The sequence below is a fragment of the Cnephaeus nilssonii genome, assembly GCF_951640355.1.
Source record: "Cnephaeus nilssonii genome assembly, chromosome: 18".
Lineage (NCBI taxonomy): Eukaryota > Metazoa > Chordata > Mammalia > Chiroptera > Vespertilionidae > Cnephaeus > Cnephaeus nilssonii.
Window position 1 is genome coordinate 38,484,677 of NC_137089.1, and position 144,179 is coordinate 38,628,855.

At 44.6% G+C, this 144,179-nt stretch overlaps 1 protein-coding gene and 1 pseudogene across 3 annotated transcripts; one reads left to right on the top strand and one right to left on the bottom strand.

The window, feature by feature from the left end:
- Positions 1-2,734: 2,734 nt before the first annotated feature.
- SLCO5A1 (solute carrier organic anion transporter family member 5A1) lies at positions 2,735-102,461 on the bottom strand (the record flags this gene model as incomplete). 2 transcript variants are annotated; one of them, XM_079796699.1, is made up of 9 exons in its annotated part: positions 2,735-3,274; positions 5,653-5,717; positions 8,483-8,724; positions 10,520-10,679; positions 15,615-15,813; positions 42,424-42,588; positions 58,198-58,415; positions 63,499-63,631; positions 101,549-102,461. In XM_079796699.1, 9 exons carry the CDS (start codon positions 102,459-102,461, stop codon positions 2,817-2,819), a joined length of 2,553 nt encoding a protein of 850 aa, XP_079652825.1. In that variant the 3' UTR covers positions 2,735-2,816. The 2 variants fall into 2 exon arrangements, with proteins under 2 accessions (XP_079652825.1, XP_079652826.1); XM_079796700.1 differs by lacking the exon at positions 42,424-42,588.
- Positions 76,448-77,020, top strand: LOC307114074 (large ribosomal subunit protein uL22-like; annotated as a pseudogene). The gene has a single exon. The product of its transcript is annotated as a large ribosomal subunit protein uL22-like (transcript).
- Positions 102,462-144,179: the final 41,718 nt, after the last annotated feature.

Here is a 144,179-nt window from a genome sequence, read left to right on the forward strand (position 1 = left end):
AAGCTTAAGCTCATGGAGGGTGGCAATTAAACTTATAATAGGACTATAAAGTAACAACCAATTTATTAACAAGCGTGTAAGAACCTCATATATACAATTAAATGGTGTCTATAAAATAATCACTTTAGTTGACTACATAATATTTCAGTGATGCTACCAGAGCCCAAACCATTTTGGGGACAACTTTTACTTGGCACCTATTCCAAGACTTCAATCCCCCATGATTTTTACTACTTATGCGACACTCACCAACAACAGATTCATGATACACCTGCTACTTATAAGCATCAGATACTTAAGGCAGCACAATATTAACATTGATGTACAACTCGTGCTCATTTCTTTGAATTCTGGCCTAATCAAACCCAAAGGACTTCACAGAGTGGCAAAGGGCAATGGGTCAAATGGTGCCCGAGAGAAAGAACTTGCACCCAGTCATTGATTGCTGAACTGGACGACAGTTCAAGGTCGGGAACGGAGGAGCAGCTCTCTAGTTATACTTGATGACTCCATCATTCCCTCTCCTGGAGTTCTGAGAGCGGCTCCTTTTCAAAATGCCCCACCAAGAAGAGAGAAACTGTAACAGTGGTGAAACATATCCTCTTAGCTACAAAAAAGTGTAATCCCAGCAATATTTTCTCAATGCAGTTTCTGAATAAACAGAGAGACATTAAGGAAACACTACCTCTCTTTCCCCAACCTATCTTTAACTCCAACACAAAGGGAGACTTCCTCTTCCAAAGGCTCAAAGATTTTCCATAGCGGGTAAGGCGGAACTCTGAGGCCCCAGAGCAGACACTGGGTTAATCAGCAATATTTTCCAAAGACCTTCAATATGCACCGTGTTGACTCAAGTTTGACGGACACCAGTGTATCTACAGGCAACAATGGTTCTAAGACTCAGTCAAACAAGACCGCTCGCTCAAGGGGAAGTCCTTGTCACCCAGGGCACTGGTCCCGCCCCTTGGGAGACATCCTTCAGTCCGATAGTGAGAACCCTCTCCACAAACTGCATGCAACCAAGAGAACCATTTGACTGCTGCCATTAGGGCAGAGAGGAAAACATCCCTGAGCCCAGACATATTCACACCACCCCATGGGGCAGCCAACAATGGAGGGCAAGAAGTCTGAATCATGGGACAGCTCTGTCAATCACATTCCTGCTGAGGAAGAGTGTAAACCAGCCAAGGAAACCACTTCCCAGATTAGCCCTACATTAGCACAGGCTCCTTGGCAGAAACAGTGATACCGGTATTTGGGCCTCACAGTCCCGCCTCAATCTGAGTTGTCAGGATTCTTTTTCCGAGCAGCCAGCTCCCATGAGTTCACTTACCATCAGTCCACAGTGCTGTCAGGAGGCATCTGCCTGAAGGACCATGGAGGAAGCATTCTGGGTGGCACCTAAGTCCAAGTGGTGTGCTGGGAGGCACTGGAAAGGATCATGGATAATGAACCCAAAGGAACAGACAAGTCCCCTCTGAGATCACTTCCGGAAGGTCACAGCAGGGAGGAGTCAAAGGTTGGTGTAAAATGATTCTAACCCTGATAAAGCTGGGTTCAATAGGATAGACCAGTTTATTTTGTATTTTTCAATCATGACTTAGGATCATATTCTAGGTCCGGCTCCCAGATCTCCCTCCTCCTGTATTCAAGGTGATTTCCATACAGGCAAGTATAGCTTTCCTGGTTTAATGACTCTATCTCAGTAGCAACCATAGCAATTTTCTGCACATAGAAAGAGAAGAATACAGGTTTGCTACTGTTTCCAGGCAGATAACTAAAATGATTGGGTGGGACTCAATCATAGTCTCTGAAATTCCTTTTCCAACTATTTTGAGTGTCAAGTTTACAATTTCTAACTATCCTTTTGTGGATCCTTAAGAGGTAAAAGAATTTCTGCAGCAATTTTTTTTTTTTTTGGATGAGAAAGTCATGAGTTTCTTTCCTTATTATGCATCTCAAATTACAGTTTCTAGCCATATTGGTTAGCACACTAGTTTTAAAGCCCCTGATGAAGGAATACTGGAGTTTATATTCAGATGATTTTGCAGCCTTCTTAACTACCTTATGATGGGGGCACACAGACTACAAGAGAATGTGTTTCATGAAACGAAGTAGCTTTTCCTTTTATCACCCAATGCATATGTTTCCTTTGAAGCATTTGAAAAAATCCTACCTGATTTATAAGTCTGCTATGGTTTAAAATGCTATTAACAGTACTTTAAAGTTGAGCTTCCTCTAAAGTTGAGCTTCCTCTTTTTAAAAACATATCTGCTTTAGTCTCTGAAAGCAAAAGTAGCATGCTGCACTTACATTTTCCCGATCAAATTGCATAGTTGAGGCAAATTCATTTGTGCTTTGTAGCAGAACTCACAGTAGGTGTTCAGATCTAAAAAAAAAACTGTTGATTTGTGAATGCAAGGACATGGTCAAGCTCACCTTTTGTGTGGAGCGGATGCTAATGAGATGCACCGCCTTTAACACTTCCGTGGTTTGGTTAACCATGTGCCTTGGCTTTATACCCTATGGGTGCGCGAGCGAGCGTGAAGTTAACATAGCGGAAATGGTACCAAGTCTATCGAAGCTCCTCCTCGGAGCGAAGGCGGGGAAGGGGTCTCAGTCTGGTTGAGGTATCCAGCCCTCAATCAACAGCGGCTGTGTATTACTGAGTTTTGTTCGCTGGAGGATTGTGTCTTTAGAGCTTAAAAAGGGAAGGAAAGAAAAGAAGGCACGGGTGTTTCTCAAGTCGCCAATATTCAACTCAACCAACAACAAAAAAACTAAAGTCTTCCATTTTCAAGCTGTCAGGAGGGAGGCTACACGGCCACGGGGCTCTCCTCCAGCCCCGGGTCCGGGGAGGAACGTATTGCTTCTGGGAAGGGCCCCGGGTAGGTCTGTGCTGTGCACTGGACGCCTTTTCGCAGACGAGTCTCTGGGTGGAATTCTCCCTGCGTGCTGAAGGCCGGGCAGGACCGAGTCCGGGCATACTTGTCCGCACCGTCGGGGTGGCCCACCAGCTCGCTCACGGTGCCCAGGGGGAACTCTCGCCACCTCTGCCTCTGCAGCGCGTCCTCCTTGTATTTGATGGAGTACCAGGCCAGAAAAATAAAAATAAAGCCAACAAACTTGAGGCCCGCTGCCAAGCCAAAATAGACGAAACGAAACGATGTCACATTGTACTCCCAGCAAGAGCCTTGCACTCCGCACTCCTGCTGCCAGAGCATGCAGGTGGTGTCAATAACCGCTCCAAAATAAATCGGAGTGGGGATGTATGCTAGAGGGGCGGAGGGGGAGAAAAGAGAAGAAGCATGTTCAGCACATCTGACAAAACAGACCTGTAAGTTAGCAAAGTGCTCTGTGTGCCCGGAATCCAAGAGAGGGGAGCCGTTTGCTCACGTTACTTGATTTTGTTAAATGTATGTCACGCCTTGTAATATATTTACTATAAAAATGGTTACTAAACTGTTAATACTTTATATCATCCAGTTTGCAATGCAGTCAGAATGTGTTATTGATTTTTAGGGTCATAAAAACATCTATTGCTAAAAATGCAATTTGGGAATCCTTTCAGACTTAAAAATCCGATTTTGTCATTAACTGCTCAAGAGGCTATACTGGAAGCCTTTATGATCCACTAAAATCCAGTACGGTGAGTTCTTGGGTTCTAGTATTGGATGAGGTAAACACTGTCTCCCATAAGTGAGAAATCATATTAAATGGCAACTCTATAAAGGCACTTGGGGCATAGAAAGAACGAAGGCATAAAATTCATCTCTGAAGCTCAGGAAACATCTGTGTTGAGTAGCAGTAACTTCATTTTGGGGCCATTCTTTAATCCCGTAAGAAAGAAAGTCTACGCCTTCATCACACGTCCCTCCCCTTGTGGGAATGTGTCCCCATCCCCGACTTGTTCACCTTCCGAAGCCCACCCCTCCTTTAAGTCCCTGACCCACTCAGATGCCACTACATCCCACTGTATATGCCTCCATTTTTCAGCTACCACACGCTAAACTGTTTGCACATCTGTTACCCATAAGCTCCCTGATGGTGGGGGCCGTGCCTTTTATTCTTTGCATCCCGTGGATCCTCAATAAGCACTGACAGAAGGAAGCAATGGGAGGGTAGGAGCAAGCAGGGGAGGAAAGAGAGGAGGGAGGAAGGGAGAGAGGACAGGTGGGCTAATAGCCCAGGGGGCTGTGGGTGATACATTTTTAAATACATTGGGTTCATTTAAAAAGGGGTATAGTTGCTATAATTAAAATGTAACATTTTAAAATACTTAATATTTTCATTATGTTCTATAATCAATAGAACATAAGCTAAGGTTGAATTAAATAATAAATGCCTGACATGTTCTCCCTCCTGCTGTTACACGGTCCATCTGTTAACCCCTACCTTGACCTCCACATCCAGGTCCAATCACCCCAACTTCAGGGCATCAGAGACAGGCCAGCAAAAAAGGAGGATCTATTTTCTTTTCCTACTCAACTACCCCTTTGCTAAACAAATTTCCTTCTTTGAAAATAACTTTTTAGTTTTCAAAGAGAAGCATAAGGCATACTTCTTAACTATATCAAAGTATGGCAGAATTTCCTTTAACCAGCATGCTTTGAAAAAAATGGTACCTTCAACGTCTTATTGATACCAAAAAACAAGCCTCTCATTGAATACAACCAGAAAGAGGCCTTGAAGGTTCACTGGAAAGTGCTCACTCTTGGGCCGTCAACCACAACATGGGACAAATAGAAAATTCCAGAAAGGATTAAAATTTCAAAGGGTCAGATGATATCATTTTAAAACGTTTCACCTTTCAAAACTGAAATAACAAATTTGAATCAGAAAAAAATGTTTTGTGTTTCTGTGGACAATGATACTGATTACTGGGGGAAATAACAGCTGTAGAAAATCAGACTCCCACTTAAGGAAGAAAATATGCCTGGTGATGAGGAAGCCAATTAAAAATACATTGAAATTGATCAGGGGAGTGGACTACTTCACGCGCTATTTCCCGTGCATTGTCCCAAGACATCACAGGGTGATGCAGTGTTTGGAAAAACCAGAACAATATTCTTCATGCCCAAGTGAGCTCGGCGACGTCCCACATCAACACAGCACTAAGGCGCCCCTCTTGGTAATCAGGCCAGGGCAGTCCCTGTATGTCCATTTGGGCATCTTTTCTTTTTTCTTTCTTTTCCTCAGAAAACTTAATAGGTACACTCTTTGCCCAATCCAATAAAATTACTGGGATGAAGAAATGGGAATTTTCACAAACAAAAAGAGCACCACTCTCCATCACTCTCGTGCTAAAAAGCCACAAACGGACAAGAATACCAGGATCCTAAGCCCATTGTGACCGCTTGGTTCAATATTTCTTACAGTACAAAATTCTCTGGGGAATTTAGGTCAAGTTTATGTTCACCGTGAAAAAGGAGCTGACCTCAAGTTGCTTTGGTCTTGTTTCATCAAATGACAGAACTGGTCAGCGTTTAGTTCAAATCAGAAATTCAGGAACGTGTGCCCTTACCACTAACCTGTAAATTCCTCGCTACTACAACGGCCACAGATGACTTGGCCTGCCATTTTAAAGGCCAGGGAGAATTTGCCACCTTCAAAGAGGAACTAAGAGGCACACTTGGAAAGTAAGGAACATACCGAGCGTTCGCAATAAAACAAATTGCATTCCCAGAGCAAAAGGTCTCTCCTCATCTTCTACGGACCTACGGGGAAGGGGAAGAAAGAAACATTTCAAAATCGTGGCCATGAGAAAATGACTGTCAAACCAAACCTGCTTAGTGCAGGGCCAGGGGCCAGAGAGACGCTGCGCCAAAGTGTTTAATGTTCTAGAATTATTAACCACTAGAGGCCCAGTGCACGATATTCGTGCAGGGGGGGGGGGGTGTCCCTCAGCCTAGCCTGCACCCTCTCCAATCTGGGACCCCTTGAGAGATGTCCGACTGCCCGTGTAGGATCGGGCCTACACGGGCAGTCGGACATCCCTCTCACAATCCAGGACTGCTGGCTCCCAACTGCTCGCCTGCCTGCCTTCCTGATTGCCCCTAACTGCTTCTGCCTGCCAGCCTGATCACCCCCTAACCACTCTCCTGCCAGCATGATTGATGCCTAACTGCTCCCCTGCCAGCCTGTTTGCCCCTAACTGCCCTCCCCTGCAGGCCTGGTCACCCCTAACTGCCCTCCCCTGCAGGCCTGGTCCCCATAACTGCCCTCCCCTGCAGGCCTGGGTCCCCCCTAACTGCCCTCCCTTGCTGGCCATCTTGTGGCAGCCATCTTGTGTCCACATGGGGGAAGCCATCTTTGACCACATGGGGGCAGCCATCTTGTGTGTTGGAGTGATGGCCAATTTGCATATTACTTTTTTATTAGATAGGATAGCCAAGCAAGACTGCTGATGGCTGAACCAGTGAATAAAGGTGTTCCCCAATGAAGATACCCAAGAAAGTTCAAAGGACTCTAATCATTTCTTTATTAGTGCTGCTGGATGGGCCACAGGGTCAGGACTGAAAGTACAGAGGTGGTTCTAACTGAGCTTCCCAAATCAGTCCTATAAATACAGAAAGCATTTTATGCTAATTACTACACTTATTCTCTCTTTGCCTGCACTTTCCTGCATGGTGTGTACACTGAAAATTACTCCCGTAATTTCTCAGGGAAAAGTATAGAGAGAAAAGTTTTACAATATACAGTCAAAAACAGCCCGGCCAGTGTGACTCAGTGGTTGAGTGTTGACCCATGAACCAAGAGGTCACCTGTTCGATTTCCCAGACAGGGCGCATGCCCAGTTTTGGGGCTCAATCCCCAGTAGGGGAGTGCAGGAGGCAGCCAATCAATGATTCTCTCTCATCATTGATGTTTCTATCTCTCTCTCCCTCTCCCTTCCTCTCTGAAATCAATAAAAAATATACCTAAATATATATGTGTGTATATATTTAACACACACACAGGGAACAAGTCAAAAATTAGAGAATTAATGAATCCTTTCCAACCACCTCGTTTTTTTCTTCTTTTCCTATAACTTATGCTCCAAATAATTCCCACAGGGCAGGAAGATTTGAGTCTAGTGAACTTTGTAATTATCCAAGATTAAAGGGCTTCTTTTCTGAAGTTTTGGGTTAGATGCCAACTGGTGACTTGCCACGAACACTATAAATCGGGCAGTCATTGTCTGGCTGGCTGAACACCTCTTGCAGAATTAAAGGTCAAAGAATAACATTATTTCACATCTGTAGAATTAAAGGTCAAAGAATAAGATTACGAATGGTTTGTATTATTTATGACGAAGGACCTTCGCCTTTCTATCCCATATATGTGGGTCCTAGGTAGGGAGTGTGACATCCCCAAGACCCGGAGCACTCATCTTCCCCCAACTTCTTCACTTTCTCAGAGCACTTGCCCAACGCCGCACATGTAGTTGCCACTCCATACATATGTGCTGATGGAGGCCCTGAGTGAATACACCTGCAGGCCTTCTGTGTGCTGTCATCCACCCGCCAAGGAAGGAATTGGCCGGGCAGCATCTAACTCAGCATCTCATGCAGAATACGCAGGCAAGCAGCCCAGGGCCCTGCCAAGAATGCCGTCTCTGCAGCAGCGTCCCAGCAGGTGCCCAGCATCGTGGGGTGGGGAACGGAGGAGCCAGGGAGGAGATGAAAGAAGAAGAAGGACTCTGCTCCCTTTCCTGACTCCTTCATGCACTGCAGCCCCTGAAGCTGCTGTGGGTGTGCCCTGGTTTCTGCCGGCTGCCCCCTCCTTCCTGTGCCCACCACGGCCTCTCCTGCAAATACCAACCGCGGGCTGGAATGTGCTAGTGCCAACGTTCTGAACGGGACTTCCATGAAGGTAACTTCCATGTTCTCAGAGAAGCAAAGAAGCTTCTACACGATGGCAAAGAAAGCAACAGCGTGAACTGAAAAATTACGTTTTCCAGTCTGCCCTTTCCTTGCTCAACTCCAGAATTTTATACGACAGTAACAGGAATGGGAGTCAGCAGTTGGAGCTGCAGGCCCAGCAGAGGCGGCCAGAGGCCCTGGAGGTGGTGACTGTCTGCAGGGCTGGGGACAATTTGTCTGCTGCAGGCAGGTGAGCAGCTTCGCCGAAATGACTCCCTGCCTCCTCCGGGGCCAGGCTGCTTGCAGTGAACACGGTGACGGCTTCCAGCTCCCCAAGTAGAACCTTTACTGCAGAATCTTCAGGAACCCAAGGCACCCCGAGAAGTTACCCTGAACTACAGAAATAAAGCCCATCCGCCTAAAGAAGGTTCTAGAGAATGCAATGCCACAACCTTCCTCTCCCTTTCTGACATGGCAAAACTCACTTCTCCTAAGTTTGCCGGGCAAACGGCGGAGTGCTTTTCCTGCACGATCTCATTTTGTTCCCCTCTGTGCGCCTGACCCCGGTCCTGGATCACGTACTCTAGTAACTCACTGGGAGCATGTAACCCAGCCGAGAAGTCAAATGCTGTTCTCACCTGAGCGTCACTATGATGGCTGATGGCTGGGCACACGCGGTGATGAAGGTGACTATGAAAAGAAAAACTAAGAATGGGAAGAGGGTGTTACAGGCCCGTTTGCACTTCCCCGACACGGCGTAGCCATTCTCGTTGAGATAGGTTTTGACGATGACCACGCGGAGCTGGCTGCGCTGTCCCACGGTGGGCGGCGTGATCACTTGCCGGCTTTGGACACAGGCGCATTCCGTGTAATTCCTTATCTAAGGGACAGATAGTCAAGTTCAGTTAGTTGTGTGCCAACCAAAAGCAAAATTCAGCATAGGGATGTTAAGACAAAGTTTAGTTCAAATGCTCTCCAATAACTCCAGTGAGAGAGGAAGCGAGAGAGAGAAACATGGATGTGAGAGCAATACGTTGATTGGCTGCTTCCCATATGCACCCGGGCCAGGGATCCAACCAGCAACCTAGGGATGTGCCCTCACCAGGAATCCAACCTGCAACCTTTTGGTGCACGGGACCAAACTGAGCCACCCAGCCAGGGCAACTCCAGTGTTTTTAAAAATGCAAAATGTTTGCTTGGAAATGTCTTCCTCATCGCTAACAATAGGGGTGCAAAGTGTGCATCCAACATTATGAAAATCCACTGGTCAAAATTGTTTAAACCTCAACTTTTCTAAGAAGCTTTCTACACTCAACTCTAGGGCATTCATATTTCGTGCGCCCATTTTTTTGTCCTAATTAAAAGCAGCTTCCATTGGTCTTTAACTCCTGGGCTCTTCAATACGAGACACCCTCAAAAACGGGAACCGAGCCTTGCTTGTTTTATTTGCTTGTTTGCTTTTAACTTTATTGTGGACACTGTGCTCGCCAGAGAACAGATGAGAGGCCCAGCACTCAACCTAGCATAACCCCGAACTCAGAGCAGGACCTGAAGTAGGTATCTGTTATGTAAAAACAGGTCATGCATAAGGACTTCCGTTCCAATAATTGTGCACATTGGTAGCACTGGCTGTTTCGTTCAAGTCAAGGGACTTAAAAGGTGTTTCGATGAAACAGCCAATTAAGCTTCTTGCCTATTATGTTGCTTTTACTGAATGGAGCTTAGCCGACTTCACTGCCTCTCAGTCACTTAGAGAGGCCGTCAGAACAGATATGAAGATGGGACGCTCTGAGGCCGTCTGAGCTCAGGACTGCTGGCGCTTTGGAAGAATGAGGGTGTGCACCAGGAGACTGGCTCACTCCCAGGGAAGGACTTGGCCACCAGAACAGACCTCCTTGTCTCTTTCAACTCGGGGACACACGGGAGCTCACCAATCATATAATGGGAAGCCAGCAACAGGAGTTCTCCATTTATTGCTCTAGTTTAAAACTCAGAAGTCAAATATGACATTCCAGAAACGTGCAGTCAATGGGATAAGCCCTTATCACCAGCCTCCTACAACCCGTTTTTATGCAAAGGATGAAACCAGGCTCGATAAGGAGCTGAGTAGAATATGAAAACCTTTCCCCACAGTATCACAGCCTATTTATAATTCACAGGGAAGGGAATTCTCAAAATAGCCTATTCTTGAACTGACAGAAATATCTTTACTCTGGGGGGGGGGGGGGGGAGTCAGAACCAATAATCTATGAAAAATGCCACTGCTCATCTTCACTGACTCTCAGCAGGGGAGGTACATTCCTATTCTCTTCTGTCAGTCCCAGTGTGGTCATCTTGACCTTCAAATCCATCACAAGAGCCCTGTCAGAGGAACGCATGAGAGACCCAGCATTCAATCTCATCAAGTTGCACTGAGTTGGCACCAAATGCAAAGTAGAAGAGAGCTGATGTGGAAGCAAAGGGCTATCCCCAGATGTGCCAATCATCCCGGGGGAAAAATAATGCATTTGCATAATTTTCTTTCCTCTGGGTTTGTGTCAGGGGTATTTTGTAGGTTACTTGAAGTTTCTTGAAAAGGGGAGACTGAAGTCATATGTTTGCCTCTGACTTCTAACACATCCTTTTCACAGGATGTCGGATTAACCACAGTACAGGAAGTTGTGAAATAGACTCACCCCAGTGCTAAGATTGCCACTATTAACACAGCCAGCCAGGCAGGGGTTAAAGTACGTAATTCCATCTGATCCACAGACTGGCTCGTACTCATGTATCTTACAACCACAGTTAACATTGCAGCTTCCAGTCAGGTTCCTGTGAGGCATGGTGAGAGAGGGTCTAAGAGAGAAAAGAAGCAGATTGTGAACAACATTTACTAAAATAAAACTGACAGGAAAGTGCTTGAGATTCAGTCATTTGTCCATTTTAGAGGAAACAGTCCCATTAAATCAAAGCTACAGTACTGTTGATAATTATTTTTATAACTTTAAAACAAAACATAAAGGAAAACGTTTCCATTTTCTGGTACCACAGATTCAATACTTTTGTATCAAATTATCCATCCTGCCTCAATTCTACCCTCCACCTTGGTGCTATGCACCTGTTCGCAACATCTGGGCTCAGCAGTTCTAACTGTAGATGCTTCATTCTATGCCAACAAATCTGGGCCTCAATTCCTTTAACTGTAAAATGGAGGAATCACTTTTGGGGGCCAAATCAATAACATCATTACGAGGGCATAAACATGGAATCCATCCATCACAGTTGTCAACACAGGTTCCTTTGGCCACAAACTTTCATTGTTCTAGAATAAATTATCAAAGAAAGCCACGGGACTCTAGGAAATCCAAAGGAAGTGATTATTCAAAGGTGAGGAATCACGTCACTAGTTTGATTCAAATGATCTGAGAAGAAGGATGAAACAGTCCCTTCCTCAGGAATGCCCAGATGTAGACTCAGTCAAATATAGGTTTTGTTTTCTCAGATCATGATGTTCGCGTCAAATAAGTAATACAATACATAAAGCTCTAATAAAATCAATTCAGGCAACAAATGCAAAAGGGAGAATAAGGCAAGTAAGGGTACAGGGCCGCGGAGAGAAGTGTGAGGAAATGGCTGTGGGAGAGCAGAAGCCGCAGGTCCCATGGGAGACCCAGAAGAATGAAAGGGCCTGTAGTGCTCACACCCAGTGGCCTCTCTCCTTTGCTTTTGTGGCCACCATTTATAGGTGTCACCGATGACATAGTCTCTCCAAAGCCACATGCAGATCCTTCATTCATCTGTCCCTCCACTCATCAGCCATCCACTCAACCAACATTTTGGAATGTCTGCTCTGTGCTCTAGTTATTATCGTTGATGACGATGTTGAGTAAGCACTCAGCCAGTAGCACAGCCCAACCCAACCGCATGTATGAATCTCTCAGCATGAAGGTTTGTTTGTCCCAAGGCTTTTCTCCTGTGGCCTCTTTCATACTTTGGTAACCGAGCCTTGAAATTTTAATGGAACACATTCGTAGCAATGTTTAAGCCTTATCAAGAAAGCCTTTGACACAATTCACCATAGCTAAGATTTGGAAACAGCCTAAGTGCCCATCAGCAGATGAGTGGATTAAAGAACGGTGGTACATCTACACAATGGAATACTACGCTGTGGTAAAATAAAAAAAGGAGTTCTTACCATTTGCAACAGCATGGATGGAACTGGCGAGCATTATGCTAAGCAAAATAAGCCAGTCAGAGAAAGATAAATATCACATGATCTCACTCATTTGTGGAATATAATGAACAACATAAACTGATGAACAAAAACAGATCCAGAGACAGAGAAGCATTGATCAGACTGACAAACCTCAGAGGGAAGGCAGGGGAGGGTGGGAATAAAGGGGAGAGATAAACCAAAGGACTTGTATGCATGCATATAAGCATAACCAATGGACACGGACACCAGGGGGGTGAGGGCATGAGTGGGGGGTGGAGGGGGCAATGGGGGATAAGGACACACATGTAATACCTTAATCAATAAAGAAAAAAAAAGAAAGCCTTCAAAAAGGCAAAAGGCAAATAAACCCTGTTCTTCATTAATGCCACTTCACTGAAGAAATTTTACCACACAACTTCAATAATTATTATGTTCACAAACTCTTAGGATCAGACAATTTTAAAATTTATATTTAAAATGTGATTTTTAGAGCAGTAGTTCTCCACAGGGAAAAATTTGCGCCCCCCCCCCCCACGCCACCCACCCAGGGGGGACATTTTTGTTTGTCACAACTGAGGGGATGCTATTGGCATCTAGTGGGTAGAGGCCGGGATGCTACTAAATATTCCACAATATATAGAGCAGCCCCTCCCCCACAATGAAGAATCAACTGGCTCAAAGCTCAATAGTGCTAAGGCTGGGAAACCCTGTTCTAGACCTACCACCACATGCTACAGGTGATAAAACAGAGGTCCAGAGAGGCCAAGTGATACCCTAGTAAGCCAAGTAGTCCTATGTCAACTGGTATCACGTGAAAAGTATTCTGTGTGCATTACTATTGTCTTCACTGGTTCCTCAATGACTTAATCACAAGCATGGCCAAATAAAACAGCTTTTATATGCCAGCACACTTAGTCACTAAAAATGACAGGCTTCAAAGCCAGACAGTGTGGTTATTATTATTGCTATTTAGAGGTTACAAGGAATTTCTTCTTAGCAGCGTGCACTGTATTCATTTAGGACAGCCACAGACTCTTACACCTCTCCTTTATGGGCAGGTCCACTCAGGAGAAAAGAATCTAAAGATACGATCAACAGATGCTCAAAACACACTGGCGACAGGAAGGCACGGTCCTGTGTCACCCTTGCGTGCGCTTGCTTTTCTCAGGGGATCATGGTGTCTGATACCAATAAATGATACAATATAAAAAGCCTTAAGAAAATAAAAAAGGAAGACACATTTAAATAGCAATAAAAAGAAGTGGGCATTCCTGAAAAAGTCATGAGAGGAAAAGGCCATACTAGCACTGTGCGGATTTTAAAAAATCACTTTTAATAATCACAATTCCTTGTTTGATCATCACTCACTCTCCAGAAAACGGACTGCATTATAATTACGGCGCAAGTGGTTAACCCTGAGTGACATGAAGCAGCCTCTCCTTAGCCTGAAGTGAACCGATCGCGGGGTCATAAGGCACCAGGGCTGCGGCATGCTGCACTTACCCCTGTGCCAAGGGACCTTCCCAATAAGTGAACGCACTTCTGACAAGTCAGCCTTCCAAACGAAAGGCTCCTTCATGTTCACTCAGAGTCAATGTGAGTATTAATTCCAAGCGAGGAACCAGGCCTCACTAATAAATGCCTTATAACTAACCGCATGGTTCAAGCTGCCAGCTTGAGAGTCACATGTGCTGTCTTACTATAAAATTCCTGGCATTAAAGAGCTAGAGAGAGGGCACAGGTCTCTGAAATTAGCCAGTACAACCTTTTTAAAGAATGGGAAACTATGACAGGTGTAATGACATGCCCCATAATCGCTGTGGTTCAAGAAAGACAGCCATGGGAAGATGACCAAACAGGAAGCAAGACCAAACTTGCTACCCAACCTTATTAAATCAATCACTCAAGGACCAATGTTTATTTAAAGTCATATACAATAATGAAACGGGTTGTGGTTTAATGTAAGTAAAAACCTTTGCCATAAGGCCATTACAGCTGGGTATGTACAGCTCTCAAATCACACTCTCACAAACCCACACTGTGTCACTTAATACCACGCCAAGACCTAAAGAACACTGCTAATCAAGTTTTTCTCGGTTGATCACAATTAAAGGAGAAGGGTACCAGAACTCATGGATTTAGATAATTCAGATGTTTGTTTACATCAAGTCCTTACTAGTTTCAGCATCATTATGGGTAAGATCCCTGAGCAGAGATCGAAGCTAGACAGTCATCCTTCAAAGAATAGAAGTGGCTTTGCATCATCTAGAAGAGATGGAAATAGAGACAAAACTAGCTTTCCTAGTGCACACTCAGTGCTAGACACTGTGCTGGGACACAGCAGAACCTTTCCTTCATATAATCCTCAAAATCAAAGCTGCAAACATTTGTTGAAAATATTTAAATGCTGCAAACTAGAAACTGAGGGTGGGAGGAAGAGAAATCGACTTTTTTATTTTCTACCCTCTGAGGTACAGTATTTTAATTTTCAACCATATGTGTTTTGCTTTAATCATGCTTATAACCAGGTATGATTCGTATTATCACCAATTTTATACATGAGGAAACCAACACTCAACAATATTAGGTAAATTCTTACAAGGTCACGCAGTTAAAAAATGATGGCACCAGTACTTGCCTTTGAAAAGAATACAATTTTTGACAAAGAAGTTTGAAGGGAGAGGAGAGAGAAATTCAAGGAGTTTATTCTTAGGATTTCTGTTTACTCAAAAATGCAGAATCCTAGGTTGTCCCATCCGAAAAAGAAGATTAGGGTAAGATAAAAACAATTGAAGGAAAAACCTTTAATGGAAAACCATCGTGGGGCATAGGAAAGGAAGCTGACTAGAGCCAAGGAAATGGATGGCTCAGCAAAGGTGAGGGCCTGCTAAGATCGGGACTCATACATTTGTAATGGAGCCAATCAGCACAATTATATCATTTTTGCAGTCGTGCTGGGAGTCCGGATTCGGTTGATTCAGGATTGGCAGGAGAGATGCGGTGTTAAGCAAGGGCTTTAAAAAGACTTGAGGCGACTTGCAGCGTAAAAGCAAGTAAGACATTGAGTCAGTCTGCTTTCCATTCCTTCTGCGGATGCAATAAAAGTAAGACGAAAAGGAATCAACTAGCAAAGAGAAATGGAAAGAGTGACAGCAAACTTCACGGAAAGAGCGCATGGACAGGTGGGAAGTAAGCAGATGCCTCCTTGGAGAGGAGCCAGCCCGCCCCATGGAACCTCCACAAGGTTCCAAGCTCAAAGTCAGCCGATGGGACGGGGGGGGGGGGGGGGGGGGGGGGGGGGGGGGACATGGGGCAAAGGGAGCGTGTAGTTGAAAACAATGGGACTCGTTGGAGATTCCATTTTCCTCTATTCACCCACCTCCATCCCTAACTGAGAACCCCGAAATTCACCAGAAAGCCCTTCTCTAAAGAAATTGAAAGAAATTTTTAAACTAAGCTTCTATTCTCGGTGTGAACAACTCAGAATAAAATTTTTTCAGTCTTGTATCAGAGGGAGGCAGGAACATAACCATCACAATCATGATGACATGAAACGGCTCTTCCAAGATACTCACCCTGTTGTGTAAGGGATGTTTATGCCTCCTAGGTTAATACTTTCACATCCCACGATGAACAGGGTTGAAAAGCACAGTAAGGACACTCCACTGCAGATCATTGCTAGTTTTGCAGATTCTCTTGCACCAAGTTTCAACTTCTTTATAATGTAGCCTCCCAGGACAATGCCAACCCCAGCGCTAGGCACAATAATAACACCTGGAGAGAAGGGAAGGCCAAGATTAACTTGAAGTAATTAATGCTATTGTTTTCCTTTTGTCTCTTTATGTTTTTATCACCATTTACCGCCCCCCCCCTCAGACCCTTCTCCAACTCCACCCCCCCACCCTTACAATCTACTTGTTTTCTAAATACTGTTTCTATTTACTTATTAGTACTAAGGTAAAGAATAAAAATACTATAATCAAAATTGGCAGTTATAATAACAGTCAACAGGGATACAGCATAGAGAATATAGTCAATAATATCATAATAACTATATCAGGTGGGTAGGTACTAGATTTTCGGGGTGATCACTTCATAAGTTATATAAAGGTCTAATCACTATGTTGTACACCTGAAAAGAATATAATAATTGTATATCAACTGTCATTATTTTAAAAGAAAAGTTACTTTAAAAATACTGTAATTAATAAATCTTCAAAGTGTATGATTTTATAGTATAATTTATTTCCAACACATGCAAACCAACAAAAGATTCATTTTCAGAATATTAAAAATCTTTTATAAAGCAATAATTTAAAAACATGCAATCCATTAGAAAAGTAAGAAAATTTGCTTCACTAAAGAAGAAATCCGGGTTCCTGATAAACACATGCAGGGGCTCAGCCTCATTAGTAAGAGGGAAATACAAGTTTAAGTCACCTGAGATACTGCTCCCCGCCAATCACACCAGTAACAATTTCAAAGTCTGACTCCCACAAGCTGGCAAAGACACGGAGCAATGGGCACTCTCTGGTGGGATGCAAACAGTGACACTGACTGAAAAACAGCCTGGCCTTTATCTGGTCGAGTTGAGGATATGCACACCCTCTGACAAGCAATTCCATTCCTAGATCTATACCCTGAACAAACTGACACACACACGGGGACCGAAAGAAGTGTACAAGAGATCTGAAGAAATGTAATAGCCAAAAACTGGAAATAAACCAAATGTCCATTAACAGATACACAACATGTAGTAAATGCATTCAATGGAATGCCACCCCACAGCAGTAAAAGTCGGAAACCTAACTGCACATAACCATGTGGGTGAATGGTACAAACACAATGTTGAATGAAAGCAGCAAAAACACAACAGAATGTATGTGTGATTGCAAATTTGTATAAAGTGCAGGAACAGGTACAATGAAATGATACTGTTTAGAAATGCATATACTGGTAGTACAACTATGAAGAAAACCCAGGAAGTAATTATCATAAAAGCCAAGATAGTGGGGGGATGGGCGGGACCTGGAGAGGACACAGGGGGCTCCTGTGACACTGAAAATCCTCCATTCCCTGACCTGGGTTAACAGGTACACTTGATCACGTCATAATTATTCATTATCTCTAAACTTTGTTTAATGCAATTCTCAATGCATTCTATTTCGCAGTAAAAATATGTTTAAGTGGTCACAGAGCCTGCACCAAGAACCTTACAACCTAAAAGAGGACCAAACAAAAAAATTCAGGACACACTAAAGGAATTCTATAAAGGGGCAGGGAGAACACAGGAAAGGAAGCGTCTGAGTTTCCCCTGGGAGAAATCAGGGAGGGCTCCACAGAAGTGGCAGTATTTGAGCCGACATGTGACTGATGAGATAGAATCTTTGAAATTTGAAAGATGAGACAGAATCCGTCCAATACACCAGCGCAGAGAGACCATCCTACGCAAATGAACATGTGCAGAGGCATGAGATAGAATTGAGGATTGAGCACAGTCCACGCAGCTGGGAGTGTAGCATCAATGCAAGCTGAGAGGAAGTGGTGGGACACAGGGAGGACAGGGAAGGCAGAGCGAGACTATGAGAGGTCATGAACTCCCGGGAGGTCAGGCTGCATCTCTGGGCAATGAGACCCCCCGAAGAATTCTGCGCTGGGGTCTGGCCGGAGGGAGGTGTGTGTTACAAAGATAATGTCTGGCCCTGAGATGGCAGACGGCTTAGATGGAGTCAGAACTAGAGACAGAGGAGTGGCCAGGAAGGTGCCTGGAGAGCCACGGGCAGGCTCGACACAGACGGCACGGTAAACTAGTAAAGGAGGACAGGGCCAGAGAAAGCACTGCACAGCCTGTGCGACAAGCGGCTAGAATGCCTCCCACCGTGGCCCGTGGGTCTCAGCACAGAGAGACCTGGGCTGGGGCATTTATGATGCGTGGGGGAATTCATGGCACAGGCAGGATGTCCCCACAAGACTAAACAAAAACGGAAGGGCCAAAGCCAGAGTCCCGGAGAGCACCAGTATTAACGGGGACCATAAACAGATGAGCCCACAGAGGACACTGAAAATGCGCAGCCATGGTGGGGGAGAGGAAATCTAGGAAAGATAAATGTCCTAAGTGGGGAAGCTTTGGCTTTGGATTCAGAAAGACTGGAATTCAAATCCTCACTCCACCTTCCGTAGCCATGTGCTCACACATAAGCATACGCTTCCTCACCGGACTTCCTCACTTGATCCTGGAGATCTGCTTTTCACATGAAAATGAAGACTGCTGGCTCTCTGTGTAGCCACAGTGCACTGTATCTCGTACACAATGCACACTGCAGTCATCACCCTTACAGCCGGGCCACAGAAACCACGGAAAGAGAGTTTCAAGGAGAAAATGGAGAGGGCCAAAGGCCTGGGAGAAGTCCGGGAGGACGGAGACGGAACTGAGACAACTACGCCACTGGAGATCTTGACAAGAACAACGTTCGGGGCATCGTGCAGGCAGAAGCCAGACGGCAAGGGGTTGAGTAGTCAGCCATGAGGATCTGGAGGCTGGCATCGGCACTGCCTCCCAGAACTCTGGGCTACGGGTCCACAGGTAGAGTGGGGCCTGTCAGAGTCTTGTCTGACGCTAAGACCTGGAGAGGGCTAAAGCACATCTAACAGAGAGTACTGACAAAAACAGAGCACAGAGGAGTGGGAAGGAGCATGCAGAGCAAAAAGGTGACTTCATAACAATGCAAGATCACACCCCCCCTTTTTTTTTTAAATAAAGAACTTGAATGTTTTGTTATTAAACTTTCTTGTTTTCCTGCAAGGCCCCTACTTCACTGTATAAAAACAGCACCAGCAAACTCAGTATATTGCTAAACTAAGATAGTATTGTTCATCATCTAGCGACTAACTGTAACAACTAACAACACTTTTCTCCGCGGACAGTTAGTTCCAGGGGAAAGATCATGAAGTATTTTGACCCAAATCCAGAGACTGGTGTGAGCAAGTTACAATATTATATAAGGCTTAAGATATGTAATATCTTAATATGTTAAGATAACATGTTATCCTTGAAATACATAATTTTTATAACTACATTGTGCCATGGATGACTTCAGGAATTGTGAATTTTAGAACTGTAGTAGTCTTGCCTAGAAATCATAGGGTATTGTGGGGACGATGCATATTGTGTTTATTTGCAATCATTAAAAAGCTAAGGGGTATTTTCTTCCAACGGCATATAGTTTCTTTTCCCACCGGTATTAGTAAAAGTTGCTATTTTAAATCTTCTATCCAGCACTAATTTAAGACAACTATGCCCGATCAAGTTGTTTCATACTACTCTATTCAGGGGCTTCCATTTTCACTCCTCGGTAGAGTTTATGTATTTCTCATATGCTTCTTCTCTCATTGGCTCATCTGCTCTGAAGGGTTACTCCGTGTCATCTTGATCAGCCAACCATCCTCATCACACCATCTGTTGACAAGTCCTGGATTTTCTGCAAGAGCTGAGTTCATTTCAGTCACTTCTCCTGACAGAGGAGAATATACGGAGTTCACCAGCGGCTTTCACACTTTCCAAAGCACCCAACTCGTCTGGTTTGTTCAGTTTAGTCCCAATTTCAGGCAGACTACAGTAAGCAACACCTCCCGAAGCTTCCTGTGCAAAATTGCTGACTCCCACAGTTCCAATACCATTTTCTGTTGCTGTCCATTCATATTTCTCTGTGAACTGAGGACTTCGGGGCCGGCGCGCAGCATCCGTGGGGCGCTGGCCTCAGGCTCCAGGGCGGAGCAGGCTGCAGACCCCGTGGGCTACACGCTCCCCAATGCTGGGAGCGCCCTGTTCGTAGGAGTGTGGGGTCCGCCGCAACCCCTCCACCATCCCCCAAGATCCTTGAGAAGTGAGGAGAATGTGGGATTCCAAGTACAGGCGACCAGATTAGCCCTGGATGGAGCGAGATCCCTGCCTCTGCGCTGGGAGTAAGGTGGGGGAGGGGCAAGGGGGAGGAAAGGGGGGGAGAAGTCTCTGGGTGGGCAGTAGTTTTGCTGTTTCATTATTTTCCCATTATTTTGGAGACATGGTGCAATATATGTTGCGGCCAACCATTTGAAAAACAGAAAAGGATGAAGAAACAAAAATCCACTGCTCACGTATTTCCTTCCAGATTTTTTTTCCTATGCCTTTTTCCTTCAAGAATTGATAGCATGCTGTCGATTTGGTTTCTTATGGCTTTGGTTTTTCTGTGTGTGTGTGTGTGTGTGTGTGTGTGTGTGTTTTCTGTACAATTAAAAATAAACGTAACTCCTAGAGGGACGGGAGCCTGAGATAACCGTCGCAGGAGTGAAGACAGCATGAAGTAGGAAAGCGCTGTAGGCTGGGCACGTGGGGAGCATTGCCATCCCGATGACACCCGACTCCCGAAGCCTGTGGCAGCGCCAGCGCGCGTGCCCGTGGGCAGGCTTGCTTCTGCGCGTCCAACCACCCACCAAAAGCAGACACGGGGGTGTTATCGAACACCTGAGCTCTGCATGGCAACCAGTGTCCATCTTGTAATCCTCACCGCAGTCCCGATGTTATAGGATCAATCACGGCTTTGCACAGATGAGGACACTGAAAGCTCGGAGAGGTGACTTGACCAATAGTGCACACAAGGGAGGGGGCCTCTGAACAAAAACTGGGGTCTCTGATTCCCAGCTCTGTCCACTGCACCGCAGCAGCCTCCTTGACGCAGCGGGTCCGGGAAACCTCCGGGGAAACTGACCGGAGTTCTGCCTGGGCTTAGAGGAGCTGGTTACTAAAGTCTCCTCCTCATCAAGGAAAGGTGCACGTGCTGTCAACATGATTAAGCGGGCAAAAGCTTTACATTTAGAATGAAAATGGTGCACTGATACATCCCAATGTCAATGGACCAGTTTATGAGTGACGGGCACTGTGCCAGACCCCCAGGACAACAACAAAGCACACCTCCACGCCCAGAGCTGAGTCAGAGCCTACAAGCAGTATCATTAATTCGACGATGCATCCTAATTGGTACTCAGCTCTTAAAAATAGGACATTTGTCATCAGTAAATATGAGGTTACATCAAACAGACTAAACACCCATTAAAGTCTTCTCCTGATGCCTCCTGTCATCTAAGTCTCACCACACCGTCAAAACAGAAGGGCTCTGACGGCTCACTCACCCTAATCCCTTCCTGGCTCAGATCTCCTGCCTGAGTAAGAACTTCCTGTTGGAGTTCATGGCCTACAGGATGAATGGGGAAGATCTGGGCTGGGGAGCAAGGGGGTGGGGTAAGATAGTAGAGCCTTCTCAGGGCCCTGCCTCGGGGAAGCAGCTCTGGTAGTGTGGGGCTGGCTGATGGAGATCGTGGAGGGGCTGGGAGTCACTTCCCCCACCTACCACCCCCCTGTCTATCTAGACCCACCCCAAGTCCCCCACCCCCTCGTGAAGAGAGGGAAATAATGATGTGCGATGGGCTCTCCAGGCAGAAGCTGTCTCACTCAAATTCACCCCACTAACCGGCGCTCTCCTTCCCTTCCCTCTGCTCCCAGGCCCCAGCCAGCCAGCCCACCCTCTACTGCCTTCACTCCTCTGAGCTTCTGCGTCTGATCCACCTCCCTTCCAGGTTCTGCAATCCTTGACTTTCTGCTCCTCATGCCCTCTATGGCCTACACATGGGAGAGGCAACTACAGGAGGATACCCAGGGACACCTCTGCTAGAGCATGAGGGAGAGAGGATGGAAACCAGGCTTAGAAAAATGGGAACGCCTGGACTAAGCCTGGGACCCACCAAAATACAGGTGGTCGAGGAAAGAAGCTAACGCAACTCCACAATTTGTCTAAGAGACAAATCCAGCTCAGAGCATGGGTGGTGTAGACAGATTCCCTGAGTTTGAAACTCAGCTCTGCCACCTCCACGCTGCATGTTTCTGAACATCCTCGGCCTTGAATTTTCTCATCTGTAAAATATACTCAAGTAAGAATAGTGTCTTCCTCATGGGGTTATTAGGATTAAACAAGGCAAGACATATGAAGCACTCAAAACAGTGTCTGACCCATAGGACACACTCAGTAAATGTCAGCAATCATCATAACAAGCATGAACATCAGTAGTCTCTGCCTAATATTGAGTTTAACATTTGCACAAAGAACTACACTGAGTGGCCAGATTATTATGATCTCTGAATGCATAATAATCTGGCCACTCAGTATATATATATATATATATATATATATATATATATATATATATATATATGTGTGTGTGTGTGTGTGTGTGTGTGTGTGTGTGTGTGTGTGTGTATGTATATATATATTAGAGGCCCGGTGCATGAATTCGTATATGGGTGAGGTCCGGCCAGCCTGGCCAGGGGGAGGGGACATGGGCTGTTGGCCGGCCTGCCTGCTGGTCAAACTCCTGGTCGAGGGGACAATTTGCATATTAGCCTTTTTTATATAGGATATACACTGAGTGGCCAGATTATTATGCATACAGAGATCATAATAATCTGGCCACTCAGTGTATAGCATAATTATAATTAGGCAAATTTCTATACACTATTTAATCTACAGAATTGAATGAAGCTATAACTAATGGTCTAACATAGACCTCTATGTTCTTTAATATGCAAACTTCTGTTTGATATTTAGCTACTGTGAGTCTTAAACACATAAACCTCTGTTAGCTATTTAGCTACTGTGTGTACATATCTGAATCTAAAGAACTCGTTGCTGCATTAATTCCTAAAAAGTCTGCTTTCCAGTTGGAAATATTTTCTCTTCTTATTTATCAAAGCAAATTGACCTGTCAATTGTCCTACTTCCGTTCTTTCTCTTATGTCATGCATTATTATAACACTCAGTGAACTTTTTACCCCAGAGTCACACTATTGCTTGCCCTTGCAAAGAGTGGCTGCATGGAGCCCAGAGGTCTTTACGAAAAATGATATTCAGTGAATTGCCGAATATTAAAGCTAATGGAGGACTTTTTCCTCTTCACTCCAATTTTTGTCAATAGATAGACATTATGTACTTCAATGAACACATAAAATATACCCAAGCTTACTGCATGATTTGGAGCAAAGAAAAATCTTCGACTGAAAGAGAGGTGGGGAAATTTGGGTGATTCGCTCATTATTAAGAATGTTTTATGGAGAAAAGTGAGGAAAACAAGGGGAAAAACAACCCCCCCCCCAAAAAAAATGAAAGACTGTTTTAAGTCCAGGGAATTTCAACTGTGCTGGCAGCTGTTGCTATTATTAACAAAACAACAGTGTGCTTGTGGGTCCCAGAGCCAACCTTGTCATGGGGTCTGCATCGTGTTTACTTCTCTGTCTTTCCTGCTAGACCGTAATGTTCCATACACAGTAGGGACGTTATCTTTATTCTTCATACCTTTTGAGCACTTGCCAGGACATGGTAATAGGGCTGAATGATTAATTTTGTTATTTATAATTTACTGCATAAAATCTTCAAACGACTTATTCATTTTGGTTTCACATATTCCTTGAACTGGGCTATATCTCATTTTACAAAGAGGAAATCAAAGATCTAATTTGGGGTGAAAACTTGCTAAAATCCGTTTAAAACTGGCAGGCACTAAATAGCCAGATTGGTGCCTGGAAAATCTCACTGTTGTCAAAGTTCTGAATTGAACATTATTAGCAAAAGCTTAATAGCCAACCTACTAAAGGTGGCAAAATGTGTGATGTCTGGAGACCCCCAACGCCTCCACTCTGTCGTGAAATCACCATGGTGCAGAGTGTCCTGTGGTGAATTAAGTTCACATGGACAGATTCTCAGAATCTTAGCTGTCCTCGTGATCTTTTCTCTAAATTCACTGACCCTCGCTCTGTATTCCAATCCAAAGTTTTCCTTCGTGAAGCTGAAAATAGATGACTTGCCAACATCAGACTATGAATCACTAAGAAATATCATTGTAAGCCGCTATGACTTTCAAGTTCTGCTGCCTCTTTTAGGGAAGGTGGCGAGGCACTGGAAGGGGAGAGAATATTTACTCATATTCTCTCCCTCCCTTCCTCCCTCTTTCCCTCTATCTCTCTTTCTCTACACACACCCCACACACACACACACACACACACAGATGTTGAGTATATGCCAGATGGTGTGATAACTACTCTGCATATAGTATCTGATTTAATTATCAAACTTGTAAGGACTTTGAGTTGCTCTGAAATCAGAATGTGTCCTACAATTAACAGTGTCTCAGGGAGAAACCAAGATGGCGGCATAGGTAAACACCTGAACTTGCTGCCTCGCACAACCACTTCAAAACTACAACTAAAAGACAAAACGGACATCATCCAGAACCACAGGCTGGCTGAGTGGAAATTCTACAACTAGAAGGAAAGAGAAAAGCACACTGAGACTCAGAGGAGGTGCAGAAGTGAAGTACAGAGGTACGGAGGCGTGCGTGCAGAAAGGGCTGGCAACTGAGGACGCAGTTGTCTTTCTCAATCGGGAGGGAGACACAAGCTCCCGACTGCTCTGAACTCCAGTTCCGGGCGAGACTCTGGGGACCCAGACTCATACAGGGAGAAACAGGACTGTCTGGCTTCAGGTTGAACTCAAGGGCAGCTTTCTCTCAGAGCTGCTGGCAGTGATTACCGCAGGACACAGAGACCTGGGGGCCTCTTAGGGGAACCATAGCTGTTTGCTCCTCCCTGTTGATCCCCTGAGACCCTGCCCCACCCAAGTTGTGCGCAGAGGCTTTTGCATATGAATGGCCTGGACCTTTGCAATCTAAAATTACCTAACAAACTGCAGCTGAGTCAGAGAGCCCCAGAACATCCAAAAGAAGGCCCAAGGCCCCACAGCAACTTGCTTCACAGCTGGGCCTCATCTGGACACCTCCAAACCCCAAACAAAGAGAAGAAATCTGCAGATCTCTCCGTAGCTCCTGCTGGGTGGCCTCAGGCAGAAGTGAAATTAGCACCTCCTTGGAGATCCAAGAGCCAGTGTACCCAGTGGTCAGAGTGGGACCATCCAGATTACAACTCCTCAGATCCATAAGGGACACACTCAATGGGCAGACTCAGTGAGCACCAAAGCCCCACTGAAGCAAGTCTTGCCTCATAAGGGTGCATAAGGGTGTCTCCAGCACAGAAGTTCTCCCATCGTAGGCACAGCTGAGCCTCACAGCCAATTGGCCTGTAGGTCAATTCCTCCCAGTGATACCAACAACAATCAAGGCTTAACTACAACAAGACTGTGCACACAGCCCACAAAGGGGTGCACCAAGAGTGTCCACCTCAGGTAATTGGGGAGGCTGAGCCACTGGGCCCTATAGGACATCTAGCACACAAAGCCACTCTATCAACACAGGGAAGCAGCCAAAATGCAGAGACAAAGAAACAGGTCACAAATGACAGAAATGGAGGAAAGCAAACTACTGGATATAGAGTTCAAAACCACGGTTATAAGGTTTTCGAAGAATCTTCTAGAAACCGCTGATAAATTTAGTGAGCCCCTCGAGGATATGAAAAAGGACCAACTAGAAATTAAGCATACACTGACTGAAATAAAGAATAATATACAGAGATCCAACAGCAGACTAGAGGATCTCAAGAATCAAGTCCAAGATTTGAAATTCGAAGAAGCAAAAAACACCCAACCGGAAAAGCAAAAAGAAAAAACAATCCAAAAATATGACGATAGTGAAAGGAGCCTCTGGGACTACTTTAAGCGTACCAACATCAGAATTATGGGGGTGCCAGAAGAAGAGAGAGAGCAAGATATTGAAAACCTATTTGAAGAAATAATGACCGAAAACTTCCCCCACCTGGTGAAAGAAATAGACTTACAAGTCCAGGAAGCGCACAGAACCCCAAACAAAAGGAATCCAAAGAGGAGCACACCAAGACACATCATAATTAAAATGCCAAGAGCAAAAGACAAAGAGAGAATATTAAAAGCAGCAAGAGAAAAACAGTTAGTTACCTACAAGGGAGCACCCATACAACTGTCAGCTGATTTCTCAACAGAAACTATGCAGGCCAGACGGGAGTGGCAAGAAATATTCAAAGTGATGAATAGCAAGAACCTACAACCAAGATTACTCTACCCAGCAAAGCTATCATTCAGAATTGAAGGGCAGATAAAGAGCTTCACAGATAAGAAAAAGCTAAAGGAGTTCATCACCGCCAACCCAGAATTATATGAAATGCTGAAAGGTATTCTTTAAGAAGAGGAAGAAGAAGAAAAAGGTAAAGATAAAAATTATGAACAACAAATACATATCTATCAACAAGTGAATCTAAAAATCAAGTGAATAAAAAATCTGATGAACAGAATAAACTGGTGAATATAATAGAATCGGGGGCATAGAAAGCGAGTGGACTGACAGTTCTCGGGGGGAAAGGGGTTGGAGGGTGTGGGAAGAGAATGTACAAAAATCATACACCTATGGATGAGGACAGTGAGGGGGGGCGGGTAAGGGCAGAGGGTGGAGTGGGAACTGGGTGGAGGGGAGCTATGGGGGGGAAAAAGAGGAACAACTGTAATAGCCTGAACAATAAAGATTTATTTTTAAAAAAATTTAAAACAACAACAACAGAGTCTCAGCTCTGTGTCATAATCTAATTAAAAGCATTTTTTCTCTCATCATAATTCAAAATCATGGTGCATCTCACAATGGATGTTGTCTTCAAGTGGGAAGAGCATAGCATTCTCTCCACATCCCAGATGAGGAAACTGAACGAGTGGCAGAGCAGGGCAACGAACTCGTGTTTGTTTCACTTTTCTGAAGACTATGCTTCTAATCTGATGATACAAAATCACCATTTTCCTATCGCCAGGGTAAATTATTTTACCCTGTTAAGCTCCCACTTTCCCTTGAAAACATTTTCTTGTGGGAAATGAATATCAATTACTGCCAGAGGGAAATAGAAGAAGAGACTATTTTAAAAATTCAAACCTTGAAGCTAGAAAAATGTAATGGTCTGGTAATAGGCAGCATAGTAAGTATACACTTTCACTAACAATACATAGACCCACAAAGTATTCCAAAAGTACAACATATCTTTTTCTCTCTCCTATATCTCAGAAGTGCCTTCGCAAACAATGAATGAGGTGTAGCATTAGAAGTCATTTATGGTAACTTTTTAATCATTCACTGGCGGTTTTAAGACAGAGAACAGACTATTTCTTGAAGTCCATATTATTGCACAGCACAACACGAAGTCAAATTGCAAAGGAGGAATGGCAACGTCTAGAACATTGACCGGATTAGGAGAGGCAGCATATTCCATCATCACAGCTCCCAGGACCCCAAGAGAAGCCTATGGGCCCCGAGGGAGAATTTGCAGGGAGTTCCTTGAGGAATTCTCAGGAAGCAGAGGAGCTGGCGGGGCAGCTAGCCTCACACCGGGCTGCTCCTGCAGACAGCCCGTCACAAGCTGTGCCCCTCTCTAGTTTCAGAGTAGGCACAGTGCCAGAAGACCCCCAGCCACACCTCCCCTGTGAAGTCCCCCTGACAGCCACGGGGTGGCTCAGTGGGACTACCTGCACTAACGAGAGAGAAAGCTGCGAAACTGCTAGCCAGGCCTTGCAGAGATCAGCAATCAGGGCTTTCAAAGGAATTACACACTTCTCAAACCTTAGCCACCCTCACTTCGGCCTGGAGATCGCAATCTGAAACTCACATTTAATTCCTCCTTGGGCAAATGGGTCTCCTTCACCCAGAATAGCACTTTCTTCAACTCTGCCAACACAGGGAGGCACTGTGCGGTGGGAGAGAAACCTGAGAACCCCAGCCTCGAAGAGTCAAGGTCTCGGCATCACCGAAGGAAAGGTAATAAAAAGGTGCATTCAACAGAGCAGACAACCACACTTTTCATTTCAGGCTCCTGCAGAGCTCTGGCTGAAATACTACCGAGAGGCAACTGCCGAGCTGTGTCATGCAAAGAATTCAAAAATCAAATCAATATTCCCTCTTTTGCGGCTTAGAAACCTACAAGAGTTTTCTGCATCCGGGCGATAGGACCACAGAGGGCACAACAACGCGCAAGGATGAAATGCAAAAGTCAGAGCATTTGCTTCCGTTTGCACGGGCTCTGGGAAACAAGGTGAAGCCGCAAAAGCTTTAAACAAGTTGCTGCTAACGGAGAGGGGAAGGGACCCTTGCAGAGGAAATTTTATAGGAGAATGATGGGAGCTTATTAACATTTTCAGTGAACAAAATAAGCTGCAAACTAAGACCTGGCTATTGAGTTACAGGTCTTGGTTTCCTACAGAAGTGGCCAGTGCCAAGTGCAAAACCCTCTTTGGAGGCCCGTCGGGCGAGATCCGTTTTCTGTCAGCAGCTTTCAACTTCTCCCCTTTCCACTGTTGTCCAAATCCAGCAGCTCACAGAGCTTTCCCATCATCCCGTCCACTAATAGCTGAGCCGAAAAAGCCTCACAGATATCCTCCCCCCTGAGAGAAGCAAACAGATGTTTACAACTATGTATTGGGTGGGGGGGAGGAATTTTGGTACAAACGTCTACACACCTAACCTGTACTGGTTAGAATGGCGTTGCCCCACAAGGGCCGGGTGGAAATTTTGCTCATTAAAAACCTGGTTAATCCTTCCAAATTTATAGCAAGGACCAGAGCAGCCACTTAATAAAATAGTCAACACACTAATAGAATGTGTTTCTTCTTCTTTTTCTTTATATTGACAGCTTCGTTGAGCTGTAAGTCACATATCACACAATTCACCTACTTAAATAAGTGTGCAATTCAATTTTTTAGTATATGCACAGATATGCAGCCATCACCATAATCACTTTTAGAACATTTTCATCGCCCCTGGAAAAAACCCTGTATTCACAGGTATCACACCCATTTCCTCTCAACCCCCTCCCTCAGTCCTAGACAACCACTAATGTATTTCTAGTCTCTACAGACTTGTCTGTTCTAGACATTTCATATAAATGGAGTCATGTAATACCTCTGTGTGGCTTGTCACTTAACACAATGCTTTCAAGGTTCGTCCATGTTGTAGTAAATGCATTGAAGCTTCCTTTCTATTTATGCCCAAGCAATAACTCATTATACTGATTACCACCTTTTATTTATCCATTCATCAGTTTATGGACATTTGGGTTGTTTCTATTTGGGGCTATTATGAGTAACACTGCTATGAACATGCATGTACAAGTTTTTACGGAGACACATGTTTTCATTTCTCTTAGCTATGTGCCGAGATAGAGATGGAATGTCTGGATCATATGGCAACTCTATGCTTAAGGAAGTGCCAAACTGTTTTTCCAAAGCAGCTGCACCATTTGACATTCCTACCCACAGAGTGTGAGGGTTCCAACTTCTCCATGTCTTTTACAGCACTTATTATCACAGATAGTGTCTGATTATAGTCATCCATGAGGGTGGGAAGTGGTGTCTCAGTGTGGTTTCGATTTGCATTTCCTTGATAACTAATGAGGTTGAGCATCTTTTCAAGTGACCACTGTATATCTTCTTCAGAGAAATGTCTATTCAAATCCTCTGCCCATTTCTTAATTGGAGTATTTGTCTGTTTATTATTGGGTTGTAAGAATTCTTTATATATTATAGATGTAAGTTTCTTATTAGAAACATCTTTTGCAAACATTTTCTCCCATTCTGTGGTGGTTGTTTTTTTACTTCTTTGATGGTGTCCTAAAGTTTTTAATTTTGATGAAATCCAATTTTTTTTGTATTGGTTGTATTGTTTAATCCAAGGTCACAAGGATTTATGCCTACATTTATTTCTAAGAGTATTATAATTTTAGCTATTACATTAAGGGCTTTGATCCATTTTGAGATCATTTTTATAGTTGCGCTAAAGTTCACTTTGTGTTATTTACAAGTGTGTTGTTAAGTATAACTTCCAAAAAAGTTATAAAAATATATATAATTTTTAAAACATATATTTAACTTAGCAGAAAACAGTTATTGAGAAATTACTATGTTTTGGGCCCTGTATTAGACTCTGGAGCTACATGGTGAAGAGAGATGATAAAAATTCGTACCCACATTGAATTTACAATCTACTGGGGAGAAATAGACAACAAATAAACCAATGACTAGGAAAATTGTACTGACTGTTAGAAGGTGAAAAACACGCCAGAGAAAATTCTTCAATCCAGCAAGGAAAAATCAGTAGTACTGGGAGAGGTGTGGCATTGTTAAGTGAGGAATGCCGGGTTAGGTCTCAATGACAAGTGGCCATTTGAGCAAAAAGTTGGAGAGGAGGTAGTGAAGCATGCACAGGAAATAAAAGACACCCCAATTACACACTGTTTTCATCTTCTCATTAAAGAAGGGGCCAAGGGCCATTTGGATATTTATAACATCATTCGCAAGCCATACAAAATTATCAACTTAAAAATTAGCCTGTTATATTTGATCAAACATGTAATTAACTCACCCCTAATGCCTTGCCAGGGCCAGACCAAATGATTTCAAGGGCCTTATAAAGCCCTCAGACCAGACGCTTCCCACCCTTGCTTACTGAGAGCCAAGAGTATTAAAGGTTAGAACATTTTATAAGTAGAAGAAAATTAAAACTTAATTAACCTTCCTTGCTCTCTGAAGGAGATAGCTTACGCCAGAAAAACTAAGAACTTAGGGAAAGACGGTGACAGTTGGGATGCACATCTTCACCAGTATGCCACATACTGCACTTGTTACCTGAACATGTTGTCTTATTTCAAAAGACATGCATACACACAGAAAAAGCTAAGAACTATGATTTCACTCAGATGAGAAATATAAAACTGAAACTTATGAACACAAACAGCAGTGTGGTGGTTGCCAGAGAGAGGAGAGTAGAGGGAGAAAGTTGTCCTAAATGTGAGGTGACCAGAGAAGATTTGACCTTGGTGGTGGGCACATACTGCTATATACAGATTTTGTAACTTAGTAATCCCCACATGAAACCTACATGTTCATGTTGACTAATGTCACCCCAATAAAATTTTAATTTAAAAAAAAGACATACATAATTCCACCAGATAATAAAATCCACAAAACAAGTGTTATGAATGAAAATGTACTCTAGTAATCTAATGGTTTGCATAGCCTTGGAGGACACCAAGCTTGCTATCGATGAGAACTTAGGCTTCAGATATCTGTTAGTTACACAACCTTGTAGAAGGTACCCATTGGGTAGAAAATATTTGAAGAGAAACATGTGCCATGGTTCCTGTGTGCCTTCCTAATCTATATATATAAAAACTTAAGCGACCGCCAACTGTTCGACCAGCCAATCAGTATCTATGATGCACACTAATCGCCAGGGGGCAGATGCTCAATGCAGGAGCTGCCGAGCTGCAGTGACTTGACAGCTGCGGTTCTCGGGTGACACACCTGGAACCAGAGAGAAGGGAGCCCGATTCTGGGGTGTGTCACCTGAGAACCACCCTCTCGCAATCTGGGACCCTTCAGGGGATGTCAGAGAGCTGGTTTCGGCCTGATCCCCGCAGGCCAGGCCGAGGGACCCCACCAGTGCACGAATCCATGCACTGGGCCTCTAGTGTAATGACAACAAGCTCCACCAATTGCTCTGTCTCTAAATCTCCCAGCAAAACACTAATAGGCTCCTTCCCTTACTGTTCAGATCTTATCTATTCCTGGTTTTGAAATGAAACTTCTTTTTAGAAGACAGTAATATATCTTGAAAAGCTAAAAGAATAAGAAAAAGCAATGACTAATTTAAATTTATTAAAGGAAAATAAAACACAGTGTAGCCGAAGTCAATGTGATGTATGTCTTGACTAATAGCCACAGGCTCCTCTCATAGCACAATGGTCACCAGTTCAAGGTCCACCCCTGATATTACACTAGGGGGACTTCCGCAGGATCAAAAGTATCCCTACACCTTTTCACATCTTTGCTGCCACCAAAAGGAAGACACATGCCGAATGCTGAGGGAGTAGCTGATGCCTTAGACAACCGGGCTGGAACCAAAAGCAACCATTTGGGATTGGGAAGTAAACAGAATAAAAAGACTATCTTACAGGCGCAGTTCAGGTTTCAGCCTGTTCAAGCAAGAAAGAACTTTGTGGTTTAGTATTTAGCAACACGTGTGCTAGTGTTTATGAACATTTTCAAAATTATTCCCACATCCTAAGAAATGGTTTGGATTTTGTATTTGTTTGTTTGTTATCCTAAAATCAGAATCTGGAAGGGTACTGTGGCAGAGATTGTTACTTATCCCCTGATGACCACCCTTCTTTCTTCCAGAGCAGGAGTGGACAAGATTTCTTTTTTTTCTTTTTTTTAATAAATGGCCAGATTGTAAATATTTTCCACTTTGTGGGCCAGACAGTGCCTGTTGCAACTGCTGTTGTAGTGCTAATGTAGTCATGGAGTTGTGTAAACAAATGGGCATGACTGTTTCAATAATATTTGATTTATAATAAGCAGCAGCAGGCTAAATTTGGCCCAACGCCCCTATTCTAGAGTAAGAACCTGGTTTATGGCCACGTGAAATGCAGACTACATTTCCCAGAATCCCATGCAACTCTATGTGGCCGTGTGGTAAGTTCTGGCCAATGTGATGTAAGCAAAAGTAGAACACCCATCCATGCCTTTCTTCCTTCTATCATCCTGCTGCTTGGAATGCAAAAGGTCCATGGAACCTGCTGGACCTCTCCATTGGACCATGAGGACAAGAGTCCATGATGGAACAGAAACAGCCCTGTGCTGCCTAATTACAGACTTTTTGTGAAGAACAAATAATCATCTATTTTGCTTAGACCTCGGTTACTTTGAGTCTCTAATATTCTCAAAAATATGCACAATGTAACTCTAAATTAACACAGAGATCATTGCTTCAACTCCCTCATTTTACAGATGACCAAGAAAAAATATATACAGCCCGGCCAGTGTGTTTCAGTGGTTGAACACCGACATATGAACCAGAAGGTCACAGTTCAATTCTCAGGCAGGGCACATGCCCGGGTTGTGGGCTTGATCCCTGGTGTGGGGCATGCAGGAGGCAGCCAATCAATGATTCTCTCTCATCATTGATGTTTCTATCTCTCCCTCCCTCTCCCTTCCTCTCTGAACTCAATAAAATATTTTTTAAAAGAGAGAGGAAAAAAATGCACACACAGAAAACACCTGAGGCTCTGAAAAGATGCTAGACTTGACTTAACTTGGATCAATGGCTTGCTAGCCACTGGCTAACAATGGCTGGTCTGAAGCAAGGCCTAGACTCTTAAGTGTTCTGAATCTACATCCAATGCTTTTTCTACATCCACATGAGGCTAACACCCCCATAAGCACTTGCTTAAATTACAAAGGGTAGTTATTTTCTCTGTGTGACTTTTTTTCCAACCATTTAAGCCACTTGTTTTCCCAGGGGAATGAATGCTCAGTTTTATTCTAAAAGTAAAAGGAAAAACATTTTTTTATTAATAGAGACTCGCTTTATAGTTAATTCTTCCAAATTCTATTTCTTTCAGAATGGGAAGTGTTTTAGACTAATTTTCTACCTAAAGCAGCAGGAAACTCCTCAGAATTCCTTTCAAATAATCTTACCTATTATTATCTTGAATCATGCATGAGATACACACCCAGAAATAAATACTGTGATTAAAGGTTAAATGTGAGAGCGAGCTGACTTCAACTTTAACCAAAATTAGCAGCGACAACCTAAACTCACATGAGGGAAATAAACCTTTCTAGTTTTTGCAAAGCGTATTCATACCAGTTATTTGATTGAGCAATAAAACAGCTCTGTGAAAGGGTATTATATCTGCTTATACAGATAAGGAGAGGGATTTGGGGGAAAGGAAATGACTATATAATCATCATGACAAATGTGTAGAGTACTTTAAGTCTTAAAGCACTTCCATTTAGTCTTATCCCATGAGACGGGTTCCTATTTATCCCCGTTTTCCATAAAATTACGCATTAAGAAAAATAAGACACATGGCCGATATCACCAAGCTACCAGAGCAGAGCCAGGACGCAAATCTGATTTCCAAGCCAGAGTTCTTTCAGGTCTGAGGCGAGAAATCCGCTACCTGAATTCCAAACCCATTGTTCCTTCTAAAGCTGAAACCTAGTCTCTAACTCCTGCTTAATTTTTTCAGTTAGTTACACTGTCTCGTAAAACAAACGCAAATCTTCAATAACAAAGGAGTGAAATGTGTTAACATGTGGTATGTTCGTAAAGGTGTATATATGTGCAAAAAAATGTGTGTATGTATGTAGTGTGTGTATGTATTTCTGATAGCCAATATTTTATTTACTTATTACATCCCTCAAAACAAAACAAAAAAAGATTTGAGATGTGAACAGGTCCAATCTGCTTAGAAGATAAGCAAATGAAATTTGGGAAGTTGGTGTTTTTAAAGTCACATGAAGAGCATTATGAAGCAAAAGAAAAGGTGACTGAGAAGAACTGCATCATCTCTTTCTTTGATTCCCTCCCCCTGCCCCCCCGCCCCCCCCCCCCCCCCCCCCCCCCCGCCGCAAAAGGATGGGTGCTCAATTGTTTAGGGCAGTGATTTTCAACCAGTGTGCCGCAAGAGGCACACCAGTGTGCCACAAGAATGTTTAAAACATGCAATACCTGACGATGTATTCAGGAGCACTGACCTATTTTCCCTTAGACTGTCAAATTAAAAAATGACAACAGCCAACACATTAGCCGTCTGCTGTGAATAAATACAAATTATGCCTTTTTTTGGTCTGGTCAGCAAAAAACATATTTTTTGGTGTGCTGCAGAATTTTAGTAATTAGTTTATGTGTGCTGTGAGATGAAAAAGGTGGAAAATTGCTGGTTTCGGGCAATTTCAGTATGCTTCATAGGAACAGCAGCATATAGCAAGGCACTAAAAAAAATCACAATATATGAATTAAACAGAACTCCATACAATAATAATCCTGCTGAAACTAACAGAATTGCAGAGTCTTTCTTTTAAAAAATTAGTTTCCATATTTTCTATTAATTACTGGCTGATCTTAAAAGTCCTCCACAAGGGACTCAGACCTCTCCGTAATATGAAGCCAGTCCACACTATTTGTTCTATCTTATTTCCTCCGTTAAAATTCTTTCATTCATCTTCCTATGCACCATAATGCACTTCAAAGTAGTTTGCTAAATGGTAGGCACTCAGTAACCACTTGGTGAATTCAGGGAATAAACACAGTATCCCTAGACAGGCGAGAGCGCACAGCATAGAGCAAAATTCTCCGCAGGGCAGACAGTTTTTTTGTGTTGCTTTTGTTGTTGTTGTGAATCCTCACCCAAGAATATTTTTCCATTTATTTGTAAAGGGAGTAGAAGGGAGGGGAAGAGACAGAGAGAGAGAGAGAAACATCAATGAGAGAGAGAGACACATCGATTGGTTGCCTCCCGCATGCACTCCAACTGGGGATCAAGCCTGCAACCCAGGCACATGCCTGTGACCGGAATCAAACCCTGGATCCTTCAGTCCGAGGGCTGATGCTCTATCCACAGAACCAAACCAGCTAGGGTCAGACAGTTTATAGTAACACAAAATTTCCACTGGCACCGTGTCCCAAGATTCTCAGAAACCTGATCTGAAGACAAATAAGACATCTGTTGTTGTCAGCACTGAAAATGCACCTGATGCTTTCACAATACTTGAAGCAACCTATAAAGTGTTTTCTTAAATATTTTTTTAATTCTCCCTAAAAATCTTTCATTAATGTGCAGAATGCTTTGCTCAGCAAAGCTAATGTCAATGACTCTGTTCAAATAAACTTAAGTTTTAAGTACAAATTGACAGTTTGCTGATTAACATATATAAAATCTGTACATCTTGTAACTACAACTACCAACCCATTGATTGTGTAAATAACTAACTCTGAGAGCAAGGCTGAAACAGGAACAAAGAGAAACTTGTAATGTCATGAATACAGATGTTCTGTTGGAAAATCTTATCAAAAGATATAGACGTAGCACAGGGTCCTACTCTGCTTCATTATTGAATGATTCCACCAAGCTCAATTGCATTTCCAAAAGGTTTTGATACTTATATGGAAGATATTTTGAACAAATTTAAGGAAGATGTTACAAACAATGTTGAACTACTCTATATAAAACAATTATATAGAAATTGTTCCTTGCATTGGTTAGAGAAGTATGCACCTATAATGTTTCTAAATATTTACTTAATCAGAAAACCAACGTAAGTTATATTTATCTTAATTGCAAAGAGAGATATAAGCCTGGATGGCCTGGCTCAGGGGTTGAGCATCGATCTGTGAACCAGGAGGTCAAGGTTCAATTCCCAGTGAGGGCACATGCCCGGGTTGCAGACTCAATTCTCAGTGTGGGGTGTACAGGAGGCAGCCGATCAATGATTCTCTCGCATCATTGATGTTTCTATCTCTTTCTCCCTCTCCCCTCCTCTCTGAAATCAATAAATATATATACATATATATATTTAAAATAGAGATATAGAAAAAATTTCCAATACAATGACTTGAAAAAATTAACTACTAGCTTGAAAGTCAATCGGTCTAACAGTAACAAATCCAAATGTTCTACCTTCTGGCCAAAATGGGAATTTGAGCCTGGCAGCAAAGCAAATCTTCTGTGGCCCATCGTGAGATGGTTCAGGTTGCAAAAGGACATTACTTCAACATCTAATAATGTCTAAGCATATGTTTCATTATTCAGTTGAAAAGAGTAAGGTACTTCCTGCCAGTGTGGTCATAACCATATCCTGGCCATACTTAAGGGCCAAGGTATTCATTAGCTCTGGATGTGATATTGATGGGCTAAGAGAAAACATCTGAGGAAATGACAGATGGTGGCATGAGCTGGGAGTCACAACAGTGTGTCTCTAGTCCAAGTATGCCACTACCCATGAGGCCATGGATCCTTCAAGTAGTGTCTGTCCTTTATTTACCTATCTATAAATCTGGGATCATATTATACTCCCTCCCCCATTTTCCTCCTTCCTCATCTCTTTCAATAATAATCCTGATCCTCTGGTCCTACTACAGAGGATGAAATGTTCCATGAATAGGGAGGAAAGCCAGGGTCATTCTCGTTAATAATTAATATGTATGTTGCTCTTTACACTTAATAACTACTTTGTAACTTTTAAAAACTTCACACCATTTTAAAGCTGGTAAAATTGAGGCCAGAGAAATTAGTTAACTCACTCAGGTCACATGTCAGAGGCAGATCTTGAACCCAGACCTTCTGACTCTAATATATATAATGGTTCTCATATAAAATGTTGGCTCACTGCAAAACAGGTAGGGATCACCTTACTTAAGTAGGGTATGGACCTGCTAAAATGGGACCATGCTCAGTACAAAGTTTCTGAGTTCTCAAATGAAGTATTTAATCATCGAGCTACCTTGCTCCTTAATAGTCCCTCCAAAAAAAGAGCAAAAAGTGGAGCAATTCAACCTCATTCCGTCACATGCACCAAAGGAGAAAAAAAAAATCTCTCTCTATATATATATATAAATTAAAATGCCAGGAAGAGGTATTACATACATATAAAGTAAAATGGTGAGACAATGACTAACTTCAATGCCTAGAAACAGAAGTTGTTCGCAAAATCCAAAGGATTTTCAGGGTTGGCAAGGTGGGGGGGATGATGGGATGCTTGTTAGTTGATCTTTGGTGAAAGGTCTTCTAATTCAATCCCTCATTCCAAAGATGAGACTGGGGGCCAGAAGGAGCAATGCTTACATTCCTTCAGCCATCAGCTCCATGGGTGTTCCTTGGATGATGACTTATCCCAGGCGTGATGCCCTCCGTAGCAGAAAAGCTCCTACGCTGCTCCTGACACTTCATTCTTTCCCCAGGGTTCCCGTCCTTTCGAAAAGCTCTCTAATCTTTCTCAGCTCCATTTTTATACATAAATGAATCCTGCTCTGTAAACACCATATAGTATTTTTGATGACTAAGGCTCTCCAGAGCCTCTGGGCCATTCTGAACAGCAATGATCATCCAGGGGCGATGAATGCAGATGCAGAAATCCGGAGAAAACTGGGCTGAATGTCCTCTGAGCCTGGAAATCCCTTAGATTCCTAAGACTTAGAAGGATGTTTGACTTACGTTTCTGTGCATTTGTGCCTGTGCACATGTATGCACATGGAAAACTAATCCCAGACACAAGGACTGTGCTATTCACCATCAAAGACGAGTGAAACAAAAACAGTCCCTTTAACTAAGAGATCTGGTCACCTGACATTTCACTGCACCATGCTTCAAATATATGAAACTATAACACTTAAAATGCACCCCCCCCACCACCAACAGTTGTAAAAAATAGACATATTTGAGGTTGAAAAATAAATGAAGAATAAGTAAATCAGAGATATAAAGATTTAACCCTCATGCAACACTGTCTCAGCTGAAATCACATGTATAACGTGTTACTCTTAAAGCAACGACACCTTTATCATTTACATTAAGTCTCCAGGCCTCCTTCAGTGCAGAGGAGATAATCCCTCAGCCTTCCTTCACATAATTGTCTCCTGCCTTCTCTTCCATTTTCCCACTTCCTGTTAGCCACACTCTTTCTCTCTTCTTACTCTTCAAATCCATTTCCCCCAGATATTCTTTCCTATGAAAGAGTCCTAGCTTCACTCTTCCGCCTTCGATTCCTTTTCCTGGGTGTCTCATAAAGTGGGCATTGCCATCGTCACTAGTCCCTACTTCCCAAACACTGTGCTACCACAACACACGCATCCCATCACTTAATCCTCATGACCTGTAACTCTCATAGAAGTTCATGAACTTGTTCAGGAACACCAGCAGCCTACTGGGGGCCACAGAGGATAGCCTACTGTGTTCTCATTATGGCACCGTGCCAGGCTCATAGCAGAAGCTTTAAAAATATTTGTGCATGATGGATGGATGGATGGATGGATGGATGGATGGATGGACAGATGAAAAGGAATAACAAGAATTTCAACAAGATGTGTCTCCCTCCAAAACAGATCCTCTTAACTATTGTACAATATGTCTTACTTTAGTGAAATAAAAATTCTAAAATGTAAGCAGCTTCTGAGGACCAGCTCAATCTATACATTATGGACCGTATTACGGAGTTTGGGGTGTACAGTTTGTAAAAACTGCTCTAAACACCTCAGTTTCATCAACCCTGCACTGGATAGAGAAGGACCTCCACTGAAGCATTGCGGTGAGGGCTGCATGCGCCAGGCTCGGTGCGCAAGGCCAACGAGAGTCACCTGCTTTTACCCTCATGGAACAGGCTCATACTGAAGGAAAGTCTCTAATTTGATTTGAATTCCCAAAAGCTATATAGATTTTTTTTCAAAGTGTTTCCAGAAAGAGTCTCTCTTTTGATCTTTATAACAATCTGATGGTAAATGCTCGGCCTTGGGGCTGGGGAGCTGAGTATTATATGACAAATATATCCACGAGCTCTCAGCCTCCCTCCGCTGTCTGGAATCAGCTTCTTTACCAGGAGATAGGCAACCTGAAAGCTGGACCATTAAACTAAATTGTTAAAAAGAAATAAGTAGCCGAAACGGGTTTGGCTCAGTGAATAGAGCATCGGCCTGCGGACTGAGGGGTCCCAGGTTCGATTCCAGTCAAGGGCATGTACCTTGGTTGCGGGCACATCCCCTGTGGGGGGTGTGCAGGAGGCAGCTGATCGATGTTTCTCTCTCATCGATGTTTCTAGCTCTCTATCCCTCTCCCTTCCTCTCTGTAAAAAATCAATAAAATATATTTTTAAAAAAAGAAAAGAAAAGAAATAAGTATATTAGACAAATGGGCTATCCTATCTAATAATAGACAAATATGCAAATTGACCATACCTCCGACACACCCACAAGCCACACCCACCATCCAATCAGAGCAAGTATGCAAATTAACCCAAACCAAGATGGCTACAGCCACAGAGAGCAAGGTTTCCTAGGTAACAGAGGAAGCCAAGCTTTCCGCCTGCCCTTGACAGGCCTAAGCCTCCACTCAAGCTACAAAGTTTCAATTTTAGAAGGTAAACAAATTCAAACAAATGGCGGCTGAATGGAGCTTGAGAGAGCAGGCCAGGGTTGCAGCCAGCAACAGGGGAAGCAAAGCTTTCCGCACACCCTGGCCAGGCCCACCCGCTTAAGGCAACAAAGTTTCAATTATAACCCCAACACAAATGGCTGCTGGCCTCGGAGGGAGCCCCAGGCTTGGCTCCGCTCCAGGCTACAAAGTTTCAATTGTAGAAGAAAAATAAATTCCAGATACCAGGCCCTCCGCTTGGGTTGCCAGGGGGCGTGGCCGGCCTGCAAACCACCACAGGCCCCTCGCTCAGGCCGCCCCACACCCCAAGGGAACCCCCACCTGATCCGGGACGCCCTTCAGGGCAAACCAGCTGGCCCCCACCCCTGTACCAGGCCTCTATCCTATCTAATAAAAGAGTAATATGCAGATTGATCATCACTGCAACACACAATATAGCTGCCCCCATGTGGTCAAAGATCCTGCCCCCATGTGGACACAAGATGGCCACCACAAGATGGCCACCACAAGATGGCCAGCAGGAGAGGGCAGTTGGGAGGCACCCGGCCTGCAAGGGAGGGCAGTTGGGAGGCACCCTGCCTGCAAGGGAGGGCAGTTGAGAGGGACCAAGCCTGCAAGGGAGGGCAGTTGGAGGTGATCAACCCTGCAGGAGAGGGCAGTTAGGGATGACCAGGCCGGCAGAGGAGGGAAGTTGGGGGCAAACAGGCTGGCAGCAGAGTGGTTAGGGGGTGATCAGGCTGGCAGGCAGAAGCGGTTAGGGGCAATCAGGAAGGCAGGCAGGCAAGCTGTTGGGAGCCAGCAGTCCTGGATTGTGAGAGGGATGTCCGACTGCCCATTTAGGGATCCAACTGCCCACCGGGATTGGGCCTAAACGGGCAGTCGGACATCCCTCAAGGGGTCCCATATTGGAGAGGGTACAGGCTGGACTGAGGGACAACCCCCCTCCGTGCACGAATTTCATGCACCGGGCCTCTAGTTTAGTATAAAATGACTTCTACAGATCAAGATATATGTCATTATAGCAAAAGAAACAACACAGCCCAATGGCCACCCATAGGCAAGCGAAGAGACCATGATACACAATAGCGTGCTGTGTGGCTGTAAAGAAACCAGCAAGGGCTCTGATGCTACGCCAGTGCGGAACAGAGGGGACAGTGTGCCAGCTTTGGGGTGAGACAGGCGAAGTATTAATATGATATAAAATATCAATGTATAGGATGTAAATATATGACATACATAATACACATATTTACTTACATATTCAGAAAGGAATAAGAGGAATACACTAATAAAACGTGACCTGTAGAAGGAGCGAGAACTGGAGGAAAGCGGGATGGAAGCAAGGCCTCCCTGAATGTCCTTTGCTTGATGGTTTCCACTCTCAAATCATATAACTGTCGTACATAATTTAAAAAAAACAAATGTGGCTTAAAAACATAAAAATAAAGTAATCCCTAAAAATGAAAATAAATAAAAAGTAAATAAACTCCACATCAGATCAGGTTGTGGGCATAACCCAAACAGAGAAGAATTATTTCAAATAAGTTTAGGTCATGGTATTTTGCATATCCACAACAGATAGCCTCTGGACCAAAAGAACCACAAACAAGTCCAAAACTGCATTTCACATTTCATCATTAGTAACACACACACACACACACACACACACACACACACACACACACATACACACACATATATACACACTTGTAGTTATATTAAAGTCATTAGGAAGAATGATTCTCAGCATTAGAGCAAAGAGTAACCTATAATCCTAAATGTGAAGCAGAAATATCAATGTAACCTCAAGACTTGTTTACTCTTTTTATTAACAAAGGTCCTAGAAACAATGACTACCTCGTAGCAGTGAGCACCCCAGTGTCCAACTTGGGGATCTCCAAATGTCATTTTCTCTCAAAAAAAATCATTTTCCCTAGACATGAAATAATTTCTAAAACAAAATTCATAGATTTTCTTTCTAAATTCAAGCATCTCCAGTAATTCAATTAAAATCTGTTAACATTTATGAAAGGAGAACCTATATTTCAAATGATCAGCGTTCAAAAACCTAACACTTTAGGAGTCAGGCCAACCCATAAAAAGATTTATGCAGATGTACATGTGAATGCCATTGCCTATTTCATTCTTTTTAACTCAGAACAATAAAAACATAAATCAATGCAAAGTTCTCCCTTTCCAAAACACAGTTGGTCAAGTCACACAGCAATACAATCTGAATCATTATTATAAAAAAAACAAAAAACATTCAAAGCCTTCCTCCTCCCGAAATCTGGGGGAAGGTACTGTTAATGAACTTAACACTTTGATGTTAGAGTGAATGTTAGTTCTCTTCACTCATTGCATTTCCGTTTAGTGGTCAAGGATTATCGTGTTTTGAAGGCGCTCTCACGGCGGTGCCTTACCAGTGTAGATGCTGGCATTGGAAGCCGGAATACCAAACTGTGACTCGATGAACTTGGGAATGAAGGTAATGAAAGCAGTTACAATGGCACTCTCAGCTGTGTATGACAAACTCACAAAAAGGAATGTCATGTTGCTTAAGATCCTGACAGCTGCTCTTGGTAGGTCTACAAAATGACAAAAATGACAAATGAATGTTATAAACAAGGGATGGAAAAGAAAATAAAACTGAATTGTTTTTGAAATGAACTGGAAGTAGCCATTCAGCAATACTTGAGAATATTAAATAAAGAATAAAATTTGAAAAACCTGATGACCGATTAGAAATTATCTCCTTTATTAAACAGATTTTGGGTTTTTGTTTTTTAATTTTCAAAAAGGATAAAGAAATTTAACAAAGTTTTTTTAAAACATGCCCATATGCAAATATCCTTATAAGAAGTATCCAACCTATGATTCCTATTTGAAAAATGGTTTAAAGTAAATTATTTGCATTTTTTAATTTATTAAAACAATGCCATTCTTTGTTACGACTCCAAAGTCTACAAATGTGTAAAGTACTTGCAACATAACCCTAAATTACAGTTTTCACTTCATCCAACTAAAACTCCCCTGAGAAAATGACATCTGGGTGCCATCTCCCTGGCACCCGATGGCACCCAGAGCAGAGGAACTAGCATGTGACTGGACAGCTGATCTTCCAGCCTCAGGAAATAATAAAGCTACAAGGGCACATGGGGTAAGGCCACCAGGTCAGACAATCCAGGGACTTTGGACCAAAGAGAAATCTCCAAAGGAGCAGGACAGCCCAGAGCTGGGGGCTCTCCACCTGCCAGCTGCCTCACAAGGAAGAGAGAAGTCCATTCCTCGACTGTAGGCATTTATTTCACAGGCCTTGCCCAATATACGCCTCAAGATGTACGTGCAAGTATTTTCATGTCGGCATTCACTGCTTATAACAGCAAAACTTTAGGAAAAAAAACCTTAATGTCCATTAATGGGAAGTGTTTAAATTATGGCACCAGCCATATAATAAAATACTATGCAGTAATTACACCTGAAATAAGCTGCACGTACTGGCATAAAAGGAACTCCAATATTTTTATTAATGAATAAAGCCAGCTGCTGCAGAAATATACATGTGTATATAAATATATGTCATATATTCATATATGTACATATGATATATTTCTATATGTTTATATTACATTTAATTACATTTGCATATATATTTGTATTTTATATAATATATCATACATCATATATCATAGATCATATATTTATATATAATATTTATGTAAAAATAAAAAACCAAAAATATATTTACATGTAATCAAATGTATACATCTCAATATATATAACACCAAGAAATTCTGTGAATGGAAAATTCGTAAAGAAGAATAACAGGAAATTTTTATATGTATAGTTTTGTATTTTTGGCATGTTTATCATGTGAATTAACTCACATTCATGTAATGTTTACATACCTTCAAGGAAAAGGTCAGCTGCATTATTTTACAGTCAGTCATCTCAGTGATCAGAACAGTTATTTCACGCTATGACATACAATCAGTTCATAAAAATTAAGCAGCAACTGTTGTTAAAGCTATAATTTATAGGCTATTCACAGGAATTTAAAACTTCAGAAAGCAAGACTATTCACTATTATCATTTTTAACTGTAAATTAATTTTTATGTTCTATAGCTTAATTTAGTTAAAGTTTAAATGAACATTTTAAAGAGAAAATTAAGATGCAAACTTAATTTTTTAACATGGAAAGACACACCAGAAAAAAAGATATAATCAAAGTACTTCATAAAATTTCCCACTGTTCTCTTATAAACACTGCAAATCAAAATGTCATATCCAAACTTTAAAAATTAGAAAGTTAAGATTTCATATCAACATTTAAAGATTCAGCTGTTATATTAAAAAGCCAATGTGTTAAATCTGAAACATCTGGGAAAAATATAAAATAAATTTTAATCCAAGAAGATAACATGAATCACATGAATATTTTAAAAGATACTATTTATATCAAACTGGTTTTTCTTTTATGCCCATTTGGTATTTTAAAGTAACCTTCTAATTTCAAAGGTAACTAAAAATACATGTGATGTTTCTCCCTTCTCTTTCATTAAAAAAAAAAAAAAGCCTGCTATTATTTAAGAAGAATTTACCCAAAGTTCAGACTTTCAACAACTTCAAGTTATTTTCCTTTATTCTTTCACCTTCCTCCTTCCCCTTTGCTGGGCTAACTTTCAGCCTACATGCCCTGCAGGTACCCAGGGTTGTGTCTTTGGCTGGTGGGGCTGGACACAGGGGGAGTGAGCAAATAAGTCTAGACATTGAGAATAATGGGAATTGGTTTTTAAACTGCCAGAGAAAGGAGGTACAAATACAGAAAGGAGACAGTTAGGTATAAGATTGGAACTGGAAGTATTGGTATGAATTCATGAGATAATACATATATACATACATACATAAGATGATAATCAATCAATGATAGATAATAAATTGTGTGTATGTGTACCCTCAGAGTGAAGCAAAAGTAGGTTTACAGTTGTGAATATGTGAAACACAGTTTATCTTATATTAGTATTAATTATTGTATTATTTTCCATATAAACAACTATAAACCTACTTTTGCCCCACCCTGTGAATACATTTCCTAACTCTGTGTATTAACAGGGTTTAGATATAATGACACTCTAGTAGCAATAAGCCCACCTAGCACCCAGTTCTTGGTTTCTCAGTGTCATTTTCCACTAAAATGACATTGACCTTCTTGGAGAATTGTCTAACTTCAGAGCTGGGGCAGAGAAAATGCACGATGAGCCTGGAAAATCTTGCTGAACAAGAAAATACAGAAGTGCTCAAAAAATTATGGGGACATTTCAGAAAGATAGCATGAAGGATTCCCAGTGGCCAAATGTGAAACCATCTTGAGCTCAATTGATGCTAAAAATGGTAAGTTAGAGTTGAACAGGAACGAGATCCAGTCAATCCTCATTATTCGCAGATTCGGTATTTGCAAATTCACCTGCTCGCTGGAATGGATCTGAAACCACAAAATCAATACGAGCAGCGCATGGCCAATCGCGGACATGCACCAAATGGCAAGACTTGGGAGTCCAGGACGCACATTCCTGGCTGAGGTTGCACAAGGCCCTCTTGTTTCAGCGCTCACACTGTAAACAAGCGTCCTTTTCACAATACATGGTTACATTTTTTGCATTTTTGTGCTTTGGGTCATTTCTTTGTTTAAGATGTCCTGCCACCCCCAAGCATAGTGCTGCGTAGGGTTTCTAAGTGCAAGAGGCTGGGACATGCCTCCCAGAAAAAGTGCGTGTGTCAGATAAGCTGCTCTCAGGCAGGAGGTGCAGTGCTGCTGGCCACGGGTTCAATGTTAATGAATCAACACACAACAATGTATGTTCAGTAAGGTGTCGTTGAACAGAAACACACACAAAGCAAGGTTACGGATTGGTGGGTTGGCCACGATGTTGTGGCAGGAATCCAGCCCTGTATCTCCCCTGGAGCAATGCTTCAGTCTTGGCTACATCAGTGCTCCTGGCGACTCTATAGAACACAACTTCTGCAAATAATGAGGATTGACACAAAGTACCTATAAACCACTTATTGCTTTATAATTGCGATTTACTATTCACTTTACAGTGGAGAAACCAGGCAGATACATTCTCATCCAATGATGAACGTTCACCTAACTGGTTACAAGGCCAAGCCGCACCGTGTGGCCTCTGTTACCGTGCGCTGAGCACGGCACCATTTCAGCGGTATGTCTACGAAAGGGCATTAAATCAGGGGGTGACGTCATTAAAGCCACGTTGAACAATAGCTATAAAGTTATTGCCTTATGCTTTTTAAAAAGATAAAGGTCATAAAAGAAACACACACACAAAAGATGAGGGACTTATCCAGAATGACAGAGATGAAAAAGTCACTAAAACTAAATACGTGTACTTTTGGACTGGATCTTGGACATAAAGGGCATTGTTGGGATAATGGCGACATCTGAACGGACCTGTGGTCTGAGTGGTAACCTGGGATGGATGTGAATTTCCTGACTTTGCTGGCTGCCCTGTGGTCACACAGGAGCGTGTCCCTGTACTGAGGAAACACACATGAAAGTATTAGCGGGCAGGAGAGCATCATGTCTTCAATTTCCCAGGGGGGTCAAAACGTCAGCAATTGGGGAATGGGGGTGCAGGGTACACAGGCGTCCTGCGTGCTGCTTCTGTGACTTTTACGTAAATCCAAAATTATTTCAAAAACACAAAGCTCTAAAACCTAAGTCAGCAAAGAGGGTGCTAAATCCACCCATTTGCAGCCAGATACCTCATTTTTATGCTGCAGGACATAGAGTAGATAAGTTTCTTGGTGTCGCTCATAACTGTGTCATTGTAAAATCAAAAATGCAGCAAAACGCGGGATGAAGGAGAGATGAAATCTTGACAGTGATCACTGAAAGCTAGGACATCCTTCCCTAAGGGCAAGCTGACACGAAAACCTCAAGGCTTTTAGCTTAGTCACAAGGGTGTGTGACCACCACCTCTATCTAGTTTCAAAACATACATTTTCACTGTGAATAAATGTAAGCATTTATGTTCAGGAATGAGGCTGGAATTCAACCTTATTGAATGTAAATATACTTTTACCTACTTTCAAATTTTCCACCAGGCACATACATTACTTTTATATTCTATGAACAACCCCCCCAATACTGCAATTCTAAAGGGATGCAGCAACGTGTCATCCTCCAAGACAGGGTTGGGAATCTTTTTTCTGTCAGGGGCCATTTGGATACTTGTAACATCACTCACAGGCCATACACAATTATCAGCTTAAAAGGTAGCCTGCCATATTTGGTCAAACATTTAATTAACTCCCCCTAATGCCTTGGCAGGGTCAGACCAAATGATTTCTCGGGCTTTCCGCGGCCCACGGGCTGGATGTTCCCCATCCCTGCTCCAGAAGAAGTCGTCTCTGATGCAGGCAGCTAACTTAGGAACTCCATCCTCCTCTTCTTTCAACCTTCCTTAGGGTGCACGTCTCCACTTATACTTTATTATGTCTATTTTCCCTTCAATCTCCCTTTAAGGACAAGGACTGTAACTTTTCATATATGTATCCTGAGTTCTTCATTTCTATAGTAGTTGCTCAATAAAGATATTTGTGAAAGAGAAAAAGAAACAAAGAAATAGAGAAGCTTTCTTAGGGTAGGCATTGCCAGCCATCTAGCTCAATGATTAGAATGATCTTTGGGAGCCAGTCTCCTCCCTTCCTAAAAGTCTTACATAATGCCGATTTCTTAAATAAAAGTAAAATGTGAGGGAAGTGTCACTTGAACAAGCACATAAAAGTGACTTAACTGGACTAAGTCCAACATGACATAGAATTCATACTGGGCACAAAAAGATCAATAGTAAAAATGGAAACACCAAGAGTGGGGGTCCTTGTTATATAAAAGGTTGAGAAATTATAAAATAGCATGATATGGTCAGAAGACAGGTGCTTTTCAAAGCACACAGGCAGGACCCAAGGCCTCAGCCTCGGGGGTGGGAAGAGGGAAGGTGAGATGGAGAGGAGGGAACACCATACAATAATTATAGCCGTCAGGCCGGTGGGAGTCCACAGTGGTTGTACCACCTAAGTTATTAATCATATAATATAATTATATGGGGGTTTTTCTGTATTTCACAATGTTTTGACACAAAGATCTTGCTGGCTAGAAAGAGATGAACTTCCAATTATCAGAAATAGCCAGGGCTCCGCTGGGAACACAAAGTCCCAATCACCAACTTGTCTAACTCACACACACCAAGCCGGTACATCCTCTGCCCTAAATCACCCAGGGCCAGGTCCCAGACAACCAGAGACCACCCTGCAGCCCAGAGCCCACTGGAGTTATTCACTCCGCCCTGCCTTGTCTTCCCATGGACACCTCAATGAAGGCGGTGGCCCTGGCTTCTCCCCAACCCCTGTCTTTTATTTCCCAACCACACCTGGTGCTTCCCTGTGGCTCTGCATGGCATGGCATGACCCTTCTCTTGTAAGTAATAATCCTCTCTAATAAAATGGTAATATGCAAATTAACCATCACTCCGCTACATAAGCCATGCCCACCAGCCAAGCCACGCCCACCAGCCAATCAGGGCAAGTATGTAAATTAACCCCAATCCAAGATGGCTACAGCCACAGAGAGCAAGGTTTCCCAGGTAACAGAGGAAGCCAAGCTTTCCATAGCCGTTGCAGGCCTAAGCCTCCACTCAAGCTACAAAGTTTCAATTATAGAAGGTAAACAAATTCAAACAAATGGCGGCAGAATGGAGCTTGAGAGAGCAGGCCAGGGTTGCCGGCGGCAACAGGGGAAGCAAAGCTTTCCGCACACCCTGGCCGGGCTCACCCGCTTAAGGCTACAAAGTTTCAATTGTAGAAGGAAAATAAATTCCAGATACCAGGGCCTCCCCTTGGGTTGCCAGGGGGTGTGGCCGGCCTGCAAACCACCACAGGCCCCTCACTCAGGCCGCCCCACACCCCAAGGGAACCCCCACCCTTATCTGTGACACCCTTCAGGGCAAACCAGCTGGCCCCCACCCGTGCACCAGGCCTCTATCCTATCTAATAAAAGAGTAATATACAGATTGATCATCACTGCAACACACAATATAGCTGCCCCCATGCGGTCAAAGATCCTGCCCCCATGTGGACAAGATGGCCACTACAAGATGGCCAGCAGGAGAGGGCAGTTGGGAGGCACCCAGCCTGCAAGGGAGGGCAGTTGAGAGGGACCAGGCCTGCAAGGGAGGGCAGTTGAGAGGGACCAGGTTTGCAAGGGAGGGCAGTTGGAGGTGATCAACCCTGCAGGAGAGGGCAGTTAGGGGTGACCAGGCTGGCAGAGGAGGGAAGTTGGGGGCAAACAGGCTGGCAGGGGAGCAGTTAAGCATCACCCAGGCTGGCAGCGGAGTGGTTAGGGGGTGATCAGGCTGGCAGGCAGAAGCGGTTAGGGGCAATCAGGAAGGCAGGCAGGCAAGCAGTTGGGAGCCAGCAGTCCTGGATTGTGAGAGGGATGTCTGACTGCCCGTTTAGGCCCGATCCCACCAGGATCAGGCCTAAACGGGCAGTCGGACATCCCTCCAGGAGTCCCAGATTGGAGAGGGTACAGGCTGGGCTGAGGGACAACCCCCCGCCGTGCACGAATTTCGTGCACCGGGCTTCTAGTCTATAATAATAAAAGCGTAATATGCTAATTAGACCAGATGACCTTCCAGACGAAGCCAGAGCTGCAAGGGAAGCCTGGGTCCAGGGTGCCTGCCTGCAGCTGGAGGGAAGCCTGGGTCCTGGGTACCAGAAGGAAGCATAATGCCGATTTCTTAAATAAAAGTAAAATGTGAGGGAAGTGTCACTTGAACAAGCACATAAAAGTGGCTTAACTGGACTAAGACACTTCCCTCACATTGTACTCTTGCACAAATTTCATGCGTCGGGCCTCTAGTGTACATAATAAATTCTTCTTTCAATGACACTGACCTTTCATATATATATATATATATATTTTATTCCAGAGAGGAAGGGAGAGGGAGAGAGAGATAGAAACATCAATGATGAGAGGATCACTGATTGGCTGTCTCCCGTATGCCCCCTACTGGGGATCAAGCCCGCAACCCAGGCATGTGCCCTTGACCAAAATTGAACCAGGGACCCTTCAGTCCCCAGGCCAATGCTCTACCCACTGATCCAAACCAGCCAGGGCAATGACACTGACCGTTCCCTGACATTATTCAGTCTCCTCCATAAATACACATTCAAATTCTAAAACCACTTCCATTACCCCCTCTCCACGAAATCCCTTGATCCCCTTCTTTCATAAGCACTCAACATGAGTATTTAATTTTTCCTTTACCTCAGATCTTTGAGTTTTTACTGCTTGTATACTTTTAAGCCTTCTGGGGCATCAGTGAGCAGGTGGGAACACACCCTCCCCATGCAGTGGACACCTCAGTAACTCCCCGGATGGCCTGTGGGTCTTGCGCCATCCCGTGCGTTTCATGGGCATAGCACAGACACAACTTCCCAATGCCCGGGAGCATCGAGCTATTTTCAGTCTTGTCTTTCTGTAAAAGCAAAACCAAGTGGCTCTTCATACGTAACATGGCCAAATAGGACCCAACTGTCCTGTCCATTCTCTCTTCATCCATTTCATTCTTGCTCATTTTCTTTGAAACTAATGGTGCCCTGGGCTCCCCATGAAAGCATGCCATGTCCTGCCCATCCACAACACGTGGGCCAAGGCCTTTCCTGCTGCAGGGGGAGCTCCTGAGATACTGAGCTGCAGACACTGAACAGAAAGGGAAGCCGTTGGGGCCCCAAATCCATCATTGGTGGTTGCTGGCCACAGTAATATCCTGCGCCCTTAAATCCGGCACTAATGAGTATTTCTATATGTCTTCCCACGGAGGTGCCATCTGACGAGTAAACCCACAGTCCACTTGCACTGAGTATAAAGGAAGTGCTTTCTTTTTTTAGGAATTCTTTGCCAGGCCTGTTACCATTTACCTTTTCCCTCTAAGCCAGTGATGGGCAACCTTTTGAGCTTGGTGTGTCAAACTTCGCCAAAAAACTGAGCATAACTCGGGTAGTGTGTCACTTTGAGGAAAAAAACTAACTCCAAGACTCTAGTCGCAAATGTTTCATCCTCAGGAGCAGCAAATGTTTCATCCTCGGCATGCGGCCGCGTGTCATCAGAAATGGCTACGCATGTCAGTGCTGACACGCGTGTCATAGGTTCGCCATCACTGCTAAGCTGTAGGTCCAAGTCTAAAGGTTTAGCTTATCACCAGAAAACATATGCATATAAAAATAAATGTAAAAAAGAAATGAAACAAAGCATTAGAGGTAAATAAGGTATAAGTAGAGCAGAACATCAAAACCAGAGAAAAGAATTGAACTTGTCTATCACCCTCCCGGGGCTTCCAATTGGACTCCAAAGCAAACGGCGGTCTTCTCGTTAGCAGAAACACTCCGACTTCTTCATGGGAAACAAAGCTGTGCCCATGGTCTAGGGCAGTGATTCTTACAGCGTGGTCTCTGGACCGCCAGAGCCAGGATCATGTGGGAACCTGCTAAACATGCATGTTCTCAGGCCCCACCCCAGGCCACCTGGATCGGACACTCCGGGTTTGAAGAAGCCCGCGTGGTGCGTCCGCAGGCTAAGCCGAAGAACCACTGTTCTCAAGCAAGAGGGTCTTCTATGAGGGGCCCTGAGCCATGCGCCTACGGCAAACTGGGAAATTCAAGCACCGGCTTTCAATAGAAGCTGCAAACATAAAACTGAAGTGCAATTCGGCAAAGGAACTTTGCAAGAGGGCTAATGGCACGAGGCTCTTGGCCATCCCTCTCTTTGCTGAGTCAAGGATTAACCCCAGCATAGTCCATACTATGCTAGTTTTAAATGCCAAGCTACGGGCCACATGCAATAGTTCCGGCTGTTCTTGGGTAACTCGCATTGAGAACCGATTCCTTCTGCCCCTCTCTACTAGTTCCTCTCCCCACGACCTGAGGTTGGAACCCTGAAACCACCCTTGGTACCTCCCTCCCCATCATTCCCGTATCAGTTGCCACATCCTACAGACACAATGTCTTCCTTTCCTCCTCATTGTTAGGATGCACTACCTCTGGCCTCTCCTGTTTGGACACGTTTTCTGAAATGTATTGCTATAAGTTGTTGTTGTTTTTCATAGCTTGAAGCAAGCGGCCTGCACCTGAAGAATTTAAGATACACTCCGCCACCGACTCGGGCGCTCCCCTCTGCCTGGCCGAGCTGTGCACCCACCAGACATCCTGCTATCTCCCAAGGACGTCCTGTTGTTCAGGCAGCTACCCCCGCTGGCTGGTGCAACCCTGCCCCAGTCCCCATATAAGAGAACACAAACACTCCCTCGGCGCTGGCACTGATAGACTAGACTGGTCTCAGCCTGCTGTGAGAGAATGGAATACAATTTCTTAAACTCTCACAGCGTCTCTTGACCTGGCTCCTGTCGGCGTGGACCTAACACTCATCATTCAATAACGCATTCCTCAAATATGCAGAGTGTCTACCAGGTGGTGTAAATTCATCAGGGAACATGCTGAACAAAAAAATTCCTTGCCTTCATTAAGCTTCCTTTCTCACTGCAGAGATAATAATATAAATAAGTAAAATACACAGTACATTAGATAATGATGACTGTTGAGAAAAATAAAGGCGGAAAGGCGATAAGGAGCTTTGGGGAGGAGGGAGGGGATTTTTAGATAGGATGGCTAAGCGAGGCCTCACTGAAAAGGGACCCTCTGAGTTACATCCCGAAGGTGTGAGGGGCCGGAGGGGAGAGCCTTCCCAGCACAGGAACAGCAAATGCAAAGGCCTGAGGGGAGACTATGCCTGGCACGTTTGAGGAATATTCCTCAGTGTGGTTGGAGCTGAATAATCAAATGGGACTGCAAGAAAGAGATGGGGTCAAACAGGTAACCAGGGGTCAGGTCACAGCCCCAGTAGGTGGCATCAGGAAGGGACTTTTCTGTGAGTGACGTGGGAGACCACAGAGGCTCTGAGCAGAGGAGTGGTGTTTTAACAGGACCCTTCTGGCTGTTGAGTTGAAGACAACGGAAAGAGGCAGGGATAGAAGAGGGAGACCAGTTTAGAGGCGTCTGCCCTTTCCTTCTCTACTCGTCAAAACCATCATCACCTCTCACTTGGGCTGTGTCCATAGCTTTCTGCCTGGACCCCCTCCTTCCACTCCACTCCTTTCCTCCATAGTCTGCCTAGAGGAGGGCTGCCCCACCGCCCGTTAGGGATGCCCCAGCTACAGGCCAGAACTCCAGCTCTCCACACACCTTATGGCCCCACCTCGCCTTCTGAACCTCATCTCCCAGGCCTCGGCCTCGCATATCCACCCACCAACCACAATGCACGTATTCGGCACTTTCAAACACATCTGCACAGGCTGAGCTTGCCTCTGCTCTCCCACCAGCCCCCTCCACCTACTGGACTTCTCCCTGTCTTCCAAGGTCCATGAAACCTTTCCTGATCCCTCAGAGACATGGTCCCCCGCCTGCCTTTGAACCTCACACCATGTGTCCAGCCTCCGTTGTGGTCTGTATATATTCCCACCTGTGCCTGTCCTGTCTCCCTCGGTGGGCTGTAAGCTCCCAGAGGGCAAACCCTGGCTCACTGTCTTCACATCTGACACAGCGCAGCGGACAGCACTTTCTACAGAGGGAAGAGCTGCTTCAATAATGACGACAGCCCGGCTGGCGTGGCTCAGTGGATGAGTGTCAACTTATGAACCAGGAGGTCACGGTTTGATTCCCAGTCAGGGCACATGCCCGGGTTGCAGGCTCATTCCCCAGTAGGGGATGTACAGGAGGCAGCTGATCGATGATTCTCTCTCATCATTGCTGTTTCTTTTTTTCTTTTTTTTTTAAATATATTTTATTGATTTTTTACAGAGAGGAAGAGAGAGGGATAGAGAGCCAGAAACATCGATGAGAGAGAAACATTGATCAGCTGCCTCTTGCACACCCCCTACTGGGGATGTGCCCACAACCAAGGTACATGCCTTGACCAGAATAGAACCCGGGACCCTTGAGTCCGCAGGCCAGCGCTCTATCCACTGAGCCAAACCGGTTTCAGCTCATCATTGATGTTTCTATCTCCCTCTCCCTTCCTCTCTGATATCAATAAAAAAATATATTTTTTAAAAATAATGACAACATAATCCCTTAGTGATCAAATTTCTGTAACTTTCAATGGTCTTTTTAAATTCATTCATCACCTCAGAGTAACTCTTTATGAAGTTAGTATTGCAAACATATCACACTCTAACACAGACAAAGTTTGGCAGAGAAAAATCTGTTATATTTTATGCTTGTTCATAATGCTAAGCAATTAAGCTTAAAAATATAAAAGTGGACACAAAAAATAAAATTGTTCTTGTGATTAACTGCCATTAAACGTTTTCCATTGAGGAAGATAAACAGTTAAATTTGGAAGACTAAAATGCTGGATTTTGAAACTCTGGAAAATTGATCCACTTAAATATTTAAGTGTTTCTTTTTATTGATAAGAGTTTGATGCAATCAATGCTAGTCTCCTTATGGATAGGTGACGCAGACACACTAAAAATTCTACTTTTCTCCTTTGTGGTGTTTTAAAACAGCCTTATTCCTGCATAATTTATAACGAGAATCAAGAAACACCGAGTCAGATTTTCCCAATGTCTATCATTACAATGTGGAGGTGGGGTGGAAAGTATCGTACATTTTCTTCTAGTATTCTCTGTGGTAGAACTTTCCATAAGGGTGCCATTCAGTATGGCCCAAATAATTTTCTTTTTAAGAAAGTATTAACTGAGCTTTCTTTCCACTTCCTCTCTAAAGAAGCTAATATTAGTATCCAAATTCTATATACGGTGTGGGGCAAAGTTAGGTTTACAGTTGTTCATATGAAAAATAATACAATTATTAAGTAATACAAGAATAAACATTGTGTTTCCCATACTCACAACTATAAACCTACTTTTGCCCCACCCTGTAAAAAATAAAGATCCTAAGAAGCCCTGCCCCAGAAAACAGAACAAGGGAGCCCAGTGGTTGGGTGGCTCAGTGGTTGGATGTCAACCCATGTACCAAGAGGTCATGGTTTGATTCCCAGTCAGGGCACATGCTGGGGTTGCGGGCTCGATCCCCAGTAGGAGGCAGCCAATAGATGTTTCTCTCTCATCAATGTATCTCTCCCTTCCTCTTTCTCTAAAAATCAATAAAAATACATATTTTAAAGAAAGAACAAGGGAAAAGAGGATCTGGGAATCAAGCTCAAATTTAACTCAAAGGAAATCTTAGTAACCATTCTTTAATTTAAGACCTTAATAATGAATGTTGGCTTTGTAACACGAATTGTGTCAACAATGAAATGATTCCCCCACATTTTTATTTGTTCTTTTGAAAATCAGTTTAAATATTAGACTATACGTCTGATTTCATTTCCCATAGGTGTAGGTATTAGATACTCTAAAGGAAGTCAATACATGCAAGATAAGTATGAATTAGCTCTATATATTCTAACAGAACATTATTCTAATATTATCAACATCATTTGAATCACTTTCAGCAGAACATTTTCACTTTATCAGCCCTTTAAAATAGGATTCCTTTTTCACAGGAAAAGGTGCCTCTGGAGGTTCCAGTCTAGATACAATTAGGGAATCCAGGACAAGTGGAAGTAATGAAAGGAACCAGCTCTATGTCTGAATCAGGAGGTTTGGCTGCAGAAGTGACATCAGTCATCAGCATTAAGGCAGAGAGTAGGGTGAGAAAGCTGAGGATTTATCAGAGATACTGACAAGAAAATCAGAATAGAAACAGAAGTTTTAAGACTCCTCTTACTCTTTCTTTTAAAAGAAAATATCCTGAACCATGAAACTGAGCATCGAAAAGATGACAGGAAGCACCCCGAGCAGCACAAGAGGACAGTGTATAGATTCAATTCTGAAAAATAATTTTGTGATTACTTTTATCACTTTTGAATCTGCCTGCCTAAGTGCATATCCCCCACTAAAAGCAGGTCCTGAGATAAGGATTCAAGTCCAAGTTGTTTATTTGGGAGATTCGGGACAGGGAATGTGGACATGGTGCTGGGGCAGTGAGCTCAGCCTACAAAGGATGAAGAATTGTCTGGCCCATGAGCTGGGTGATCATCAGCCATGGTTAAGACTGTTTTGCTGGGGGGAGGCCAGGTGTTCATTCCTTGGCACTTGAACCTGTCTCAAGCAGGAGCCCAGGAGTTTCCCTGCCTACAAAGAAAACCTTCAGGCAAATGATGTAGGTACTGGCAGATGGCCTCCACCAGGAAGACAGGAAGGTCTGGAAGAAGGATGGAGCCCCAACAGCATCCCCCAGAAGAAGGCTGTTCCCATCAACAGTAGTTTCCGCTGTTGGTATTTGGTATCAATCTTCTCTCTCTTTTCTCTACTATAGAATACAGCATATATTTCAGGTCATCTATTCCTAAGCTATCAAACAAACAGTTTTAGCTTACCTATGTCTTTAGTTCTCCCCTTGAATCTACTTTACACTCTCCGTAAGTTAAGATTCTGAGTCTACTCCTGTATTGTAAATTCTTTAACATCAACCTTGACCTCAACTAAATTTTTTTTTTTAAATCACTCTTTTGGTAGCAACCATAATAGTCCATAATAACATACATGGAAAACGACGGGCTGGTCCCCGGGGTAAGAACTCAGGCATCCAGAGAATTCTTTACGTTAGGAGAGTAGAAGTCGTTTTGGCAGTTCCAAACATACATTGTCAGAAAAGGGTGATGGGGGTGGGGAGGCCAATCTAAAACTTCACAGGAAAGAAGCATGTCCAGTGAAACGTCACTTTGCTTGCCTTGAACCAATGCGGTCATTGAAAATAATCCCATCTAAACGTAATTGTTCTGAGGCTGCAGGAATAGTTCCATAAAACGTGAGCAACTGTTTCTAGGCCCAGCAGGTATCTCTTTGCTTTCCTGTGCGTGTGGTCAACGTGCGGTGATACTGTGCCTCGGTGCATTCTCCCTAAAACAGTAAGCACCTGACGCAGATCGTGCTTCATAATTTCATGAAAATCGTTTCAGGGAATTCAGGAAAGAGCAGAAGCTAATGGGAGTGCAGCACTCTAGGTTTCTTGGATTAAAGGGATTTCTTGCCACTCAACAGGTATACTGACTGCTGGACAAAGACGGGCTGGTTGAGATTCAGTTACATTGGTTAGGTGTGAGATTGCCTAATCTAGCTCTAATGAGTCATTATTTTTTAAGAGAAATAAAAAGGAAAAAACACACACACACACAAAAAAAAAAAAAGGGAAAAAACAGACCAGTACACATCACTGAGACTGTCTGGATGTTTTTACGCTGGGTTGGGAGGCCCGCCCCTAGCTGCCTTCTCTCTGTCCACTTACAAGCACTTGGCTGAGCCACTGTTGAATGAGATCCCTGTCTAGGGCTAGGTTTTATATTTATAGAAGGATCAGGCCAAAATACCAAACCCACCATTCCCCTGACACAAACCATCCATTATATAATGCAATAGGTATTTTTAAAAATCAGACATCCCTAAATATAGTAAATGATACATAGAAATATATCTCTGGATCTAAATCGGTGCTTCTCAAACTATCTGTGGAGAACAATCATTTTATTATTATTATTTCCAGTCTATCATATACTGATACTTTTTGCAAAGTCCATTAAAAAATGAGGAAAATAAATTTTTAGCCCAACTGGCATGGCTCAGTGGTTGAATGATGATCTATGAACAGGAGGTCAAGGTTCGATTCCTGGTCAGGGCACATGCTCATGTTGCAGGCTCAACCCCCAGTGTGGGGCGTGCAGGAGGCAGCTGATCAATGAATCTCTCTCATCGTTGATGTTTCTATCTCTTTCCCCCTCTCCCTTCCAATCTGAAATCAATATTTTTTTAAAAAAAGAAAAGAAAATTTTAAAAATATGTACAAAACATAAGCCCAGTTTTTTATTATCTCTATTAGATTCAACAAGCATAAAATGACTCTGTCAAGTTTCTTTAAAAGTTTCCCAATGCTTACTCTCAATTTCAGCACTGATCTCGTCTCAGACCAGTAATGGCTGAGGGCAGCACTGGCCTGGGACCACAGTCTGAGTCACACTGATTGGAAGTACCAGACACATATTTGTTCAAAAGACATACTTTACCTCTGATATTCTTTCCAAATCCCATAGAAGAAACTTTTTTGTCCACGTGCTCATGATTGTTTGATTTCTCCTTCATAATGTCGTCATCGCTAACAGCATGAACAGAGCATTTTTTCTTTTTCTTCTTCTTGTGTCGAGGCGGAAGCTTTTTTGGAAAAGTAAACATTGGGAATATCACAAGAAACATTGCAACGGCACAAAGGAGGAATCCACTCCACCTAAAAAAGTGGGAAATGTGAATAGCATTTATGGCTTTTGCATTGTGAGTGAGAACAAATTAGCAAAGTAGAAGTTTGTGGTGACAAAATTCTCCAGGAAAAAAACCTTCAACCCTCATAAATTGTTAAACAGTAGGGGGTTGAACAAACTAAGAAAATATAGGAATCCTCCCTTTCTGTGGGATAAATGAGAAATCCACCCAATAATTATATGCATGATAAACATTATAATAAGCAACCTAGAATTTCATTCAAGTATTTTTTAAGACATATGTGTTAGTCCTGCTACAATGTGTATTTTATAATAAACCAATAACTCAAGTTTAATTAAAAAATAATAATACAGACTCTATAGCATGCTTTGTGGACACTTTTTTCTTAGAAGAAAACCATTACTATCTCGTGTCGAATGTATTGCTGATTGACACTCAAATATTTTTCTGCAGGCACTCATATATTGAGCACTCTTAGCTGGTCCTCTCCATCCTTAGCCACCAATGACATTTCATTTGATCCTTACTTCAAGAATTACAACCTAGTTACAAGTGAGCTAAATATATATCTCCAAGAAATGCAGGAATGTATATAATTAAGTGTTAGATCAGGTGGAATAGAGCATGAATCCTATAAAAGTTCAGAGAGAGGAAATGTGTGTCCGAAAGATACTTAGGGGATGTAGAATTGAGTGTTGTAGAACCGAGACTGTCTTTGAACTTATCTGAGGTTGCCTTGCTGCAGAAACTAGGAAGCAAATACAGAGTAGATGTCAACCTCGAGCCTTGCAGTAGAGTTCTGTGTTTATGGCCTTGGGCTTCCTGCTTGCATAATACTCCAGGGGTAATCCCTCAGTCCCCTTTCGACCTTTTCTTAGCAAATAGCCCCTGGTCCTACCTAACAGAGCAGCTCTTTCTAACTAGGATTCCTCAACTCCAAACTGTGTCCTTAAAGCTTCCAAGTTCAAGAACGCTCAGACTCCATCCTCTGTATCAACACCCTTTCGGCTGTAACCAGAATGCAAGCAGCATTCTAAGCATGAGTGTTGGATGCAACCCAGTGAGCATATAGATCAATTGCAAAGTGAAAATTCATTTATAAAAGTAGTGTCTCAATCACAGTGCTGTGAGTTGCTAAAGGTCGTAGGTTAGCTGAGAGAATCATTCCTAGAACAGGTCATTAATAATCCAGTGTGCTATTTTCAAACATATTTAAAGTTACATCAAGTAAAGATTTGAGGACAATCAGAAGGCGGCTTTATTTTGAGAAGATGGCTCAGGACAGACTTGTCACAATCTCAGTTATTCAGAATATAATCATGACCCCAGTGCCTGACACAGATTTGGGTACTGAAAAAATGTCTTGAATAAATACATTGAATGAAATAGGTGTGTGTGTTTTTTAAATAAAGTCATTTGTCTGCAGGAAACATAGCTACTATATTTTCTAGCCCAGGCGTCCTCAAACTACGGCCCGCGGGCCACATGCGGCCCGCCGAGGACATTTATCCGGCCCGCCGGGTGTTTTTGCCGTTTTGTTTTTTTACCTCAAAATAAGATATGTGCAGTGTGCATAGGAATTTGTTCATAGTTTTTTTTTAAACTATAGTCCGGCCCTCCAACGGTCTGAGGGACAGTGAACTGGCCCCTGTTTAAAAAGTTTGAGGACCCCTGTTCTAGCCCCTTTAGTACTTGGCTGCTCACGAGGCCTTCACTCACCTGGCCCTGCTCATCAACCTTTCTTGAATCTCTTTCTGCAAACTTGACATTCAGTCTCCCCAACCTTTGGTTCCCTAGACCTCTCATGCTCTCTCCACAAGAGGGCAGGCAGCATAGCCTCAGGGACAGTTCTTTGAGCTGTGGCTTCAGACAGACCTGGGTTTTTATCCTGTCTTTACCACTCACTAGGCTCTAAGATCCTAGGGAACTTATATTTTGCTTTTCCAAACCCACTTTCTCATCTGAAAGAGGAGCAATAAAAACTGTTCTGGAGTGGGGACTCTTCCCCCCTCCCCGCGTGGGAGTCTGTGCTGTGAGATTCTTTCCCATTCCCCACGTGGGAGTCTGTACTTGTTCTTTAATAAATTTCCACCTTTAAAAAAATAATAAATAAATAAATAAATTTCCACCTTTGCTATACAAAAAAATAAATAAATGAACTGTTTTGGAGTCATCAAAATCAATAAGACAACATACAAAATGAACCTAACAAGATGCCTGCTCCATCAGCAATCACTTCATAGTAGCTCGTTTTGTTTGTCTGCATGTAGATCTGCACTCGGGCTCCCACACCCCCAGCCAGAGCCACTGCCTTAAAATTACATGCAAACATTAAAGATACACTCATAGTAGCCCAGAGTGAGAGAAAATAAAGAAGAAGGGGAAGAATTATGGTGCATAAACAGTATAAATGTTTGGGGACATTTCTAAGCAGAGCAAAGCAGCCTTCATTCTTCATGATCCACAGTAACAAATCGTTGTTAGCACATGACATATGATGGTGCTGAAGAGAACCCTGAGAAAAGGCGGCTAAGACAAGAGAGTGTGCATCATGTGTTGGGAAAAGAAACATAAATAAGAGTCAAAATGGAAAAGCCAGGGTTCTTAAGTCTTTTTTATGAACCATTACTCAGAGCAGACTGTTCACCAAAAGGGTCAGTTGAGTATATTGACTAAGACCTCCACCCTGACTCAGTTTATCCCAGCTCTTGCTGGCTCTGAAGCTTTGGGGCAGTTATTCCAATCTCTGAGCATCAGTTTTCCTCATGGTTGTTGTAAGGCTTAAATGAAAAGTGTGTAAAGCTCTTAGTATAATGCTTGACACAGAGAAAGTGCCTAATAAATGTTAGCATTATTCATTCCTTCACTCTTTCAACATGTACTTACTGAAAAAATATATCATTCTGCTAGGCATGGGATAAAATAACATTGCATCAAATAACTATGTCTTCGCTCAAGGTAGAAGTCTTACAAGCAGGGCTACTCAATAAACAAAATTCATTTTTAAATTTCTATATTGAGGAATTTTATCATTTATAGAATAATGGGCCTTTAAAATGAATGAAACTACTTGAACATTGATGAAATACAAAGGAATGAATAATAACTAAAACATCATATAGCAGGAACTATTTAGAGCTCTACATACATAGACTCATTCATTCCTCACAACAACCGGGTGAAGTAGTACTTTAACTATTTCCCGTTTTGTGGGTTTAAAAAACAATAGCAATAACTGAGACACAGAGAAGTTAAGTAACCTCCCCAAGGTCACACAGCTATTCAGTAGCAGACTGGGGTTTAAACCCAGGGGACTATGGGTTTAAACTATGGGTTCACTCTTAATCACTCCACTTTGCAAACAGTTGGGTTGACGTCTACTAGGAAACTTTCTAAAGATGGCATAAAGCACGTGAAAGCTGAAAGCTCCTGCCGCCTTCTTTCTCTCAGCCCTCTCGTTCATCCTCTTTGCCTCACCACCAGATGTCCCCTACTGTTCTTCATATGAAATCTACATAGAACACAGCTCATACACTGGATGTTGATAAATATGGTTTAATAATCTAGTTTTCTGAGAACAAAACAAAGAGGCTCTTATTCTGATTTATTTCAAAACTGCAAAGAAAACAGTGGTTGAGACCAAAACTTTCGCTATCAGTCAAGCACCGAAAACTCCTGTGTTATTCCCCTCATGCTGACAAGGGAACTTCCTTTTGTATAATTTCAAAATTCTACCAAGCCAGGCTCACCTAGACTTTAGCACTTCCATCTTCAGAGAGCACTACTTATGAAAATAAGAAGTGTTCTGTAACCTAATTAATATTTTTAACTGCTTTGAAAATAAATAGTGTGAAGCATTATTCCCACATACCTCACAGTTACGAGGTTATTATCTTGTAATGAAGCACAGAACACAGTTCTCTAAGAAAGCCTTTAGAAACTAATTACTCGACACTAATGTCTGATACTGCAGTATTCTCCTTGGTATAAAATGAACATTTCTCATCAACGTATACCTATTACTAATGCATGTCAAATGAATCTAGGACAATACTTTCTGGTGCTTACAATCATGAAAAAAGAACTCACGTCCAAGTGGAGGGCTGTGAAGGGCTCGAACAAAGCCCTGGCTATCTGAATAAGTAAGTGGAGTCCTCATTCTCTAAGTCCTAAACATGACAGCTAAGGGTTTGCAAGTGAGCGAGTAACTCACTCTCCTCTCCTGGGGAACAAACTACTCCCGAGTGAAAAGATTCACTGCCTGTGCCGATGGGAATGTAGAGCTAGATTTCTGGGCAGTGGGGAGAGGGATGACAAAGCACAAACACAATATCATAAGAAAAGTGGGGAGGGGCGATGTTAAAGGCACAGAAAAGATCATGAAAGCTTTGATTCAAGGACACAGGAAAGTCCCAACACAGCCATATCACCCTTTCCCTCCATTCTGCGATTAAGGAACCAATAGCCTCCGTCCTGAAAAATGGGGATTAAGCTGTTATTCCCAAACCGTCTGTATCAGTCTCTTATTGCTGCTATAACAAATTACACAAATGTATTATCTTACAGTCCTGGAGGTCAGACGTCTAAAATGGGTTGGCAAGGCTGCGTTCCTTCAGGAGGGTCTAGGAAGCACCTACCTCTTTGCCTGTCCAGCTTCCAGAGCCCACCTTCGCTCCGTGGCCCGTGGTCCCTTCCTCCCTCTTCAAAGCACATGACACCAACCTCTGCCTCCGTCACCAGGTCACCTTTTCTTACTCTGACCTCCCGGCCTCCTTCTCTTCCTTATAAAGACCCTTGTGATTATATTGGGTCCACCAGGATCACCCAGGATACCCTCCCCATCTCAAGATCCTTAACTTAATCACATCTACAAAGTCCCCTTTGCCAGGAAAAGGTGACTCATTCCTAAATTCTGGGGATTGGGACATAGATAACTTGGAGGGATTATTGTTTTGTCTACTGCCTCCTCCTCAGTGACTTTTGGCTATCTTTCATATTCCCCCTGGGGACGTTTTTATGTTAACTACAAGGGTACTGTGACTCTGTCGTTAATAACAAGTGAAATGAAAATTTTAGTAAACAGTTCTTACCAGTTTCCAATGAAACGAGGGTCATTCTGGTCAAGTTGAACAGGATTTCTGGGATCGACATAAAAACCAATAAGAAGTCCACCTAATAAGTATCCCACTGCAGGACCAAGCGCTCCCATGACATACATGATGGCTGAGAAGACAGAAGGGGAAATGTGAAATACAGCAGCATGCTCCTGACGTCCCAGTCGTCTAATTTCAGTCAGACCATGCAGAAGTCGCGGTTCAATCCAGCGAACAACTTCCAAAAAGAGAGTGAAAAGATTCACTCTTCAGAGAACTTTAGGGATTGTGTCTATGTTGACATCTGGGTTTCAAATCATGCCCTTTATTTAACTGTTGCCTGTTGTACTCTTAGAGCATGCAAATCATTTGAAGAACTTTTTGGTTGGTTTTGTTTTATTTTTTAATATAAGTGCTCAGGACATACCCCAGACCCACGCAGTTTACATTTCTGAAAGTACAGACATGGGTGGTTAATGAGGTGGTCATTGAATAACCAAGAGAATATAATAGGTAGTCTCAACAGTAAGAAAAAGGGGGGAAAGTAGATGTCTCTTGTCACAGCTAGAAGATTCAAACAGGTTAAGGGAATTCAAGGCCAGATTTTGCCATGAAGCTGGATTCAGTTGGATTGGCAAACCTTCTTAATCACCCTCAAATCACTAATATTTTCACGTCACCACTTTAGAATCAAATATCTCACAATGAGTTTGGTTTACTGTTAACTGAGGAATCTTACTTAAAGATTACTAAATCTCCTTAACTGGCCTGAGTTAGAACCCAAGCGGAAAGCACCAACCCACAGCTGAATTAGAAAATAATTTTTAAAGCACATGTCCAAACGGGCAGGGGCTGGAATCTTACTGTCAGTAGATCAGAAAGGTTGTCATTCTATTAAAAAAATTTCACCATCAGCCTTGCCAGCGTGGCTCAGTGGTTGAGTGTTGGCCTATGAACTGGAAGGTCACGGTTCAATTCCTGGTCAGGGCACAAGCCCGGATTGCAGGCTCCATCTCCAGTGTGGGGCATGCAGGAGGCAGCCAATCAGTGATTCTCTCTCATCATTGATGTTTCTATCTCTCTCTCCCTTCCTCTCTGAGATCAGTAAAAATACATTTTTTTAAAATTTTCACCATCAATATGGGCTTATAGCAAAAAGTAACAAACCCATTGTCCATTCTTTATATTGTTTTCATGCTGTGATTTAAAATTTTTAAGCAAATAATATTTCCCCAACTTTTAAATTTTGAGGTAGGGTATGAAATTCCTTGAAAGTCATAGAGAAATCTAGCCACACTCCAAACCCAGTGTCTGTCCTGACGAAACCCAGTTACTCGGGGACGAATCAATCAACACTTTTCAGGAATGATAAATGCAGGTGCTACATGCTTCTCACTTCCAGTGCCATCATGCATTTTAATTGCTGAAGAAATGAGTGGTTTGCCATATCCTTTCAACAAGACTGTATTCACCAAAAGCAAACTGGAATGATCAGAACAGCTGCACCTGAACAAACTTTGACTAATCCTGTCCCTTCTGTTACTTAGAGCTACAGACAACACCTTAGCACCTGCTCTCACTTTCCACACGATGCAGGAGAGAGCGCGCAGTGTGTGTTTATTTTACAGAATCACCTGCTTGTAGCAATTAAGACGTCAGGTTCTTGCACTTCTCCATCTGTGCGTGGAAATGCAGCCTGGAGGAGGCACACCTCAGAGGCTGGCATTCTTTCGGAAGCCTGCTTTTCATCAAGTAAAACTCGTTTCGATGAATATCATGTTAGCCTCCCTGTTTACAGCCTAAAACGGGAACTCGAGAATAGAAAGGACTTTTCCAGACCCAGGCATTCCCATATGCATGTGAAGATAAAATGTATGTTTACACCTCCAGGCAAACCAGCACCATGTACAACTTAGAACTGTAATGAGGCCAAAATGTGACATGAATCATCTTCCCAAAATAGTGCCTCTGGCACGAAAGAGACTGTCTTACAGACCCAGATGAGAAGGGGCATTTCTGCCAAACAGTTGTGCCTGGGGCGCTGAGCGCAGGTCTCCCAGCACCAGGATGCCCGTGTGGCTGTGCTGGCGTGACCCGCCGTCACCCGCTGATGGGGAGCCCGTGACACCTGAACTATGTCATGAGGCGCAGGTGGAGCTTTTAAAAATTCAGCTGTGTAATCAGAAAAACATCTTCATTATAAGCCCAACAGTATCACTCTCATTAACAGACATAAATATATACATGTATGAATACCTATAGAACTTTACTATATACAACTATATGTGTTATATATATGATATATTCATATATGTATAGCTATATAACTATACTATAAGTTACTACATTTGTTATATGTGTGTTATATGTTACATGTGTATATATACACATGGCACCCCACCCCTCAGCCCCTTGCTCTTTGTCACCCTACCCTACTAGAGTTTGCACTATGGCACACAACACCATCCCACATGACATTTGTTTATTTGCTTATTGTCTGTCTCTCCCACTGGAATGTCATTTCCATGAGAACAAGGACCTTTTTTTCACTGATGCCATATCCATGCCTAAGCAGTGCTGACCATACGCACTAAATAATATTGCTGAGTAGAGAAGGGATGGAGACATGGACTTCAATCTCGAGTGAAGTAACAAAAGCCGCGAAGTGGATTCGTCCTTGAAACAGTGCCTCAAAGAGCCATCCATGGGCGCCTGCCCCCTAGCCCCCTGGGCTGCCTTGTCCCTGGGAGCCACCTTCATCCTCCTGCCCCATGAAGTCCTCGGTTTGGCACAGTTGGTTTCTGTGCTTTAGCCACAGAGCCTGAACTCCTACCCAGCCCACTCCAGGCCTGGCTGTTACCTCTGCCAGGCTGTCCCTGGGCCACCACCCTCCCCAGTGGGTTTCCAGAGTTCCCAGAGCCTCTTTGGAACTGGCCCAGGTTTGCGGGACCCTCATTCAAACTTGGTCTGTCATTTATCGGACTCTGTTTCCATGTTGCGCCCCACCTCCCACTTGTCCCTGCTCGCTCCCCGCTTCCTCCTGGCCCTCCTGGCTCAGACACACACGGCACTGAGTGCTGCTGGGAACTGATGCTGACAGGGGTGGGGTGACATGAAAAAGTTAGGCTCAGGCTCAGGACCTGGGATTGCACCCAGGACGGGTGTGCAGAGCGATGTGTCACATGCTTGCCTAAGGTCCTCAAATGACCATTCAACCCAGGCTGGGACACAGTGAGAGTAGTCACTCTCCTGAATATGTTTGGTGTCACGGCCACTGCAGATGAAAGGAGGACACGCAAAGCAGCCCACATGCCGCTGTGAAAGGACAGCAGCGGGGACAGCAGCTCCCACTCAACTTGCATAATTCCTTGAAAATTAGCCAAGTACTTGAGAGCATCCCATTTAGAGAAATCTTCCCTCGCTCATTCTTTCCACTCACAAGCACAGGCAGGGAGGACACCTTTGATCTCAGTTATTTTGAGCAGCAATTTTTTTTTCTTTTAAGTGATTCAGTCATTTTGACACAGACCTGTCAGCCAAAGGACAGCTGCCTGCACTCTATCACTTTGCTGAAAGATCCAGAGAGCATCTGAGGTTCCAGATGAGACGGGAAATGGTTCTTTGGGTTCAAAGTATGTTTTCCTCACTACCATAGTGAGCAATGGTTAGTTTAAATTCACTCTCTTCCTCTAGAAATATTTTCAAAGTAATTTGTACTCTAAAAGGGAACAACCAAGTACATATATAAGATGCCGGTTGCACCTTATTCCTATCTGGGGCATGGCAGAGGGGAGCTTTGTGCCTTTAAGACATCAAATTTGATCACCCGTGAGTGACTGCTGTCTATAAACTTAATCCGATCCCCAGGAAGAACCACAAGGATGGCTATCATGAAAGCATTAAAAAAAATATGTCAAATTTTTAAAAATTACATTTTGGGGCAATAATAGGTTTTAGTAAAAGTTAAGTATGGATTCCTAATGCAAAAAATAATCAAAACATTAATGAACCCATGAGAAAATAACTAGTTATCAAAAAAATAGAAGCTACAAACAATGAGATACAACTCTAACCAAATAAATCATCACCAGAGTTATACGTTTGGTACAAGCTTTTGGGCATAAGCTCACCATATATCATGATGACATTTCTCACTGCATTATGTATAAAGGAAAGTAGAAACAATATTAATAATATTTTTGAGGCATACTGCAAGTATTGTTAATGTTTAAGAAGAGTTTTTATACCTTCAGGAAATATGTTTATTTTTACTTTTTAAAATGTTTTTATTAATTTCAGAGAGAAAGGGAGAGAAAGAAAGAAACAGAAACATCAATGATGAGGGAGAATCACTTATTGGCTGCCTCCCACATGTCCCACACTGGGGATCGAGCCCACAACCCAGGCATGTGCCCTTGACTGGAATCAAACCCAGGACACTTCAGTCCACAGGCTGATGGCTCTATCCACTGAGCCAAACCAGCTAGGGCAGAAATACTCATTTTAAAAATTTAAGTCCATTTTTCCATTATTGGCAATTTCTCAAAGATTCGACTTATCTATATATATAAAAGCCTAATATGCAAATTGTCCCCTTGGGAGTTCCACCAGGAGACTGGGAGTTCAATTGCTCACTATGATGTGCACTGACCACCAGGGGGCAGCACAGAATGAAGGAAGGCCCTGGCAGCCGGAAGGCACTAATCGGCCCTGATTGCTGGCCAGGCCAAGGGACCCTACCCGTGCAAGAATTTCGTGCACCAGGCCTCTAGTAAGAGTATAAGCCCCAAGTAATATTTTAGTGAAACTATAATTCACTATGAAATAAAATGACATCACAACTATTGTTTATTGATGATCTTCCAGAAACTACAATAGGCACTTAACATCTTTTGTGCCATTCAACACTAACACTTTATGGATTAAAAAAATATATATTATCCTTCCCAATTTACAGATAAGAAAGCTGAGCCCCGAGAAGATAGGAGATTACCAATTACCAGTAATGGTAGAGCCAAAATTAGAACTTGGCTCTGTCTGATACCAAAGCATTTCTGTTTATGGACACATGTCTCTAAAAAAAAAAAAAGGCAACAAAAGTTTAATTAAAAGTATGTAGGTCTCTACCGCTAAAGAAATTAGTTCCATAAAAGCTGAAAATCTAGAAATATTTTGGGAATTGCTAGTAGCACAAGACTTAAAAGCATTCTAAATGAAACAGAAGCTCATTTTTCATCTCCAGCACCATCACTAATTGGCTGCCATATGATGGCAGAGAAATGCACATTAACTGAAAAATACATTCTAAATGTGTTGTATGACACTTACTTCAATAATTACTGTGAAGACACAGAGGAGTGTACCAGCTGTTAAGAGCAGATTAAATCTGTCTCCTGGGAAAGGTAAGTGATGCCTTCCAGGTAAACAAGCGGAGGTATGACACTCCAGTTTGCTTTCCAGGCATTCAAAGAAGCATGAGCTCCATAGGAAAGAGCCAAGTCCAGAGCAACACTTAGGCACAAGTGGAAGATTGTCATGTGCAAGTGTCCCTACAGACGTTGGCATCGTCATGGCCTTCCATGCAATTTTGCAGACAGTAAAGGGATATAAACTTTTTAGGACATGTTTAATATTACCCCCTTCTTTCTATCAGTCCACTGGAGTTAGTTCTAATACAATCAGATAGCTTACACTCACTGTAAAGCTTATTCTTATATTTAGAAAAGTGTTAGTTGTCAAAGTCTATAGTAACTGACAGAACTATTGCTAAAAGATAACACGAGAAGCCTGGCCAGTGTGGCTCAGTTGGTCGGGCATTGTTCCATGCACCAAAAGGTTGCCCGTTTGATTCTCATTAGGGACACATGCCAGGGTTGCAGACTTGATCCCTAGTCTGATCAATGTTACCCTCTCACATCGATGTTTCTTTCTCTCTCCCTATCTACTCCTCTCTTTCTAAAAATAAATATTTTTTTAAAAAATAAAGAATAACACTGGGCATCCTATATAATAAAAGCCTAATATGTAAATCAACCAAACAGCAAAACGACCAGTCACTATGACGTGCACTGACCACCAGGGGGCAGACGCTCAATGCAGGAGCTGCCCCCATGGTGGTCAGAGTGCTCCCACAGGGGGAACACCACTCAGCCAGAAACTCTGAGCCGGGCTCACAGCTGGCGAGTGCAGCTGCAGTGGCAGGAGCCTCTCCCACCTCCGTGGCAGTGCTAAAGATGTCCCACTGCTGGCTTAGGCCCGCTGCCTGTGGGAGCAGGCCTAAGCCATCAGTCAGACATCCCCTAAGGGCTACTGGACTGCGAGAGGGTGCAGGCCGGGCTAAGGGACCCCCCTCCCCCGAGTGCACCAATTTCATGCACTAGCCCTCTAGTTTATTTTATATATATAAATTATACTGTACTAAATGCCTTTACATGTATTTTCTCACTTAATCTTCACAACAACCTTATGTGGCAGTGCTATTATTGTCCTAATTTAAGGCATTTTCCTTTGTAACCACCTCATTGACAAAAGAAGAGAATCAATTCATCTGAATTAAAAACAAATAATCCCTGACTCTGTTATCCTATCTAATAAAAGAATAATATGCAAATTGACCATCACTCCAACACACATGATGGCCACCCCCATGTGGACACAAGATGGCTGCCACAAGATGGCCAGCAAGGGAGGGCAGTTGTGGGCGATAAGGCCTGCAGGGGCAGGCAGTTGGGAGGGACCAGACCTGCAAGGGAGGGCAGTTGGGGGTGACCAGGCCTGCAGGGGAGGGCAGTTGGGGGTGATCAGGCCTGCAAGGGAGGGCAGTTGGGAGGGGCCAGGCCTGCAAGGGAGGGCAGTTGGGGGTGAACAGGCCGGCAGAGGAGGGCAGTTGTGGGGTACAAGGCCTGCAAGGGAGGGCAGTTGGGGGGAACCAGGCTGGCAGGGGAGGGCAGTTGGAGAGGACCAGGCTGGCAGAGGAGGGCAGTTAGGGGTGACCAGTGCCAGCAGGGGAGGGCAGTTGGTGGGTACCAGGCTGGCAGGGGAGGGCAGTGAGGGGTGATTGGTGCCGGCAGGGGAGGGCAGTTGGGGGGAACTAGGCCTGCAGGGGAGGGCAGTTGGGGGGGACCAGGCCAGCAGGGGAGGGCAGTTCAAGGGGACCAGGCCTGCAGGGGAGGGCAGTTGGGGGGAACTAGGCCTGCAGGGGAGGGCATTTAGGGGTGACCAGGCCAGCAGGGGAGGGCAGTTAGGGGTGACCGGTGCTGGCAGGGGAGGGCAGTTTGGGGGGACCAGGCCTTCAGGGGAGGGCAGTTAGCAGCAATCGGGCCAGCAGGGGAGCAGTTTGGTGTCGATCAGGCTGGCAGGGGAGTTGTTAGGGGGTGATCAGGCTGGCAGACAGAAGAAGTTAGGGGCAATCAGCCAGGCAGGCAGGCGAGCAGTTGGGAGCCAGCAGTCCTGGATTGTGAGAGGGATGTCCGACTGCCCAGATTGGAGAGGGTGCAGGCTGGGCTGAGGGACACACTCCTACCCCCCCCCCTGCATGAATTTCATGCACCGGGCCTCTAGTGTAACAATAACAAAGGTGATTTATAATCACAAGAAATTTTACTAAGTTAATATACCTAACTGCTTTGTGTTTCTTCTAACACTTTTACTTGGAGTAAGAATAAATTCTCATTAGGAGGGATAAATGGTGATGGGCAGAGACTTGACTTGGGGTGGTGAACACACAATACAATGTACAGATGATGTGTTGTAGAATTGTGCACCTGAAACCTGTGTGATTTTGTTAACCAGTGTCACTCCAATAAATTCAATGTAAAGCGGGGGGGAAGAAAGCGGATCTAGAGGAGACTCTTATGAGGAGGAAATATGGCAAATGATCAATCTAAAACCAGGTATTTTATTTTAAATAAAAAGGAATGCTCAATGTCCCAGGGACAATTATGATTCACCTCGATGTTTGAGTGGTTCATAAGAGCACTGGCTTCAGCATCAGATGTCTGTAACTGTCAGGGACTGGCTCCATGGTCTTAGACAAGATACTTAATCCTGCTAGACAGGCTTCCTCATCTATAAATAGAGAACCATAACTTATCTACTTCCAAGAGCTATTGAGGGAATAAATGAGATAATGCACATAAAAGCTTTAACACTTACTAAGTGCTCAGTCAATGTCAGCTATAACAATTAACGTCATTACTTCTATTATTATATCTCACTTAATAGTTAAAGTTATGATTCTGAGCTAATACAAGGCTTTAACCCTTTGCACTCGCTAACCCTTTGCTACCAATGCTAACCGTGTCGAGTCACACGGTTAGCATTGGTAGCAAAAGGTTAAAATATCTTCAGAGCCACAAAAAGGTGATGATGATATATTCAGTATCATTTTAGTGTTAAATGTATTTACTGAACTCTTTAAATAGGAAATTCTCATAGCTGGTTATCAGATAATAAGAATGTTTAATTACTCAAAACACCCTATTCTCTAATGATTCATCAATCAATAGTTACTTGTTGAAGTTATACTTATGAAATAGCTGGTGTTAAATATTAAGAGTGATATATGTGTGAACTTAAAAAAATTAATGAACATACAAAATAAAAACAAATTCAAAGATACAAACAACAAACTGATGGTTCTCAGATGGGAGGAGGGTTGGGAGACTGGGTGAAAAGGTGAAGGGTTAAGAAGTACAGATTGGTAGTACAAAATAGTCATGGGGATGCAAAGTACAGCATAGGGAATATAGTTAATAATATTGTAATAACTATGTCTGGGGTCAAGTGGGCACTAGACTTACTTAGGGATCACTTCATAAATTATATTATCTATCCACTATGTTGTACACCTAAAACTAATAATATAGTGTATGTCAACTGTAATTGAAAATATTTTTATTGTAAATATTATTCATGATAAAAAGGGCCATGTTCCTTCCTATAAAGAGTTTGTGAGGAATTCTTTCTAGAGAAACAAAACACACAAGAAAAGATAATTACCAAAATAAGACATTCTATGATAAGGGCTAAATGGTGGTTCCAATAGGAATTTGAGAAGACTTAAGGAGAGAGAGAAATGGAAGAAGAAATCTAATACTTTAAGTGCCTCCTCTGTGCTTTTTAAACACAATACTTAATTCTCCCAACAAAATAACTGAGCAGTAAATTTAATGAGTTCCCACTTGACAGAAGGATTCTGACCTTTGAAAGTTAAGGAATATACCCAAGTTACAAACCTAGTAAGTGGTAGATTCAAGACCAAGTCCATCAGACTCCAGAGTGCAAACATTTATACTTTACTAGAGGCCTGGTGCACGAAATTCGTGCACTGAGGGCGGGGGTGGGGAGGGCGTTCCTCAGCCCAGCCTGCACCCTCTCCAATCTGGGACATCCCTCTCACAATCCAGGACTGCTGGCTCCCAACTGCTCACCTGCCTGCCTGCCTGATTGCCCCTAACCACTCTGCCTGCCAGCCTAATCACCCCCTAACCACTCCCCTGCCAGCCTGATCGACGCCTAACTGCTCCCTTGTCAGCCCGGTTGCCCTTAACTGCCCTCCCCTGCAGGCCTGGTCACCCCTAACTGCCTTCCCCTGCAGGCCTAGTCCCCCCAACTGCCTTCCCCTGCAGGCCTGGTCCCTCCCAACTGCCCTCCCCTGCAGGCCTGGTCCCCCCCAACTGCCCTCCCCTGCAGGCCTGGTCACCCCCAACTGCCCTCCCCTGCAGGCCTGGTCACCCCCAACTGCCCTCCCCTGTTGGCCTGGTCGCCCCTAACTGCCCTCCCCTGCTGGCCATCTTGTGGCGGCCATCTTGTCACCACATGGGGGTGGCCATCTTGTGCAAGGGCATGATGGTCAATTTGCATATTACCTCTTTATTATATAAGATACCACATGGCCTCCCGGGTGATTTGAATGAAACCACAAATGAAATCTCACTTTACACAACAAATACCAAAATCAAACCATGAAAAACAACTCATTAGTGTTCTCCCAGTAGAAAGATATTAATTTATGCAACTGCCAAATAATACATAAGAGATCTCAACCCTAAGTCCCACTTTAATAAGAAAATCCTGAATTGCCCTAGCTGGTTTGGCTCAGTAGATAGAGTGTTGGCCTACAGACTAAAAAATCCCAGATTTTATTCCAGTCAAGGGCACATGCCCGAGTTGCAGGCTCGATACTAGGGAGTGCAGGAGGCAGCCAATCAATGATTCCCTCTCATCATTGATGTTTCTCTCTCTCTCTCTCTCTCTCTCTCTCTCTCTCTCTCTCTCTCTCTTTCTCCCTTCCTTTCTGAAATCAATAAAATATATATATAGAAAAGAAAATCCTGAATTGTCATAGGAGCTACTATAATTTTCAGAGCAAAGTTATTAAAGATGTGTTCATAAATTTACTATGTGAAGTTTTCAAATTTACTCATACACTTTATCAAGTTCTCAAGGACATTTCTAGAGTAATCTCATCACTTACAGAGCATTAATTCTGCAACCTGCTGACTAGAGCTAATATAGCTATTATATAATATTTAATAGTTTAAAATGTGAAGCTAATATTTTTCTGAAAATATCAAAGAAGCTAGTATATAAAAATGTCAACTCTGATCAGAAAAAATGGCTTTGAATTCTGTCTAATTCTCTTATACTTCTTTTAAGAGTTCTACATTTTGTATCAGGGATGGCCTGAATAAATAATATAATTTGCTATGAGGCAACTTTTTTATATTTTAGCTCATTGTCCATGATACAGATTTATTGGTCTTTTGAAGCCCATCCAATCCTTCAATTTTCAGCTACTATCAGAAAGTTTCACCAATTGGCAAATATGGTGAGCCAGGGGAAAAAGAGGGGGTGGGGGGAGCAGGTACTTCCTATGAGCATGTTTTAAATTGTTTTTATTGATTTTTAGAGAGAGAGGGAGAGAAAGAAAAACATCGATGTGAGAGCAAAACATCAACCAGTGGCTATTGGTTCTGTTTTTCTGGAATGCCCTGACTAACACAGATTTGCTTCAAATATCTAACTTCTTTATGCCCCGTGATGATCATGACTGAGTTGTAGCCACCGCTGACCTGAAAGAAGCCATTCACTGCATAGACAGTCCTAGCCACCAGCATCTGCATTTGCTTATGGGTCATTGTAACTCATCCAGGATGTCCGTATGAGATAAAATCATGAACTTGGGTCCACAATCCCTGAGCCCAAACTCAAGGCTGAATGTGTCTTGGAATTAAGAATTTATCACCTTTCACAAAATTAAAAGGATGAATGATGCTGTATACTGTGTAACTCCCCCAGTGGAATGTGGAACGGTACTCCAAAATCAACCATGCTATTGCTACTGCAAAAAAATGAATGAATATTCATACTAAGTGTGATTTAAAAACCAGCTCCCTATCAGATCAGGTCTAATTCTGCCATCAAATGGGTTGCACAACTAACTTTTGGATTTCAGAGTTATTAATAGAATGTAAAATTAATAGGAGAAGAGTAGTAGCAGTAGAAAATGTTTCCAATTGTTATTCTGAGAGCTGGCATCTGCGAACGGATGTCAGGCACCAGCTATGGATCCTCAAGAGAGTGTTTCACTCAACCAGTTAAAAAACACCCAGGAGCGGGGTGGCGGGGAATAGAACACGGTAAAGAGGGGATAAATGGTGATAGAAGGAGACTTAGGGTGGTGAACACACAATACAATATACAGATGACATATTATAGAATTGTACACCTGAAACCTATATAAGTTTATTAACCAATGTCACCTCAATCAATTCAATAAAAAAGTAAAATAAAATAAAAAATTAAGTAAATCAATAAAACACCTCCCTAAATGGTAAACTAAGCCCAAATTGTTATTAGCCCTGTATTTGACCAGCCTTCACTTTTTGAACATTATTCTATCCTTCTGATTATAGGATTTAATATGATAAGTTCTGCATAGTAAGTCAAGAGGCAGGTGTGTTTTTTAAATCACCTAACTTCAGGCGGTGGGGGCAGGGGGAGGTCAATCAGGGAAAAAGGAGACATATGTAATACTTTAAACAATAAAAAAAAAGATCATCTAACTTCACATTATTTCAGGAGATTTAGAAAGCCATGGGATCAACCCTTAGGTTATTCACCAGTTCTGCTCCTTTGACCAAAATTATATGTTGACAATCATCCCTCTGGGGCAGCTTTGCTTCCTCAGTGAATTTCTGTATGCTTAGCCCATAATTATGAAACGTGTGCTTATTCTAATGACCACCACGAGAAAAAAAAACTTGATTTAAAAAATAATAATACAAGTCTGTGAAAGGACTCCGAGTGTTCGTATTGAATTGGATAGTAAATTGCTGAGTCCAAAAGCAGCACACAGAGACCTGTGCAAATCTCACCCCTGTCCTAGGCCATGGTCACTATAAGCAGCTTAAGTAATCCAGGTTCCTCCCTGTTTACTCCACATTTACCCTAGTAATTCGGATTAGTTCTCATCCAAACGCTGCCAGCTCAGCTTGAAAAGTGCCAGCCCACATTATATCTTGTGGGATTCGTTTATAAACATGATACTCCAAGAGTCACAAACATTATAATATATGAGACTAGAGTGATGAGTGATGATAACAACCCCTTACACCTCCAGTGAACAGTTCACTCTAACAACCTTAGTATAAACTGATTACACATGTAATTATCATTTTTATTATTCATTTAAACAATGAACCATATATTATAATAACATAATGCATGATCATTTTATTATTTAAATAAGATGCTCCCCTGCTGTGCATCTTAATTACAGAACAAGGGCAGCATGCCAACCAAAAACATAGTCTCAGTACAATCTAAAAGTATCTTCTCACGAATATGTAAGTCTTTGCTATAGCAAGTGACTTAGATTGGGTTCCCCCAGAAGCTGACCCTAACAGCTCTGCCCAAAAGCGGCCTGAGGGGTCCTCTGAAAATGGTTCACTATTCACTTGACCCAGAAAACCCCACAAAACAATGCAAATCAAGAGGTTCAAATCTTCATGTTCACTTTAAGGACACTGGTGAAACTGCCCAGGCCATCAAGGGTATGCTATCCGAAAAGCCACAAGTATCTGAAGGATGTCACTTTACAGAAGCCATGTTTGTCATTTGTCGTTACAATGGTGGAGCTGGTAGGTGTGCCCAGGCCCAACAGTGGGATGGATATAAGGTCAGCGGCCCAAAAAAGAGTGTTGCATTTTTTGCTGCACATGCTTAAAAATGCAGAGAGTAGTGCTGGGCTTAAGGGTTTAGGTGTCGGTTCTCTGGTCACTGAGCACATCCAGGTGAACAAAGCTCCCCAGATGTAGCGCAGAACTTACAGAGCTCTTGGGCGGGTGAACCCAAACCTGAGCTCTGCCTGCCACACTGAGAGGACCTTACTGCAAAAGAGCAGGCTGTTCCTGAACCAGAAGAGGAGGCTGCACAGAAGGAAAAGATATCCCAGAAGAAACCAAAGAAACGAAACTATGGTCCGGGAGTAAATTCAGCATCAAATAAATGCTAAATAAAAGTAAAAAATAAAAAGCAGACCATAAGACAAGGATTTTCGTTAAGTGGTTTAGTATGATCATGGAATACATTCATACTGAATTTAGGGACACCAAACAGTGTCAATCCATCTAAATACTATGTCTCTGAAACTCTCTCTCTCTCTCCTTCTCCCTTAACACTCCCTCTAAAAATCAATGGAAAAAATATCCTCCAGTGAGGATTAACAACAAAAATAAATAAATAATGCTATAATCAACAAATTAATGGCCTTTTCCTATCAGTAAATTACAGAAGGCTAGAAAATATTGATCTGACCATTAAAAAAAGCTCAGCCTATCAGGATAAACAACATTATAAGCAGCAAAGTCAAAAATAAAGACAAAAAGGGAAATATCTAAATTGACATTCTCTTTTCTTATTTCTTTTTTTTTTAAGCAGGCTTTTTTTCCTAGCATCTATTTTTATTAAATATTAAGAATAAATGAAGTCATCAATCAATATCTTTTATATCACCCATCCTCTTCAGGACCCAGGGAGTTAAAAAATGTGAGCACCCTCAGAAACATTACAATTTAGTTGGGAAAAGGAGATAAGCACATGAAATATTAAAAGACACAGAGATTAATATCATTTCAGTACAAAAAAATTGGAAGCCAGTGTGTGATGAATTGCCAATGAACAGAGAAGGGCCACTGCAATTTACAAAGGCCAAAAGGTGAACACCTTGGACAAGGATGTATTTAAGCAAACTCTTCAAGGATGAGTAAAATATGGACATAAAGGAGACAGGAAGGTGAAGACACTCGTTCCAAACTACGGTAAGAAATGACCATAAATCAGGTAAAGATGGAATATTTGGGAGAGCAGGGAGAGAGCAAATGTTGAGAAATCTTCTTTATCAATCTAGGAAATTGGACTGTATCCTCAGTCACCTGAGGAGCCCCTCAAAGTGTTTGGGCAAAGGAGTGACACAATGAAAATGGACATTAGTCTGGCAGCACTCTGTAAGGGTCAAAAGGAGACAATGGACAAGAAAACCCGATAGTCCGGGCATGACGTGGTAAGGATCTGAACTAGGCTGGGCCAGTGGACAATGGTGTGAGAGACATTTAGGAGAAAGAATTTATAAACTCTAAGAGACCAAAAGATTCACTGGTCTCCACAACACGTGGCCAAGAGAAGGAAAGGGTCATTAACAAAATTTAAAATTTAAGGCAGAAAGCTGGTTTCAGAGCAGATGAGAACTCAACAGAAACAGATCGCAGAACAGTCAGACCAAAAATCATAGGATGTGGCGTGAATACTGGCATATATTCTTTTGAAAAATAATCATAGTAAATATACTATTTTAAGTAGTATTTTTCTAATTATAAAGCAGCTCAAGTACACTGCAAAATTGATATTAAAGAAAAGAACCCAAAACATAAAAATCTCTCAGACTCCTACTACCCAAAGATGACTACTTGAACATTGTGTCTATCCTGTCAGTCTTTTTGTAAAAGTCAAAAATAATAACAAAACAATAAAGAATTTAAAAAATAATAAGAGGGGAAGGGAGGAGGCAGAGAGGGGGAAAATGGCTAAGCTTTATTGACTGCCTAGAATAGTGGTTGGCAAACTCATTAGTCAACAGAGCCAAATATCAACAGTACAACAATTGAAATTTCTTTTGAGAGCCACATTTTTTAAACTTAAACTATATAGGTAGATACATTGTTATTAGTTTAATTAGGGTACTCCTAAGCTGGCCTTTGCTAAAAACTCAAGGGGTCAAAGAGCCGAATGTGGCTCGCGAGCCACAGTTTGCCGACCACTGGCCTAGAACGTTCCAAGTGCTAGTCTAATATCTTAACATTCATTAATAAAGTTATCCTCTCTAATAAAATGGTAATATGCAAATTAACCATCACTCTGCTACATAAGCTACGCCCACCAGCCAAGCCACGCCCACCAGCCAATCACGGTGAGTATGCAAATTAACCCCAATCCAAGATGGCTACAGCCACAGAGAGCAAGGTTTCCTAGGTAACAGAGGAAGCCAAGCTTTCCATAGCCATTGCAGGCCTAAGCCTCCACTCAAGCTACAAAGTTTCAATTATAGAAGGTAAACAAATCCAAACAAATGGCGGCAGAATGGAGCTTGAGAGAGCAGGCCAGGGTTGCCGGCGGCAACAGGGGAAGCAAAGCTTTCCACACACCCTGACCGGGCCCACCCGCTTAAGGCTACAAAGTTTCAATTGTAGAAGGTGAATTAACTGCCACAGAAATGGCTGCCGGAGCCCCAGGCTTGGCTGGGCTCCAGGCTACAAAGTTTCAATTGTAGAAGGAAAATGAATCCCAGATACCAGGGCCTCCCCTTGGGTTGCCAGGGGGCGTGGCTGGCCTGCAAACCACCACAGGCCCCTCGCTCAGGCTGCCCCACACCCCAAGGGAACCCCCACCCTTATCTGTGACACCCTTCAGGGAAAACCAGCTGGCCCCCACCCGTGCACCAGGCCTCTATCCTATCTAATAAAAGAGTAATATACAGATTGATCATCACTGCAACACACAATATAGCTGCCCCCATGTGGTCAAAGATCCTGCCCCCATGTGGACACAAGATGGCCACCACAAAATGGCCAGCAGGAGAGGGCAGTTGGGAGGCACCCGGCCTGCAAGGGAGGGCAGTTGTGAGGGACCAGACCTGCAAGGGAGGGCAGTTGAGAGGGACCAGGCTTGCAAGGGAGGGCAGTTGGAGGTGATCAACCCTGCAGGAGAGGGCAGTTAGGGGTGACCAGGCTGGCAGAGGAGGGAAGTTGGGGGCAAACAGGCTGGCAGGGGAGCAGTTAAGCATCAACCAGGCTGGCAGCAGAGTGGTTATGGGGTGATCAGGCTGGCAGGCAGAAGTGGTTAGAGGCAATCAGGAAGGCAGGCAGGCAAGCAGTTGGGAGCCAGCAGTCCTGGATTGTGAGAGGGATGTCCAACTGCCCGTTTAGGCCCGATCGGGCCTATACGGGCAGTCGGACATCCCTCCAGGAGACCCAGATTGGAGAGGGTACAGGCTGGGCTGAGGGACAACCCCCTGCCGTGCACGAATTTCGTGCACCGGGCTTCTAGTCTATATATATAAAAGCCAAGCGACCAGAACACCAGAACGACTGGAACGACCAGAACAACCGGTTGCTTTGGCGCGCTGCGCCCCAATCGCCCACCCCCACCCCGATTGGGGGCAGGGCTGGCCAGCCAACCTCCCTCGGCCCCTCCCCCCTGGCTGGCCTGGCCCCATCAGCCCCAATCAAGGCCGGCCGGCTGGACCCCACCCGTGCACGAATTCTTTATAACAACCCTATGAGATAGGTACAATTCTTATTTCTTTCTGCAGATAGAGAAACTAGAACCCAGAGAGCTTAAGAAACCTGCCCAAAGTAACAAAGCGTTGGTCTCTGAGCCCAAGCAACTTAGCCTGACCCGGGATCTTAACCACCACGTAGTAGTATATTGCATCTTGCACTGTGTGCTTATATGATGCATATCAATTTGAACACATATACTAGAACCTATACTCATTCATTCATTTTTTAGCCAAGTCTTTAAACTTAGCTGCTCACATGAACAACAGAATTCCTTGGGAAATATCCATTTGAGGGGGAGGCAGGCTGCCAACTGGCATGTTTTCTTTAAAATAATTATTTTCCCAGTAGCTGTTGTTCCTTCAGTCTCTAGGGGTGGGGCCCAGGAAGCTGGATTTGAGTAAGCCCTCCAGGTGATTCTGATGCTCACTAAAGCTGGATAACCACTGGTCTAGATTATCCTTAAGATAAATTCCGCCCAGGAAATTCTAGAATTCTATTATTTGTGAGCAACTCCCTTAAGGTGCTTTGAGCATTTTACAGGGCAATGGACTAATATCTCAAATTTCCTTAGAGTCTTAGAATTACATATGGCAGCATACTGCTTTTCCCTACAGTGGAAATAAAGCCCAATTAACACACAATGTTCCCCCTGAGAATTGTTTAATTTAATAGCTACCCCAACACATTTGAGGACCATTTTACTGTATGCTATAACTTAGAAAAATCAGTTACCCTGGAATAATTAAAGGTCTCACTAACAAAGATTGGGTTCCTCAAAATAAGAAACACACACAGAGAAAAAGACTTTCTCATCATGAATTAATCCCTTGATTATATTCCCAGTGGTAACACCGAAAACCCAAATGAGTCTTAATATTGAGAAACAGTCCAGAGAATAATTTGTACACTCTCATTTTCATCTATTTTCACTTCCTGTTAACTGACAATGAACAATGGGCAATTTTTCACAAAAGTTTTTCTAGACGATGCCAAATCAAGCTAGCATTGTTGGATCAAAAAGCCTGCCATATAAATAAATATCATTTACAAATCACAGCACCTTCTAGGCCTTCCACAGTCCAGCCCAAACACGCCGTCACGCTCCGCGCTGTGTTTTCCCCACTTCCCCATCTTCTGTTTCCCTCATACCCTCTCACCCTCTTTGGCCCAGCCCAGTGGTCGGCAAACCGCGGCTCTTTGGCCCCTTGAGTGTGGCTCTTCCACAAAGTACCACGGCCTGGGCGAGTCTATTTTGAAGAATTGGCCTTAGAAGAAGTTTAAGTTTAAAAAATTTGGCTCTCAAAAGAAAATTCAATCGTTGTACTGTTGATATTTGGCTCTGTTGACTAATGAGTATGCCGACCACTGGCCCAGCCCAATCCTGCCCTGGGCTCAAGGTGGACTCCTACACAAGCCATGTCTACCATCCCAGGCCAAAAGGGCTATCACCCTCTTGGGAGTTGGACAGCATCCAATGACAGGGACTGCACTGTCATCAGCTGATGTGTTTCATCTCCTCTTATCATCTCCAGTGTCAGGGAAAGAAGACCGGGACTTGCACATTTCTGCATGCTCCCTCACCTGTTCTCTCCCAAGCCTGCCATCTGGCGTCTTGGGCTTGTCCCTTGGTTTCAGTGGTACCCACGGGTCTCGCTAAAAGACCATCCTATGTCTCTCAAGGGATTCTACCAGCCAGGTGAGTCCCCCACACCTCCTCACCCCCCTGTCGGGGAGAAGGAGAAAGGAGGAAGCAGCCGGGAAGGAATCCTGACATGCAGGAATCTTGCTGCCGGAAAGGGGGACGGTTATAAGACAGTGTCTCCTTATGAAGCAGGTCAGAGACCAGGGTGGATGAGGTCCCTGCCAGGTGTGTGTGAGTTTCTCACTGTCCTCTGGGAGGAGACATTAGAATTCCCAAGAGAGGATGTCGGATAAAACCAGGCCTGGAAGCAAGGCAATTTTGTTAGGATCTGAAATCTATCCCTTAGAAATCAATCCGCATCTTGTATTTTCGGCGTTTATTTCCCTGTCGTTCTCTGTGTTTGTGGATGTCTTTTACAAACGGCAGCCTGGTTTAAAGAAAACCAGGGAAGGGGTTGTCTGTCCCACAGTTGTTAGCACATGGGGCGGGAGGCGACCAGCCCACTCCTAGGCCTCAGGATGCGTGTGGAAATGAGGCAGAAACAGAGGTGAGGCAGCCTCAGGGGGAGGGGCGGTGAATAGGAGGGTCAGTCCTATTTGTGAGCTCCTCGCCCTACCCAAAGGCCCTCCTGTCAGAGAAACCTGGACGTTTCCGGGTTCTGCCGTGTGAAGGCAAGGGTGAGCCCTCACAGGCACAGGTGCTTCATGAAGATAAATCCATGTATTCACTCCTTCTCACCAAAAGCAACCAGCATCCTCAAGCTTTGGGGGTCCCAAAGGCAGCAATCGCTGGGCATAAGAGGTGACTTGGAGCTCACCCCCCGGGACACCTAAGAATCACTACTCCAACCATTCTCCACTTCAGGACAGGCTGCGCTCCAAAGGAATACTGGTCACTGGCCACACCCTACCAGCCACTAAACTCTACTGGGCTGCTAATATTAACCTTGTACAATACAGCTTGGAGCACAGAGAAGAAACAAAATGCTTAACAGCCTCTCACTGGCTACTCTATGTTCTCAAACATGCTGCTACTGGCTTCCCCAAAACCCCAGGAGGGAGAGAGAAGAGAAACAGGCTCCCAGTTCCTTCTGACTCAAGGACCCCAACATCAAAGCTAGTACTAATTCCATGTTTAAAACTACTTGATTATATTAAATAGGTGTTAAAATACATTAAAGTTTTATTAAAACTAGGCAGAGGGCAAAAGGACAATGAATTCTGCCGTGAGGACTCTCCAGGCTTACTTTCCTAGAATTCTGAATGTTTCCAATAGGTAGAGTTACAAAAAGCATTCAGATTTCCAAAACAACCCACCAGTCTACTGAACATTATTTACCAGAATTCCAATGTCCGTAAGCAGAGCTCCCTTCCCCCACTTAAATAGAATCCAGAAGTCTCCTCCCCTCCCCCACCATATAACACACCTGCTGGGAACTGGGACCAGCTCCACAACAGTGATGGGGAAGCCCAGACCCTTGTATCACAGAAGCTTCAGGAAGGTGGAGAATGAGGTAGGAACCACACACAGCAATGGGAAGCAACCGTAAGACCAGGCCATGGCCATTCCTTGGAAATTGTTGTTTCTGACCAGGATTTCTCCTGGACAATAGTGTCCCGGGATCGTCTGGGAAGCTTTTAGAAAGTACAGATTCAAGGACGTGACCATAGACAGCCCTACTAACGCAGAACCCTCTGCACAGGTGGCTCCAGGAAGCTACATTTTTATGATGATCAGACATATTTAAAAAGCCCATTCTACCCAATGTTCATTGGGTAGAATTATTTACATTATTTACACCAGCCAAGACATAGTGCCCATCCACAGACAAGTGGTAAAAAAGCTACCGTACATATATACAATGGAATATTACTTGGCCGTAAATAAGAATGAAATCTTACCATTTGCATCGGCGTAGATGACCCTAGAGGGTATTATGCTCAGTGAAATGTCAGAGAAAGACAAAAATGATTTCACTTATATGGGAATCTAAAGAACAAAATAAATAAACACAATTGGGGGGGGGGGGGAGAAGGCCATTCCAAGGTTTTTGATATCAGAATTCTGAACTGATGTTCCATTTTCCATGTCACAGTTCTCAAATGTCCCTTAAGCCTTTGCTTACACATGGCTTCCTCTAAGGATCTTTTTATTTAAATAACCTTCTCCCAAATGCAATTCCATGTGGGTTCCTTTACTTACAGCACTTAGCAGGATTTGTAATTACTTGCCCTTTACTTGTATATTATCTGTCTTCCCCAGTAGACAGTTATACCTCATACCTCAGCATCCAGCACAGAGTGTATGTCCATGAACCTCTGATGAGTGAAAGGACATTGTCTTCAGCTCTCTCATTTCATCTTATTGCCACATGTATCACCGAGGTAGAGGACAAGTTATTATTCAAAGTGAATGAGATGAATCAGAACAGCTGGGTGGCTCAAGATCACAGGGTGATTAAGTGGCGAGACCAGACCGCATCGAACACCAAGGCTCAAGCTTCAGGTTGCAGCCCAACTCCTTTCCAGTCTCCCATGCTGCCCCCCTTCAGCAAATACCAAAGTTTATTAATATCCAGCTGACTGAAGAGATGGTGCCTGAGTCTCAAAGCTTTATGTTGATTTGTACGGCAGGCAGTTGTGCATCTCAGAAGCATACGCCACCTGGAGCTTATGTGGAAATGAAATGATTAATAGCCCTCAAATTAAAATCACAGATGCTGCCAAATAAAAAAAGGAGAAAACTCGAAAGGGGGAGAGGCACTTTTTGGCCAGATTCTGTGACTGGTGGAGAATAAATATCTGGCATTAGAGTATACACGTGTGAGATTTTAATGGATGGATATGCTCCTAAAAGCTACAAGTAGGGTACTTTTTTAATAATCATAGCTAAGGAAATTCATAGACTAGTAAAAAACACCTTCTTGTAGAGTAAGAAATTCACCTTCCCACCTGAAAAAAAGTATTCTAAGTTTTTATTTTTGCGTATCAATTTTTCTTAAAGCATGGCAGCCTATGGGTTCAAAACTGAGCCAGCATAATCTGAAATCAACTCATTAAAGAAAATGTGCAGTAATCAGCATGTACTTTTTAGCCTAATAACTCTGCTGGAGTAACAATTTACCTTTTAGGTATGAAAGAATCTCAACATCAACAAGGAAAAGGAATACTTCTTTTTTAACCTAAATACAGTTGCCAATGAAACATGTGAATACTTTGTTTGGCATACATACAAATTTGAAACAACAACAACAAAAACACACACAAAGAAACAAGCCATCTATCAAAACACAGTAAAATATGCTAAAAAGAAACTCTGAAAAGACCTGGAATCACTTCAGTCATTTAAAACCAGCTGGGTCAGAACATTGAAACACTCTGCCTTCGCAGGACTACTTACAAGATGATGATTCTAATTACCATATCATCATTAGTATGCCAAGTTAATTATAATTATTATTACACATTTTCCATGTACTGCCATACCTTATATGACCTGAAGTGGGAAGGGTTTGGGGGGAGGGAGGAGAGAAGAGAGGGGAGGGATTTTGTATTTTGTCTTAGTGTTTGTTCTTTGCAATGGGGATGGGTGAGCATTGCTCCTAGCCCCTGCCTTCTGGAGGGTCAGTCAGTCAGTAACCTCATTTGCAAGTTGACAGGACAAGATGAGAGCAGTGCATTATGGGACAGAGCTGCGGTAATTGACTCAGCTGTGGTCATGAGCCTCCTTAACACTGGGCGGTGTCTAACCCGGTGAATTCACCAGCCACAGACACAAGATAACCCCTATGGAGTCTGAGAGCTGTAACAGCGAAGCACTTTGTGTGGCTTAAAGTGGGAGTTCACGCCTGGGCAAGGGAATCCCAGCGCCCCAGACCCCAGGAGCGTTCTGAGAGCTGAGCAGGCGATCCATAACAGCAGAACTGGCCAGCTGCCAGGAAGAGCTAATAGAGAGCAAAACAGCATCTGAGGAAAAGTCCACTGGAACCCACAGGCACTGGGTGGGGAGAAGAAAGCGAGGCCCCAGGCAATGAACATGAATGGGAGGCGCCAGGGCAGAGCAAGCTGGCTGAGAATTTGGAGTAGAAGTGGAGCCTGTGGGCTTTTTCTGAGACCCCTGACAGGTGTAACTATAGGTAGCCAAAAGCCTTCAAAGTGGAGACAGAGGGCCCAGCTGGTGTAGCATATTTCTGGCAGGCAGTAGGAAGCAAGGCTTGAAGATGCAGCTATTTCTTCCACTCACTTTGTTTTTTCTCCTTCACCCCCAGCTCTAATACACACACACAGACTGCGTGCCCTCTATGAGACAATCCGATCAAGGCCCATTTCTGTATTTCCCTGGCATTCGCTCCCTGCTCCTTCACATCCTCTTCCCCACCGCCCTTTCTATAATAACCACGAGAGCCACACTACCCATGAGAGTCATAGGTCCACTCCAGGAACCACAAAATGCTCTCAGGTTACCAGAACTTGCTGGTTAGAGACCTGAGCAGAGAGTGTTAAGTCTAGCATAGGACAGAAAAAGCATAAAGACAGCCCGTGAGCATAGCGATGGTCCTTAGCAATTAAAGGTGATTATAGCCAACAGCTCCCATCCTAATTATCAGAAGCCCATAGCAAGAGCATCTCATCAGGAAGTTATTTATAACCTGAAAGCTTTGTCTTCTTCCTCCCCAGGGTCACTCTCCACTTTGTAAGGAAGGTATCGGCCATTCCAGACCCAAGGAAGCACGGAGTCCACGCATTACGGTGGGCGGTAGGGAGAGGGGTGGATGCCTCCAGAAGAGACGCCGCCCAATTAAGAACTCAGGTGATGTAATGGAACCCACGTGCCTCGTTCCACCTGGCTCAGGGCAATCAACACGGGGACATTGAGCACGGCCTGGGAGGCAGGCAACCTGTCGGAAAAGCCACGAGAGAAGCTGCACCCTGCCCGCTACCAGGAAAGCAAACACCACTCTCTTCCTGGACAGGGATAACTTTTTCACAGAATGACAGCCCACTTTTCTTAGCATTCAACCATGTGCCAGGCCAGGCCCTGTGTTAAGTGCTTCACATGCATTCACTCACAACTAGCCCACAATGAGCCCGGTGTTAACAGGGGTGGGATTGGGCAGGGAGAAGCCACAGAACTGCCCCAGGTTACACTGGCCCTGGAAGAGCTGGGATTCGAACCCAGGCAGCCCAGCTCCAGCAGCCACAAGATTCAACTGCCTTGAATATGCTGGTTTCAGGATCGATGCCACAGTAGGTCCAGAAGAAATCAGACAGTTTAATCCCAGGAAGACGCTTTGAGACTCCAATTCCATCCATTGACAAATATGAAAACTGAAATCCTGAGATATGGAGTGACTTGCTGGGGATCACAGCCCACAGATCATCTCATCATCCAGAATAGATGGTGCTAAACAACCAAACTAGACTGTAAGTTCCTTGGGGATAAGGATCCACTTCCTAGGGTTAGTTTTTTAAAAAAAATACAGTATATGGCCCTAACCGGTTTGGCTCAGTGGATAGAGCATCAAGCTGTGAACTAAAGGGTCCCGTGTTCGATTCCAGTCAAGGGCATGTGCCCAGGTTGTGGGCTCAATCCCCAGTAGGGGGCGTGCAGGAGGCAGCCAATCAATGATTCTCTCTCATCATTGATGTTTCTATCTCTCTCTCCCTTTCCCTTCCTCTCTGAAATCAATAAAAATATATTTTTTTAAAAATACAGTTTATAGCATATTCCTCTCACTGCTCCAATCCCTATTCAAACTTTCAAAACATCACCATAGATTAGAAGTCTTCTGGTATGGTCAAACCAGGTCATTTTACAGGAAAGGAAACTGAGGTCCTGAAAAGTGACATGATTTGGTCAAAGTCATCTCTGTGATTATAGCTGAGTTTGTGTCAAATAACAAATGAGCCATTTACATCTGGTTTATCATTTCTATAGGATGGGTGACCTGGAAGGTTTAAGTCCCAAGTTCATCATTCCCAAAGTGGTATGAGATGTCATGTAAGTGAATAAGTAGATATCCCATGAGAATACATGTAAGAGTCCCACAGGCCACTCCTGGACAATAGCTCTGGAACGCGTGCGTGGAGGACAACGCTGTACAACCAGAAACACTAATTCCAGCCACTGGGAGGGGCACCGCCCAGCCCCTTCCCTTCTTGCATTTAATACCGTTGCCCTCCACCATTCCTAAAGAAATTAAAGCTCATTTCTCTTGAGAGTTTCACAGGAATGAAATACTAGTAACTAGAGACACCTTAAAAGCTAGCAAAACCACATTTCAGATCATTGTTCTAAGATTATCTTCTCTAATAAAATGGTAATATGCAAATTAACCATCACTCCGCTACATAAGCCACGCCCACCAGCCAAGCCACGCCCACCAGCCAATCAGGGCGAGTATGCAAATTAACCCAAACCAAGATGGCTACAGCCACAGAGAGCAAGGTTTCCCAGGTAACAGAGCAAGCCAAGCTTTCCATAGCCGTTGCAGGCCTAAGCCTCCACTCAAGCTACAAAGTTTCAATTATAGAAGGTAAACAAATTCAAACAAATGGCAACAGAATGGAGCTTGAGAGAGCAGGCCAGGGTTGCCGGCGGCAACAGGGGAAGCAAAGCTTTAAAGCACACCCTGGCCGGGCCCACCCGCTTAAGGCAACAAAGTTTCAACTGTAGAAGGTGAATTAACTGCCACAGAGATGGCTGCAGCCCCGGAGGAGGGAACAGCAGGCTTGGCTCTGCTCCAGGCTACAAAGTTTCAATTGTAGAAGGAAAATAAATCCCAGATACCAGGGCCTCCACTTAGGTTGCCAGGGGGCGTGGCCCGCCTGCAAACCACCACAGGCCCCTCGCTCAGGCCACCCCATGCCCCAAGGGAACCCCACCCTGATCTGGGACACCCTTCAGGGCAAACCAGCTGGCCCCCACCCGTGCACCAGGCCTCTATCTTATCTAATAAAAGAGTAATATACAGATTGATCATCACTGCAACACACAATATAGCTGCCCCCATGTGGTCAAAGATCCTGCCCCCATGTGGACACAAGATGGTCACTACAAGATGGCCAGCAGGGGAGGGCAGTTGGGAGGCACCCGGCCTGCAAGGGAGGGCAGTTGAAAGGGACCAGGCTTGCAAGGAAGGGCAATTGGAGGTGATCAACCCTGCAGGAGAGGGCAGTTAGGGGTGACCAGGCTGGCAGAGGAGGGAAGTTGGGGGCAAACAGGCTGGCAGGGGAGCAGTTAAGCATCAACCAGGCTGGCAGCGGAGTGGTTAGGGGGTGATCAGGCTGGCAGGCAGAAGCGGTTAGGGGCAATCAGGAAGGCAGGCAGGCAAGCAGTTGGGAGCCAGCAGTCCTGGATTGTGAGAGGGATGTCCGACTGCCCGTTTAGGCCCGATCCCACCAGGATCGGGCCTAAACGGGCAGTCGGACATCCCTCCAGGAGTCCCAGATTGGAGAGGGTACAGACTGGGTTGAGGGACAACCCCCCGCCGTGCACGAATTTCGTGCACCGGGCTTCTAGTATATATATATATATATATATATATATATATATATATATATATATATATATATTTTTTTTTTTTAAGTAAGTCTTTCCCATAGGAAAATTTTTCAGATTTATCTCAGGAAGACTTTTGCATTGTGTTAAAATGTACTGCTGTCCTCCACCTGAAGTGAAGTCATTAAAATGCAATTCAAATCCGGAAAGGTTCCCCTTCCAGCTGAAATTACACCCCAGGGACGTAAGCATATTTCTAGACCAGAAACTGGCAAATATCTTTCACCCAATAATATAGAGACACTGTGCAAATCAGGACTGGGGGTCCACCTTTATACATTGATCAGAAGTTGATTTACAGCCAGAAAGTCTCAGGTCTGGAATTCACTACCCACAGTCTTGTTCACTTAAATTTCTCACCTCTCCTTACAAACACACACACACACACACACACACACACACACACACACACAAACAAACAACAACAAAAGTTAAAACTTCTATTTCCTTTATAAGAATTCAAGGCCGGAAAAAAAAAAAAATGGGAAAGCATCTGATAAGACCAAAACCTATTATTACTAAAGTATAACAGCTAAGAATTCCTACATGCTAGGAAGTCAGGAACTGAGTGATTCAATTTCATATACTTGCAAACTTAAGCCATTTCATCCTGCTGAAAATATTAGTTACAAAAATATGCTCTTTACTTTTAAGCAAGAGTAACCTGCACCTGCCTTTCTAGGCTATATTAGGAAACAGGGATTAGCATTTTTGCAGGGTGACAGTTCCACAAGCCATCACAACTCCCGGGAGGGGAAGCGGACTCTGCATTTCCCATCAGGTAATACACAGCTGCCTGAAATAGGAGCAACAGGAAGCAACAGGCAGGCCTGCTTCCCCACAGACAGCTGGCGCATGGCAGCATGGCTCAAGCCGCCAGGGGCTGGGGAACGTGCTCACAGACAAGCTTCTGAAAGGCAGAGTAGCTGCATCTCCTCTCCAGACCCAAGTCCCAAGTTCCAGAACAAGACCATACCAAGCAGGGCTGGAAAGGCCAAGAATCAGAGAACTTCAGAAGCAATAGGAACCTAAAAAGCCACCAGCCTTGCCTCCTTGTCTCCTTTCTAGATAATGAAATTAAGAACTCAGCCAAAGGCACACCGGAGGTTTATAAACTTTTCCCTCCCCATAATTTTGAAAGTTCAAGCTCAGGCTTTGGGTGATTACCTTGGGGGCTGGTTTTGCCACGTTTTAGATGACCTTGAGCCCATTATTTAATCTTGATTTCCTCATCTATAAAACATGAAAAACAAAAGCAGCTGCCAATTATTGACAAGGAAGCCGAGAATACACGATGGCAAAGGAGAGCCTCTTCTACAAATGGTGATGGGAAACCGCATGTCCACACGCAAAAGAATGAAGTTGGACCCTTACCTTACAACATACACAAAAAAATAACCCAAATCGGATTAAAGTCCTAAATGTAAGTCCTAAAACTATTAAACTCCTGAAAGAAAACATAGGGAAAAAGGCTTCTCTACATTGGATTTGGTGATCATTTCTTGGATATAACTGAAAAGCAAAGGCAACAAAATTACAAATCGGCAGTAAGACAACACCAAGGTTAAAAATTTCTGCACATCGAAGGAAACAATCAACAGTGGGAAGACAACACACAGGATGGGAGAAAATAATTGCAAATCATATATTTAACATATCAACTATAACTTTAAAACACATTTTAAATAAAAAATGGCAAAAGGGAGAGAACCAAGATGGTGGCGTAGGTAGACACCGGTACTCACCACCTCCCACAACCACATCAACATTACAACTAAAATACAGAACAATCATCTTTCAGGACCACCTGAAATCTGGCTGAATGGAAATCCTACAGCTAGAGAAGTAAAAATGTACATTGAGACTAGTAGGAGGGGCAGAGGCCCAGAACAGGCTGGTCTGACACTCACCTGTGGCGTTTTTTTTTAATCGTGCGGGATATCTAGGCTGCAGAGCCCCGCTGTGAGAAGTAAGGGGTCCCAGCCCCACACCAAACCCCCAGGGTTCCAGAGCTGGGAAGCAAAGTCCCCATAACCTCGGTCTGTAAACACCAGCAGGGATGGCGGCTGAGTGACACAGGGGCTGCCGGAGACCCAGGTGTTCATTTTAAAGGGCCAGCTCATGAACTTACTAGGACTCGGCCCCTCTGAGCTCCAGCACCGGGCGGCTTTGGGGGACCCAGATACATACCGGGAGGAAACGGACTGCCTGACATCGGGGCAGGAACTCAGGGTGGCTTTCTCCCAGACTGAGATGCAAGGGTCATTGTTCCAATGCTGGGACCTCCACCCATGGCAGAGCTGACTGGCAGCCACATTTGAGCTTCCATCAGCTAAGCCAGTGGTCGGCAAATCGCGGCTCGCGAGCCACATGCGGCTCTCTGGCCCCTTGAGTGTGGCTCTTCCACAAAATACCACGTGCGGGCGCGCACGCACATACAGTGCGATTGAAACTTCGTGGCCCGTGCGCAGAAGTCGGTTTTCGGCCTGGGCGAGTCTATTTTGAAGAAGTGGCTCTAACGCCGAGCCACACTCAAGGGGCCAAAGGGCCGCATGTGGCTCGAGAGCCGCGGTTTGGCGACCACTGAGCTAAGCCCACACTGTTTGCTCCACCCTGGTGATTCCCTGAGACCACATCCTATCCAATTTGCAGCTCCACCCAAGCTGTTTGCAGCAGCTTTTGCATATGAATGGCCTGCTCAGGCTTCAGACTTTAAAATCTTTCAAACAAGCAGCAGCTGGCACCAGTAGGCCCCAAACCTATCAAAAAGTGGCCCAAGACCCAGCACTAGCACCAGCCTGCCTTACTTCACAGCGGGGTCTCGCCTGGGTACTTCCTAACCTAACCCAATACAAATTGCAGCCACCTGCAGATCTCTCCGTAGCTCCTGCCAGGTGGCCCCAGGCAGTGGCTGGTTTACACCTTCCAGAGGCCCCAGATCCAGCGCACCCAGTGGACAGCTTCAGACCACACCAGATTATAACTCTCCACATCCACAAGTGACACACTCAAGTGGCAGACCCAGGGAGCACCGAAGCCCCACTGAATTCTTCATCTCAATGTTGTCTTTTATTAAAGCCATCACCACTAAAACAGAGCTCAGATATATGGTTAAATGATATACCATTCCCTCTATTTATTTTTTTTCCTCAATATACTCTATCGATTTTTTACAGAGAGGAAGGGAGAGGGATAGAGAGCTAGAAACATCGATGAGAGAGAAACACCGACCAGCTGCCTCCTGCACACCCCCCACCGGGGACGTGCCCGCAACCAATGCACATGCCCTTGACCGGAATCGAACCCGGGACCCCCCAGTCCACAGACCGACGCTCTATCCACTGAGCCAAACCGCTCTCATCTACCATTCCCTTTAGTACATACGTGTACACACACACACACACACACACACACACACACTATTCCCAACTCTAATAATATGGTCTAGAAATCTCTATGGTTAGAAACCTTTTTAAGGTTTGGGAACTGAAGTCACAATAAAAACCATAAAACTCTTCATATTTTCATATAATTTAGTTACCATGGAATCTACTGAGCCATGATGTAGTGATGAGTAATGCACAATTAACTTGTATTTCCTACCCTTGGTTTGCTAGAAGGCCCTCCTATCTACAAAGACATGTTTTTCCTGGATCTTCTCCATCCAAATATTCAATGGTTTCTGATTCTTTGACCTAGAGATTTATATTTCCAGTTCCAAGATATAAGAAACACAAGATAACAGAGTAGTTTAAATGCTTAAGATGAAAAATGTTTAGAGCATCAGTATGGACCATTTTTTTGTAGGGTAAATTCTTGTTGTGGGCCTGTTCTGTGCCCTGTCAGATGTTTACAGCAACACTAGCAGAACACCACTAAATGCCAATAGGTGCCCTCCAAGTTGTGACAATCAAAACCGATTTCAGACATTACCAAGTGTGTCCCCTGGGGGTGGGGGGAGTCACCCTAGGTGAGAACCACTGTTTAGAATGACCACCAGCCCATGAAGTTTTCCATAGGGAACTGAGATTCAGAACACGTGACACCCGAGCCCTGTAAATGGCTTAGGCCAGTGGTCGGCAAACTCATCAGTCAACAGAGCCAAATATCAACAGTACAACGATTGAAATTTCTTTTGAGAGCTAAATGTTTTAAACTTAAACTTCTTCTAACGCCACTTCTTCAAAATAGACGCGCCCAGGCCGTGGTATTTTGTGGAAGAGCCACACTCAAGGGGCCAAAGAGCCGCAAGTGGCTCGCGAGCCGCAGTTTGCCAACCGCGGGCTTAGGAAGAGGAGAACCAGGCAGCTGTGGGACCTCTCTCTCCTCTCCCAGGAGATGGATAAAGCAGGGTGAGCACACTTTCCCCTGCAGGAGCTCCCAACAGAGCAGAGCACGGCCTTTCTGAACACGGTCTGCGTTTCTGAACGTTCCAGTCTCTTTCCCCCAAAAAGACACAATTGGGTAATACAAATGGCCAGGCATGTTTCTCCACCTTCATTTGTCTCTGAAGGCTTCCTTCCTAAAACACCTACTCTACAACTTACTTTGCCTCCATTTCTCTTTTCCACAATCCCTATTCCTTCTTAAAATTATGCCCAGAAGGCCTACCTTGCAATTCCCTTACACTTGAAGAAAAAAGTCTCCTAGTGGATGTACAGACCCACCCCAACCAGCACAGGCTGGAATGCTGCAGAGGCTGGGAGAAGTGACTGCCATCAAGGCCTTGGAGTTTTCAAATTTCCATTTATGTGGTAATGCTTTTTTTTAATGCAGACTGGTTTATGATCTATAAATCAGTTCAGACACAAACCAAGCTGACTGTATGACTCGGGCAAATCCTGTAATGTGTTTTTTACCGTCACATCCATTTTTAAGTGTGCAGTTTGATCATGTTAGGAATAGTCACATTGTTGTGCAACAGACCTCCACAACTTTTCATCATACAAACTGAAACTCTGTACCCAATAAACACGGACTCCCCATGGCCCTGCTCCCACCAGCAACCACTATTCTGTTTCTATTTCTATGAATTTGACTACTCTAAGTACCTCATATAAGTGCAAGTATATAGTATCTTTCCTTTTGTGACTGTTCCCTTTCACTTAGGTTCATCCACATTGTGGATGAGTTAAAATTTCCTTCCTTCTTAGGGCTGAATAACACCCCATTATATTTTATCTACTACATTGTTTTATCCATTCAGCCATCGACGGACACGTGGATTGCTTCCACTTCTTGGCTATTGTGAATAATGCTGCTCGGAACATGGTGTGCAAATATCTCTTGGAGACCCTGCCTTCAAATCTTTTGGATGTATACCCAGAAGCATGATGGCTGGGTCATGTGATGATTCTATTTGTAATTGATTGAAGGACTGCCATACTGTGTCCCATAGCGCAAATCCTTTACCTTTTTGCAGTCTGGGTTTCCTCGTGTGTCAAATGATCATTTTTCAAATGGGGCTGAATGGGACGAACTCTAGGACACACATTGGCTAGAGTCTGTTCCTGCCGGAGAGAACTCAGCCCCTCTTCTGTCTGATCACCTGCAAAGGGAAAACTGATCCCCGGTCTCCAAATCATTTCTAATTCGCTCAGCTCTTACATTGCCTGTCACCAAACTCCCAATTTACTGCAGAAACTTCTAGATGGTTTAAAAAGAAAAAAGCAAAGCCAAGGCCATGGGTTTGTCTGCTTTTCTTTCAGCAAGGGCCTTACAAGGTGAGCTCACAGGCTTATCTCTGACTGCAGAGTTGCACCGAATGAGAGAGAGACCCTTCAGCACGGAGCCTGCAGGGTGGTGGGCGGAATAAAGAAAGTGGTGCTTCCTTAGGTCAATGTCAAAATGAACATCATTTGTCCGAGGCCACTCTCTCTCACTGACCTCACACAACTGTGGAATTCAAAAGAGTAGCCCCAGGTTACAAAACACCCCAAATGGACATCTTGCTTCTGCAGATGCAGTCAGAGACAGTGGGGTTCTTCCTGATGAAGTAAAACTTCGATCAAAAGCTGGTTTTGCCAACTGTGGCTCCCACCCCAGCCCAGAGAGAGACACCCCACCTGTCCACAGAGGCAAGGATCTGTGGCCTTTAGACTCTTGCTGCTCCAAACGTGGCCCGTGGACCAGCAACACGGGCCTCACCTGGGAGTTTTATAAAAACGCAGAATTCCAGACCCCACCCCCGAGTGACAGAAGCAGAATCTCCGCTTTGAAAAGACACCCTGGGGATTCACCCACACGTTTCAAGTTTCAGAAGCACAGTTTTGAACCACTTAAATAACAGAACTCAAAAGCATATGGGAAATGCTACCAACAGGCTGGCTGTTCGCTGTTATTTGCAGGTGGGCTGAACACACCGATGTGCACCCCACTTTCGTTTCCACAATGAAGCGTAAACCCTTTTCTCCAGTTAGAATTTGGAGTTTGTTTCTCAGCATCTTGAGCCAACTAGTTTGTCTTACAGGCGGAAGTGGGCCCCAGGCAGCTGCTGTCAATTCCGTAGCTGCTAAGGGTCCAGAAGCCCTGCCCACCTGACACACATTAACTGTCCCAGGCGTCTGTAAAACACTACATCCTAACACGAAGCTGCGCCCCCTGCCCTGCATCCACCCCACTTTTCCCCACGTGTCCGGGTCATCTCCCCAAATCCCTCCAGCGCCATTCTCCCTCAGGAGTGCTTTCAGTGGAGATTATTTTGTGTGCTTATTCACGATTTGTACCGAGCCTACTTCCCAGAAGGATTTTTTTGTTGTTCATCCTCACCCAAGGATATTTTTTCCATGGATTTTTAGAAAGAGTGAGAAGGAGGAAGAGAGGGAGGGAATGAGGGAGGGAGGGAGGGAGGGAGGGAGAGAGAGAGAGAGAGAGAGAGAGAGAGAGAGAGAGAGAGAGAGATATCTTTGGATTGGTTGCATGCACCAAAACCTGCAACCCAGGTACATGCCCTTGACCGTGAATCGAACCCACAACCATTCGACCCTTCAGTGTGTGAGCTGATGCTCTACCCCTAAGCAGCCCTGGCCATGGCCCAAAAGGATTTTATGTGGCTTGTAAAGATAAACACATTATTTAAAGACAAGCAAAAGTAAAGCAGATTTAAAAACAGTCATAAGTCTTAGGGAATAGTGTACGTGTGTGCCCGCTCTTCCTGTTTCCGGGCTCCCCGCCCCACCCCCATGCTGTTCCCGCCCAGAGAGGAGAAGAGGGTTCAGGTAATCGATGGATTTGAGAATAAACGGGGATGCTCAGCTCAACTCCCTCCTCCTTCCTGCCTCCTGGAAGGGAGCATGCACGTGGGAGTAAAAATCCGGCCCTGCTCCTTCTTGGCATGCGTCTCACCTGGGCACCCGGCCCACGTGGGAGACCCCCAGCTGCCAGCCTGGGGAGGTGCAGTGTTTCCTGTGGCTGGATGGCTCAGTCCCTTTAATGCTGGGATTAGCAGAAAGTGCATTGCACAAAGATATGCGCTATACTCCTCAACTCAGAACTCAAGTGAGGGGGAAGGGTGCTCTTTATTGGATCCTTTAAAAATCCCCACAAAAAGATCAGGAAAACTAATGCTCCCAGCCACTTAGAATAGGTTATTAATACTGATTGGGGGCGGACGGGGGGGGGGAGGCCTGAATTTTCTGACTATTGAAGCAAAAGAGAAAACATGACCAGTGTGCAGATACAACTAGAGGCCACTCAGTGGTCTTTCACCTCCCTCACCTCCCTTGCCTTCCTTTGCCATACAGACTGGAAAATCTAAAACTTGCCTTCCCCCAAATCACCTCAGCCAGAAAAGGCCAGGGGACTCCATGCTGGCCCATGGGACATCCTTGAGAGTCAGCGGGCACAGTGGTGAAACCGGGGACACCACAGAGCCCCTCAAATTTCAAAAGAGCTTTTGTTGTGTTACATGAGACACAAACACACATTACATAAATGTTCACACATTAAGGAAAGGTCGTCGTCAATGGTTGGCATGCAGAAAGCTCTGGTGACAAGACTTTGGGTTCTCAGAAAGTTCGACCAGTCAGAATATAATGTTGCTGCAACACTGATTCAGATTTCCCTGTACAATGATTCTAACGGGTGATTTCCTACACAGTGTTTCTTGCCTTTTTCCAATTATAAAAAGACTAGTAGCCCTGCGCACGAATTGGTGCACCAGTAGCTCTGTGCGGGGCCTGGCCACTCTGCGCCCGCTGTCCAAAGGCTCTCCGCAGCCCAGAAGCCCATCCGCAGCCGGGCGCGGAATGCTTGCCTCATCGCCGGGGCGACAAAGCAAGCATTCTGCCAGGCCGCTCATGCTGCCCGCTCTCAGTGGCTGCCCCCACGGGAGTGGGGGACTCTGGCGGGGCTGAGAGGACTGGGTGCCGCCATCTTATGGCTATGGGCGCCGCCATATTTGTGATGGAGTGATGGTTAATTTGCATATTATCATTTTATTAGATAGGACATGCGACCTGGCCTGTGTGGCTCAGTGGTTGAGCGCCGACCTGTAGACCAGGAGGTTATGGTTCGATTCCCAGTCAGGGCACATGCCTGGGTTGCAAGCTTGATCTCCAGTGGGGGCATGCAGGAGGCAGACGATCAATGATTCTCTCTCATCACTGATGCTTCTGTCTCTCTCTTTCCCACTTCTTCCCTCTCTGACATCAATAATAAAAATATTTATTTTTAAAAAATAGAATCAATCGCCCTAGCTGGTTTGGCTCAGTGGCTAGAGCTTTGGCCTGCAGACTGAAGGGTCCCAGGTTCTATTCCGGTCAAGGGCATATGCCCGGGTTGCGGGCTCAATCCCCAGTAGGGGACATGCAGGAGACAGCCAATCAATGATTCTCATCATTGATGTTTCTATCTCTCTCCCTCTCCCTTCCTCTCTGAAATCAATAAAAATATATTAAAAAAGAAAAGACTGACAAAAAGGTTAAGAAAGGAGTAGGTAGTTAAAAGGGTAATCTAAGAAGAATAGTTTTGTAAAAAGTACCAAAGATATTTAACCAGTTGTTTATTAAGAAAAAAATCCATATCATACTAGGTTAACACTGCTCATGTTCTAAGAATATAGTAATCCCTCTTATTTCAATTGGTACAGAAGCAACCAATAAAGCCTCCTTTTAAAAAGGTTTCGAGAAGGATCTTGTTTTAATGACTTCAGGCCATTCTGAGAACTCTGCTGCACACGGCCCGGCCTTTGCTGTCAGTTAGCTCTCAGAGCCTCTTGCCAAAGGACATGCAGCGTGGAGGGAAGCTGAAGGGCTCTGGGGTTAGTTAGACAGGCCTGGGTTTGAAGCCCTGAAGCAACCCCTAAAACTCTCGCAGCCTCAGTTTCCTCATCCACAACATAGGGAAATCAACTTCCGTGTCATAAGGTCGTTGGGAACATTAAATAAAACAATCTGTGGAAGAGTCCTGATGCTCAAACCACCGGAGCATTCACTGAGATCCGTTTAACGTGAAGCAGAATTCTCATGGGTTCCCTAAGGCATTCATCAAACTTTTTTCCAAAAAAAAATCAGTAGTCAATAGCTAAAAGAAGAGAAGGAGAAAGAGGGCGAGGAGGAGGAGCAGAAGGTGGAGAAGGAGAAGGAGAATGAGGAGGAGGAAAGGAAAAGGAGGAGGAGAAGAATGAGAGGAAGGGGAGGGGGGAAGCCAACACCATTTGTGTAACCTCCCTCCCCTTGCACGTGTCACTTCACACCCCTACCTTGCATTGTCAATATTTCTTCGTTACACCGAAAGCTCGTCAGATGTTGAAACTATGCCTCATTTTTGCTCTTCCCATTAAGTAGCAGAGTGCCCAGCACAGAACAAGGACTCAATACGTGCTTGCTGTCTTTCTCCTTGGTGGAGAGTTAAAAATTAAATTTCTGGGCTCTTACTAGTAGATGTTTATTGTGTAGGGCTCTGCTGTGTTTTTGATGAAATTTGTGTCACTGGTACCCAGAAGTGGGATGGAAGGAAGATCCAAGTTTTCAAAGTAAATAGAAGCAAAGATCAGTGAGAATATGGAGATAGGTACACAGAGTCAAGGTATCACTCTTACTTATTTCAGAGGGAGAAAATGTATATTTACGACAGAAAGACCTGTCAATCACCCACTCAATCAAGTGATTAAACTCAGCATCACCAATGAATGCCAGGTGCAAATAATATAAAACACAGAACTGGCCATGAAGTAGTTTGACCAAAAATGTTTTGTCTGAGTCTAATCACACCTTTAGACTGAACTTCCAGCACACAAGAAATATATGGAGTGGAGGAACCAGGTGAGTGACACCATGATTTACTCAGGTAAATCTAAAATGTGGGACATTCCACAAGTCAACTAGCCTTGTCCCTTCAAAAACCTGTGGGCTGGAAAAAGAAAAATGTTGAGGCACTCCCTGTTCTAGATTACAAAATGCTAATGGGCCAAGTGCAATGTACGAGTGAACTTGATTGGCTCCTGGTTTGAGGACATTTGAATATGGAGTGGATATCTATAATAATAAAAGCATAATATGCTAATTAGACGGGACAGCTGAACAACCTTCTGGACAACCTTCCAGACGAAGCCGGGGCTTCGAGGGCCGAGTCCCTTTTGCATGAATTTTGTGCATCAGGCCTCTAGTATGAGTATATTGGGGAATGATTAGTAACTTTCTTAGGATGTTAAAACTCCTGCAGATATATGAAAGAAAGTCCTTATTTCGTTTTGTATGCTTGAAAACTTATCATAATAAATGTTAGAAAACTTGCAGGCAAAGCAACAAGCAAGCTAATTCCTCTCTGTCCTAAATAGAAATTTCTTTCTCTTGCATTTAATACCAAAAATAAATTAGAAAACTCCTGTGTTAGTGAATTTGGGCCAGTTACTCTAAATGGTTCAGACACCCTCTATAACAGAGTCTGGGGACAGCAGTTTTACTGTGGAAAAAGCATAGCCCTCTTAACTGGGTATCATTTTCATTGTCCTTTGAAACCTTATTATCCCCACACCAAGGATCCTATCAGTACATAGCTGATAAGTTGTTGGATGTGCCTGGTATTTGCTTATTTACCTTTTTTTTTTTTAATAAAGTAAAATCATTTCTCTTCTTTTAGTTGGACTCCAGTAGAGAAACACAGAAAAACAAATATCATAGCCAGCACAGCTGCTATTCATCCTTCCCAAGGCTTCAAATCCATCACCTAGGAGTCCAGTTTTGAAGGGGCAGCTTGTGCAGGAAGGTGCTGCCAATCACACAGATTTCTAGGAACGACATCTTCCAACGGGCCACAGTGGCTGCTTGGCCTCACATGAGAACCCTGTACTCCACCCTAGCTCCCCTGTCCCCAGGAGCTGACTCATGCAAGTCAGCTCACCGAATCCAAGAGCCACTGCTGTTCAGAAAATAATAATGGATTCTACTCCCAAGTTCATGTAACTGAGGGGTCTTCAACCAGCAATGAAAATAGCTTTGGATAAACTTGGGAAGTTGCTTCTACATAAGGACAACCTAGTCATAAGATATCGCTCAAGTTTGTTTGTTTAAGTGAGGCAGGCGAAATGTAAGAAATGCAGGTACGGAGGCAATGAAGGATGTTTTACGTAGTCTGGGTATTTCCTCACCCAAGCTCCTGGGGATGGGAAAGGCAAGCAGCAACTTCACTCCACACACTGGCTACTTCTATTCCTTCTGGAAGCTTTCTAGAAGGACAGCTATTAGAAGGTAAACTTGATAAATTAGAGCTTTTCCAGAGAGAGAGAGAGAGAGAGAGAGAGAGAGAGAGACAGAGAGACAGACAGACAGACTACCTTATAGCCAAAAGTTTGTATTACTTGGGAAAAGAGTATGAAGTGAGAATCTTAAAACTAGTTCAGAGGGCTCTCAACTTTTTGATTCTTTCCCAAACTGAAACGCAATGCTTATAATACATATGTAATACAGTGTCTGTAAATATACACAAAGTCTCCAGGAAAGTGGGAAAGAGAGGGTTTCCTTTTGATTTTGACTCCAGCTTATTTGAGAGGACAGGAAAGTCTTACCTAGGTACAAGGATGCATTCTCCCTCTTGACGTTGTCATCTAAGTAGGTTGGTCCCAGGGTATAAATAGGTGTGGAGCCCATGCCAATGAGGATCTGTGCACAAACGAATAAAGCCACAAAGAGCCAGTGATTCTTCCCTCCCGAGTCCTTCCGGCAGGCGGGAGGCTCCAAGGTCCCGGTGGAGTTGCCATTCTGACACAGGCCTTCGTTGGAAGCCGAGGCGTTCAACTCTTGGATCTGGTAGGGAGGCGAGATGAAGTGAGGTAAAGCGAAGACCACCGCCCCGAGGGCGATGAGAAGGCCACCCACGGCCAGCCACAGCGGCCGCCGACCCCGGCCCCCAAAGTAGCTGACAAACACCACCACCACCAGGCTCCCGATGTCGAAGCAGCTGACCAGCAGCCCGGACTCCGAACTCTTCAGGCTGTAGCGCCTTTCGATGGTGGTGATGACGCTGCTCAGGTACCCGGAGACCATCAAGGACTGGATGAAGGTCAGAAAGCACATGCAAACCAGGAAGCAGCGCGAATCGGTGAGGACCACGTAGAGGCACCTTCTCCCCTGAAGGGTAGCCAGCGTGGACGACACCGACATGGCTTTGCCCATGTCCACCCTGTGGTTGCAGTCCACGAGCCCCGCCATCTCTGCCGAAGTGGACTGGGCGGAGGGGCTGGACGCCAGCCGGCTCAGGCATTGTTTCAACTCCTGGGGGCCCGAAGCATCCGTACAGCCTGGCTTGGCGCCTGCACCACTCGCAGGGCTGAGATCCGGCCGGCAGGAGGCGCTGTTCAGGACGGGTAAACTCTTGGACCTAAAGGTCTCTGGTTCGCGCTTCTGTTGGACAGCTCCCACTGGGGCCGGGGCTTCCGGCTGCTCCCCCGCCTGGGGCTGCAGCCCGGTGCTCGCCTCCATGGCTCTCAGAGTTTAGATTCGATCGCTGATTGCATTCAAGGACTCCCGCGCTTTTCATCCACCGGCAGGAGGGCCCGAAGCTGGGCCCACGCAGTCGTGCCCTCCACGGACAGGGGCTGGGGGATCCAGAGCTGCGCAGCAGGGCATCCTCACCAGCAGGGAGGTGCCCAGGGCATCCTGAACGCAGACGCAACCCCGAAGAAGCTTCGCAGCCGCGCGCCCCAGGGGGCAGGGGTCCTCGCGGTCCTGCGCTGAGCTCGGCTCCGGGTCCACCTCGGGGTGGTAGCTCGCAGAAGGAGCCTCGGACGTCCTGGGCGCATCCCCTCCGCCGCCGCCGCCGCCTCTCGGCCCGCCTCCCGGAGCGAGAACGCCCGCCCGGTACCCAGCGTGGGGATGCTCAGCGCTGGTGCCTGCGACGCATCCCGCCCAGGGGGCTGGGCCAGAGGCGTGCTGTCCTCTCCACCTCGGCTCGCGACACCCTCGGGAGCAAAGATGCCAACCTGTAAAGCAGGGACAGGGAGGTCAGCAAAGGACGGCTGCGGCTGGGGCTGGCGTTTCGCGCCCCGGGGGCCCGCGCGGAGGAACTCGGGCTGCCCCAGGTGGGACCGGGGGATGAGCTAGGAGCAGAGCCCTGGAGGCGGCGGCCGCGGCGGCAGGAGGCAGCCTCCAGTGCGGGAACAATACACAGCAGGCGGTTGGCGGAGACCCTCCCTCATGGTCTATGGAGGCCCTGCCCCCGCCCCGCCCCTTTGGCCATAAACATTGCATCTGCTTTTATATGTTAATAATCATCAACCTGGCAGCTCTGACTCAGAGGCAGCGTCTTTTATGCGAGTGAACTAATTGCAACCTTTTGGTACTCCTACTCCATTAACTCAAAATAGAAAATGCCCGAAAGAACAAAGAAAAGTTTGTGTGTGTGTGTGTGTGTGTGTGTAACAAACAATGCATTCCCAATTATTTTTTTAAATGGGGGGGGAGGGGAGTGTGTAGAAATGTGTGTACACACTTGTGTGCAGGCACGTGCGCGCGCCTGGATGCGAATCCTTGTCTGCCCCATCTGTTAGAGACGCGCACTCCAAGCCCGAGCAGCCGCAGAAAGGTCAGCGTGCCGGCCTCTGCACTCCCAACACTAAAAATAACCCCCGCGCCAAAGAACTCTTCAATGACAAACACCCGCTCGGAGCGTGTGAGGCCGCGGCCCACACCAAGTCCCAGCGCCCAGTGTCTAGCGAAACCGAAAATTACTTTGCTCTGTGGAGGGGTGGCGGGGCCACAACCAAACAAAGAGACGCGGGCGCCAGGAGCGGTGCTGGCCCGCGGGGGCCCGCCGAGAGGTGCGCCATTCACACCCAGCGCCCTCCCCCAGGGTGGGCCCGGGGTGCGCGCGCGCGGACACGCACGCACACGGTTTGTCTGTGCAGGAGCCCCTCGCGCAAATCCGCACCAGGTTGAATTCAGCGAGAGCTGGAAACAGGTGTGTCCCCGGGGTAAGCCGAAAACAGGTGTGTTCCATTCCATTCCCAGCCCGGGTGGGGGGGGGGGTGGAGGGGGGGGGGGCGCGGGTGTGCACCAGGTGGGAGAGGAGACAGGACTGCGCTGCATTGGGTTTCATTCCGCAGCGCGCTTTTGTGATGCTGCTGCGAAAAGAAAGGAAGACGGGGAATGGAGAGAGGCGGGGAGGCTGGGCTGCAGGGGCGTCGCTCCGGCGTCTCCCTCGGCTCTGCCCGCCAGACCCGCTCCCAGATTCCCCGCCTGCCGGCCGCTCACAGCCCGGACTTCCCCGCCGCCTCCCGGCCTAGGAGCCTTCCTGGGGAACCCCACGGGCGGCCACGCGCCGAGCCGGGGAATCCCGGCGAACACCCTCCCGCACCGGGGGCGCACGGGCCCCTGCCTGGGGGGAGGGGGGCACCCACACCTCCGCGCAGACTCGGGTGGACAGGGAGCTCCCGAGCCGGCGTGGAATCCCAGGGACACCCCCGCGCGCGCGCACACACACACACACACACACAAACGCACAAACACACACAAAGCCCGCGAGGGGCACAGGACCGCCGGAGGCAGCTCGCCGCGCTGCGGGGGCGCACCGGCCGCGGCTACTCACTCGCGAGTCTGTCGGTCAGTCCGGCTGGCTGAGAATGGAGCGGCAGGAGGCGCGCACGGGGCCGGTGCGGGAGCAGCTGGGAGCCGCCTGGGGAGGCAGCATCGGTCCAGCCGCCCAGAAATCAGTGAATAAGGCTGTGACTCAGGCTGAACTCTTCCCCCACGCCTCGCCTGTCACCCAAGCCTCTCTTCCTCCCCAAACAGACACAAGCGCACAGAGACGCTCGGAGAGCGGAGCAGCAGAGGGCGCAGGCGCGCGGCGGCGGCCCAGCCCAGCCCGAAGGCGGCGAGCTTCCCAGCTGCCTGTCACCTGCGCGGCGGGGGCTGGCCGGGAACCCTGCAGCCGCCAGGGAGGTCTTCCAAAAAGTCAGCTGCTGGGGCAGGGAGTCCATGCTGAATAAAGAAAGGATTTCTGTCCGTGGCCACTCACAATGTCTCAGGGACCACAGCAGGTTCTTGGGACCAAAGATGAACAGAATAGGGTCCCTCCACTAAGAAAGCACTGTCTTGTGGACTACCCCTGTAAGCAGGCTAAAACAACGCGGTCAATTCTATCCTAGGTGCCCCTGGAGAACCCAAGATCCATTAGCCTATTAGATCTTCATCTCCAGGCAGGAAAGGCGTGGGCGAAAGCACAGGGGCACTGGGCAGCAAGTGTGTCCGTGGATGCTAAGTTTTCCACGGAGACTTCAGGGATGGGCCAGAGGACTGGACAGGCAGAGAGGCAGCGTAAAAAAGGTCAGCAGGGACTTCAGAGGTTGTGTGCTGTCGGCCCTGAAGGACCAGTGGCACTGTGACTTGCTCACCAGCAAGCAGGTTCTGGCGGTGGTGGGTGAATCGAGGCCACACTGAGAGCGCTGAGACAAGTTAGGAAGCTACCTCTGAGCAGAATGTGCTAAGGCATTCATTACAGGGCGTGTTGAGAGGGGGGAGCTGGCTGAAGGTGCACTGAGAAGGTAGAAGTGGCCAGACTTGGAAACTGAGGTCGTCTGGCGCCTGAGAAAACCGGCCAGGGGAGGGTGTCTCTGGAGTCCCACGCTGGGTGGCTGGGGGGCTGAGGTCCAATGAACACACAGGAGGAGAACCACACTTTGGGAGAAAGATGGCTCTCACTTCAGAGGAGTTGACTTGGACATGCCTTTGGGACAGCCAAGTCTCCAGGCCCCATAAATCACTTGACATATGCCACACAGGAGGTTTGGGCTGGGGACATGGATTAGGAATCAACAGCCCAGAGCTGCCAGGAGGAGAGTGAGGAAGATCATGCAGAAGTCAAGTAGGATGACAGCTGAAAGAGAGCAGGAGCTGTAGCAAGCAGGGGGGCCCTGGTGAACTTTGACACGGGGAGATTGTGGTGACTACGCTGGCCGTCGCTGCCATGCCAAGAGCCACTTCACTGGACATTGTCTCCACGTTACAGATGTGATGTCTCCACGTTACAGACGTGATGAGTGAAGTGCAAAGAGATTGAGTATCTTGGGAAAGGTGCACAGCTAATCTGTAGACGCTATGAACCCATGTGTCCAAAAGTCCAAGCTCTTAAACCTGACCCTACGTTCTCTCCCTTACTGTGGTACAGCAGCTTGGCTTTCCAACGCACCTTATGTGTGTTAACGATCCCACTTTGGTCCAACAACCACCATACCCACAGCTGACCCTTGGCGAACATCCCCTGCCACCGTCCCCTCTTCTGGAGATCGCCATCAAGCCCCACATTACTTCTCCACAAAACGGCAATGTGACTCCAGCAGCCACCCTGCCCAGTGGGCAAGGATTTATGGCACTTCCTGTACCTGAATACTGATCTGCACTTACTCTGGATTCGAACAGGATCGATCTGTCTCCTATTACATCCTCCCAAGCTCTTTGGTGCATTCTCTCATTTCAGCCCCAGCCCAGACATACGGTTGTTCTACAGCAAATTCAATCAGTTGTGGCAGGTGCCCAGCAGAGGGCTTCTGTGCTGAAAGTCAAATAGCCATGTCCCTGGAACACGCTGTGTTTATTCATGGTGGATTACCATGGTTATGCTAGAAACAACTTTAAGAACCGGAAGGTTTTTTTATTGCCACTAATAGAAAGATCATGATTTGTAGATAGACTTTAAAAGGCCCAGTTAGCTGCTACCCACATAGGAAATAAGAAGAAAACATTTAGCAAGAGACACTTCTTACAGAAGAGAAACAGTCCAGAGATGGAAGACGCTGACCATGCCTTGCCATACTAGCAGTCAGCAGATGTGCGTCACTGCAGATTGCCCAGGACCAAACCAGAGAGGGTGGGACCTGCATTACCACCATTTGTCCACCATCCAGAACCGAAATATCATTGCTGTTATGTACACATAAACAACTGTTGGACATAGAAATCGGGACTCAAAAGAACTGTTGGCCCAGAAAGAAACTCACTATAGACTGATTCATTTGCCTCTCAGCATAACCATTATTGCTTGTCTCATTTTCGGTTCCTATAAGTGTATTCCTAGTATCACATGAGCTCACTCATCTAGGGGAAATGATGAACAACATAGACTGAAGAACAAGAACAGCATTGATCAGACTGTCAGACCTCAGAGAGAAGGTAGGGGAGGGTGGGGACAAGGGAGATAGATCAACCAAAGGACTTGTGTGCTTGTGTATGAGCCTAACCAGTGATCACGGACAACAGGGGGATGGGGGCATGAGTGTGGTGGGGGTTTGGGATGGGAATGGGGGGGGGGTTGATGACAAATATGTGATACCTTAATCAATAAAGTAATTTTAAAAAAAAGAGAGAGAGACACTTCTTTGGCTTTCTCTTTCCTAGTTACATGTGACTTTGGAAAGGCCAGGTGAGTCTCCATCAGCCCGAATCTTTGGATTCAGAGAAGGAAATGGACTCACATCACGGGGTTCTGCTACCCCTGTGGTTTATGTCACACGATGTGAGAGAGTGTGGCTGGCTAGAGCAGGACGCCTGCCTTGTGAGGTGTATTGGGAGAAGAATATGACTGAAGATTTCAAATTTCCAGGCTTGCTTATGCTCCTTCCAAGCCATTAGTCAGTCTAAATCACACTTAAATTGCTTCTTTCCAGATCTATAACAGGGTAGCCTTAGGAATTACCCGGGGCATTCTATGGGCTTAAAGTCCAGCTGCTATGGGAAATGGGACAGGGGAGGCAGAGGGAGCCTTTTCTCCACCCCTTCCTTCCTCCTTCAATGGGTTCACTTCAGAGGTGTCCCAGACACACCAGGAGAACCGAGCTTTGGCCCAGGATATTTTCTGGGCTTACAATATGATACACAGCTGCCACTGCTGGACTTGAATTAGGAATCGGTTGTTGGAGAGGAAACAAACTATATCTTTAAGGTAACCTTTTTTTAAATATTGAAATGCAGCTATACTCACAGACCCTGAAGACGTATCCAGATTATTAAGATCTGTGACATATTTAATTTATACCTCTATTCTTGATTTGGAAAAAAAAAAAAGTAGTTTATGGCATGCCTGGTTTCAATTTGCATGTTTTTTTCCTTTTTTAAATTAAATTTTTATTGACATCTAATTGACACATAACATTGTATGAGTTCTAGGTATACAACAGAATTATTTGATCTATGTAGATATTGAGAAATGATCACCATAGTAAGTGTACTTAACACCCATCACCACACATAGCTACAAATTTTTTTCTTGTGATGAGAACTTTTAGGTATCCACTTTCAAATATCCAATACAGTACTGCTAACTATAATAATTGTAAGCTCTTGAACAGCACTTGGTATTTCTCGCTCAGAAGCGGTACAGACCTGGCCCTGGGGTGCCGTGAAGACGGTCACGCCGGCCCTATGGTGTGAGGTCCCTGCGAGGGCTGACAGACTGAGTCAGCTTTAGCACCGCACGTCACACAACCCAAAAAACCCAACCTACTGAGCCACACTGGCCACGGCACCAAGGCCACCTTCGATGCCATTAGACCTACAGCGATCTCACCCCTGACCTCTGGAAAGAGACCGTGTCCACCAAGCCTCCCTCTCAGGAACTCACTGACCATCCTGTAAAGACCCCACCAGAGTTTCTGTTCAGAGGGCCCAGCCTCCAGCTGCGGCCACCAGATACTTTTATGCAAGAAAAATATTAAGTGACTTACGCCTGAAAAATAAAATAAAATTAAAGCAATTTGCATCAAAGTAATGTAACCTATAAGTAAATAATTTAAAAGAAGAGTAAAAGTCAAATAAACCCAATTGGGGGGGGGGGAGTGAAATATATTAAGCTGTCTAAAATAGAAATGTTAATCACAAATCTTAGAATGTCCCTGAGATCTGAAAGCATATAAGAAAACACAGGTCCGGGAGAAAGTGAAAACCCCCTGCCAAACAAGTGGTCCCATTATCAATGTGTCCGGGTTCTCAGCACTCCGGGCTTCTCAAACGGAGGCCCATGTCCCCAGAAGCCCTGGACCACCTGCCAGCAGTAAAGTCACATGATAAACATGAGACATCTTCCTAGAAAGTCACCTTTATTACATTTTGGAAATAAAATGATTAACAGAGACATATTATGGGGTAGAAATAAACACTCAAATATATGTGCTTTTAAATAAAACAGGACCCTTTTAAGAAATGTGGTGTGTGCTTAAGGTTACTTGGGGCCACTGTCATACTAGACTCCCTGGAGTATGTGGCCACTCCCTTCAGTCAGACTACTTTTGTTGAAAAGTTTAAGAAAACCTTTTATCTGATGCTAGTTCTATCCTTAGGAGGTGAGCATTTTCTTTAGAGGGCCTTGGGGGAGGGGGGGGCGGGGGGACCTCAACTGCACAGTTTGGAATTCTCTTAATTTTGTCCACACAACTCTTTTTCAAACAAAATATGCCTGAGGGATTATGCTATCAATCACTCACACTTTAGTACGGATTGCATCATTCATATTTTTTCTCAATATCTGAAACTCACCATGTTTAGAAATTGGAAGGTGGGAGGGGAGGTAATCAGAGCTCTCATAAGAAGAACTGCCAACTGTATTGAGTAATTTGAGGGGACTATTTGCCATGATGTGGCCAAGTGTGGGGAAACCATGAGGGATGTGCTGTACCCTGGAGGGGGCAGCTACACTCCTCCCACACCAGGCCTCAAGGGGCAGGGGAGGGAGCAGTTTTTAAAAGTTGGGCAGAGAGCATCACATGGAGAAAGCCATCGACGGGAGCTGTTGCCTGCAGCAGAGGGACAAGGTCAGCAATGACCATGCAGGGAGGAAACTGGGTGAATAAGCACAGTCTGATCCTCACTCCTCTGACCTCCTGCTGGGTGAAGCCTTTGGAAGCTAAGAGAGCGAGGGAATTGCCCACTGAAGCAATGTGAACAAGTCCCCCACCAGGGCAAAGAACAGACTGTAGAAAGTGGGGAGTGGAGCTGGAGGGAGAAGCAGAGGAAGCCAGCATGGGAGACTGAAGGGAAGCATTGAGCCTGGCTGTGGTGGCTCAGTGGTTAAGTGTCAACCTATGAGCCAGGAGGTCACAGTTTGATTCCTAGTCAGGGCACATGCCCGGGTTGAGGGCTTAATCCCCAGTAGGGGGCATGCAGGAGGCAGCCAATCAATGATTTTCTTTCATCATTGATGTTTCTATCTCTCTCCCTCCCTTCCTCACTGAAATCAATAAAAATGTTTTTTTAAAAGATCAGGGGGGGGGGGGAGCGGGGGCTGGTGGTTTGGCTCAGTGGATAGAGCGTAAGCCTGCAGACCAAAGGGTCCCGGGTTCAATTCCGGTCAAGGGCACGTACTTCCATTGCAGGCTCTTCCCCTGCTCAGGCCCTGGTCAGGGCGCGGTGGGAGGCCACCAGTCGATGTGTTTCTCTCACATTGATTTTCTCTCTGTCTTTCCCTCTCTCTTCCACTCTGTCTAAAAGTCAATGGAAAGATATCCTCAGATAAGGATTAAAAAAGGGGGGTGGGACTCCGAGACCATGTGGATTCCAGCAACAGAGAATCGACAGGACTATTCCAGCCATGAAGACAGAAGAGAAGCAGTCCAGAGATGGAAGACGCTGACGTGGCCTTCCCATACTAGCAGTTAGCAGCTGTGCATCACTGCAGCTTGCCCAGGACCAAACCAGAGAGAGTCGGACCTGCATTACCACCATTTGTCCACCATCCAGAACTGTAATGTCAGTGCTGACATGTACACATAAGGAACTGTTGGACATTGAAATTGGGTCTCAAAAGAACTGTTGGCCCAGAAAGAAACTCACTACAGACTGATTCATTTGCCTGTCACCATAACGATTATTGCTTGTCTCATTTTCGGTTCTTATAAGTGTATTTCTAATAGCACATGATCTCACTCATCTAGTGGAAATAATGAACAACATAGACGGATGAACAAGAACAGACCCAGAAACAAGGAGGCATGGATCAGACTGTCGGGCCTCAGAGAGAGGGTAGGGGAGGATGGGGGTAAAGGGGAGAGATCAACCAAAGGACTTGTGTGCAAGCATATGAGCCTAACCAGCGGTTAAGGACAACAGGGGTGGTGGGGGCATTGTGGGGAGGGGTGTGGGATGGGAATGGGGGGATGAGGACAAATATGTGATACCTTAATCAATAAAGAAATTTTAAAAAGGGGGGGGGACATTGAATGGGTGGGAAGTGTTAACAGGGGAATAGATGGACTAAAGGCTGAAGGCATCCAACGTGTTTAAACAAGGCAAAACCTTGAGTTCTGTTTTTAAAACTTAGAGCTTTACTGTAAAAACAGATTTAGAACATGAGTGGCAGGTTTCTGTTTGAGTACAGGAGAACATCATAGAGACTGGAGGGGGGCAAAGTGTGCAGCATGGTGCAGCGGGACACTCGCTCCTTGTGTGGCGGATGGTTACATCTGCCCAACAGTCTTTCCCCAACCCTCTTCCACGACTACGTCCAGGCACATACCTGGCCCGGTGGCCAGAGGAGCAGCCACGTGGGAGGAATAATCCCATTCTCCTGGCCACAGTGACCGCTCCAAGCATAGGCCTGGGTCCAGAATCCTTCCCTGGGCTTGTCTAAATTGAAGATGAGAGAGGAAAACCATCTTTCCTTCTGCATCACCAGCCTGGAATGTTGCAGGTCTGACCCTGCCTGAAGCCAGCCTCCATGCCCCGGGGGAAATCCCAGCCTGCAGGGGTGGAGAATGAAGCCACGCACCATGAGGAGTGATGGAGAGAGAGAGGGAGACAGTGCTGACAGGAGCAGCGAGCTATCCCTGTGCGTTACCCCCGAGCTTAGTGCATTCTGTCCTTCCCTTTGATGTGAGGCAAAAAAATGGCCCCTTCTACTGGAGTGATTTGAATTTTGTTTCTGTCACTTGCAACCAAAAGAGTCCTAACTAATGGTATGGGTTGAACCATGTCCCCCCAAAAAGATATGTACCTCAGAATGTGACCTTATTTGAAAATAGGGTCTTTACAGAGGTGATCAAGTTAAAATGAGATTGAGCCCTAATCCAATATGACTGATGTCCTTATAAAAAGATGAAATTTGGCCCTAGCCGGCTTGGCTCAGTGGATAGAGCGTCAGCCTGTGGATTGAAGGGTCCCAGGTTTGATTCCGGCCAAGGGCACATGCCTGGGTTGCGGGCTTGATCCCCAGTAGGAGGCATGCAAGAGGCAGCCGATCAATGATTCTCTCTCATCACTGATGTTTCTATTTCTCTCTCCTTCTCCCTTCCTCTCTGAAATCAATAAAGAAATATATTTTTTTTAAAAAAAAGATGAAATTTGGAGGCAGACGCATAGAGAAAACCCCACGTGAAGAATGGAATCAGGCGGCCACGTGCTGTGAACCACCAGGAAGTGAGGAGAGGCCCACACAGAGCCCCCACTCACAGCCTCAGAAGGAAGCCAGCCTACCGACACCTTCACTCACTTCCAGCCTCCAGAACTGTGCGACAGGAAATGGCTGTTCTTTAAATCATTTCGTTTGAGCAACTTTGTTATAGCAGCCCTAGCAAACTAATGCCCCCCCATAGTCAGGATGTGGTAGAAAGAATTCGAACATAGAGTCGAACAAGATTTTCAAAGTCTTTCGGCTCAAACGTAATCATTTCAGATATGGATAATTAGCCCACAAGAATAAAAATTTGAGTCTCTTTTCATTGGGAATGGCATCTGTAGAGTTGCTAGCCCAGAAATTGTCCTCCTAGTCCTCTAAAGGAGCCCATACCTAACCCTGCCAGTCAGCCAAGAGGCATTTATTGAAAAGCTGTTATTTATATTCACTAAATACAAACACTAAATAAGGGAAAAAATAGAAACCAGTGGGGGGTCCTTGTGAATTACATGGGAAAAACATAATGGACACGCACAAAGCAACTTACATCAAGCAAGTTTTCAGAGCGTGCAAACTACTATTGGTGGTTTGTATTCTCTAACGAAGCATCTTTGGAGACCCCTATGCCCCAGTCCCAGGACAAGCATTTTGCATCATTTACATAGAGTACAAATGAACTCTCCTAAAGCAGGGCAAACTCTTTGTTTAAATTGTTCCTGGAGGCTACATAGTTCTCCAAATATGAAACCTAACTATAAAAAATTGAGAAAATTTAAACTAATACCCAGTTTATTTTTTATAAGTATTTTTAAAGTATATTTTTATTGATTTCTGAGAGGAAGGGAGAGGGAGAGAGAGAGACATCAATGATGAGAGAGAATCATTGACCAGCTGTCTCTTGCACGACCCCCACTTCAGATTGAGCCCTCAATCCGGGCATGTGCCCTTGACCGGAATTGAACCCAGGACCCTTCAGTCCGCAGGCCAACGCTCCATCCACTGAGCCAAACTAGCCAGGACCCAATTTATTTTTTTTAATATATTTTATTGATTTTTTACAGAGAGGAAGGGAGAGGGATAGAGAATTAGAAACATGGATGAGAGGGAAACATTGATCAGCTGCCTCCTGCACACCTCCTACTGGGGATGTGCCCGCAACCAAGGTACATGCCCTTGACTGGAATCGAACCTGGGACCCTTGAGTCCGCAGGCTGACGCTCTATCCACTGAGCCAAACCGGTTAGGTCCAGGACCCAATTTATTTTATTTTATTTTTTTAATGAGCTTTTGGTTTCCAAGTTGTTGACTTGGGAGGCTCCATAGTTATTCCAACAAAGCTCCTATTGCTCATTTGGAATTTGTATTAGTCAACTTCATCCACTGTTGCTAGCTTAAGCAGTAAGGAACTTATTAGGAAGTATTAGCCATCTTATGGAACCTCCAGGAGGTTCGGGGAAGCAGATGCAGGTACCAGACAGCCAGAAACACTATCTGGAAGAAGGCCTCCAGGACTCTCCTGGCTAGAAACCCAGTGCTGTCACCTCAGGTTACTTGGCACCTCTAAGGTTAGGGACCAGAACCTTGTACCTCAGCCAGAACTGCTCCAGAAGAGCCCAATGCTCCCACCCCTGTCCCCTGCTGGGAAAGCGCCTCCCTGCCTGGCCACTGCCTCCTATGGCTCACGTTCCCATCCACATCCCTTGCCAATGTCCCTGTTCAGCAAAACCACCACATCTTGGCCCCACTACAAAAGGGTCCAGGAAAGGCAGATCAGAGCTTCCCGGACCCTTCTTTATAGGCAAGCGTGTGAGAAGCGTGAACCAATCCACTGTATCTGCCACAAAACTGCCTTCAGAACTAGTTTGTCAACCATAAGAGAAAACTGTATGTTTAGAGTCACACTAGGCTGGATTTTATCAGACACTTCATTTGCATTATTGGCTCTGAAAATCATTTTAGTCTCCAAAGAATATAATCCAACCCCAAATTCTGATAGCTTTAACCATTAAAGGTATTCAAAAAACTGTGCCATATGATATGAATCTTTTTCGAAAAGATTCCACCGTTTTTGCAATGGTGGTAATATTGGAAGTGATGTTTAACATCCTAAAAAGGATAGCACTCATCCGGGTGAAGACATTTTGATATGTATGCTATCTTTAAAATCCTCGCCCGAGTATATGTTTTTATTGATGAGAGAGAGAGAGAGAGAGAGAGAGAGAGAGAGAGAGAGAGAGAGAGAGGGAGGGAGAGAGAGAGAGAGACACCAATGGGTTGCCTCCCCTATGCTCACAGACCAGGGATCCAACCTGAAACCTTTTGGTGTAGAGCTACCCTGCCAGGGCCATATGTTTGCTTTTTAGTCAATCCCATTAGTGACAGACATTCGTGACTGGAGGGACCCTCCAGCTTCCTCCAGGAAAGACTGCCAAACACCTGATGGGGAGCCAAGCTCATCGCCATTTGACGTCCTGCCAGAATTCTCATAATCACCTACCTTTCAAAAGGAGCCTCTCGCTAATGGGTATGGCAAGCAAGACTGTGGTGACTCAATACTTAGATGAAAGGCCTCTCCTCAAATAAGCACGCTTTAAAAAGTCACATTGCCATTTCCTGTTGGGTGGAACTGGCCTCTTTTTCCGATTCTAATGATGTAAAATCAAGTTTTAATTTATGCGTCCCAGGCATATTTTTGACAGTATTTAGAGCTCAGGCAGGTTTGCACTGCCGATCCAAAAGTGTGGACAAGATCCAAAGCTTACTCAGAGTTCAGACTTAGTTCTCCTTGTGGGCAATGGCATGCTCAAGTGACTTCTGGTTGTGCCCCGAGTGTGCATATCTGCATTCTTGTAGGTACCCATCAGATGTATATTAGGGGGGTGTGGGGGATGAAGAGGAATGAGAATTATTTAAAACACCCTACTTTAAATGATTTAGGAATCATTTTGCAAAAGTGATTTGATCTATAAATGACAATGCATGCCCTCCACCAGGAGTGTCAAATCACAGCGAGGACCGTGATGGACATGAGTCACAGCTCATAACTGGCAACTGAGCAGGCTCATCATAGAGACCGGTCAGTTCTTTAGGGTTGTTGTACCCTGGTATATTCGGAGAATCTACAATGGGTAGGAGCATTGTAGGTTCAGATGAACCCTGCCATGGAATCTGAAAAGTTCCAAAGATGAAGCAGCGTTGTCTTATTGAAGGTTAATGACATGGCTGGGAAGAGCCTGTCAGAAAGCTGGAGGCTCAGGAGGGCCAATGGATAATTCCGGTCTGAAAGCCAGCGGGCTCGAGAACCAAGGAGAGCCAATTTTCAGTTCAGTCCAAAGGCAGAAAAGACCCACAGCCCAGCTCAGGCAGCCAGGTAGAAAGAGCGCCCTCTTACCCAGCCTTTTTGTTCTATTCAAGTCTCCAAGTGATTGGATAAGCCCCTCCCACATTGAGGTGAGCAATCTGCTTTACTCAGTCTACCAATTCAGACGTTGCTCTCCAATCATTCTCATCATTAATGTTTCTATCTCTCTCTCCCTTCCTCTCTGAAATCAATAAAAATATTTATTTTCTTAAATTATTTACAAATGTTAATCTTATCCAGAGACACCCTCACCAACACACCCAGAATAATGTTGAGCCAAATGTCTGGGCACCCATGGCCCAGTCAAGTTAACAATAAAATTAAACATTACATGTACCAACCCAGAAAGTCTTGCCAAATCTTACAGCTCACATATGATGAAATCTTAGTAGAACATTTCCCAAATTTAACAAGAATACTAAAACATAACATTACCAATAATAAACTGTGAAGCTGAAACAAACTTTTCTAAACTACCCATAATAAAAAGTAATTGATCAGTTTCTAACGATATTTTCTTTTTATTCTCTCTATAGGAAATATTACAAAATTTTTGTCAAATGAGGGGGCAATAAAAAAGAAAGAATCGTGGACATAGACAAGAGTATGGTGATTGCCAGAGGGAATGGAGTGTAAAGGGTAAAGGGGGAATAAATGGTGATTGAAGGAGACTTGACTTGGGGTGGTGCACACACAATACAATGTTCAGATGATGTATTATAGAATTGTACACCTGAAACCTATGTAAGTTTATTAACTAATGGCACCCAATAAATTCAATTTAAAAATAAATATTTTTTTAAAAAAAGAAGCAAAGAGGAGCCAGTCAAGAAATGTAGAAAAAATATCAAAGATGTATGTCTGGTAGTTATTAAAAATATTACCTTATTTTTCTGGATTATTTTACATCTATGGTATTTGTCTACTCTTTAAAATTTATAATTTGTTCTAATTTCTTTTTTATTCTAAATATCCTCTTTCTCTTTCTCTCTCTCTCTCTCTCTCTCTCTCTCTCTCTCTCTCTCTCTCTCTTTTTAGGGAGAGTAGACAAGAGATGGAAAGACAGAGAGAAACATCAATGTGAGAGAAACACATCGATTGGTTGCCTCCTGCATGAGCCCCGACCAGGGCCCAGGCTGGAGAGGAGCCTGCAACCAAGGTATGTGCCCTCGACCGGAATCGAACCCGGATCCTTTGGTCCGAAGGCCAACGCTCTATCCACTGAGCCAAACCGGCGAGGGCAAATATCCTCTTTCATATCGAATTTTGTGTATGTGATTTCGTATTCTTTTTATTAAAGATGGCCTCTGACCAGGAAACTTGTCACCTGGCGGGTCTAAATCATTTCATAAACGGTTTTTTTTCAAGCTGTGAAGGGTCTTACACATCTTTCTAAGCAAGTTGTTTCAACCCTGACTATACATTAGAATCAACCAGGGAGCTTTTCAAAAATAAATAATACTTGGACCACAACACAGACCAATGAAATGGGCGTCTCTGGAAACAGGGCTTGCCATGGTATTTTCTAAAAGTGCCCCTGCTGCCTCTACCCTGTTGGCAGCCAGGGTTGAACACCACTGTTCTAGCCTAAGCTCTTCGTGGTACAAATGATGAAACAGAGGTCCCTGGTGAGACTGGAGCTTTCCAGCTGGTAAATGGCAGACTTGACCTTAGACCAGGAGTCTCATAAGCCCAGATTGAAATACAACACTGGCACATTCCTTATTTAATCAGAGGAATGGTCACACATGATATTATTGTAGATTCCCAGTCCGGCACACTCACAAGGGGTTGCTGGCCAGGAAGACCAAGAGATTAATGTTTTAAAATCTCTAGGTAGGAACGTACTGCTTACATTTGATTTTCATTCTGCTATGGCAGAGCAGTTGAGCTCTTCAAATGGTTTAGAGACAGAAGGTAGAGGATGGAGGTTATAATGGGACTTAAAATGACTGTGTTGACTTAAATGTCAAGGTCATGCCAGACTAAAAGCTCCTAAATATAGGTGTTCTATTTTAAGCAAAATAGCCCATTCCGTTTCCATAGCTTCATGTAAAGTTTGTCCTACAATTTTATTTTCTTGAGACTTTGTTTAGGGCCTGTTATTTAGATAACAAAAGTCACTAACGCATCCTAGGACTTTAATTTCTATTTAAATGCCCAAGAGAGAAATTATAACTATCTCTCATTCCCTGAATTTCCATGGTTGGGAATCACTATGGATCTTCCAGCATAAAAATGATTTTATTCTGTAAAATAACACATGCCTATCATTTCCTTAGTGTTATTATTATCACTTAGTATTTCTTGGGAGTCTACCATGGCTGAGCACCATTAGCTTTTTTTAAAGCAGTTGCTATTTTTTAAATGGTTCCTTTATTGCATATAGCAATATTAATGTTTAAAAAAATACTAACAGTTAGCCCCACCTGACATCTTAGGGAGAGGCATTTGGCATTAATATCTCATCCTTTGAGATAAACAATGATTAGTTCAGTCAAAAATATGTGTATATTTTAATATACATTGCATTTTTTTCTACATTGCATTTTGATAACCAATCTAATACTGTGTGATTTCACAATCTGTCTTAGACTCTTATGTATGTTTCCACAATGAGATCGTAAACCTTTAACTTTCCATCTACCAAAGTTAAGCACTAAAAATAAAATGTCTATATTGGTTAGATGGAATAAATAAAAGCCCAATTTTTAAAAATTCTGTTTATAAAATTTTCTCTGAAGGCAATTTTTAAAGACACTTCTACAAAGTGAAGCATAGTCTACAGTTAATGAAGACCTCCCCACTATCTTCGTCTGTTCAGACTGCTGTCACACAATACCATAGACTTTGCTGGGAAGTCCAAGATCAAGGCACCAGCAAATTCGGTGTCTATTGCCCTAGCCAGTTTGGCTCAGTGGATAGAGTGTCAGCCTGTGGACCAAAGAGTCCCGGGTTTGATTCTGGTCAAGGGCACATACCTCAGATACAGGCTCCTTCCCAGGGCTCATGCAGGAGGCAACCAATCAAAGTATTTCTCTAACATTGATATTTCTCTCTGTCTTTCCCTCTCCCTTTTGCTCTCTCTAAAAATCAATGGGAAAATATCCTAGAGTGAGGATTTTTTTAAAAATTCGGTGTCTGTTGAAGACTCAATTCCTGGTTCACAGACGTCTCTCTATTCGCTGTGTCCTCACCTGGTGGAAGGAGCAAGGGATTTCTCTGCGGTCTCTTATAAGTGCTCACATCCCATGACGGCTCCACCCTGTGACTAATCATCTCCCAAAGGCCCCACCTCCAAATACCATCACATTGGGCATTAGGATTTCAACATATGAATTTTGAGGAGACGCAAACATTCCGTCTATAACAAGCACTGATCCAGTCACCTGTGAGTTATGGGTGATTTTTACTCTTCCTAATCCCCACACTCACCCAGGCATCCTTACTGACGCACCATTCTGTATTCTCCATATCTCGTTACTTATTTTCCTCTCCTACTACTGCTGCCTTTTCCTAGGTTCTCATCATCTCTCCCTGTGTCATTACAATAACTTCCTAAGTCTTCCCTTCTCCTTCTGTTCCCCTCTGATCCTTTTTCCTGATGCTAGATACATTTTTTTCTAAAATAAAAGTCCGTTCTTGTCATACTCTACTATCAATGGCAGCCCGTCATGACTCCCACTTGCTCTCACAGGAGAATATAAAGTTGTCCACTGTGCAGTCCCCTCCTTGTGCTTCAACAGCAACTCTCAATATTACCTCGTGTGTACCTCCTGTGCCACCGCCATATTAAAGTACGTCTAGTTCTTTAAACACTTGTATAAATTTTGTCCTGCCTAGACTATCCCTCTCCCACTGTCTAGTTAAAGAACCCATTAGCATCCTTTAAGATACAGCTCAGCAATCACCTCATCTCTGATGCTTTTTCTAACCACAACCCTCCTAGCAACCTGGAAGATGGACTATATAAGTCAGAGATATCTCATTTAGTTCTTCTCAACTTCATTCAACTTTAGTGGCTGCCTTGAACACTGGAGATAGAATGATTCTAAGTGTGGACTCAGAGGGGGGGAACAGTGCTGATATTGCCATGCCATCTATATATATAAAAGGCTAAGCAACCGTCGGACTGTCTGACCAGCCAGTAGGTATGACACGCACTGACCGCCAGGGGGCAGATGCTCAAAGAGAGGAGGGAGCCCGATTCCTCATAGGGCTGCACAATTCCACCTTCAGCTGTGGGTTATGTTGTTGCTGGGACACTGTAGGCCCCAAATCTGGTTTACTGCACACTTGCGTTTGCATTCCACACCCTGTACAACAGCAACTTTGCAGAGTGCCCTCTTGCACTCTGGGATCCCTTGGGGGATGTTGGAGAGCCGATTTCAGCTCAATCCCTGCAGGCCAGGCCAAGGGACCCCACCTGCTGGAGGAACCCCACTCACTCCGCAGATGCCCTTCAAGCTGTGGTGCCACCCCAGGTGCGGCCAGCTGAGGAGGGACCAAGGGAAATTGGCTCCAGGGCGTGTCCAGCCCATCTCAACCAGTCCCGCCCTGCCAGCCACCTTCTAATTAATTTCCTTTCAATGTGCACGAATCTGTGCACCGGGCCACTAGTGTTAATATAATCTATGATGCATGAATCCTAGATCTGAGGAGAGAAGATGCTGAGGAGCAGGAGGAGGAGGAAGAAGAGGAGGGCCCTGAATTAATTTCTCAAATTACCATAAAAAACTTCCCAGGTCAGAAGGACTTGGCCAAGTATAGCAGTGACTAGGAAACATACAATGTTTGCCAGAATTAGAGCGGCTCCCTCTGGTGAGCAGCCAAATGAAGCTAGTTGATAAGGAAATTATGGGGACTCAAGAGAGCCAACTTGAAATCAGGCCTGACACTGGCTGAAACTAAATCAGCAAATAGGAGCTAAATTGGTTCTGGAAGAAGCAAGATGAGAGAAAGAGGCCAGGAACCAGGAAGACAGAGCTGAAACTGGGCACTTAACATGGAGGTTGGAGAGAGTAGACCACCCTTCTGGGATTGGCATAGAGAGGCTACTGGCCAGCACAACAAGTAATTGCCTTGACCCTCAAAAGAGTGAGGGCCTGAGGAAATGAGATTCAATAATAGGAACGACTTTAACCTTTTGCACTTGGATGTCAAGATTGAAATTACTCTTTGAATGTATCAATAATTTGAAATATAAAAAAATCCAAATAAATAAGTTTGTATGAAAAGAAACTCCAGTTTTTTATTCTACTGCCGCGCTTTGTAAAATCTGGGGTATTTAGAAAATTAAATCCCGAGTAGAATAAAGGAATCAAGAAAAAAGCAAGCGAGTGCAAAGGGTTAACTTAAGAAGGAAAAGGGCAGGTGCATAGACTAGAACCAGGGATGATCTGAATGGCCTGGAAAAGCAGGAGACAGCATGGAGGTCCTGGTGAGGCAAAGGTGTGCTCTACCTAAATCAGGGAGATGCACAGAATGGGAGACAAATGCAGGCTCGGCTGATTTGATTGGCATGGACAGTCCCTGAAGCTATGGCAACCAATCCCATTGTCCAAACTCCTGCAGAATAGCAAGGAGACAGGCGCCCCTGGGATTTTCAGCCTTTAGAAGACTTTGGTCAAGAAGACATTGATAAAGCAGAAGCAGCCAGAAGAATAAAATGGAAATTAGTTGATTAACAAGTCCTAAAAGACCAGAGCAGTGAGGAGGAATCTTTTGAAAGAAACTCGCCATATTTTTTTAATGTGGAGGGGAGAAGGAAATCAATGAAAACATAGAAAAATAGCCTTTGAATTTGGTAGTTTCGAGTAAAGGCTGGGGACATGAAAGAGATTAAACTTAACTTCATTCACCATGCCCATTCTTGTGAGCAGTGCTCACAGGAGATTTGATGAAGGAAAAGGCTGAAGCTGGGAGCGAAAATGGACCCTGGGGGATTATCAGTTAACATTCATTAGCATGGAGAGTGAGGCTGGGTACCCTGCACAATGAGCAAGGGAGTCACGCACAGTCTCAGAATCATCTTTCAGTGGCAGGTGGGCCGTCCAGGCAGCTGTAAGGATCCGTTTTATTTTAATCGTGTGAGGAGAAAATGTCACGATCCCACAGTCATGATAGGGCAACAAAGGAAAATGATCTCTCTCGGCTGCTTTTAAAAGGCTAACGGTGCCCTTTGGCTTTGTCTAGTTACAGAAATTATACAGTCAGGGTACCAATTCAGCAGCCCCAAACAAAGGAGCTTTGTTTTCCATTCTTCCCCTCCTCTTACTCCAATCTGCAGAAACAAAAATAGAATGCTATTATAATACTGGACATAACAGGGAAGAGGATGCCTCAGGCAAGATCATCAATGGAAAAAATACACTACATTTAGATTATAAAAATCACATTCAGTGATTTATACAGCATACACAGAAATAAAACCATAGCAAACTGGCAAGTGGGACTAACAATTTTTAAAACAAAGCTTTATATATAGAGATAGAGATAGAGATAGAGATAGAGATAGAGATAGAGATAGAGATAGAGATAGATAGATATGCTTTTTTTTTTTTTTTTCAGAGAGGAAAGGAGAGGGAGAGAGAGAGACAGAAACATCAATGATGAGAGAATCATTGATCGGCTGCCTCTTGCATGCCCCTATTGGGGATGAAGCCCACAACTGGGCATGTGCCCTGACCGGGAATTGAACCATGACTTCCTGGTTCATAGGTTGACGCTCAACCACTGAGCCACGCCGGCTGGGCAAAACAAAGCTTTTTAATGATGCAAATGAATGAAATGTCATTGAGATAGAAATGTCCCACACAATTCACTTGTCATTTTAATTAAGAGTACCATAAGTAGGTTAAAAGAAAAAGTTTCACTAATTTTTCAGAATAATGATTATAGTTACTGGCTTATCATAGTAATCTTCTAATTAGCATTTTACACAGTGAAAAGCAAAGTTGTGAAAGGATTTTACAAATTCTTAGGTCCATATGTAAGACAGTTCCTTGACATTCAAACATACTGTATAGCTAAATGAGAAGAATTGCAAGCCCTAACACACACTGTTCTACGGTCTATTATCTTTAGTGCCTGCAACCATAGACATAAATCAAGAAGAGTTTGAGTGAAGATTTAAATTGAATTTAGGTCAGCTAATATTTGAAAAGAGAGCCAAGGTTCCTGTCAAGATGGCGGTGTAGGTAAAAGCTGTACTCACGGCCTCCCACAACCACATCAAAATTACGGTATATTGCTATAATTGTTCCATTTTATTATGCTATTGTTGGTAATCTCTTAATGTGCCTAATTCATAAATTAAACTTTATCACAGGTATGTATGTATAGAAGAAAACATAGTGTATATATAGGGTTTGGCACTATCTACAGTTTCAAGCATCCCCTGAGGTGTTGGAATATATCCCCAGGGGATAAGGGGAAATTACTATATACCTTCTTATAGAGTTTTGATATTTGACCCATGTAAATATTTTAAATATTCAGTAAGGGATTAAATTTAAAAAGGGAAAGTAACCCTAAAATTGAGTGGGGGAAACAGAAACAAATTTAATTTTCTATCAAATGAGTACCATACTGACATAAAGCAAAAATTTATTTCAAGTGACTTTTTTTTTCTTTATTGATTACGGTGTTACATATGTGTCCTTATTCCCCCATTACCCCTCCTACTTCCCCCCTCATGCCCTCACCCCCCTGTTGTCTGTGTCCATTGGTTAGGCTTATTCAAGTGACTTTTGAACACACATTTGCACTATGCATTTTTTGGTGGGATGTGATCCAAAGAGTAAAAAAACTACTCAAAAAATCCTCAAAATTCACTTTAGTGTTTTTACTATTGTAATGATGTAGTAACATAGATAATGTAATTTTTAAGCCTTTTATATATCTATTAGAATCAAACAAATATATATTAATTTTTTAAATTTTGAAATAAAAGAGATATCAATATAAAATCAATAAGTTTAAAAACCTCATGTTATAATTTTTATAATAGCTTTTTGAAATATAACTCAAATGTCATAAAATTAACCTATTTATAGTTTTTAGTGGATTCACAGAATTGTGCAACCATCACCACTATCTAATTTCAGGATATTTCCATCACCCCCAAAGGAAACCCAATATCCATTAGCAATCACTCCCATTCCCCTAACGGGGAATTGATCCATAACCTAACTCCTAACCCCTAACTCTTAACCCCTAACCCCTAACCCTTAACTCCCAACAACTACTAACCTATATTATGTCTCCATAGATTTGTCTCTTCTGGACATTTATATAAGTGGAATCTTACAATATATGGTCATCTGTAACTGGCTACTTAGACTTAGCAAAATGAACCAAAATTTGTACTAGTTTCCTGTGGGTGCTCTAACAAACAAACACAAATTGGGTGGCTTAAAACTGTTGGGGAGCACAGGAGACTTGGTTGGAAAGTTTGTAAGGAGGACATTCCGAGATGAGGGAAGAGGGCTGAAGGCAGCCCACCCTGTTTATTGGAATTCCGAATTAGGGGGAGTGCCGAAAGCAGTGCCCCTAATTATTCCTTGACCTTTCCAAACAAGTCTGTGCACGTACAGACCCCCGGGTGTTTACTGGAATCCTTATGCTTAATCTTTGGGTGTTCTTGGTTAAAGGACACTACAAACACATGTGCCCTCCCAAGATGACTTATCCTACTGATTGTATCTAAAAGATAAACTTTATCTCAAACTGCTGTTACAATAAAAGCCCAATGAGGCAGGCGATTGAGGCTATCTGGTTCCTTTAGCCAGGCAGTCCCTTAGCCATCACTTTCACAGCAAATGTGTCAGAGTAATCATTCATCCATCACTCAGGGTCTGCTGGTCAGCCCCGGTAAAAACAACAGAAATTTATTCTCACATGGTTATGAAGGCCAGAAGTCTAAAATCAAGGTATTAGTAGGGACCTGCTCCCCCAAAGAGACTAGGAAACTATCCATTCCTTTTCTCTTACAGCTTCTGGTGTCTCCAGCAGGCCTTGACTAGTGGCCACATCACTCCAATCTCTACTGCCATTGTCATATTGCTTGCCTCTTCTCTGTCTGTCCCCTGCGTATCTCTTGTAAGTACACTTGTCATTGAATTTGGGACCCACTTGGATAGTCAAAGACGATCTCATTTCAAGATCCTAATTTGAGCCCTAGCTGATTTTGCTCAGTGGATAGAGCGTCGGCCTGCAGGTTGAAGGGTCCCAGGTTCGATTCCGGCCAAGGGCACATCCATGGTTGCTGGCTTGATGCCCAGTGGAGGGAGTGCAAGAGGCAAACAATCTATGATTCTCTCTGATCATTGATGTTTCTCTCTCTCCCTCACCTTTCCTCTCTGAAATCAATAAAAAAAATATTTTTTAAAAAGATCATAATTTGAGCCCCAGCTGGTTTGGCTTAGTGGATAGAGCATCAACCTGTAGACCAAAGGATCCCGGGTTTGATTCTGGTCAGGGGCATGTACCTGGGTTGCAGGCTCCTCCCCAGACCGGGCCCGATGGAGGCATCCAATCGATGTGTTTCTCTTATATCAGTGTTTCTCTCTGTCTTTCCCTCTCTCTTACACTCTCTCTAAAAGATCGATAGAAAAATATCCTCGGGTGAGGATTAACAACAACAACAAAAGATCCTAATTTGATTACATATGCAAAGACCTTTTTTCCAAAGAAGCTAACATTCATAATTCCAGGAATTGAGACATGAACATATCTTAATGGGAGCTAATTCAGCCCACGGCAATCTTTCCTCAGTTGCCCCAAATACACATCCATCCCATGTGAAAAATACATTTACCCCATCCCAACATCCCTAAAATTCTCAATCCACTGCAGCCTCAACTATAAGTCTAAACTCTCATCTATATGTCATCAACTCAAAAGTCCCAAATCTTATCATCTAAATTATCTAAATCAGATATGGATTTAATTCTGGGGCAAAATTCTCTATTGTGGACCTGTGAAATGAGAAAACAAGTTATCTATTTCCAAAAAAACAATGGTGGGACAGTCAAAGAATAAGTTATGGGTGTTCCAATTCCAGAAAGAAAATGGAAGAAATAAAAAGGGGTAATTGGTCTCCAGCAAGTTCAAAACCCAGCAGGGTAAATCCCATTAGGTCTCAAAGCCTAGGAGTAATCCTCTGTGTCTCACTAGCCTCAGTACCCATAGTTCCACTGCCCTCTGACTCTGTGTCCACGGCTTCACTCTCTGGGCCTAAAGCAACTTTTTGAATATTAGAAAAATACCCATAATGAATAAGTTTGGGATTTTTTTTTTTTAGGCTTTTAAAGTAACATTTATTTTTTTAAAGTTAACATGTGCATATATAGGAAACTGAAAAACACAAGCAAAGAACAAAGCCACCCATAATCGCAAGCAGTTTAAAACGGTCTGACGTGTCCTTCTGAGTCCTGTGTATCTACACAACTAAGCTTTCATTTTTTATGTAATTAAGATGGTACGGTTATGTATCATGCTTTCTCACACATCATGAATATTTACCATTTCAAAGTCCCAAAGCTGTGAGCATTTTGATAACCAAGAATACCCTACATCAACTCATTCTGGAAGAAAATGTAATCCTGCCTTATGGTGACAAAAATTTCATAAAGGACAAAAATAGCAACAGACCTCTAGATAAAAGATATTCACAAAGTTACCATTAAAATAATGCATTCCCTTAATGTTCCATTAAAAATGAGAACCAAAGCAAGAGTAAACAAAGTATAATGCTTCTAAGAGAACTATGATTTATACTTTAAAATATTAGTAAGGTGGCAAGTTTTGACTAAAGTAGTTAACAACATATTCCTATAGCACAGTCTAAAGAGATGCACGCAATGTGAATATGAACACATCCACACACACCCCTCACATGAACAAATCCTGATGTCCATTTCTCAGATGGTTCAACAACTCCATGTCCAAGATGCCTCCTTTCTAACAATTATAACAAAAATATATTTACAAATTGGTTAATTCACTAGCTCTACTTTTTATCAGACATTGTCACCTCAGGACATCTAAAAGGCTCCACTGTTGCAAAATAAAAAACCTTGTCCACAATAAACACAGGAACTTTACAAAAATGCATATGGGCCTATAGTTATAACCTGAAACTTTCTTCTAGGAATGGAGATATTAGCAAAGAGCCCTTCCCTTCACCCTTCCTCTTCTCCCTCCTCCACCACGTCAGTGACTAAATACAGAACGCCTGGCTCCAAGAGGTGGCTTAACAAAGACACTCCCAGACAACAGTCCTTCCTAAAAGCTAACAAGAGGGCTTTTATAAAGGGATTATTTACTACCTCTATTTTTAATATACTTTGGGCATTATCCTTGAATACACAGCAATATTAACTAATATGCACATATGTAACAATGGTTAGATCATTTTAATTTCTCTAAAGACTCATGGGCACAGAACCCTTTTTTCTGTATGTCCTTCCCTCCCCCTTCCCTTGTGAACCGTCAGCATACTCTCCAAGACATCAAATTTAACATTTCCATTCCTCAAATACCACCATTCCTATAAATTAACAGAAAAAATACTTAAAAGGTGTCACTTTAACTCTTTTAACAGATGTTGTGCACTTTCAAACATCTACAAAGACTAGCCATCTCACATAAGGATTTGTTTGATTAAACTGCACATAGAGGCTATAATCTGAAAGCGTCTTCTGAATAGGAAGGAACTTTCTGGCCTAAAACCCATCCCCTTTTCATCTCTATCAACACAGTGGACAGTACAATAAGCATCTGTAATGCTGAGAGAGGATTTTAACAATTTTACTTCTCATGTTTTCAGAACAGTTCTTCTTAGGAATCTAACACAAACTGTATACCATGTATTTGTTTACTAACTACTTCTGCCATACACTGGCAACCTCTGTAACATCTAGAAAGCCTAGATGTTGTAAATTAGAACAGTTTGTCCTTCACATACAATATATACACAGATAAGTAAAACACAATGCACAGGCACAAGGGAAGATGGTTAATCTTGCTTAACTATAAACATTCTATATAATAAAACCCTAATATGCAAATTGACCAAACAGCTGAACAACTGGTCACTATGACACACACTGACCACCAGGGGGCAGATGCTCAATGCAGGAGCTGCCCCCTGGTGGTCAGTGCACTCCCCTTGTGGGAGCGCCACTCAGCCAGAAGCTGGGCTCATGGGTGGCGAGCGCAGCAGCGGCAGTCGGACATCCCCCGAGGGGTTCCAGACTGAGAGAGGGTGCAGGCTGGGCTGAGGGACAGCCCCCCCAGTGCACGAATGTCATGCACCAGGCCTCTAGTAATGGTATAAAGCCCTTTGCACTTTCTTCTCCTTCCTCCCTGAAACAATACAAATATAGTAATGTGTACTACTCAGAGATGTGGTCTGATCATCCCATTTCCAAAACATAGTATTTGAAATGAATTTTAACAAAATGCTATATACAAAATGTTATTTTACTATCTCTACCTTTAACATACTTTGTGCACTTCTAAACATCTAGAAAGACTAGATGTTTCAAATAAGGACTTGAGTTTTTCCACTATATACACAGTAGGGTTGAATAAACTACACACATGTAACAATGGTTATATCTGAAAGTGTCTTCCATATAGGAACATTCTAGTCTGGAACCATTCATTTCCTCCTGACCATCAACTCAATGGGTTGAGTAGGCACATGTATCACTTACAGGTAGATTTCACAATTTGATTTCCAAAGTCCTTTTCAGAAGACAGCCTTTTGATGAATTTTAACACAAAGTGTACAAAATGTGTTCGTTTACTAACTCTACTTTTGCCATACATTGGCAACCTCTTTAATATCTAGAGACTAGATATTATGAAATTAGGACCTATTTGTCCAGTATATTCACAATATATACAGTAAAGTTAAATTAAATGCATGTAACATACAGGGTGGCAAAGGATAAGCTAAAATTTTCTATTACACACTAGCAAAACATCTTTTTGCAATTTCTTCCCTCCCACCTCCCTCAACCTAGTAGTGAACAAGTACATAGAGTACACTGTTCGGAGAGGTGGTTTAACAATTCCATTTCCAAAGGCAATATTTTCTATCAGGTTTTAAAAGCTGTTTACAAGAAGCATTATCCTACTACTTCTACTTTTAAGTACATCAAACACTTCCAAATGTCTAGAAAGACTAGATATTTCATGTAAGAACTTACTTGCCCACTAAGTGCACAGCACTGTTGAAATTGCACATACTAACAATTAATACCTCGGTTATAATCCAAGGTATCTACTAAATTTGACCATGTTGGCCTGAACCATTCCCTCACTCCCTTCTCTTCACCACCAATCCAGTGGACAAGTACAGGTGTGTGTAATATTTAGAGGTGGTTGAACAAATTCATATCCAAAAGTCATTTACACAAGACAAGCTTTCCTATGAATTTCAACACAAAGTGTACAAAATATGATAATTTTACTAACTACTTTGTCATATACTGGCAACCTCTTTAACATCTAAAGACTAGCTATTGCAATTTTAGGACTTATTTGTCCATTATATACACAGCAAAACAAAATGCACATAACATATAAAAATGGTTTTATCTGAAAATGTCCAAATATGAACACACTAGCATATTACCTTTTGCAATTCTTTCCCTCCCACCTCCTCCAAACTACTGAACAAATATCGACTATAGTATATTGCTCACAGAGGTGGATTAACAATTCCATTCCCAGAAGATACTATTTCCTATGAATTTTAGTAAAAAGATATTTACAAAAGTGATATTTTACCACCTCTACATTTAACATACGTTGGGCATTTCTAAACATCTAGATGGACTAGATGTTTCAAAAAAGGACTTGATTTGTCCACTATCTACACAGCAGTTTTGAATAAACTGCACACATTTAACAGTTATCATCTGAAAGTGTCTTTGAAATATGAACATTGTAGCCTAAGACCATCTTTCCCTTCTTCCCCTCCTCCGCCAACCATGTAGGCTATAATGCTCAAATAGTCAGAAGACAATCTTTCCTAGAAATTTTAGCACAAACGTAGATAATGCATTAGTTTACTAACTACTTTTGTCACACACTGGCAACCTCTTTAACATCTAGAAAGACTGGATGTTGTACATTAGGACTCATTTGTCCATTATACACACTATACACACAGCTAAGTAAAACTAAATGCATGAGCATAAAGGACAATGGTTAATCTGCCTCATTTTGAAACACACTGGCATCCAGCTCTTTGCCTTTCCTTCTCCCTTGAACCAGTGCACAAATTGTGTACTGTCAAAGAGGTGGTTTGGCCATTTCCCAAAAGTAGAGTATTTGATATGAATTTTAACGAGATATTTACTAAAATGACTTTTTTACTACCTCTACTTTTATCAGGCACTTCAGAACATATAGAAAGATAGATATTTCAAAAAAGTACTTGGCATTGTCAACTATTATACAACTAGAGGCCCGGTGCACAGAATTCATGCATGGTGGGGGGGAATGTCCCTCAGTCCAGCCTGCACCCTCTCCAATCTGGGACCCCTCAGGGGATGTCTGACTGCCTGCTTAGGCCCGATCCTACCAGGCCTAAACAGGCAGTCAGACATCCCTCTCACAATCCAGGACTGCTGGCTCCCAACTACTCGCTTGCCTGCCTTCCTGATTGCCCCTAACCGCTTCTGCCTGCCAGCCTGATCACCCCATAACCACTCCCCTGACAGCCTGACTGCCCCTAACTGCCTTCTCCTACAGGCCTGGTCACCCCTAACTGCCCTCTGCTACAGGCCTGGGTCCCTCCCAACTGCTCTCCCCTGCAGGCCTGGGTCCCCCACAACTGCCCTTCCCTGCAGACCCAGTCGCCCCCAATTTCCCTCCTCTGCCAGCCTGGTCACCCCTAACTGCCCTCGCCTTCAGGCTTGATTGCCCCCAACTGCCCTCCCTTGCAGTCCTGGTCCCTCCCAACTGCCCTCCTCTGCTGGCCTGATCGCCCACAACTGCCCTCCCTTGCAGGCCTGGTCCCTTCCGTGCTGGCCATTTTGTGGCAGCCATCTTGTGTCCACATGGGGGAAGCCATGTTGTGTGTTGGAGTGGCGGTCAATTTGCATGTTACTCTTTTATTAGGTAGGATAGTGAGGAATAAAATGCACACATAAAACAATGGTTATACTATGAAAATGTCTTCTAAACATGACCAGTCTGGCATACAGCCTTCTTTTCTTCCTCCTCAAAGTCTTCTCTCCAGGTCCTCTCACACCAGGGGCAAACGTGGATGCCTGTCACTCCTGATGCCGCATGCTGTTTCTAGAGGGAGTCTGACAATTCCATCTCAAAGTCATTTCCAGAAGACATTTCTTCTGATATATATTTTTAAATGGGCGTTAGCAAAATGTGTGATTTCCTGACTCTCCTTTATCATACGTTGGCAACCTCTTTATGCCCAGGAGGCCTGGATGTAGCCAAGTTCTCTTTGGAAAGGATCGGGGGAGAGCTGAGAGCAGCTTTTTCATATTATATACACAGGCGTCCCTGAAGGGCCAGTAAATCTTCGCCAAGGGTGGTGGGCACTTCCATTAGCCAAATGTGGCATGTTCTTCTGCCGTTTCTCTTCCGAAATCAAGGTTTATAGTAGAACGAAGACCAAATGCCTGAAGGCCCACTAGCCGCTCCACCCGCAACGGATGGGGCTCTGCTCACCTTCGGTCCGTTAAGGCCTTTGTCCATCGTGGTCTAGACGAGGTGAGGTCTCCTCCACCTGGGACGGGGGAGTCACCCCTGGCGCCGCTTCAAGCCCTGCGGGTGGGCGAGCTGTGTCCACACAGACCCGCCCCTTGGCCTGAGGCCCTAAAGGCCTCGCTCTGCGCACTCGAGCGCCGCCATTCTTCTCCCTGCACCCCCCCCCCCCCCCGCATCCCCCGGCGCACCCCCCCCTCAAGGCAGTGCGGCCTCAGCCTGGGGTGCTGATCTCATCCTGGGGCTGTTCCCGGGGCTCGGCTTAGGCCCCGGAGGGTTAGGCCTGGAGACCCTGCGGCCCACAGGATGTGCCTCTGGGAGGCACCGCCATCAGGTGGCAGAGATGGAGGTGGGGGTGGAGAGAGAGGTTCGCTGCTGCGTCCGAGCTTGGACCTGGGCAGTGGGCACCCACAGGGAGGGCTCTGGGTCTGCAGGACAGAGCCTGATGCCCATCCCGGCCCCCCAGTTCACCCGCCGGCGGGGCCCGGAGGGGCCCGGAGGAGCCTGCAGGAGCCCAGGGGAGAAGGCCGCACTCCACTTCTCACTGCGCTCTCTGCCGGAACTAAGTTTTGGATTTTTAAGAAAAGCAAAAATATTGACAAAGAAGAGAAAAGAGCGAAAGAAGGAAAAAGAATTAAAGGAAGAAGGAGAGAAAGAGAGGGAAAGGAAGTTTGCAAGACTAAGATTCCTACTGCATGGACTCCCCTATGCTCACTGGGAAGCAGATGTGTTCAGGTCATGGATGCTACACAAACATCCAGACAAGACCATCTCCATGTAGGACCAGAGCAGAAGGTTGTGCTGGTTTGCCCTGCCCAAGGGCATCAGAAAGCAGACATTGAGGTTTACATACTTATTAAAGTTTTCCAAAAGAAAGACCGTAAGCTCTCATGGTATATACACTGAGTGGCCAGATTATTATGATCTCTGAACACATAATAATCAGTGTACTTCTCTTGAGTACCTCATTTATTTGATATCAAAGATACTATAAATGATGCACCTGATCAGTTTTCCCCTTTGCACTGGCTCAGGGCAAATAGGTAGTTGATCTCCAGCAAAAGACTAGAATACTTTTGGTACACATTTGAGATACAAATACACTAAGTGGCCAGATTATTATGCGTTCAGAGATCATAATAATCTGGCCACTCGGTGTATAATTGCCTGTAAGGGGCTCTAAGTTAGGCTGGCATTAAGAGAAAAGGAAATGAACAAATACTCAGATCCTAACAGGTTAAAGCTTAGCATAAAATATTTTATAATACTGCTTTAAGTTAACAAAGCCACTCTGTGCTTAATCATAATTTTTAAAATTTCATATGGAAACATTTGATATTTGAAATATTTGATTTCACATTACTTTTACACCTGCTTCTTAAAAACATAAAAAGCAATGCTAGCCAGTTTGACTCAGTGGATAGAGTGTTGGCCTGCAGACTGAAAGGTCAAGGGTTTGATTCCAGTCAAGGGCATGTACCTCGGTTGCAGGCTCCAAACATGGCCCAGTTGGGGTTATGTGGGAGGCAACCAATCCATGTGTCTCTCTCACATTGATGTCTCTCTCTCTCTCTCTCTCTCTCTCTCTCTCTCTCTCTTTCTCTCTCTCTCTCTCTCTCTCTCTCTCTCTCTCTCTCTCTCTCTCTCTCTGTCTTTCCCCCTCCCTTCCACTCTTTCTAAAAGTCAATGGGAAAATATCCTCAGGTAAGGATTGACATACATACCTACATCCTATGTAATAAACGCCTAATATGCAAATTGACCAAACGGCTGAACGACCTATGGAACAACCGGTCACTATGATGCACACTGACCACCAGGGGGCAGACGCTCAATTCAGGAGCTGCCTCCAGCCTGCAGGCCCCAGACCAGCCAAGGTAGGTGTCAGCGGGCCCCCCAATCGCCCCACCGGTTGCCCCACAGATGGGCCCTGATTGCCAGCCAGGCCTAGGGACCCTACCCATGCATGAATTTTGCACATTGGGCCTCTAGTAAATAAATAAAAGCATTTCTAATGAGCAGTTTTTAATAAATAATTGATATTCTTCATATCACCCATTAATGTTTAAAATTACAGGTCTGGGCTAATCACCTTTTTAAACGTCCTGATCTGCTTGCCTTCCAAAAAGCATTAGCCATTCTGAAGAACGCATAACACTCCTGGGATTAAATGTATCGGCTGTAGAAGTGACGCTGAGTCAGCATGGGCTTACAGGAGTTGATTACATCTCCCTTCCCAACGCCCACGTCTTTAATCTGGGGGCTGACCTAGTTTGTGGTAGAAGCATTTCAAAAGGCAACGGGAAACAAAAGCAAGAGGCAAAAGCCGGGTCCGACCAGGCCATGTGCCAAATCTACACCCTTCCGAGCTGCAGCTCAGCCTGAGCAACGCGCAGGAGACGCTGGTTGCGGCCCGCCGGCTTCTTCGGAGCCCAGGAGTCACCCTTTTCTGCTGTGATTTCCTCACGTCCCGGGTGGCTGAGGAGAACATCCTCGATGTCCACCGGCTGGCAGGGCTACTGCCTCGGGCCATCTGACCAAGCAGCTGGACACCTACATCCTCAAACGCCGTGGCCTTCCCGGGGACTGACAGGGACCGCCCGCTCCCCCTGGAGAGGGTCTCCGCCCTGCTCAGCAGCAACCACCAGAAGGTCTCCTGCGAGAGCGCAGAGTCTGGGGGGCCCTGCTCTCCATCGCACCCCGGAGCGGGAGCAGCCAGACCCGAGCTCACTGCAGAGCCCCCCCAAGCCCCTAGGGACGTGCGGTTTCCGTGGATGGCAGCCGAGGTCCTCCGGGTCCTCCGGGGCCGCCCAAGCTGCCCGCCGCCCTGAGGTCACAAAGGCCCCTGCTCTCCTCGCCAGCGGAATGCGAGCTGCAGCGCGCACAGCCCACGGACGGACGGACGGCGCTGCGCTCGGGCTTCCAGCCCCTCGAGGGCTCGTGGGGCACGGACTCCGCACCACCCACTGCGCTCAGCGACCAGGCCCCGTCCCCGAGCCCCTGCTGGGAGGGTGGAGGCCCCGCACGTCCCACCCGGGCACCGCGGTGTACCTGGTCGGAGGGGACGGCAATCCCAGGCCCGGGAGTCTGCGCTGAGCCCTGATGGCAGAGGAGCGACCCGCCGAAAACCCTGGTTCCAGACCCGGTCCCCGCGGCCGGAGCACCGGCCTGCGTGTGCCGTGGGCGCTACATCTACGCGGCGGCGGCCGTGACCGCCACAATGACCTGCCCGCCGTGGGCCCCGCCACCTGCCACAGCTCCGGGCCCGCGGGGCGCCGCTGCGGAGGGCGGGGAGTGCCCAGCCGGCGCCGACCGGAGGGGAAGATGCGCGTGGCCTGCGGCCGCGAGGAAAAGACTATTTACAGGAATCGCAGGGCTCTGACCCGAACAGCAACAGCTGGCCCCGGGCCCTGGGCAGGCCTGGGCGGCATCGCCACCCTCCTGGACAAGCCGTACGTGATGGGGCAGCACAATGACGCTGGCTACGGGAGGGCGTGCCCCGGTGGCCTGCCCGGCTGCACATCTGGGCAGCGGTCGTCGTCTGCCCACTCCCGGCCGGGCATGGTGAGCCGGACATTGCCGTCCTGGTCGGCAGGATCCATGCGCTGGGCGCTGGGCGCTGGGCGGCTCCTGTGGGCCACGAGCACATCTGTGACCTGAGGGCGGCGGGGAGGAGGGACCCCCCACTGGACAGCTACCCGGGGGCCAGGCGGCCGGTGCACCCTGCCCCGTCCCCTGCTCCTCGAGACCCCTGACCGCGGCCAGGCCCACCCAGTCTTGGCCTCTGCGGTGATGGGTAGGACTGACTGGGAGGAGTTCGACAACTTCAGCAAAGACTTAGGCTCTGGGGCTGGTGTCAGCAGGAAGGGACGGGTGGCGGGAGCTCTGAGGGCCGCCCAGGCCAGAGCACTTTACCCCGGGGCATGGATACCCCTCCTTCTGGACCCCGCACCCAACCCCGCCCGCTCCTGCCACCAGCTTGCAGCAGGCCTGCGGGCTCTGTAGGGCTCGGCTGTGGGTCGCCCCGCAGGGCAAGTGCTGGGGTAGATGCTGGTCCCCCTGAGGGGTTTGCCAGGCCCGCTCCTGCTCAGCTCACACAGGGCATGCAGTCACCAGCTGTCTCGGCATCCCTGGTTCTGGTCCTGCTGGGCTGGGAAGGTGTCCTTCTCCAAAGAGACCTGGGCACTGGCACCTGGGCAAGGAGCCTGGGGCATATGAGTCCCCCTCCGTGGGCAGGGAGGGGTGGGGGAGCTCCTCGCCTACCCAGCAGCCAGGGGCTGAGCAGCTGAGCTCCCACGGGCTGGAGAGGGAGCAGAGTGGCATCGGGTTGCTTGAGACTGGCCCTTGTGATAAGAAGATCCCCTATTGCTGGGCTTTTCTGACCCCACGTTGTTGATAAATGAAATAAATCATCTTACAAAAGGTAAGAAATAAAGTGACCGGCATTAGCAATTAACACTGGAGACAAAGATCACCCAGGTCATTATTAACAAAAAAGGAAAAAAAGAGTCCAAGTTTATCATCAGGTAAAATGGAATTCAATTCAAAAGGTTTAAGATACACTTTATATTACAAAACATATCCCCCACATAGAAGACAGAATCGTTATTCTACACCTTTAAAAACTCAACTGGAGCCGAAACCGGTTTGGCTCAATGGACAGAGCATCGGCCTGCGGACTGAAAGGTCCCAGGTTCGATTCTGGTCAAGGGCACGTACTTTGGTTACGGGCACATCCCCAGTAGGGGGTGTGCAGGAGGCAGCTGATCGATGTTTCTCTCATCGATGTTTCTAACTCTCTATCCCTCTCCCTTCCTCTCTGTAAAAAAATCAATAAAATATATATTTTTAAAAAACTCAACTGGATTGCACCCCAAGATAGAAACCAAAGCTGTCGGAAATACAAGGCAAAGCTGATACCCTCACTACCTCTGGGAGCGCTCTGTGCTCCCTGTGAGGAACCTGTTTGTTCATCCTGTGCCTCTGACTTGGTTTAGTGTCAAATCCAAACAGCTCAACTAAGAGAAGCCTCCCCACTACATTTAGAATTCTTGACATCCAATATGTGCAAAACTTAGGAAACAGCACGCTTAGATGATTGTCTCAAGGGGACATGTTTTTGTCATCCTATCTAATAATAGAGTAACATGTAAATTACCATCACTCCGCTACGCCCACAATTGGGCGGCGGGAGGCTGGGGGGCGGGACTCGGGGTGGTCTATCCGGCCATTGAGAGGCACGGATCTGCTGCCACTGAGGGGGGCTACCCTGCTGTTGAGAGGCGCAGGGGGCGGGACTCCCGCCCCCTGCGCCTCTCAACGGCCAGATCCGGGGCCGCTGAGGGGGCCTGCCGCGGACACCCAGCTGCGCCTCTCAACGGCAGGGTAGCCAGGTGTCCGCAGCAGCCCCCCTCAACAGCCGTTGAGAGGCGCAGGGGACGGGAGTCCCGCCCCCTGTGCCTCTCAACAGCAGGGTAGCCCCCCTCAGCGGCCGCGGACCATCAAAAGTGGGGGAGCTGGGTGCCTGTCTGCTCTGGCACCAGCGGACAGGCACCCAGCTCCACCGCGAAAAGCGAAAGCGTGTAGGGGACCCTACACGTGCATGATTCAATCATGCACTGGGACTCTAGTTGAATATATAAGGGTCAAGTTGGAATGAGACCTTTACCAACACTCCTATGTTTTGACATGATGGACACACAATAAACCACATCAGAACTCTCTTAACAGATTCAAATAAGAAGAGGAAGGAAAGAGGGAAGGAGGAAAAATCAGGAAGGGAGAAAAGAAAGAAAAGAAAGAAACCTTTATCAAGCAGTCAGTACTGTGTTAGGTGCTTTCACAAACATTAGTTCTAAATTATGTGCCTGTTAAGTCAGAAATAGTCTCCCTGGCATTCATCACAAGCAGGGCCAGATTTCTTTAAAGCCCTGAAGCTTTGAACATGAATTAATTTGTTCTCTAAATCCAGGTCTCTCTGACTCAAAGGATGTAATGCTCAAGGGAGTTAGGAGATCAAGATCTGTGTGTACATTTAAATTCCCTATTCTGCCGCAATTCCAAAATAGACGTCTGAGTATCTAGCCTTTAAATCCATCTAAAGGGAGATTTTTTTCTCTCCAGCTTTCTATTGGGACTGAGCAGGAGAACAGATACCAAACACCCACTGAAGGCCCATGATCGAGCCTGGTCTCTGGAACCTTCACTGCTCACCGTGTTGGTTCATACACTCGGCACTTGCATAGAGTGAGAATTAGCTAAAGAAGCTAAAAGTGAAAGAGGGGACGCAACTGATATCTTCAGATGTTTGAAAGACTGAGATGCTGGAGAGAGATTAGCCTTACTCTGTACAGAGGGCAGGGCTAGGAGGCGGTGGTGGCAGGGAAGCCGTCTATCAGCTAGAACCCTTTCGCAGGGGATGGCTGCCTGGTGAGGTGATCGGCACCTTCCACAGAAGTGTCCATGCAGAAGCTGGAAGAGCATCTGTTGGGGATGCTGGAACTAGGATTTCTGCCTAAATTAGAAAGATGAACTAGACCAGTGGTTCCCAAATACATGTTCAGATATGACAACATTTCTACGGATCTTAGACAAAATGTGGAGGAGGAGGAGGAGGAGGAGGAGGAGGAGGAGGAGGAGGAGGAGGAGGAGGAGGAGGAGGAGGAAGAGGAGGAGGAGGAGGAGGAGGAGGAGGAAGAGGAGGAGGAGGAGGAGGAGGAGGAGGAAGAGGAGGAGGAGGAGGAGGAGGACATGAATTAGTCCTAGAGCTCGCTTTATTTCATTTAAAAGGTTGCACTTAATTCTGAGATAATACAAAGTCAGTCCTTCCTACTTTTTCACTGTTCTGAGTCTCCACTGTTCTACAAAATAATCGTGGTAGTTGTTGCTTGTGTGTGGGGTTTTTTTTTCCTTAAATGGCAAAAGCAAAAATAACATTTCTATGCTGATTACCCCAATTTTTCTTCTATGTTAATGGTTCATAGAATTCGGAAGTCAGGGAACTGGCCTAGACAAATTCAAAAGTCAGCCAGTTGTTCAAGCCAAAACATCTGCGTAGGGTCAGATCAAAGCCTTGAGTCTTCTCCTTCTCTAAACACTCACATCCACCATAACTGATTTGGCTCAGTGGGTAGAGCGTCGGCCTGTGGACTGAAAGGTCCCGGGTTCGATTCCAGCCGAGGGCACATGCCTGGGTTGTGGGCTTGCTTCCCAGTAAAGGGCATGCAGGAGGCAGCTGATCAATGATTCTCTCTCATCTTTGATATTTCTATCTCTCTATCTCTCTCCCTCCCACTCTGAAATCAATAAAAATATTTTTTTAAAGCATTATTTATTAGAAAGAAAAAGCAATGTAATCATTAGCTCTGGTTCAAATCAAAATATAACTTGTAATCAAGTTGTTGTATTGTTTTATTTTGTTCACCGTGAGAGAGGGATCATGGCAGCTTTTGCCTCTTAAGAACAAGGAGAAGCAAAACTCGGAGAAAAACATAAGAGAGAGGTTCTCAAAATACCAGTGTCTCAGAATATACTCAGAGATGGACTGAGAAATTATAATAATAATTATAATACTTATAAAAATAGCTAGCATTAGATTATTCAATACTAGGCACTCCTCTGAACACTCTGTCTGTTAACTTCTTAATCCTCACCACAACCCTACAAGGAAAATACTATTATTATTCTCATTTTATAGATGGGGAAAATGACCCATTTAGCCGCCAGTCATCTCCAGAAAAAAAAAAAAAAGAAAAAACGGCCAAAGCTCTAACATTGTTTCTCCAATTTACTTTCATTGCTTGGTTCAACATTTGTTCAGTTTTTTGTTTTTTTTCTCTCTCCAGCTCCTCTCAGCATGATTTAGAAAGTGGGGAGAGAGGCAATCTTTATGCCTCTCTCATGCAAAGACTAATTCCACTCACACATATAAGGTCGTGTCCTATCATTTTCCATAACGGGCTGTGAATTTTTAACTTGGGTGAAGCAAGTTATGCAAATAAGCACAGCCAAAAGGAAGGCCCAAAGCAGGATGCAAAAGCAATGGTAACGGGAACGAGGACGCCCCGTCGTTTTCGGCCATGGCAGCGATCCGCTGAAAAGCAGCCTCTCGGGGGCGCAGGGGGCCGGGGTTTTGTCAGGAAGGACCGCGCAGCTGGCCCCGATCTGGCTCCAAGAGCGGGCTCTGCCTCGAGGCCAAGAGCGTCCTTCCGTTGCCTCTCTCCGGCCCACACTCATTAACATCTGTCCCGCAACAAGACAGAGAAGGGAAGGACTCCATTTGGAACCGTGTCTCCCCTCTGTGTCCCTGGATGACACTTTGCTAAAGAATATATTTGGATTTATTTCAGAGAGGAAGGGAGAGGGAGAGAGAAAGATGGAAACGTCAATGATGAGAGAGCATCACTGGTCAGCTGCCTCCTGCATGCCCCCCACTGGGGATCAATGCCCACAACCCAGGCATGTGCCCAAACCAGGAATCAAACCGTGATTTCCTGGGTCACAGGTCAAGGCCTCAACAACTGAGCCGCGCCCTGGATGACACTTTTTATGTGGCAGTGAGCAGCAAGATGGTGGCTAGCACCTTTTCATTCAGAGCAGCACTGACATGTCTACGTGCAAAAAATAAAAAATAAAAATTTTCCCAGATTCAGTGGCTCCTTTGGTGGGAGTGACACATGAAGCAAGAGGGGAGGGCAGGGGACAAATATTCAGGAGGTGTGAACGAGATATGTCTCCATTGATCTAAATAACATTAGGAGAAGCTTTTCCAAAAGAATCAAAAGCTCTGGGCCTTGGCCAATTCCACAGAGAAGGCCACAGCCACTGAGTGGAGACGCTGGCCCATCCTATTGTCTTAATAGTAACAAGGGGCAGAGGCCACGGCTTGGTCTCCCCTCAGCTCAAGCTGAATCTGAGAGTTTAAGAATCAAGTTTCAGATCAATTTCTAAATGGACAGATATAATGCATTGGCATTTGCAGCCAAGAAACACATTCCTTTTATACAACGCATTTGTGTTCCCGAAAGAGGCTAGGCACATCAGCTTCACACTGCTGGCTCGCTGTTGCTTCTCAAGGATTCAACGTACCATTTTTAAGCTGATCTCTGTCTTTTTAAAGACAAGTTGTGCAACAATGTGACTGTCCTGGTGCCACTACTATATATACTTACACATGGTTAACAGACTCAGTTTCATGTTAAGTATATTTTACCATAATTTAAAAACTTTTTACTTGGGAAAAAAAAAAAAGCAAATGAAGACATATTTGAAATTTTCAAATAGAGTCCAGAGATATCATAATGCTGACAACAGCCATTTTACATAAACATATTTCAATATTAAATGACAAAACAGCAAATAAGGAAGAAAGTGCATAAAAACAAATGTGAAATATTTTGTTTTCAGACATAATGTTTGCATAGGAACCTACATTTGTTTCACTAGCACAAAGTGAAGGCATTTTTTACTAAAGACTGGGCTCAAAATATTGAATAGATCTAAAGGCCTGAAAATTTTTAACAAATCAAAAATCAAATCTCTTAAAATTCTGATTATTTTAATTGTCTAAAGTGATAGAAATGTTGTTTCAATTAAATTTTGAATGATTGTACAAAAATATTTTCAAAAGTTGTCAGATTTGCTTGGCATCACCAATGGAACAGAACATAGTCTAGAAATAAACCAAATTTATTCTGAAATTTAGTATAAAGGTGGACTTTCTTTTTAAGAATTTTTAAAATATGTTTTTATTTATTTTAGAGAGAGTAGGAAAAGGGAGAGAAACCTCAGCATCGATGTGAGAGAAAAACATCAATCGGCTGCCTCCTGCATGCCCGCCCCTGGGGATCAAGCCCAAAACCCCGGCGTGTGCCCTGACCAGGAATTGAACAGATGACCTTTTGGTGCATGGGATGATGCTCAACCAACTGAGCCACACTGGCCAGGGCAAGGTGGACTTTCTTTTGATGGTTGCCTTATGGGAGGAGTGTTGAGTAGATGATGAAAAAGGGTAAGAGATTAAGAAGGGCTTGAGAAATAAGAGCAAAGCTTCCTTTTAAAATAACTCTTAGGATCTTTTGAATTTTGTACCATCATCATTACCCAGATCCAAACAAAAACAATTTTAAGGGAAAAAGCCATCAATATAAATGTCTTACCTACAAACACTGATCAATTAGCTCCAGATTGAAATGGTTGAACTAACATTTCTATCTCTCTCATCCATCTCCCTTCATTTCTGAAATCAATAAAAATATATATTAATAAATAAATAAATAAATAAATAAATAAATAAATAAATAAAAGTCTTTTCAGCCCTAGCCTGTTTAGCTCAGTGGATAGAGCATCAGCCTGCAGACTGACGGGTCCCAGGTTCGATTCCAACCAAGGGCACATGCCCAGGTTGCGGGCTCCATCCCCAGTAGGTGGCGTGCAGGAGGCAGCCGATCAATTATTCTCTCCCTCATCATTGATGTTTCTATCTCTCTCTCCCACTCCCTTCCTCTCCGAAATCAATAAAAATAAATTTAAAAAAAAACTATTAAAAGTATTTTCAGATAGAGATGGGTTTTAATGAGATTTAAAACACAGCTCTCAGGTTCTCCCCACCAACACCTTAACATACATATGTACGAATGTCCTTCTAACCCCATCCAAGCACAGCTATCAGTAATCAGAGAGTATCTGAACAGGCAGCAAGTGTGGCAAGTAGCTAACAACCCTTCCCATTTGGCCATTAAGGATATTAGTTCTGCTTTATTGTTTACAGGAAACATTTCCCGCTAAGGCCAGCCTGCGGGTCCTGACCAAAGGAACACGGAGCTGGAGGCCAGGCCTCTGTGTTGTCGCCAGGGAAAGCAAAGGAGCCGTCAGATAGAATCCCCAAAAGGGGCTGCTGGAGAGCCCAGGGCCGCCAGAGCAGGCCCGTGTCCCCTCACCTCTGTCCGCCTCAGAACAGTGATGGAGCAGGCGCAGAGGGATGAGGAGGAAGCTGGTCCTGGAGAGAGCAGCGGAAACACTTGACATGGTTCAGACCCAAAGATAAACACCATCTGAGGAAAGAATTCTCCAGAACGCGTTCGAGAGATGAGCATTCCGCGATGATTGACAATTCACTGCTACTAAGTCCCTTCAGATTACTTTTTGTTGACGTACATGAGATACTGGTGACACACAGGTGGAATCAAACAAGATGGTTACAAGGCCTTTCCCCCCTACCTTTTCAGTCTTCTCTCATCCCTCCCCTCATGGACTCTGCGTTTTCTCACCTCCTTACCCTGTTCTTCCCTCATGAGACGCCCCATTTCCAGTCTACCTCTTACACTATGTCCCATCCTTCAAGGCCCATTTCAAATCCCTGTCCCCTCCCCAAACCTCCTCTGAACATCCAAGTCTCCTGAGCTTTCTCTAAATGCTAAGACATTTAATATTTTACATTAAATATATACATACATGTACATGCACACACATGTATGTGTATATCATCTTAAGAGGAAATGAAATATAACACTGAACCATAGCATGCATTGAATGTAACAGTTAAGATCACAGGCCTGGGGTCCTGGGTTGGAATCCCCTCGCCACCTCTTACTATGTATAACCTTGAGGAATTTGCTTAACCTGTCTAAGCTGTGTAAGACTCAAGTTTAAGAACGCCTACTTATCAGTTCATTCGCTTTGTTCATTGAGTATTTCCTAAGAGTTAATTACGTGTCAGGCCCTGGCAAACAAGATGAACAAGATTTCACCTCCCTAAGAATCTAATGACAAACAGGACCAGTGAAATCCAGATACAGTCAAAGTGGAAGTCAAACTTATAAAACAACCCGCAAATACTAGTTACCAAGAACCAATTCCAATGGAGCTGACTTTAGTGGATGGTTTTTCGGAACATTTTTGGGATGATGTTATCTAGCATAAGGTAAAGGTAGATTATGAATATTTTTGTAAGTGCAATTGTTTAAGGTCCCGGGCCATGTAGTTCAGTTGGTCAGAGCATCGCCCCGATCTGCCAAGGTTGTGGGTTCGATCCTAGGTCAGGGCACATACAAGAATCAACCAATGGATGCATAAATAAGTGGAACAACAAATCGATGTTTTTCTATCTCTCTCCCTTCCTCTCTCTCTCTCTAAAAGTCAATTTAATAAAACGTTTAAGCCAGCTGGTGTAGCTCAGTGGTTGAGTGTCCACCCACACACCGAGAGGCTGTTGGTTTGATTCCGTCAAGGCACATGCCCAGGTTGCATGCTTGATCCCAGGGGGGCGGGGGGTGATGGGGAACAGGATAGGGGGATGGGAGGCAGCCAATCAATGTTTCTCTCATCTATGTTTCTTTCTCTGTCTCTCCCTTCCTCTCTCTCTCTCTGTAAAAATAAATCAATAAAAATATTTTAATTGTTTAAATGCAATTATTTAAATTAAATTTCTAGTGAAATGAACATACATCCTAGATCCCCAATTTATTTTTTTATTTATTTTATTGTAGCAAATAATTTATTTTTAACATTTTAAACATTTCCTCTTGAGTAAGTACCATATAGGGTTTTATCATTCTTGGATGACTAAGGATTTTGCCAGGCCTCCATTATAGTTCTAGAGATAGTCTCATTATATATTTTATGTCTACAATGCTACACCTGAAATAACTAATCCAAAAATAAGAAATCTAGCTGAATGTATACCCACCTTGGGATATCCTTAAAATAGTTTTAT